At 40.0% G+C, this 121896-nt stretch overlaps 3 protein-coding genes across 15 annotated transcripts; all 3 read right to left on the minus strand.

The window, feature by feature from the left end:
• Positions 1-3517: 3517 nt before the first annotated feature.
• On the minus strand, positions 3518-17798 carry ELK4 (ETS transcription factor ELK4). 2 transcript variants are annotated; one of them, XM_081947193.1, is made up of 6 exons: positions 17552-17798; positions 15048-15241; positions 14319-14534; positions 11295-12170; positions 9034-9150; positions 3518-6477 (listed from the first exon to the last, which is right to left on the minus strand). In XM_081947193.1, the coding sequence occupies exons 3-6, from the start codon at positions 14523-14525 to the stop codon at positions 6379-6381; spliced, it is 1299 nt and encodes a 432-aa protein (XP_081803319.1). In that variant the 5' UTR covers positions 14526-14534; positions 15048-15241; positions 17552-17798; the 3' UTR covers positions 3518-6378. The 2 variants fall into 2 exon arrangements, with proteins under 2 accessions (XP_081803319.1, XP_081803320.1); XM_081947194.1 differs by lacking the exon at positions 17552-17798 and adding an exon at positions 16458-16588.
• A 6829-nt stretch (positions 17799-24627) lies between these two features.
• Positions 24628-43351, minus strand: LOC309389167 (Krueppel-like factor 15). Of its 8 annotated transcripts, none has more exons than XM_081947199.1 (6): positions 43194-43351; positions 34665-34764; positions 33745-34547; positions 33171-33220; positions 31995-32061; positions 24628-25169 (listed from the first exon to the last, which is right to left on the minus strand). In XM_081947199.1, the coding sequence occupies exons 2-6, from the start codon at positions 34671-34673 to the stop codon at positions 24989-24991; spliced, it is 1110 nt and encodes a 369-aa protein (XP_081803325.1). In that variant the 5' UTR covers positions 34674-34764; positions 43194-43351; the 3' UTR covers positions 24628-24988. The 8 variants fall into 8 exon arrangements, with proteins under 8 accessions (XP_081803325.1, XP_081803326.1, XP_081803323.1 ...); XM_081947200.1 differs by lacking the exon at positions 43194-43351 and adding an exon at positions 42414-43180; XM_081947197.1 differs by having other exon boundaries at positions 31995-32058; positions 33745-34764.
• A 9764-nt stretch (positions 43352-53115) lies between these two features.
• Positions 53116-100592, minus strand: SLC45A3 (solute carrier family 45 member 3). 5 transcript variants are annotated; one of them, XM_081947357.1, is made up of 5 exons: positions 100455-100592; positions 61814-62195; positions 60176-61000; positions 58802-59067; positions 53116-57158 (listed from the first exon to the last, which is right to left on the minus strand). In XM_081947357.1, the coding sequence occupies exons 2-5, from the start codon at positions 62004-62006 to the stop codon at positions 56730-56732; spliced, it is 1713 nt and encodes a 570-aa protein (XP_081803483.1). In that variant the 5' UTR covers positions 62007-62195; positions 100455-100592; the 3' UTR covers positions 53116-56729. The 5 variants fall into 5 exon arrangements, with proteins under 5 accessions (XP_081803483.1, XP_081803487.1, XP_081803486.1 ...); XM_081947361.1 differs by lacking the exon at positions 100455-100592 and adding an exon at positions 100283-100383; XM_081947360.1 differs by lacking the exon at positions 100455-100592 and adding an exon at positions 99946-100069.
• Positions 100593-121896: the final 21304 nt, after the last annotated feature.

Below are 121896 nucleotides of genomic sequence, written 5' to 3' on the forward strand. Positions count from 1 at the left end.
AAATATTATTCTGGGAAAGTAATCTCTGAAATAGAAAAGAACAAAAACCAAGTGCTGTACGTGTTTGTAAACTAAAATGGCAATTGCAGGAACATTAGCAAATACCAGAGCAAATCGAACAAAGTAGCTTTCATTCATCAACATAAGCCAGAGATTCCATAGTAGGTTTCATGATTACCAGTCCCTTGCAGAGAACTCCACTAATTGCAGCTGCAGTGTAGGTACCAGCCAAACAGCATTCTGGCAGAAGCATTTGTGAAGCACTTGAAGTACTTCAACAATATTTAATTGTGTCAGCTTTCATTTCTGAAAAATGTTTGTTATATCAACATATACATCAAGGCCTAGTCTAATTTCTTCCACTCCTCCACCACCCAGATTTTCCCTTGTATACTCTTACAACATGCATGAACATGTCAACTGTGAATAGAAACAATATTTTTAAAAAAACCTCTTCACAAGCACATAAGATCATTTGGTAACTACATTAAAATACAAACATTGTTACATGGATTTAGAAGAAGAGGCTTTCTCATACACGTTTTAGCAAGTATTTTGTTATTCTAATATTTCTAGTATTTAAAATCCTGTGCAGCTGAACAGAGACAAACCAAATATCAACTAAACTTAAAGCACTACCAAAGACAAAATATTGCAGCTTAAAGGATCTATTGGAAAACTTTGTTACTTCTTCCCTAATTACACAAGGCATAATAAAGACAGGTTTTATTTAAAGACAAAAAATAAAACAAGATATCAAAACAGTTTTAAAATAAAAACTTCCAGTTATTAATGCAGTGCACAAGTAATATTAAGGAAATTGCTCCATATCAGACTTTAAGATGGCTTTGAAATGGGATACAGTAAAGTTGGGACAAGAATAACTGAGTATTCAGTTATAATTGAGGGCCACAATGAAATCTATTTATTTATATTTCACGTTTCTTTCAAGAGTCCAAAGCGGCATATCTATTGGACCTTCCTCTCAATTCCACCCCTCAACCTCATATTATCTTAAAGCTGTGTTTCTGCTCTTCCTAGTACCATGTGACTGATCGTGGACTAGTAAAATCTTTGGTGAAGTCCACAGATTTTTTTTCCAATAATCTCTGCAAAACGATTCCAAATTAAGGCTCACACTGAAGAATGCACTAACTATACAACTTTGGAGGTTTATCATTACACAGAAATCTTATTTTGAGCCAATGTTTTTCAACGGTGTGAAAATAAATGATACTAAACCAATTTAGTTCTATGGCACTTCAACTAAAGAAAAGCTTACTCCTTCAATTTAAGCAGTACCAACATGGAATGGCAAACTAAATAAAATATTTCATTTGCAAATGTAAAAGCTGCTTCAAGCAAAGATACATTCATATGGTAACAACTATTTCAACCATTCAGATTATTTATATGACAGACACAGTTTTATGAGTAATGCTACCCTTTAACTCATCCTCAGAAAATTGGTTTAAGATACTTTTGGAGAAAATGATGATAGCTTCAAAATTATGTTTTAATAAATAGAGAAATATGACACAATGATCTATAGTATTAGAAACCCTGAATTTGCAACTCATTTTAAAAACTGCAGCCATAAAGTACAGTACCTTTCAATCACGTTTAATAAAACAATCTGAATACCATTACAATTGTTTAACTCTACAAAATATTGCCTTAGGTATCAATTTCTCCAAGCAATAGAATTAGCTTCATCACTCTGATTAGTAACATTTCAAAGCATTGTAAGAGTGATCCGAAAAGAAAACTCTTTTAAACAATGCTCAGCAACTACTATATCATGGCAGTAGTTCCATAGTCTGACATTATGTTAAGATTTTGTCAAGTTCAGTCAAGCCTTGATAGCATTGTGAGCTACTTTCAGAAGCTACTTTTACTCTTAGCATTAGTGCAAATCCTAATTAATGAGTCTAGAGCAGGAGCATCAATCTAATGGCCAACGGCTGGATGACGTTGAATAGGCCATCCCAGCTCTGCAAAGGGAAAAAATGTCACAATATGTCACGTGATGGCAATGTGACATGAGTTTGACATCTGTGATCTAGAGAAGTTTTCCAATCATAGTTGCCTAGGCTGCATTGAGTGAAGACAAATTGTCTTGGACTGCATATAAAATATATAATATAATTAATGTATGTAAATAACAAAGTTCCTTTATTTTTTAATATTTATAATTATCTTGTGGGTCTGCCAGGGACCACATACAGCCTACAGACTGGTCACATCTGATCTAGAGCCCTAAAACCAGCTTTATCACTTTTAACTTCTTCAAGATGGCTATGTTCTATAACATATTCATATTTATTAAAATCAATGGGACTCAAGTAAACAATACACCAGCTTGACTCACTCACTGATAATTACTGATAGTTAATGCCAGTTTTTATTTTGAAAAACTACTCTAGCCCTTAATACCTATACCTCACTTTTTTCCAGTACCATGAGTATTATCCTAATGCTTTTTTCCAAAGAAAATTTTGGAAATATCAACAAGCTTAAGGAAGTATTTGGTTACTAAATTAAAATGTCGCTGAATTACATTCACAAAACATTAGCATCACAGCAAAGGAGAATTAAAAGTTCTTTGGCATTTCCTCACATTAATATTTACTTTAGGACCTCTCACAATCTGTTTTCATACCAGTTACGAGGTGGAGAAGGGATATCTCACAAATGTAGTTTGTGAAAGATAAAATTTTCACTGCTTACATTAATACTTGAAAAGTAATATCTAATTTACTATTCCCTTTAAAAACACAGAGCTCTGACCAGTATAATCTGGACAGGCTATTGAGATCTTTTGAATGAATGATTGTTTATATGTGATTACATATAAAAATGCAATAAAAGAGTAGCAAAAATTTTATATAAGGAATTATTTAGGAGACTCAACATTTGTCCAAACGCTAACTGTTTAGGTAAAAACCTATGAATATCAATTCATGCTAACATATAAAATAATATTGTAAAGATAAATGTAGAGATCGTTGTTTTCTCTAATTATCAGATAAGAAAAATACAGCATTAAGAAAAGTCCATAAAGTACCAGATATTTCTTAATCAGTAATCATATCTAAGTAAGATATCATCTGACTAATGTGTATGTTAACATGATCTAGAAGCTGAAAACATGAAAATGTTTATTATCTAACACAATTAAAGAAATCATACATGAAAAGCAAAATAAAATCTAGATCTGGAAAATAAAATATTCTATATTATCTGGGGTGTAAAATGGAGGCTAACCCTTTACTGTCCCTCTATCTACCTGCATTTCCTCCATCCTTGTTAGCCAGAGTGGAGTTTTCACATTTACTAAATGTGCGTTTAGAACAGTGTTTCTCAAACTTGGTGACTTTAAGTCCTGTGGACTTCAACTCCCAGAATCCCCCAGCCAGCATAGCTGGCTGGGGAATTCTGGGAGTTGAAGTCCACAGGACTTAAAGTCGCCAAGTTTGAGAAACACTGGTTTAGAAAATAGCAATTAAGTATCTAGGTGAACAGTTGAAATAGAACAAAAGTTCTATACAAAATGTAAGCATATGAAATTAAAAAAAGAAAATAGCAGGTCAACCAGTCAGGAAGTAGACCAGTATAAAATATATCTCTAAATAAATCACAGAAAAGTTTGCAACTGGGAATGTGGTGGGGTTTTTTTAATACAGAGGGAAGCTTCTCTAGGTAATGCCGCTATGTAATGGCTAAAGTCTGTTATCTTCCATACCAAATATAGTAGCCACCTCCCATTCTGGCTCCCAAAGCTCATTCTTAAATAGAAAATAATTTATTGATGATGAAGCAAGAAGAGAGAAATTCAAAAATTCTCTAATCTAAATCTCCCATAAAATAAAAGGACAATTCTGTTAAGTCACTAAAAACGGAAACGCTATACCTGGATCTTAGCATAAGAAGGCCAGTGGTTAAAAGCAGAACATTTTTTTCTGATAATATTGGGACTAGCTTGTGAAACTAGGATAAACAAAGTACTTTCAGGATGATCTAAGTTTTGGTTCACTTGCAAACCTAAATACATGTATTATTACCAGTTGCTCCTTGTACCACATAGAGAAGCACAATGCTGGAAAAGGGAGACTCCCAAAGAAGGCAGAAGCCATTCAGGTAGTGTTTCTCAACCTTGGCAACTTTCAAATGTGTGGATGTCAACCCCAAAAATTTCCCAACCAACGCTGGCTGAGAAAGTCTAGGCTTTGAAGCATCCATGAAAATGGTTCAGTCCATCAGATATTATTTTTTTAACATTTAATTGGAATCTGCCAGTTCTTTCTAAGAATGCAAGTTATCTACTTTTTTGTTCATTTTTATTTATGTATGTGTATTCCACATTTTGAAGCTGAAGCTTAAATATTTTGGCCACAAAATGAGAAGCGAGAACTCATTGGAAAAGCCCTGATGTTGGGAAAGATTGAAGGCAAAGGGAGAAGGAATCAGCAGAAAATAAGATAGTTAGATAGTGCCAGCAATGCAATTAGTGTTGTTTTGGGAGGACTCCAGGAGATAGTGGAGGACAGGAGGCCTGGCTGCTGTGGTCCATGGGGTCACAAGGAATCAGACACAACTTAGCAACAACAAATCCCACCTTTATAATTTTTACGAAGAAGCAACAAAACTTGAAGTAAGTTGGCCTGAGAGAGAGACTGGCCCACTAAACCAAACTGGCTCTCTCTTGCTACCTGCCATCAATGTTTTGCATGTCTATACTGAAATAGATCAACATATACTCAATTAGGTACAAGAAGAGATAGGAGCAAATGTCTCCTACTTTAGTCTGTTATGTTACCCTGAGGCACTATTGCATACCAACCAACTTATGAGGCCTGTTCAGAATAAGTATATGAATCAAAACCCCAGGTTGATCGCCCTTTTCAAACCAAGCCCACTTTGACAAAGAAAAAAGGATTATGCTTTACTGATATCTACTTCAACTTTCTAACAAGCTATTGACGCAAGAAGATTTAAAGTGTTTTCTGAAATATAGCAGAGCCTGAATATAAATGTTATGTAGAGTGAATCTTCTTTAAATTCAACTGAGGGATAACTACTATCAGTGGTGTTAGATCTATCCATTTTACTTTCAATTTCTAGTCTCCCAAATCTAGCCTCCCACTTTAGCAAGTCATCATTATGTTACCATATGTTTGCAAAGAAGTCTCAACTACCATCATGCTGAAGTTGTTATCCAATGAATATCTTCCCACAAGATTAAGTACAGGCTAAAACCACATTTTACGTCTTTTAGATTTCAAACAGCATGTGCCACTTTGTGCTTTCCCCCTCTAGTTTCAAACATTTAATCAGAGTACTTTCTAATAATGGCACATTTCTAATTTTAAAGGCTTGAACATTCAAAACTTCAATCTACTTATATTTAAAAGAACACCTAGATATGCAGGAGGCCAAGAGAAGGTATGTCTCTTTCCCTCTTTAAGAGGGAAAAAGAACAAACAGTAATTGTTCACTCCCTAATGTCACACTTACATACAATATTAATAAGAAGCAAGACAACAATAACCCACTGCATGTCAAATAAATGCTTATTAATTCAGTGCCACCATAAATCAACTGCCAGTTTCTTTAATTAGCTCAACCTGCTAAATTGTTTATTAAACAACAAGGGATTTGCTTTTATTTTTCCTGACTTGGCTTATCAAATATTAACCCCTTTAAATATTTTGGGAAGATCAAAGCAATTCAATCCATGATCTATGCAGAACTATGCCATTCAAGGATACACAATACCGTACTATTATGTGAGGACGAACTGACAATATTTGCCAAAGAAAAAAGAGCTTTCTTATCCATAGCAAGCATTCTTAAAATTTTTACTCAACTCTACACTACTATAAGTTGCAATGCTAAAACCTTTTAAAGTCATTGGAATTCACTGTAAAAAATAAATCTTCTTATTCACTTTCCAAGTATTTCTTGGAATACCAGCTTCCATGAAATCATATTTTAACATAAAAAACAAAAAGCAAAGGAATGGAAGGATATCAGTCAAAAACCATCTGATATCAGTTGGCTGTTCTGTCCAATACCTCATTATAATACAAAAGTGTGTTCTTTGTTAAAAGAAGCCTTCTTCATTCAAAAGCAGCAGTAAGGAACAGGGGGAGATAGAAACTCTGGAGAAGAATCTCCACAATCAAGGCACTTCCTTATGAATTCTCATATGTCTTAAAGAGAATTTTGCAAAGGCATCTGAACTGGGAATAGCAAAATCCAAGTAAATTGTCTCTATGGAATTAAAATCTGTCTCTTAAAACCTGGATTGCAGCATTTTTAATAAAACCTCTTCTCTTTTTAGTCCAAGCTGTCCATTTTCAAAAAGGCCGTATGTTAAGTCTTCTGCAAATCTGGGGAGAAAGGGCCAGGAGTGAAAGGCCCCTCCATTCCTGACAGAGTAAATGGTCCATGGGTATTCAGCACTGATGGAAACTATAAAACAGAAACAGAAATTAATGTTACAGTTGTCTATAAGGTAATATCTGTATTTTCAGTTAGCTTTTCCACTGGTTTGCTTTTGTCATCAGCAAAACACCCACAGGCTTCAGTTTCTTCAACTTAAGACAAAGTAACAATTTCATATTCATACTCTCTTCAAGAGGGAAGTCTACCCAGCCATTCATTCAAATGAAATTCATCAAAATGGCTTCAAAAGACAAGCACTCACATTACCAAGTCATTTCTTCTAGCATGATACAGTAAAATCCTAAAATGCAAGGACCTTTACAGTTATTGTTTTTTGCACTTTGGTTATTTTTGCAGAAATATTGAATTCCCTTAAATCTCTCAAATCAAGCAAAAAAGGCACAACCATTTATAACTTTGCTCTTCTAATTCCACCGTTTGCCTAAAACGGTGTTTCTCAACCTCAACAATTCTAAGGCGTGTGGATGTTAACTCCCAAACCTCCAGGTAGCATCCTGTTCCAAGAGTCTGATTCTAGAATAATGATGTTACCAAATGGCTTCATAGGACTAATTACCAGGTTGGGTATGACCAAGATGCAGTACTGTGTAATTTTATTGCATAGTAAAGCAACACATAATCTTATTTATCGGCTAGAAGGTGCTTGAGCTTTACAAACTCCTCACAGGGATGATCAACCTAGAACAGCGATGGCGAACCTTTTTTGGCTCGCGTGATACAAGTGGGGGGAGCGCGGGGGGGGGGTCATGTGCGGGCGTGCCGCACCCATAATGCAACGCGCGATCCCCCAGTGCGCATGTGCGCACAACACGCACCCTCCCCCCCATTTTTACATGCTTTTTTTGCCCTCCCCAGGCTCCAGAGGCTTTATAGGAGCCTGGGGAGGGCGAAAAGAGCCTCCCCCACCCCCCCGGAGGCGCTCCGGAGGCTTCAGGGACCGTCCGGAGGCTTCCCTGATGCCTTTGGAGCGCTTAAAACCACCCTCTGAGCAAACCGGAAGTGACTTCCGGGTTGCTCGGAGGGTCGTTTTAAGCGCTCCGAAGGCGTCAGATAAGCCTCCAGATGGTCCCTGAAGCCTTCGGAACACTTAAAACGACCCTCCGAGCAACCCGGAAGTCACTATAAAGCCTCTGGAGCCTGGGGAAGGCGAAAAATAGCTTTTAAAAAGGTGAACTCAGCTGGCCAGCTCGTGCATGCACGCTGGCCAGCTGACAGGGCAGCGCCTTGCGTGCCCTGACAAATGGCTCCGCGTGCCACTTGTGGCACGCGTGCCATAGGTTCGCCATCACTGACCTAGAAGGTCATTTTACTTTTTGTTCATGCTGTCCTTGTAACTATTTCACGAACAGGAAAGTTCCTATGGCAGCCGTTTTCTTGAGTATACCTACTACATCTCTTGAGTCCCTTCCCCAAGGCAGTATGCTTATCCCTGATCAACATGGAGCCCCTGATACAGATAAGCACATTTATTTTAAATCTTAATAAGAGGAAGAAAAACACAAATAAACTCAACAATGACATCTATCTCTATTACGATAATATTTTCTACAGTAAGAGGCCAACCTTCTTATAACACTGAAAAATTAAATATAACACTGTTCCTTAAATGTGTGAAGATTTGAAAGCCCTCAATGCAGAGTCAGGGTCACCATCTACATTTGGAGGGTGAAGCTTTGGCTGAGATACTTGCTCTGCCTCTTCTTTTTTGTTCTTATAATATAACAAGCTTTGAACAATTCTGAAGAAGCTAACGGTGAACCCATAGGATTCTACAATGTAGATTAAATTAGTAGTTGAATGGGGCATCAGCTGAAAATTTTATAAGTGTTAGCAAGACTAACTTTTAAAAAACCTATTGAAAGGCAACATCTGTTTACTTTTGTTTTGCTGCCATAGACACAGTGATCAGAAGAGTAGGCTCAATTCAAGGCATTGAATTCAAGCTTTTGTTTTAACTGTAGTCTCACTTAGTCTGTAGACTAATTCCTTTACCTATCATAGAATATGGTATTATTTGGCCTTCCTCAACTTTTAATTTACACAAACATGAGTTAAACAACAAACTTGCCTGGGAATATAGGAGTTGGGAGTCCAAATTTATCTGAAGGACACCAGGTTGGGGAAGACTGAATTATTCTGTTAAACTGCTAAGCTTAGCAGCTGCAAACAGTTAGAAAATATGAGTGATTTACATGGAGCTTTGCTGCTAAATTAAGAGTGTAAAAGCTGTCAAATCTCCTGATCATCTTTAAATATAGCTGTCAACTGCAGTTCTTAATATAATAGAAGGAATGAATAAAATGTGATAAGTAATAAGATTAGTTTTAGTTAAATCAAAAGTAATTGTCCTACTCTTGCTCACTTTTTTGTCATCTTCTTAACCTTTTTTGGAGCTCAGTCACCAAAGTCCTCCCAACTTGCTCCATAAAAGCCAGATCTAACCCTTGGCTTAAATAAAGTTGCACAATCTTGTCCTAATGAAGAAAAGGGCTCACTCTTACATGACTATTTAGGAAATATCTGCCACACAGACTTTGTTTGCTGTCATGAGCTGAAACTTACCTGGAAGAGGGTATTAGCACCTTGTAATCTTGCTGGACTGAGAGGAGCAACTGGACTGAGAGTACTCCAAAAATGGATACTGGAGAGCAAGGGGCTTGGTGTCAGTAAAATGGGTGTCTGTGGGACATACAGAACAATAGCATACAATTAATCATTTGGAAGTGCTCATTAAGCTCAATATGACTAACAAGCATATAATACCACTAAGGCAAGACATCTGTTTTAAGTTCAGTAGTCTGGGATCAGACACCAATATGACAGTTAATAAAGGGTAGAAAATTAAACTGGTACTGTCTAGTCTAGGAACTAAAAATGATGGCACACCTCAGAAACAGGAAGACAATTTGATTAGCTATCTTCTTTTTCCAGATACAGCAAGGGAAGACGAACAGAGATTTTCTCCATCTCAATGTCAGATTCTAACAGATAGGATAAGATAGAGGGGAAATCCAATAGTTTTAAATTATTTTATTTGCTGTCCAGGCAACAATTAATGGCTCAAAAATAAAGGAAGTGAACTATGTAAACAATTTTTAACAAACTGCCCTGTACAGATGGTCATAAAATAGATGACCACATTATTATTATTTTTAATTTCTTATAAGACAAAGAATTCACATTATTATTATTTTTAATTTCTTATAAGACAAAGTGGTCATATTCTGATATACCATATTTATTCGAGTATAACGCACAAAATTTTCTACCAAAAAAAGAAATCAAAGTTTGGGTGCGCGTTATAAACGAGGGCTGGGGTGGGGTGGCAGTGGCGGCCGGTCCATTGAGGGCGCAGGCGAATTGTAAATTCGCACTGTGTCTTTTCCGGGCTGCAGCCGCTCACTGTATGCGAGGGCGAAGAAAAAAAACACGTCCCCTCGTCGCGTACAGTGGGCGGCCCGAACTGGGGGTGAGAATTCTTATTATCCGCTGTATGGTCGCCGCTTCATTTCCTCAAATCGCTCACACGTTACGGCATCAGCAATAAAATGGACGGCATTTATTTATTTCGGTATTGTGTTTATACCAGTTTACGTTGTCAATAAATGATTTTTATCATGGCCGCACGTGTTCAACAACGTTTTTTTGTCAGTTACAATGCTTGGTGTGAAACAAAATTTTATACCGATTTTTAATCGAAAATTAGGGGTGTGCGTTATACATGTGTGCGCGTTATACTCGAATAAATACGGTATTCACTGAATTCCACAAATCTAAAGCATTAGCTTGAGATTGTTACTCTGATTTTACTTTTGTTTTCATTTTGATCAACTGTTTTCTGGAACTTTACAGCTTGGGGTGCTGAAAACTAGGTTGATTATATTTTACAAAACTATCTAAGGTTTCCATTTTGGGATTAAATCTGAACTATTTAATCACAGTTAAATCATTCTATTGGATTGCCTATTCGCCAACACCTCTCTATTTTTCATTACATTCAACTCACTTGCTTACTCATTACGCTCTATTTTTATTTGTGAAGCAAAATTAACTATAGCTCTATAGCTGAAAGTACATCGGGGTCCCTGATTAATTTAGAATATGAAACTACCTAGAAATAGATTTTTAAACAGCTATGTTAAGTAAAAATTATTCTGTACATAATCTTGCTGTAGCCATAATAATGAAATATGGTCTTAATCGGTTGAAGAAATTTCTTCTTAAAAGAGAGAAGATAGCAACTCCAAATTAGGTAACCATGATTAAATAGTGAAAAGTTAACTTTTGTCCTTTTTTATAATCTTCCATTCAATTGTGTCCAATTTTAAGAGACTACCTGTTCATGTCCCTGAAGTTTTTTGGACAAGGATTTTCAGAAATGGTTTGCCACTGCTTCCTTCCTAGCACTGAGAGCAGGTTACTGGCCCAAGATCACTTCGTGTCCAAGGCACAACTGGAATTCCATCTCCTAGTTTCTAGTCGGATGACTTAACCACTACACCCAACTGTCTCTTTTGTCCTAATCAGAATACAAAATTTCTAGGAAGCCTTGGACTCTTAAGGAAAAGTAATATTTTAAAAAACACCCAACATTAAAAGTATTCTGCATTAACTCCTCAAGCACAAACTAAAATATACTGTATACTAAACAGATTAGGTCAATTTTCGGGTCAATGACAACCCTTAGCTAAATAGCCATCCAGCGTCTTAAATTCCTACTTTTATTCCCAAACTTAAACCAAAAACAAGAATTAGCAAGCAAATTTCTATTCTATTGCAAATTCACATACAGAATTTGGATCCCAAATAAAAAACAGGATTACCTGTGAAAAAAGTGCTGGTGTAAGAGAAGCAGTTGGTAGAGAAGGACTCAGTATTCCCAGTGGACTGGGGTCACTGCCAGTAATAACCAGAGTGGGAGTAATCTCCAGTCCTTTGGGCTTTCTAGTTCTGCTATGACGAAGATTCTTTTCAAACATGGAGGAACTCATCTCTTTACCCTCCAAGACTTGATTCTGAAAGTGCTCTAACTGCTGGCAAACTACAGACTCGGTTTCTGTATCTACAACCAGATCAGAATTAGAACTTAACGGTGGCAAAGGAGATTTGGGTGGAACCCGGAGACTAGGAGATGTGGAGGTTGCAGGAGATGTAGAATTAAAATTAGAGGTCAAAGATGCTGAACTTTCAGTAGCTGCACCTTTAGATGTTGCTAGAGATTCCAAGGCCTGGAGGCTTTCATTTGAGCCTGAAGGTACAATAGAGGCAGATGAGATAGTAGAGGTCAGTTGAGTAGCTGAGGCAAGGGGAGATACAGAAGGCCTTTTGGAGGACATGGTTACAAATTTTATGACTGAAGGTGTTGAATCCTGAGTTCTTTTTTCTGTCAGCTTCTCAGCTGAATTCTCCATCTTAAACAGTTTTGTACAAGAGGAGGAATTAAGAGAGTTCAAAGTAAATGAAGAATATAGGCCTGAGTTGATATAGTCATTGCGACTGGAGGATTTCACACTGGCCTGATGCTTTTCTTTCCCATAAGTTTCAATGTCCTTTGTAGAGTTGCTAGTATCAACAAAGCCAGCCTCTGCCTCAGCTTCACCCTCAATCTTGCCAACAATCAGCGGATCCATATTCAATATCTCTGGGTAAGATACAAACTTGTAAACAAACTTTTGACCATTAACTTTTTTGATGATGTTCTGTGAAAACATCAAAAATAAAACAGAGATTAGGCACCTCCTCTTTGAATACTTGTCCCAGACATAGTTTAGCTAGTCAAGGAGGCAATATGATTAACTAAAGATAAGAAAATTGTGGGGCCTATTTAGTCCCATTTATCTCTATGGGATAAAGGATCTCTACGTAGTTCTAGATTCAAACTTATATCTTTCTTCACTTTTGTTTTGGAAGGGATTTGGGGATACACATCCATGTACTAATCAGGACACAGACCCAACATCCATTTGTTTAGAAGCATATCGCACTGGAGAAAATAAGAATGTACTTTCCCGTTTTACTCTGAGGCCAGACACATACCAACAAAGCCATCAATAATTAAAAAATGAATTTAAAAACATAGTAGAGCTTTAAAAAAGTTTGCTCATACAAATTGAACATGGTTTCAGTCAACTGCCTATTTTATTACTTTGATTCAGAAGGCAGTGTAATAAAGTTGGACTTTGGGTCACAAACTGCACAGACCACAACCAAATCGGGTTCCGACCAAAAAAATCACAATTTTTTGACTGGTCACAAACACATTCTCAGGTGGCGACCAAACGCAGTTGCAGCTGATTTCCCCTTCCGCGCCATAGAAAGTCCTGATCTGTTGAATAAACTTGTCTGCCATTCCAAATGTTAAAGTTACCCTTTAATCTTGTTCTCACTGGTTTCTAGCTTGTTTTGTAACTTTCTCCCCAGACAGGCAGACTCGCTCCCTCTCCTACCTCCCCAGGAAGCCCACGTGACACCGCAGAATCCTCGATCGCAGCTTTTTTGTTACTGTTGTTTTGCGCGCATGGCAAGGGTTGGGAACAGAGCCAAGCAAGCTCTGCAGTTGGGAATTCCGGCAGCTTGGAAGCCAGTATCTCCCCTCCTCTCAGTCCTCCGGGAGCTGCAGAGAGTGGCAGCTCTCTGCCTCAGCAGGCCAGTGACAGAAAGGCCCTGGTGCTCGGCTTTAGAGCATGGAAGGAGGGTGTGTGTTGGGTCGCTTCTTCTCGCCGGAGCTTCCTTGCAGAGAAGAAGGCAGGAGGAGCACTGCAGTAGCCAGCCAGGCCAGTCCAAGCCCTCCTGCCCAGGGTGGGGGAGAGCCAGGCGCCTAAGACGGCCGAGATGAAGGCAGGAGGAGCTATCAGTGTTATTAAAGGATTTTACATTTTATTACTACACTGTGAATTCTATGGCATAATTAACTATGTTTGTCCTTAAAAATCTTTTTTTTTTAAATTTATATATAGTTCGTAGGGGTCTGGAACAGATTGATGGTATTTACATACAATCCAATGGGAAAATTAGATTCGGGTCACAACCAAATCAGGTTGCAACCAAGACTGTGGAACGAATTGTGGTCGTGACCCGAGGTCCCACTGTATAAGCCAATTTTTATCTCAGGCATAATACTTGTATCAATATCAATGGTGCCTTTTAACATCAAGATTAAGTATGAAAAGCTGACTGTACATAAAATTTTGATGTAGCTGAAGGGAAATGAACATCTGAAATATTTAGCAGAATGGTTTGAATTACAGCCATTTCAAAGTCTCCAGACAGTATTCAATGGCTTTCACGTTGTTCTATAGCAATGTGCTGAGTGCTACAATCCATGTATCATAAAATTACAAGCAGCATTTAATAGTCAACGTTATTCCAAATTAAATTCTAATAAGTGCATCAGCTGAAGCTTTTCAGAACATACTGAGAATTTTCCAGAAAACATTAGGGGGGGGGATCATACTGTATGCATTCACATATTCCATGGAAATTCTGCGTAAAATGTTACTTACTTTTATTTATTAATAAAATAGCATTTAACATATTTTAAAAATCTGAGGATGCAAATGAATAAATCAAAATGTCAAATAATAGAGCTCTGGGTTACACAAACCTATTTCAAAACAAGAACAAGTGATTGGGTAGAACAGTAGAGGTGATTGTTGCTAAATCAGGAAACAAGTACATTTACTCAGACAGGCAAACAACTTTTTTCTGTTTCCAGTTTAGTTCAATAAACTCTCATGGCATTCCCAACATTCCTGCTATTGAAATCAGAGAGGGAAAAACCACCAATTCTAGAGCAACTGGAATGCAATGTAAGTTAAACATTTGAGGGAAACAAAAGGCCAAGTTACCTTTACATAATAATATCTGAGTGCACGACTGAGTTTGTCATAGTTCATGCTGGGCTTGTTTTTACGGATTCCCCAAAGGCGGGCAACCTCTTCTGCTTGCAAAAGTTTGAATTCTCCATCATTAGAGGTCCAGCAAATAATGTCTTTATTCCGAGATTCCTGAAGAAGTTGCAAAAGGAACTGCCACAAGGTGATAGCACTGTCCATAGCAATGAACTGAAATTTAGAAGAGAGGAGATAAGACTGACATCAAGATCATGCACAATACTTTAGGAACAAATGCATCTCCAGTGGTGAGCAGTGAACCCAAAGTCAACTCACATTCAGAGGACCCACATTTGCTATACAATCTGGTTTCCTGCTTCTTTTCTTAAGCTTCCTTTGCTAAATCAGATCAATTGGGAGAAATCTAATTTTGAAAAGGGGGGGATAGGTTCATTTTAGATTTCTAGAAACTATGACAATGGAGGCTGAAAAATTTATTTCCCTACAATCTTACATTCAGAGTCATCTTCCTTTCAGGTAAATACCAAACATGAAATGGTTCAAATAACCTCCTCTTGGTTTTCCAAATTTATTTTTACATTATTTTTCTCCAAATTTCTACACCTGAATAATACAGGGAGGATCCCGGTGATATTCAACAGTGGAATAGGAAGAGTCTTTTATAGAGGGAAATATTGACATTATGGCCTTGTTTTTCCTTTCTTTTGAACATTATAAACATACCTTCTACAAAAATCCACATGTCTAAGGAAGATCAGATCCCAGCATCCCCAGCATCCCCAGCATCCCCAGGCCAATGATAAGGATTTCCAAAAGTTGTGAACCCAAACATCTGGAAGGCAGCAGGTATAAATGGATTTTCACTTTGGTACTCAATCCTCCAGGTTACGAAAAAGTTGTGAAAGAGGAATCAAGATCTAGAGACAAGTGACAAAATTTTTGAAGGGAAAAAAATAGGAAGATGTCTTAGCCAATTACTTGCCAAATAACATAAATAATACAATTTGTTTGCAATTGTATTAAAATTTTATAGAATTTAACTGTTTAGATAATGATTCTTTTAATAGTTATGTTATTTAGATAGTAATGTTTTTACAAGTACCAAGAGAAATATTACATTACTAATTCTAGATATTACAAAGCGGCCCATTAAGAAAACATACTGGAACAGTACCTGCATAATGCTTAAGTAGGGTTCAACATTTTCATTTAAAGTACCCACTGGAGAAACTATTTCCTTCCTTGAGATACAATTTATCATTTTGACTGTTTTTAACACTGTAAATTTTTCAAGTAAAGGAACTCAAAATACTTTCCAAGACGATTTGTGAAATTTGATGCCCACAGGCTGCCCAGTTAAGAAAACAGGCTGAAATAGAGGCCATAGGAAAACAGAAAAGGCCTCTTTCTTTCAAAGTATTTTTCCTTAAGCAGACTTAGTGTGATCAGAGAAAAAAAATCCAAATCCAACTGCAGAATGCTTGATGTATATTTCTGCATATTTTAGTATATTTTCCCTTACAATTCAAATTCAAACTTACAATTTAAAAGTCAAGCATTCCAGAAATCACTACCTGAGATGCACACATAAGAATTGTTTGTACCCCTTGAAGGATCTTTTGCTATTGCTTCTGGAAGGTTAAATAACAGGGAAGCCACTTTCCTTTTTTAAAATTGCTTTGTTCATTTAGCCTTGCAACTGAAGAACAAACTTCAAAGACCTCTATGTACTGCAAAAGTTTTTTTAAAAAGTTCTTCCCTACACAAGCAAATAATCAAGCTGCAAAGCTAGATCTTGGCAAGCATATACTTTCATTTCCATGTTCTTTTTAATATTTTTAAATCTATAAGTCTGCAAAAAAATGTAATGTTTTGTGACAGTAGTCACATCAATGGTGACTTAAGTAGAAAAAGTAATAACCTGAAAGACCAGAGAAAGCAAATAGCACTTAGGTTCTTAGCTAGCTTCCACCAAGTTGGTGTTTTCTGTATATATTGTAGGTTTCCCAGGAAGAATGGGAATAGCTTGTCATTTTATTCTCACAATAAACTCTATGAGGTAGCCTGAGTTCAGAAAATTGTCACAAAATCACTCTGGTCAGTTTATGGTGCAATGATAAAACTCCAATGTACCAGTTGCAGTGAATAGATGAATTATGTGGGAAATGGGATGAGCACCATCACAATATGTCTTCTGACCCCCATTTCTTCTCAGTGCAGTAAAGAAAGTGCAAGCATACTGCCATTGAGGGATGCTAATTGAGAAAAAGAAGAAGCAGGTTTTTTTTTCCTTTTCTTTACATAGCATGTGATCACCTTATATTATACTTTTTAGCTACTAAGCTAAAAGCATCCGGGCAGCCCCACATGATTTCTTGCCTTATGAAATATGCAACCAGTGCAAAATGCAATTGCCCATGCCCATAAAGCTTGCAGAAATTTCAAAGACAGCTTGTTTAACATGCATGGTCATCATCGGGTACTTGACATAAAGGCAATAACTAGAAGTGTATGAAGAAGAGCACCCTGGATTCCAGAAGAGCCATGACAACAGAATATGAAGACTTGAAGTTAGGAAGATCTCAGCAAGTTTCAGAAGCCACATCTGAGGCTCTCAAAGCAGAAAAAGAAGGGAGAGTTAAAGCTTATAGACCGAGATTGAGCGGTAGGGACATGTCGAAATATCAGTGGAGCTAATATAAACCTCTACCGTAGATACAGATTTGATTTGTTTGGCTCAGGGAGAAATTTCCAAATCCTTAGCCGCGCGACCATGTTTGCATATCGTGGCACATTTATTGGCACATTTATTGGCCGTTGTTCACATATCGTGGCAAAGCAGAATTAATGAAACATACGGGACAACTGTTGCATGGGAATACTTCTCGGAAAACAATTAATAAACCAGCTAACTATAATAAACAACAGAGAGAGAAACCCGAGCTTCTGCCGAGGCGGAGCTGAGCACGTCAAAACTTCGCCTGAGTCGGAATCTGGAAGCCTGGGGGATGTGGGGAAGCGAGAGAACGAGGAGCGTCATATGCGCTTAATGCGCGCTTTGTTCGGGGAAGGGACTCTCTGGGCATACGCAGAGTGTCTTTCCGCTAGTGCCACCGTTCAAGAAACGCGCGGGACATTGGCGGCCAGATCGCCCAACACCGCCGTGCGGGATTCAGCAGCATCGGGGAAGGAGAGAGAAAAAGGTCCCAAGCCGACCCTGGACTCACCCAGGCGGACAGCCCCCTCCCGCGCCAAGCCTTTCCTGTGCAATGGCAGGTGCTGAGCTGCTCCCTGCCGAATGCCCGCCTTTCATGACCAGCGGCCTCCGCGGAGACTCGAAATCTGGCTGCTCATCTCTCTGTGGGCAAAACCGAAACAAGAAGAAGCCGAGTGCCAAGACCAGGCTGGCCGACCAGGCATTTACTCCGGAACACATAGATTTTCCCAACCCAATTACGGCCACCGTACCCCGCATTTCCGCCGCTCCCCTGTGGAAAGGAAGGTAAAAGCCCAATCACGATACCCTGAGTGATTTATTGGGCCAATGAGAAGTTTCTTCCCACCTCCTTTCCGCAAGGCTTTCTGGTCATTGCAGTATTTTGTAAGTGGGAGTTTTGCTTTTATCAGACAGTCAGAAAAACAGCAGAGCTAGAAAGTGATGCAAGTTATGAGGGTTAGAGCTACAGTATTTGCTTAATGGCAATTCAAAACAAATCATTCTTTAGAGAGCACTCATTTCGTTTTGCCGCATGCCTTGAGGCCTGGTTTCCTTATTTTTAACAACGTTAATGTTTTTTTTTAATCTTTATTAACATTATTACTTCCAACCCTGAACATGAAAAAAACAGTGGGGGTGGGAGGCTACTATCAGAGGCTTCTGGTTTGAAATTCAGAGATCTCCCCCGCCCTGCATCTTGCATTTCATATAGTGCAGACATAAAAGAACCGAGAAGCTAGAACATTTCATGGTTCACAGACCTTGAAAGTAGCTTATCCAGCCAACTGAGATAAGGTATAAGTTCCAAGGGAGGCTTCTCCTTAGATAAATATTCTCAGAAAACTTAGAAGGAAGGAAGCTTCTCATAAAAATGATGTGAGGACAGAAATGGGTGCCTGGGTAAGGGGTGGTATTCTATAAGAGGGGCTGATTGGAATGTATATAACCTATGCTAGATGGAGGGGGTATTTCTTGTTGTCATTGCTCATAGATAAAGAATAAACAACTTAATTTCATAATGTTTTTATCATTACAGATCAGAATGAAGTTGTAATAAATAAAATATTCCAACAAACATAATAAGAATACAGATTTTTTTTAAAGGCAGAACAGCCTAGACCACACATTTTCCAGCCAGTCAAATCAACAAATTATCTCAAACATGGAGACCGTGTTTAGACACCTGTTCTGGGGAAACAATATATTCAGGCCACCCACTTTCTAATGGGGCAAATGAAGCAAATTCACTTGTCACATGTGATTGTGGAAGGACTCTTGGTGCAATAAGAGCAACATAGGAACTATTGTTTAGTCCTGCATTATTGGCAAGCTTTGTTGTTTTAGTTGGGTAGAATAGAATATTTTATTTGCCAAGTATGACTAGACACACAAGGAATTTGTCTCTGGGGCAAAAGCTCTCAGTACACATGGAAAGCAACAGAGTAATAATAATCATAATAATGATACAAAAAAGAAGGGGATGTAAAGAAGGTGGGAGGGACAATAACACTACAACATACAACAAGGATAAATATATTTAAGCATAAGACAGTACTGTGAGAATTAGGGGTTCAGCAGAGTGATGGCACAAGGGAAGAAACTGTCCCTGTGTAAAGTTGTTTTGGCATACAATGCCCTATAGAAGTGATGAAGAACCTTTTCAGTACCGAGTGCCCAAACTGGAACACATGCACCAGAGCCCCAGAAACTTGAAGATCAGCTGGCCAGTGCACATGTGCGTGCTGGCCACCTGGTCTTAACTTGACGGCTACCTAGTCTTCTGGTTTCCAGCACGCACATGCGCCCTGGTCAGCTGGTCTTCGCATGCACCAGAGCTCCGGAAACCAGAATACCACCTGGTCAGTGCACATGCATGCACTGGCCACCTGGTCTTCAGGTTCCAGGCGTGCACATGTGCCAGCCAGCTGGTATTTGCACGTGCTAGAGTGCTGGAAACCAGGGCTTCCAGGGCTCCGGCATGTGTGAGGTTCGGCTGGCCTATGTGCATGCGCGTGCCGGAAACCAGAAGAGCAGTTGATGACGGTGCGCATGCCTACAGAGAGGGCTCTGCATGCCACCTCTTGCACTCGTGCCATAGGTTTGCTATCACGGCCCTATAGCAGCAAGGGGAGGAGTTGAAACAGTTTTTGTTCAGGATGTAAAGGGTCTATATTTTCTCAGCCCTCCTGGCCTGCATAATATACAGGTCTTCTATGGGACGCAGGCTGGTTGCCATTGTGTTTTATTTTGTTTTTTGTTTGCAGTCCTAACTATCTCTTGGAGTCTGTATCTGTCCTGTTGGTTTCTGTACCAAATTATATATTATATATAAATACAGATTACAGACTCAATAATTCCTCTGTGGAACTGTATCAAGAACTCTTGGGGCAGGCTGAACTTCCTTAGTTGATGCAGGAAGACCATTCTTTGTTGTGCCGTTTTAATGATGGTTCTAATGTTCGGTGTCCATTTCAAATCCTGGGAGATTATAGGACCCAAAACCTTTAAGATTTCTACTGCTGATACTGTTCTGTCAAATATAGTAAGAGGTAGTAGAGTAGAAAATCTCTTCCTAAAATCCACTCTCATCTCTACATTTTTAAGCATGGTCAGCTCGAGATTGTTCCGGCTGCCCCACGGGACTAGTTGTTCAACCTCCTGTCTATATGCAGAGTCTTCACTCTCACAAATGAGACCAATGGGACTTCTATCATCTGCAAACTTCAGTATTTTAACAGAGAGATCCCTAGATATGCAGTATTTTGTATACTGTAGGGAGAAAAGAGCAACGGAGAGAGAACACAGCCCTGAAGGGTGCCTGTGCCAGGCCAGGTACTTGATGTGATTTTCCCTAGGGTCACCTGATGCTGCTTATCTATCAAAAAGTTAATAATCCACCTACAAGTATGGAGAGGCACAGCTAGATGAATCAGTGAGCGAAGAATTTCTGGAATTATAATATTCAATGCGAGCTGAAGTCTACAAAAAGGACCCATGCATTGGTCCCTGTTGCAAGATGTAGTGCAGTGCCATATTGACAGGATTATCTGATGATCTATTTGCTCAGTAGGCAAACTGCAATCTTGTCTTCTTTCCTGTAAGCCTCCTCTTTGGCATGATGTAGTTACTTAAGTTTTAATGTAACACTAATTATTTATATATTCAGTTATAGAAGTTTCAGAAAGGCTCCGAAGTTTCAGAAAGATTTAGTATTATGTTCATACAGCATGTCTAATTTAATTACCAATTTCATCTGTTTTGGGGGGTTTGTAGAAAACTATAAGCTAACAATTATGGTCTGAATTTTTTCTGAGCTATAAAATACTCAAGTGGGGTTATGCTAACCAAGCATAGCATGCTGGTATATCTTTGCCTGGCCTAAGTTATGATGACACAGCTAAAAGGTCATTTGTTTTAATATTCTTCAGGGACTGGCTCAATGTTTATGCAACCAACACAAGATTCGTGTTTTTGAACTATTTTTTATTCCTTATTTTATATATTTTTAGTAACTGTTTACAAGTATTACTTGTAAAAAATAAAAAGATTTACAATTTTGCCAAGTTCAGTCAAGAACATGCAGCAATAAATATCATAAAACCATAAGTGAGCATGATTTGGAAATTGTGATTGTGTTTAAATCATTGATATATATCCATCATAGATTGTAATCTTATATTTTCACTTCTTATTGTACAATTTACTTCTTCAAACAACCATTGCATGAGCTGCAGTTATTTGTTATAACATTTGCATCCTAGTCTTCTCTCAAGGAATTCCCAACAGGATAAAAAAAATATTGATTTGCCAAAAAAAAAAACCTTTTCACATGAGTCCTGTGAGAAAAAATGTACTGAGTGATTCAAGAGCATGGTCATTAAATGATGTTTATAGCAAAGTGGTTTTCCAAACTATCTCCACATTCACTAATCAACCATGCCTATTCTGCCAAAACCCACACAATAATTTATACATCTGATTCCCAGTAAAACAGCAGTCCACAATCTTTGTGGTTGGGCAGCCCGGCAGGGGGCTGGGGGTAGAGGGAAAGGGGAACTGGGTGGCACGAGAAGCGGGATGGATGGTGCATGCACATGCGTACCCACACAGTCCTTGCACAAGTGGTGGGCTGGCATGCATGCATGCAGCTTGGCTACACTCAAGTGCCCGTCGGCTTGCTGCTTGCACAAGTTGAGCAGGCCAGCCAGCCAATCGCATGTCCCAATTCCAAATAGGCCACGGCCCGGTAGTGGGTCACAGCCCAGGGGCTGGGGATCCTTGCACTAAAGGGTTTGAATCCTATCGAATAAGAATCTGGCTATATACATCTGATGATTCCTAATAAGGATGAAACTACAATAGTCTGTTGCCTCCTGGTAAGTAGTGTAACTGAAACCACCCCCTACTATATATATATTATGTAAAAATAATTGTAATAAAATGAGGGAAGGGTGAAAATCATGTAAAACATTCTCTCTCATACTGCCTCAAAGCTCAAAGGGAAACAGACTGTACGTACCATTCTGTTCCACTCTAGATATTCTGTCTGACAACAGCAGTGGGAACTGAAAAGCTCCTAAAAGTAATGCACTATATTTATTCATCTAAAATGCAATGATCAATGAATCTTAGAGAGGATTTGAAGCAACATCTGATATGTACATCCAATGGTTCCCAATAAAGATCATGCACCATCTCCCACTGCCTCCTGGTTGTCAACCTAACTCTTTATAACAAAGATAAAATAAATTGGCAGCCCTATTGTGCAAGAAAAAAAAATCCCCTATAAAACATATAACCAGAGATTACACAAATCTACCACAACTGTAGAATACATATGAGTTTATATTAGGGCTTGCTTTTTCAAAAACAGCATTTTTAAAGAATGGTAGAAATTATGGGGGGAAATTAAGTTCTCTGAGTCCAAATAACTCCCAAAGGGAAAAGAATTCCGTAATTCCTGTGTGTTTATATGTTGGATAAATGGTGTTACATGTGTAGGAATATGCATATGCTATATAATGGTGGTATTAATTCAAATCTCATAGAATCAGAGTGTTGAAAGAGGCTATTGGGTCAACATCCTGCTCAGGATAGGAATCGAAATTATCCCTAGAAGACAGCTCTTCAGCTTTCTCCTGAACATCTCCTACAATGGAAATCCTACTATTTCTTTGGACAATTAGTTCCACTATTGAATGCTCTGTTAATTTTATTCTGTTATTTGAAGCTCAATATCTACAACCTATTATAATATATTTCAGCTTTATTTTTCTTTTAGGGAACATGGTTGCTACATCAACAGATCCTTGGAAATCAATTTGCCAATTATTTCTCCTATTCATGAAATAATGAAAAAGAGATTATTTGGGTTGTCAGAAGACATTTTCCATTCAGAAGTAAGGAAGTAAGAAGTAAGGCACAACTTAGGAAGAACTTTGATTCAAGTTTTATCTCTTATGATATATGCAAAAATATTTTTATGATTACTGCCTTGTCATTCTCTTCTACTCTTATTTCTATGTTCGGATTTTAAAATTGTACCATGGTTGTTTTAAATGGTATTATTTAATCTATTGATGCTGCTGAGAGCATTTAAATTGCAACAGCATAGAAATATGCTTAATAAATAAACATATTTACATAGTTGGGCAAATGAATTCTGGATTTCTGTATCTGCAAATACAACTTGCTTTGAGGATTTTTCAGTACAATTTGTTGTGCCATAGTAGGGCATATTGGAGGTGCTTTTAAAATATTTTTGTTATTTATGCCAACAGAATGTTGTTCAGTGGGAAGAGAAAATCGCTGTAGCACACCTTTATACATTATTCAGAGTCCTAGTTGAAGACTGTGAGTGGTCAAAGAGAGAATAATAAACTTGGCACAGTACAGATCTCTTGTGGAAAACACTGGACCAAAGAAAGGAGACAGTGGCAGTATAAATAATTTGGGCTGGCATACGCTAAAAAATGAAAATCATGCCTATAGGGAAAGGAGGCTAAAACATCTAAGGCAAGCCATAACGTATCTCAGAATCCGTTTTCCAAGTAAGCATGGTTGAGTGCAGGCTGCTACTCTTACACAGGATATACTGATGCTCTCTTCTGGTAGGCATTGCTGCATTTTGGAACAGGCTGGAGATGCATAAGAAGCTTGCTTGCTTGCTTACTTGCTTGTGGATGCGTGTCGCCTTGTTAAGTACAGTGTTTCCTGTGCTCACATGCAACTGACCTAAATTTTACACCAGCAGTTCACTTAAACTACATCTAAATACTTAAGTAAAGTAGCCATATTAAAGATGAAAATTCCCTCAGAAAGAAAGAATGGGCTGCATTCTTGACAGTTCATGTAGGTTTTTTTGAAAATAACATAGACGTAGCATATTATTGCCTAATGCTATTCTTTCAGATTATTTTTAACCTCATAGTCTACCCAAAGCCTTGGAGTGTCCTGGTAATGTCCATCCACATATCAACCAGATCTGACATGCTCAGGTTGTCTGAGATCAGACAAAGTTAATTAGGCATTGCTATTGCTGTATGGAGATAATAAATCCAATGCAAGGATTTTGTGTACAGTAGTGTATAGCAGATATCATAATATATTGATTAGTGTTTTATCAATTGTAATGTATTAGGCTCTTTATTGTTTTAATTAAAATGGACAAGACTCATTCTGGCTTGCCTTATTAGAAAGAAAGAAGGCACTCTCTAATAATGCAGCACTTTGACGAATAGCAAGAAGTGTACAAATTCACCTTGTGTCCCATTCTGAGGCATTGGCAATCTGCACTTCATTGAATATGCATTTTAAATCTGGCTCTTAAGAGAGAATATAATCATTCACACTAATCTAAAATAAATTTCCCAAAAGAAAAGAAAAAGAAAGAAAAAGAAAGCAATGAAACTCACTTAAATAGCAAAATATAAAAGAGGAATTTGGAATTCATGGAGTAATTTGTTTGTTGGATTTATTATAGTTTATGTTCACTTGCCTGCATTTCAAACCGAAATAATTTTCTCTCACTCTTTTGGTTTTAGAATAAGTGCTAGGCTGCTCAAATAAGGGTAGGCTGAGAGATGATGAAAAAGATAACTTACATTTGAATACAGTCCCTTATGTGCAGCTCAATACCAGTAGAAGAATAATATTCACAGTACAGTATTTACAACATTTAGAATGAAACAGAATCTCATGCTGTTTTTCTCCACATCCTGAATGGTCACATTTTCCTCTCAGATAAATATGTACAATTATTAACCTGTGTCAAAGATCTTAATTTGGAGGCAAACCATAATTGTAAGGCACATTGAAACAGAGGTTGTTTTCTCCTTAAACAAGTCATTTTCTAATTACTTATCTCCGAAAAAAAAATCATATTTTCTGTTCAGCTGTCCTTTGAGTTGATGGGAAATCTTCTCTTGGCAAGGAAACAGGGAGTTAGTTAACTATTACGAAAACAACTTGCTGACTGACTTCCTGAACTGAATGACCCTTTGTGGATCTTCATATGTTTAGATAAGTGGTCACTGCGGGCAAATTTCTTCTCGCATATTTGACACTGGTAAGGCTTGAGTCCAGAATGGGAGCGCTTGTGGCGAGAGAGCTCATCTGAACGGGAAAACCTGCCAGACAGAAGAGGAAATATTTGTTTATTGCACATGTGTTAAAACAAAAGAGATTGTTGCTTTTCCCCACTGTGCCATCAACACCAAACGACAGAATGCAGGAAAGTTTTCTGAGATATAGAAAAGAAAATCAAATGGATGTCATCTTTATTTGAATCTCAAGAAACCAGTATTTTTCCACGTATGAAGTTTCCCTCATAAACCAAATGTTGGCTCATATAAATTCACACATATACATTAGGTATGTAGCATGCTATTGTAAATGACTCAAGGAGAGAAGACACGACACCTCTCCAGTTCACAACAATAAAGGCTTATGTTATTTTATTTTTGTGTACCTCAGGTCTTCTCTTTTGCTCTTATACTTTCTCTGGTTTTCATATGCACTTTATTTTCATATGCAGGTTTACACACCCAATCTTCCTACGAAGTCTTGCAACACAAACCTTAATAAAGCCATTGTGCTTTTGTGCAATACCATTTCTCTATTTAGAATGTGACAAGAGATACAGAAGGAAACATCGCTGGTCCATTGTTTCGTAACAATTCAGAAACAGGCTAGACATGATCTCAAACTGGGCTCAGAACACAAACTGCTCCCTAGCAGATTTATTTCCCTTTTAATTGGAAAGGAATCTTTGTTCAAATGTAAAAATATAAGGCAAGTATTGGGTAACATGCACCCATCAACCTAATTTCAAAACTCTCTCCAAGCAATCTGTTCAGTTCTCTGATTTGAGCAATCTGTCTCTCTTCTTGGTTGCCTGGATGACAAATAATTTTTTAGGGTGGTGGTGAGGGAAAGAGACTGTCTCAAAAGAGACAGGAGAGAAAGAGGGAGGGAGGGAAAGAGGGAGAGAGCAAAAGTAAACTTTCCAAAGGGGTGAGAGGCAATCCTGCTGCCATGGCTTCTGGCTATTGCCTACCACTGACTTAGCTCTATCCATGACTCACACAGAATCTTCACCAAATGACCTTTCCAGTAATGTGGCTCTTGACACATTCAAGATACCCAATTCTAATGGAATAATGTTAACTTATTTTATCCATTCACTCAGGAACTGGTGGAAACCAATTCCAGGCTATGAGCAATAGCTCTTTACTAAAGGCACATTCATAAGGCTACACATGTACTTATGTTCAAGGCCCATCACCTTCATCAAAATGACACCACTTCTGAGCCATTATCTGACCTCTAACGATGTCAACTCCAAAGTTGATAAAGTTGATAAAATAATGGAAATTAATAAATTTAAATAAATTAAGAGCAGGCATGCACATGGACATCATAATAAGTCTTTATTTGACTGAATATGTAAAAAGAGAGCCTTGATTAGCTACAGTCCTCCAATATTTATGTATGTGTTGAAGTGTGCCAAGTTATTTGCTTTAGTTTTATTCATTCATTTTATTACTAACTCCTTTGCATAACTATGGTCTTCCCAAGGCAGTTTACAATAAGAAAAGTTACAGTTGGTAACGTCATAGATTATCACTACAAACTAGTATCAATCATTAAATTAAAAAAAATTGAAGAAGAATGAAATATACAGTAGTTCAAGGGTTAACCATACATATAAGTAAAACTGTTGAAAATATTATCTGATAGCCCTCGTTAAAAAGAGAAAAAGAAAGTTCTTTCTACACTTCAGTACTGCATATTACAAAAGACCAAAGATCTGCTGGATAAACATCATTTCTTTAAAATAGCTTTATAGTACTCATCATTTTCCTGACCTGATTCACATATTGTGTTACCATGTTAGGCAACACCTCCCAATTGTGGTTTATTAAACGAACTATGATTTAGTTGAACAAACTACAAGTCTATTTATTTATTTATTTATTTTATTTTATTTATTGAATTTATAGACCGCCCCCTCTCCCCGAAGGGACTCGGGGCGGTGTACAGACAGAGCTAAAAAACCATATACACAATAAAAAATATATTAGATACCCCTTAAAAACGAATTAAATATAGAGTCTGCACAATAATAATAAAAATTAAAAACAGCTTAAAAGTCTACCCCTAAAAATTTAAAATACCGGTCAGGAGGATTGGAGATTAAAACTACGATTGGGCCAGGCCAGCTAATTGGAACAGGTGGGTCTTGAGTTTCTTACGGAAGGAGCGGAGATCGGTGGTAGTTCTAATGTCGGGGGGAGGTCATTCCAGAGGGTCGGGCCCATCACAGAGAAGGCCCTACTCCTGGGCGCCACCCGCTGGCATTGCTTAGTGGACGGCACCCGGAGGAGTCCCTCTCTGTGAGAGCGAATTGGTCGCAGGGATGTGTGGGGTAGGATGCGATCCCGCAGATAGCTAGGTCCTGTGCCATGGAGCGCTTTAAAGGTGATAGTCAACACCTTGAAACGCACCCGAAAAGCCACAGGTAGCCAGTGCAGCTCGCGCAGGAGAGGTGTTATATGGGAGTACCTGGTACTACCCAGGATTGCCCGCGCGGCCGCATTCTGGACCAGCTGCAGCCTTCGGGTGCATCTCAAGGGGAACCCCATGTAGAGAGCATTGCAATAGTCCAGGCGGGACGTCACAAGCGCGTGAGTGACTGTGTGAAGGGTGTCCCGGTCCAATAGGGGACGCAATTGGCGCACCAGGCGAACCTGGTGGAACGCCCCCCTTGCCACGGCTGTCACATGGTCATCCATCGACAGCCAGGCATCCAGGAGGACGCCCAAATTGCGCGCCCGTTCCACAGGGGCCAGTTGTTCGCCCCCAATGGCCAGTGATGGAACCCACTGGTTGAACCGGGGCGCCGGTAACCAAAGCCACTCCGTCTTGGAGGGGTTGAGTTTGAGTCTGTTGCTTCCCATCCAGACCCGTACAGCCTCCAGGCACCGGGACATCACTTCAACGACATCGTTGGGGTGGTTCGGGGGTGGAGATGTACAGCTGAGTATCATCAGCGTACAGAAGATACTCAACCCCAAAACCACGAATGATCTCACCCAGCGGCTTCATATACGTGTTGAACAGTAGAGGCGAGAGGACCGACCCCTGCGGCACCCCACAGGTGAGTGGCCTCAGGGTCGACCTCTGCTCCCCTGCCAGCACGCATTGCGTCCGGCCGGAGAGGTAGGAGGATAACCACCGCAGAACGGTGCCCCTCACCCCCAGCCCCTCCAGACGACGCAATAGGATACCATGGTCGATGGTATCGAAAGCAGCTGAGAGATCTAATAGGACCAGGATGGAGGAGCAACCCCCATCCCTGGCCCTCCAGAGATCATCCACCAACGCGACCAAGGCAGTCTCCGTGCTGTGACCGGGCCGGAAACCGGACTGGCGCGGGTCTAGATAGTCAATTTCCTCCAAGTGGCGTGGGAACTGTTGCGCCACCACACTCTCTACAACCTTTGCCAAGAAGCAGGACGATAGTTGGTTAACATAGCTGGATCCAGGGAAGGCTTCTTGAGTAGGGGCCTCACCACCGCCTCTTTCAAGGCGGCCGGCAAGGACCCCTCACTCAAAGAAGCGTTGACTAACTCCTGGAGCCAGCCTCGTGTAACCTCCCAGGATGCCAGTACGAGCCAGGAGGGACACGGGTCCAGTAAACATGTAGTGGCTCGCAGTCGCCCACGCAACCTGTCCATATCCTCGGCAGCAACAGGGTCAAACTCCTCCCAGAATGGTCCCTCAAGATTCGCCTCCGACGTCCCCCCTGGACTACTGGAGGGGACCCACTCGCTACGGATTTGAGCAATTTTGTCCTGCAGATATTCCCCAAATTCCTCTGCTCTACCCTGCAGGGGGGCTTCCCGCGGCCTCTGCGAGAGGAGGGAGCGGGTCACCCGAAACAGGGCGGCAGGGCGGTTCTCTGCGGACGCAATAAGAGCGGCACAATATTGACGCTTGGCCACTCTTAATGCCACAAGGTAGGTCCGTAAATAGGCTCTTACCTGTGTTCGGTCAAATTCGGAGCGTGAAGATCTCCATCTGCTCTCTAGGCGTCTCCTGTGGCGCTTCATCACCCTTAGCTCCTCGGTAAACCAAGGGGCCAGGGTGACTCGCTGCCGCAGGAGAGGCCGCAAAGGCGCAACCCGGTCCAAGGCCCCGGTAGCCGCATTGTTCTATGCGACTACCAGGTCCTCCATCCGAAAGCGGGTCAGGGCTACAGGAAGTGGCCCAAGCTCCGTCTGGAACCTATCAGGTTCCATCAGTCGCCTGGGGCAGAACCATCTAGGACCTTCTGGTTCCGCCTCCCCGCGATGGGGGGTAGCGCCTGGGGAGTCGAGCCGGAGAAGTGAGTGATCTGACCATGACAGGGGTGTAATAACTAAATCCCCTATTCCCAGATCACTCTTCCACTGGCCAGAGACAAAAATAAGGTCCAGCGTGTTTGCTCCCTCGTGTGTGGGGCCCTGAACTATTTGGGTCAGGTCCATGGCTGTCATGGAAGCCATGAACTCCCGAGCCGCCTCGGATGACTCGCCTATCGACGGCAGGTTGAAATCCCCCATAACCAATAGCTTGGGGGTCTCAACCGCCATCTCTGCAATCATCTCGAGGAGCTCTGGCAGGGCCGCTGATGCATAGTGAGGAGCCAAGTATACAATCAGCAAGCCCAACTGTCTCCCTGGGCCCCACTTCACGCCAAGAGACTCACACCCAGATATCTGTGGCACAGTGAACTCTCTCGGCTCCAGACCCTCCCGTATAATCACCGCTACCCCACCACCCCTACCCAGGGCCCGCGGCTGATGGAATGCCCGCAGCTGATGGAAAGTCAAGCTATAGGATGTGTTTAATGCTGCATCAAGCCATTGGATTAGAATCAATCTAAGATCAATTCTTTTTATCCTTCTTCAATAATAAGCATTTTAAAACAGAACCAGGATAGCTAAAAAACAAACTTCTGAATACAATTATTAGATAACTAATAACTGGGTAGCTTGTTCTTTTCAAGCTCTATCAAAGACTCAACTCTGCCACTGTATAGAGCCAGCTGGATAAAAAACCAAGAAATTCACTGTGGTATAATAGATTTTGCCACCTCCTAATTTATTTGTTTAAGTGACTCTTATTGGAGGAAACACAAGAGCAGCTCTGGATCAAAGATAAATCTAAAATCCAAATGTTCCACAGTAACCAATCTGGGCTTCCTAGCAAGCCAGAAATAAAGGAGGATGGTGACACCATATTCTGTCTTATATCCATTGATAGATGATAATAGTATTTATTTTTTGCCTAAATGGATCAAGCTTTGATTCACCTAATCCAGAATCAACCAGAAGGGAACTAAAATCTCTAGAGTACCCACTTCCATGAAGCAGCATAGTTTCAAACTAAGGGAGTGCATTCCTGGTAACTAAAACATGATAGAAACATTTAACAAGGCTTACATAAGATAATGTAGAATCTGAAATATGTTCCAGTCATAATTCCTCCCACTTGCATTTTCATTTAAAAGCAACTCATTGTCAACACATCAGAGGAGTCAGCAAAGATCCATTTCTTAAAATATTTACCAGAGTTCTAGAGGGGAAAAATAACTACATTATTGCAATAAAATGGGAATGGATCCAAAGTTATGTAGCTGAAAGAGTGGAAGCAAACAGATCAGCCAAAGAACCTTTCAGCATGATTCTTGATAGCTTTGTTGTGGCATGTACTTAAAACTTGCAGTTCTATAGACATTATGGATTGGGGTACATTTCCTATTGAAGAAGCCCTCATTTTCCAAGTTTGTCCCCAAAATAAGAATTGATAGACTAATCTTCAGGTGGATCAGTTGTGGATATCTCATACCCAAAATAATTCACAAGTTTCCCTAAAGATTGCTGCTCATAAGACATTAATTTCTTTCACCATATTTGAGGGACAGAATTTGTTTCTTTAGTCAATAGTAATTTCACCATTTGGGATGCCAGAAGTTTAGCCAGAAAATAATTTTTAAAATTCCTACCCTCTTAATAGCTTTACAAATGAATTAGCTAGTTCTGAATGGACAATCTGCTCCATGAAAGAATTTAAGTTCTTAATGTATAGAGTGGAACAGGTGCAGTCCAGTTCTCTAGATTTCTAGGCAATAGCATGTGAATCACAGACAGCTATACCAGTATAAAAGGATTCACCATACACATCTCCACAAATGAATTACATGTTCTTTCATATTGTTTCCCTTATTCCGAATTGTAAAAATCTGGATGACCTCTGGATGGTAGTTCAAAGATTCAGAAATCAAATTCTTTGTTCTCCTTCTGAGGTTATCTGGCATCTTTAAGCCCTAATATGATAACCCTGTTCTTATCACAGAACTGTCACTGGGACAAACAACACAGCTCTGCCAATTACTGCAAAGCTCCCTGTAAAAACAATTACACATCTGTTAACAGCAGCCTTTCTCCACATTTGGAAAGTCTCCACTGATGCAATGACAGACAACTGAAAGTTTAAAACTGTACAAACTCTAATTGCTTGAAGAAGAGATATATGCACATAAATGTAATTTTCCAAAACTTTGCAATTTTACTGCCATGAAATATAGCTAGAACTGAAAAGACCAGCATAACTGCATAAATAAAATGACAGTCTGACCCATGAGTGGATAATTCTTTATCAGAAGAAAATATGTAGAGTGCAAAACTTTCAAGAGTTCCAGAACTCTTTGTCCAGCAAGTATACAAGAAGCAGATGAGGGGTGGGGAGAGGAGGGATGAATAAGGTTAACATAAAGATGAGGTCATGAAGTCCAACGACCTGCAGACTAAGTAGGATTCTGGAGAAAAGGGAAATACTACAGGGAACTAATTCATGCTGCCTTTGAAAATGTACATTAAACACAACCCAAGAGATGGGAGGCTAACCTTAAGGTTTTCCAAAACTGTAGAACACCAAGCAAAAATTCAGCAGCTGAAGCTTTTCTCAGTCCTGCTAAGAAGGAAAGAAGTTATTTTACACCAGGCTAAATTACTGTAAGCTGCCAGGCAGCTGTAAAACGAATCAAAACCTTGTGAGTAGGGAACAGAAAAAGACAGAGAAACTATTGTATGTGAATCAGCCTCTCACCAAGAATGGACATAAGAAATGCCATGCCTTTTTAACCTTCCAGTTCAACATTCTGTTGCTAAAAGATTGCACATGGGAAGCCTAACAGCAAATTATACTGTTCATGTTTGTCAGCAAATGTTTGCAGATTGCTTTAACCGTGGACTGGCAGCCTTTGATAGTTTTACCTTCTCAGAATTTGTTTAATTCCTTTTTTTTTTCAAAAAAATTTATTGGTTTTTATACATATATGGGAAAAGGTAAGGGGATACAAAAAAAAATTGGCAGCTCCCACACTAGTGATAGAAACCCATTCAAAACTCACAATTTTTATAATCTTAAAAACAAAAGATAAAAGATAAGCAGAAAACAAGGTCTTATTCTATATTGTCAACCATGTGTTCATTCATTTTCCTTTGTCACTTTCTAGAGTATCACCAATTGCTATTATTTCAAATACTTTTATTTTTGTGATCTGAGCCTTTTCGATATTGCTCCTTCCTCCCTGTCCCCAGAGGAAGCCTCAGCCCCCCCCCCTCCTTCTTATCTTGCACCTTAGTGTCTCTTCCATTACCTTCGCTATGTTTGTCCTCTAGGAGGGGAAAATTCTTTTTAATGAAGGCTTCCGCCTCCTGCACTGTATTAATTCTTCTCCTGTTTCCCTCCCAAAAGATCAACATTCCTTCTGGCAATAACCATCTAAACCAAATTCCTTTATTGTATAGTTTCTTTGATAAGGAGGAATACTTCCTCCTTTTCTCTCTTATCTTTTTTGGAATCTGCTTAAGGATGGTGATTTCTTCATCATTATATTTCAACGGTCTCTCCTTTTGGGTCCCAAGCACCTCATCCCTTGTGGTCCTCCTGAGAAATTTAACATATACCTCCCTTGGAACATTATGACTTCTAGAATATGCTGAATTTATCCTATAGACTAGGTCATATCCCACCACAGCTGTTTTTATCTCTCTTAATATAATCTGTTAAGATTGTACTCATGATATCCTTAAGGTCTTCATTTTCTGTCTCTGGTAGGTTCTGGAATCTAAGAAAAAAGGACATTCTTTCAAATTCTATTTTTGCATCTTGTCCAACTCTGTATTAAATATACAATACCATAGCTGCACACTATTGTTTATTTAAAAATTGCTTCATATAATTGTATAATAAGAAGATGAAGAATAATTCTCCAAGTATTAGCAAATGCTTACAAAGTTGTTTCTGTCAACTGTGTTGAGAACATGTGTACATTTTTCAGATCAGGTTAATACCTTTCAAATTATTTTTCAAGCAAAGTATGATCTGTATTTGGACTACAATCCTAAAGAGTTTTATAAGCCTCACTGAACCTATTTGGAATGTCTTTTGTGAAAATATATGTGGAATTACAGTGTAGGTTCAGAGAAATAGTAATAGAAATGACAGAATTCTAAGACCATTACACCTATTTGAAATGTTTCATTGAACAGTAAACTATGCTAAAAACAGTAAGCCTATAGTTATAAAAGCAGTGAAAGATGTAGCTGGAGAACTTAGTTAAGAAAGCGGTTTTCACTGTCACCCACTTACCTCCAACCACAGTCAGGCCATGTACAAGTATACGGCTTTTCTCCAGTATGACGTCGGAAGTGTGCCTTAAGATGGGAACTCTTAGTGTACATCTTGGTGCAGCCAGGATGTGTACACTTGTGGACTCGAATAACTGAAGGGGAAACTTTGGGGACTTTGGTCTCCATACTCTTTGTACTTCCAATAACTTCTGGCCTCAATGTAACAGGCAATGGAGCTATTCGTACATACTTCTGATCTGTGCCTTTCACAGGACCTGGAGTGACCTGGGGATAAACAGTCAAGTTTTGGCCCTGCATTCTGATGATCAAGTGGGCCACCGGGATACCACTCACAGAATTCTGGATGGATGAGCTATCATCTGCTTGGCCAGGCTGGATCTGAAGGAGAACAGGGATTGTCCCCACGGTTCCATGCATACTTATATCTCCAGATGCTACTCCAGCCTGAATAGAACTAGAAACACCTTCATCTAGATCAGTCCCATTAGCAGACTCTTCCCCTGCACTGCTTAAGTTGTTTTCAGATTTTAATTCAAGTTGTCCCCCTGGCTGGCTGTCATTCAGTTCATCCTTGACAAGTTCTTTCTTCTCATTGAGGAACTCCTCAATCTCTTCCAATGTAGGGATGAAATCTCTAGAGATATCTGAACAAAAATCTGGCAGTTTGAGGTAAGCCTCATAGATGGTATTCTGTGGTTTCTCCACTTCCTTCTTTACCATTGACAACGAGACACCCATCTCTGATGTAGAAACTGTGTTTGAGGTAGCAGCTGAGACAGATACTTGTTCATTGCTGCAGTCCTGCAGTAAATTTAATGGTGGCATGTCAGGCTGGAAAACATCTAATATGATATCTTGCTGATCAAAAGCTGGAGCAAGCAATGGACCAGAAACAGATAGCAGTTTGCTATGACTTACTGAGACCATGGGTTGATCTATTCCCTCATAAAAAGATGAACTGCACAGTGTGTATTCAAATCAGATGGAAATGAAGGCCTTGGGAAATCTATAGATCCACCTGCAAGAAAATAACCACAAACTTGTCTAAAGGTATCCACATCTAGCTGAAACAAAATCAAGATATAGAAGATTTTTGGAAATTAATTTTATAGGAACTCCCATTCCAATTCAAAAAAAATATCCCTGAAACATACTACACCAGTATCCAAATATCCAATGACTTTCTAGTTAGCAACAAACGCCTACTATCTAATATTGTTATGTTAATAAAGCCATTGATCTGACATAAAATCTATCCTTATCTTTTTAATTATTTGGTCAGTGATACATTTTCATTTTCTTTTGGCTCTGAATTTTATTGCATTCTTCTTAGTATTATTCCTGTTATGTATAAAGAAAAGGCAGGATAAAAATGTAATCACTCAACATATCTTATCCTTTTGATTTTCAGTTACAGTGTGCAATTATAGGGTTTAAATTTTGATATGTTATTGCATTATGATATATATGTACAAAATCAATTTTAAAATAAAAATATATTTCTGTAAAAAAAGATAAAAGGAAAGCCCAGACTCTTATTATACTATAGTCATATACAACACTCCACAATATATTATGCTCTGTATCAAAATATTCAGTGAAAGAACTCAATGGGACAAATAAGCATTGCAGTACAAATAAAATCTGCGTCACCGTATATCTGTCAGGTTACACCTGCAGACGCAGCTATCCCTATGCTAGAATGGGACAAATTATTTTTAACCAGAAATTAATCTTGTAGACATGCCTATGTTCTCTGTTCAGTAAAACAGAAAATGGCTCAGAGCAAGAATAACACTTTTTCTCGCACACGCATCAAGTAAAAACCCGTTTCTGCAGATTACATGGCACAACAAATCTAAATTGGTATTTTATCAGTTTTGCAACCTGATGAGAAATGAGAACCTTGTTTCAACCAGGTTTGGTGGTGGTGAGGTAGTAAAAAGGTTTCCCTCTCCAGTTGTATCCGACTCTAGGGTTGGACTCATCTGTGTTTCTTGGACAAGGAAGCCAGTATTCTCTGAAGACAATTTTCATGGTCATGTAGTCAGCTGTATGCCAAAGGAGCATGGAATGCTATTACCTTCTCATAAAAGTGGTACCTATTAATCTGCTTGCATTTGCATGCTTTTGAACTGCAAGGTGGGCAGAAACTGGGGTAAGGGTGTTGGTACTTACCTGATACGCCTCTTCTCATAGTGGGGGAGGAGTATCCAGGATGGATTGACCTTGTCCTCTCTTGATTGGACTGAGGCAGATAAGCTCTTTTAGCCATGCCTTGGTCACCAGGCTCCACCCATACTTGGAGTTAGGCTTGGGGGGGGGGGTGGATCCACAGTCTGCCTCTTTAGCCCCCTTGGTGGAGATATGCTTCCTTTTTGGCCTTTGCCTTGCCTCCCCCACCCTTGGCTGATGCCTCCGAGATGGTTTCTAACTTTTTAAGGGCTCCTCAGTGCCTCCGGTGATTGCTGGCTGCAGGGCTGAGTGCTTGGCTCCTGCCAGCCTCCTATGAGCTGCTGGGGGCTGCCATCTTGGACCACGTGGTTTCAAAATGGCTCCCGGCTCCAAATTCAAACAGCTCCTCTTTGCTGGAGCACATGGAAGCGGCTTGTGCCTTTGCAGGCTGCCGCACGGTTTCCGCTGCCGCTGGGGGCTCTCTCTCACCTCCCCCTGCCTCCCGCAGCTCTTTCTGAGCCTCTCCAGCTCTCACCATGTTCTCTGGCGATCGCTGCCAGTGCAGGCGCTCCGGGCCTTTTTAAAATGCCACGGTTCGTCGCTCAACCTGAGGGGAGCGTTGGAGCGCTCCGGCACCCTTAGAGCCTCCTTGGGGGTTGCCCCTTGCTGTAGAGGCCTCTGTGGAGCTCGCTCTATGACCTGGGCTGCGCACCACCTTAGTGGTTGCTGTGCGGGCTTTCTACCCTCGCTGGGGATTTCCTCAGCCTCTTGTGATTGATCAGGCAGCATGGAGGCAATTTCAATTGCTTTTGCAGCAATTTAAAATTTTTCCTTTAAGTTTCTTCAGGATCTCAGGATGAACACAGCCATCCATTGATGGATTGAGTCGATAATGGGGTGGAGTCTGGTGACCAAGGCGTGGCTAAAAGAGCTTATCTGACTCAGTCCAATCAAGAGAGGACAAGGTCAACCCATCCTGGATACTCCTCCCCCACTATGAGAAGAGGCGTATCAGGTAAGTACCAACACCCTTACCCCAGTTTCTGCCCACCTTGCAGTTCAAAAGCATGCAAATGCAAGCAGATTAATAGGTACCACTTTTATGAGAAGGTAATAGCATTCCATGCTCCTTTGGCATACAGCTGGCTACATGACCATGAAAATTGTCTTGTATTTTCATGCTTTTGAACTGCAAGGTGGGCAGAAACTGGGGTAAGAACGGAAGCCCATCCTTTATGCAGCACTTGAGTCTCGAACCTGGGCTGTCAACCTTCCAGCAGAGAAGCTCAGCATCTAAGCACTAAGCCATCACAGGGATGTGGTTAAAACCCAGAAACACATCAGAAATGTCAGCTCACGGATTTATCCATGTTTGATTTTCATTTCATTGCATACATGTATGTTCCTTTTGTGAAGATACAATTTTGTAAAACACATAAGTTTTATCAATCCATTCAAAACCTTTTCAATCCACTTTTTCCTTATATTTTATACAAAAGTAGCCATAACTGGATTTTTTTTAAAAGCAAACATGAATTCAAATTTGTGTAAAAAGATTTGGATGACCCCCCACCCCCCCAAAAAACCCACCCCAAGAATGTTTGCTCCTGTCCCACTCCTTAACAGTTCATTAAATGCTACAATTCAGAACTATCTGGATGTGTTCTGAGGGCTTAACCGACAGAGCACTTTTCCTTTAATGGCACTCAATCATGACTTATCTTTGTGTGCACCTTCCTGCAAGAAAACCTAATTACAGGTACATTCCTGAATAAACATACCCATTTTTGAGAGCACAACATTCAAAGGATTTCACTTCCAGCCCAAGGCAACGTTCAGGTCAAAGACCTGGCATTACTCAATGCATTTTGTAACACACCACTCATAACAGTTGGAATGTTTTTTGATCCCACACCCACTGCAAGTGCCTGCAATGTAAATCCAGAAATTGCAAGGAATTAGGTCACCCTGCCTTATCATTCTCCTCTGGAACATTTGGTTACAATCAAAATGGATGTTTCTTAACCAGATTTGGTTAAGAAATATCCCAGTAAAAGCAAATACAACTATTTCTCTTCTGTTGCCGATAATCAATATGGCCATGGATTCACCGTCACAGGAAATGAAGCTTGGCAAGCAGTCTTTACCTTTAAAGAACACTTTGTGACTTTAGCTTTGGTTTACTGAAAACAGTCATTGTATTGGCTTAGTCACAACGGTAAGCCAGCCTGGGTTACACAATATATTATGCCAAAAACCAAATATACGTATGATGTCTTAAGATTAATATGTGTATGATGTGTTAAGGTTAATGAAAGGGACAATTAGAATTTACATTCAAAGAGAATATACTCTACATGCTTGGAATTTTTAAAATCTAAACTATTCAAATTAACAATCTCAGTATGTAGCAAAGGTATTTCTTTACATTTCTTCCATTTTATTATGGCCAGGGCTTTGAACACTGGGACAGGTTTGTAGTGACCGTAGTAGCTACAGGTAGTAGCGAGATGACTTCAATCCAATCATTCTGACTCAGCCCAACCTTCCTCACAGGGTTGTTGTACTGGGAAAAAATGATATAAAGTAGTGCTACGTTTGGTACTTTGCACTCTAAACTAAAGGCAGGATATTAGACTAACAAATAAGCCAATACTTGAAAAGGTCTCATTTTGTGGGTTACAACAGAAATTAAACATGGTCCAGAACTCAAAATCAGATGGCCACATTTCATCAGATTTTTTCCCATTTTGTTTTTGGTTAATAGTGTTTATTTTCATTGCTAGAAAGTGACTTCTTAAAGCAGAGGGCAAATCTTAAAGTTGCCAAGGTTGAAGATTGCTGTCTTAAAGATTCAGCACTGTTTCACATCTTCAAAGAATAGCAGCTTCAGCAGGTGTTGAAAACACTGTGGCTGTTGTTAGAACTAAATCTGACATTATTTTTAGAAGGCATGAAAGGCATGTATGTCTATGTGTGTGTTGTCAGGAACCACTTAAAAATCTCATTTGCAATTTAAAGCCAAAGAACTGTGTGGTGGGGAGGGGTTTCTTTCCTTCACACTTGATGGCATATTTATATCTGAAAAATAAAGCAAACAGGGGACAACTTGACTTGTTGTCTGAACAGAGGCATTCAACAACTGCAAAAGAGGCTCTGTCAATAACAACGGTGATTTCATCTTCAGTGTAAACAATGAGTCAAGTGAGAACTGGCTCTAACTGGATGCAGATAAAGACTGGATTTTCATATTGCACTGCTATGGTTTGTTTAACTAAAGTTTATTGACTAAATCAAAATATTATGAAGAAAGAGGGAGGGAGGGAGGGAGGGAGGGTTTATCCTATGGATAAAACAAAATGACTGAGTTAACATGTTATGTTGTTTAAATGTCTTCAAATTCCATCCTGTTCTATGTTGGAAGATTATTACCTATTTAAAATATGTTATTAATAGATTTAAAATCAAGATGAGTGGAAAGACTCAATTTTCATGCTTCCTATCTTCACAAAGAAAAACCAGAAAGTCCAGTTGCCTCTTGAAAAAGCACCTTTGGGACCGTAATTCAGCTGTAATTGATCCTATTCGCTCACTCTTGAAGGAGTCTGTTCCACATCAATTACTACGAAAACAGTTTCAGTAATAAAATGCCAGATTAGGCAAATGGACTATCACTTATGTGATGCATCTTCTACCCTTCAAGGCAATAGAAGAAAATATGCTTTTAAGCACCTTTGAACTGAATTGCCTCTTGATTTATATATAGACTTTAAGTATTAGGTCAGAAAGCTGGTTCACATGTGTATCAGCATCAAATGATGATTGAATAAGATAAATCACTATTAAAATCAAACAGCAGGTATTGATACTACGAGCAATTTATTATTTCATATGGGAAATATCTAAAGTGACACCATCAATTTACATATGTAGCTACAATACAAGGATTAAAGAAAAATTAAGCGAAAAATTTACACATGTGGAAAGATTTCAGTGACCAAGTTCATATAAAAGTATTCTCATTTTTTTGCACTTAAATTTTGACCTATTTTAAAGAGGAAAGACATCTTACCTACTGCACCAAGGAACTGTAAATATAAAAAACATGGAAATTGAGATGTTTCATAGACTAATTAAAGGTTTGTAAAACTTTAGCTGAAAATCTGGCACAAGAACAATTGCTCTATCTTGGCTACTGTGTTAATTTTGTTGAAAACCAGTTTTGCCAGTAGCAAATAGACCCTGTTGAACTAAAAAATTAAATACCTGAATTCTACTATTTACCGTACATAGATTGTAATATCATATACAAACAGTAGCTGAGCCATCCAATTTCAATTAATAACATTAATAATGGACACACTAACCAATGGAAATTTTGTAGCATTGAATTCAAGAGGGGAAAGAAAATATTTTTAAAGCAATCAAGACAAATAAGAGACTGAAAGAATGAAACAGCTGCATAACTAGCGGTGTGTTGTTAAAGAAAATGAAGGTGCCAAGTAAAATGGGTTGAAGTGAGAAGAGTGAATCTGGAGAGAGTTAAGAGCTGCCAGAAGAGGTCAATCTCTTCATGAAGATACAGATTGTCTAGGCTCAGACCTGATGCCCTGTAACTCACAAGAACAAATTGCAGCTACCCTGCACCCGTTTCTCTTTTCTTCCTAGAGAGAAATGTTGATGGGAGGGAGAAAGCAACTGGGACATGTGGTCACACAGAACAGGAAAGAAAGAGGACTGAGCAAAAAAAAAGACTGAAAAATGAGTTGCAGAATATTTGAAGAGAGAAGTGGGACTACAAGTACGGCAGTCCTTGACTAACCACCACACTTGAGCCCAACATTTCTGTTACTAAGACAGATTGTTGTTCAGTGAGTTTTGCACTATTTTATGACCTTTCTTGCCATAGTTGTTAAGTAAATTGCTGCAGTTAAAACTAGAAATACAGTTGCTAAGTGAATCTGGCTTTTCCGTTGACTTTGCTTGCAAAAGGGGAAAATGTGACCCTGGGACAAATATGAACCACTTGCCAAGCACCTGAATTTTGAATATGTGACCCTGGGGATGTTGTAATGGTTATAAGTGTGAAAAATAGTCATGTTATTTTTTTTTCAGTGCAGTTGTAACTTAGTAACAGTCATTAAACGAATGGTTGTAAGTCGAGGACTACCTGTATGTAGATTTAGACGAATTCAGATTCAATTAATCTCAGGGATCGATCAGAAAGAAGAGAACATTGTTGGAGATACAGTACATAAATTAAGAGGCAAAAACATTATGTGAAAAGATTTAATGAAGCGGGTCCAACTAGGTTTGATTTCATCTTGACAAATTAAGATGATCAGGCCTCCTTGGATGGAAAACCTTCTCAAAATCCTAAAGTTGTACCTAGTTGGTAGTTGTATGTTATAAGGAATTGGAAAAAAGCATCTCTGAGGAAAACATCTTCAATCTACTTTTGCATTGTTGCAAGTTACAGGGTCCTGTCACTGGAACCTTTTATTTTATTATTATTTCTTATTTATGTTTATTTGTTTGTTTGTTTGTTTGTTTAGTTAGTTTGTTTGTCAAACATGTACCAGATAACAAGCATAAGTAGAAACATTGACATGAACACAGGAAATGGATATGAATAAATGGGGACAGTAGGACACCCCCTTACAGACCTCTTAGGAATGGGGTGAGGTCAAAGTAGACAGTCTAAGGTTAAAGTTATGGGGAACCTAGCTTGATGTGGAAGAGACTACTTGAAGAGTGAGCCAGTAGTTGCAGTCTGAGTTGCAGTCCCAAAGGTGCTTTTTCAAGAGTCAACAGGACTTTCTGGTTTTTCTTTGAAGACCTTTCGCTTCTCATCCAAGAAGCTCCTTCAGCTCTGAAGTTACAGTGTTGGTGCATTAATTTTTAAATGGGTGGGGAGCTGTCAAAAGGATAATATTTGAGGATCACTCCTAGCCAGATCAAGATTGGTGCTTTCTGCTACAAAAGGAGCTGACACAGCCAGTGACGAAACGGGGGGTGGGGGATTTACAAGAGGGGAGACTATTTAAAGGGGGAGAGCAAACAAGCGAAAGGGCACCGCGCTGGAGAGTTGTAAAGAAGATGTGGGTGAACTTTTTGAGAAAGAGGGCATTTCCCGAGCAGCCATTACGGGCGCGGCCAAAACTGGAAGGGGGTTATAAGCCACTTCCAGCTGTCAAGACCTTGAGAAGCTGCCCAGGAAAGGAATCCCGAGCCTCGCGCAACCCGCACGCTCCTTGCTTGTCCGGAACCGGGCGCGGAGCGGCTCAGATGGAAAGGAACGAGGCGTCCGCCGGAGGAGGAGACAGGACAAAGCTCGCCCGGTCCGGCACGCGATCCTCGGCTCGCCTCTCGGGTTCCACTCGCTACACACACACACACACACACACACACAGCGTCGCTTCTCTCGCGCGCTGGAGCCGAAGGAGCAAGGAGCCCCGCCCTGCAAGGCGAAGCCACGGGGCAGGTTCTTACCCATCAATCAACAGAGCTCCGCGTTTCCGATAGGCCGGGGCCAGATCGACTTCCCCGACGGCCAGCCGGCTCGGGTTACTCGCGTTCACAGAGGGCGCGTTGCTGCTTCACGCGCCTTGCCAAAAAAAAAAAAAAAAAAACCCTCCACTCTGGAAGTTTAGCCTGCTTAGCCGGATTCCTGAAGCTCCATTACGTTTGTCAGCGGGATAGGAATCGGCCGCGTTTCTGAATTAACGCTTTAAGTCAGACGGTCAAATCGGGGATGTGGGGGAAAACCTATCCGTCCATTGGCGGCAAGAAGCCCCAGATTTTTCCACTAGAAGCGGTCGGGAACCTTGCACGCCATTGGCAGTAAACAACCCACATGATTTATTTCTCATGCAGTTCCCAATATAACGAGGGGCGCGTGCGTGTGTGTGTAAATAAACACAGCAGATCGGGCAGCTCCGCTTTTCAGGAGCTTTTGCTTCCCCAGCAAGCCCCCCAAAAATATCGGCTCTTGCTGGTCGAATCCGTCTCCAACCCAGCTAGCTCGGGGCAGAGAAACAGCAAAACGCTTTTCTTGGAAAAGGTTAGCTCACGCGCGGCTTGTTAGTGCATTCCTCGCGCGCCAATTCCCCAATTCACTAACTGCTCAAGTGGCCCTTTTACAGCAATAACGCGCTGCAACCTTCTCGGTGGAAAACGCCGTCGGAACCCGCGGCCCCGTCCCCCTTCGCTTCTCTCTCGTGGCCAGCTCGCGCGCCTCCTCGCCAGCAGCCCCGCTGGTTTAACCCTTACCCTGGCCGACCGCTACGACGCTCTGGTTTTTCCCCTCTCCTCCTCCTGGCGCTCTCGCTCTCTGCTCACATGATCCGAAGGTAGGTGTCCTCCGAAACCGGGGGACCGCCCCTTCGAGAGGCTTGGTTCCATTCCGGTCTCCTCATTGGACGGCTCGTCTCGGGGGCTCGCCTGGCCCAGCTAGCCGCGGAGCCACGTGCCGGTTGGCTGGGCGAGAACCCGGCAGGAGCAGCCAGACCATCGCCGGGAACTTCACCGCAGGCGCAAAATAGGTTTTGGTGTTTACATTTTTCATTCTGCTCTCGCCGCTGGCTTAGGCGGCCAGGGCAGAAGTCCCGGCTTTTCAGTTTTATACGCCTTGAAACGAATAGGATTAAAAGGCATAGGCTTCATTAGGAAGTGTGGGAAGTTACTACGTGAGATTCTCCTATCTGTTGATTTGCACAGGTCAATATGGGGGTAGTCCTCGACTTACGACCATAATTGAGCCCAAGGTTTCTGCTGCTAAGGGGAAAATGTGCTAAGTGAGTTTTGCCCCATTTTACAATCTTTCTTGACAGCTTTGTTAAGTGAATCACTGCAGTTATTAAATTAGTATAATGATTGACTTTCCTACTGGTTTTGCTTGCCCGAAGGTTGCGAAAGGGGATCACATGATCCCGGGACGCTGCAACAGTCATAATGTTTGAACCAGTTGTCAAACATCTTAGTATAAATCACATGATCGTGAAGGTGCTGCAATGGTTGCGTGAAAAATGATCATAAGTCACTTTTTTCAGTGACTAGAACAGCATTCACTACACCTCCATGAGCTGCATTGGTTGCTATTTTTATTCAGGGTTCAATTCAAGGGCTGGTTTCAACCTTTAAAGCTGGGTTTTTTGGGGGACCAAATGAGATTAGCTCCATTCTTCCTTATGTTTTGGAAATTCTTCAAGACCTTGCTTTGTCATCAGGCGACCAGTGAGATCTTCAATTGACTTCATTGCTGGTTAAATCAATAGTACTGATAGAAGAGAATATTTGTATCTCAGGATTGAACTGTGGAGTCCTTGGCACTCTGGTTGTTTGGTTGTTTACTGATGTGTCATTTCCAAACTAGGTAATATCATCAGTGCTAGTAGAGAGTGGGGATTTACTGTAATTTTATATAGTGGCTTGTTCGGTCAGTGTTGGTGGAAGAGGTCTTGGTGGTTCCTTGATTGGGCTGTTGTTAACTGTTAGCTTCTTTGTCAGATTAGGGTTTTGTTTGCTTCTTGTTTGTTGGTCTAGTGTTAATCTTGGTGTTAATCTTTGCTCATCTGGTTGTTGATTGCTGGTGAGGAGATGTTTGGGCATTTCGTTTCCTTTTTGACTTGTTGATTATCTCATTTGAATGGTATGTAGATGTTGTTTATCTCTGCATGCCTGTTGATTGCCAATTTTTTTGAGTGTCAGGCTTCCAGGAATTATCTAGTGTTTTTGGACTTGGCTTGGTCTAGGATACCCACAGTTAATTAATTTCACAATATATGGACAGACCTAATCATAGTTTCAGCTGGTTACAGAGAAGCCAAGATTGTCTCTACAAAGAGACAAAATATGCGTATGTCTATGGAGATTCTCAGTCATCCAGGTCAGTGTTTCTCAAACTTGGCGACTTTAAGTCCTGTGGACTTCAACTCCCAGAATCCACAGGACTTAAAGTCGCCAAGTTTGAGAAACACTGATCCAGGTCATATTGTCCCAAAGTTGCATTTTCAAGAGGCAATTGCACTCTCTGGTTTTTCTTTGAAGACATTTCGCTTCTCTCCAAGAAGTTTATTCAGCTCTGACTAGATGGTGGGGAAGAAGCTTCTTCAGTCAGAGATTGCACTGCCATTTGTCAGAAATGGTGTAGGGTCTCCTGCTTGAGGGGTTGGACTGGATGACCTATAACAGTGATGGCGAATCTATGGCACGCGTGCCACAGGTGGCACACGGAGCCATTTGTCAGGGCACGCATGCGAGTTCACCCTTTTTTAAAGCCATTTTTCGCCCTCCCCAGGCTCCAGAGGCTTTATAGGAGCCTGGGGAGGGTGAAAAGAGCCTCCCCCGCCCCCCCCCCCGGAGGCCATCCGGAGGCTTCATGAGCTTCCCTGACGCTTTTGGAGCACTCAAAACGACCCTCCGAGCAAACCGGAAGTCACTTCCCGGAAGTCCGGTTTGCTCGAAGGGTCGTTTTGAGTGCTCTGAAGGCTTCAGGGACCGTCCAGAGGCTTCCCTGACGCCTCCGGAAGGCGTCCGGGGGGGCGGGGGAGGCTGTTTTCGCCCTCCCCAAGCTCCTATAAAGCCCCTGGAGCCTGGGGAGGGCGAAAAAAGCATGTAAAAATGGGGGGTCGCGCCTGTAGTGCGTGCATGCGCACTGGGGGGTTGTGCATTGCATTATGGGTGCGGCAAGCCTGCACACAACCCCCCTGCTCTCCCCCCACTTATGGCACGCGAGCCAAAAAAGGTTCGCCATCGCTGACCTATAAGGTCCCTTCCAACTCTGTTAACCTGTTATCTGAGAAGCGAAATGTCTTCAAAGAAAAAAAAAAAGTCCAGTTTCCTCTTGAAAAAGCATCTTTGGGACAAGATATGTGCATGTTTATATGTATGGTATAGAACTCAATTTGCATTTATTTTAAGGGAAAGCAGGGATTACAGTACCTAGTCATTTTATACTGTCGTCATAAGGACTGTTGAGAAAATGAGTACATAATGTTCTGAACACTCGAAAGAGATGGAAATTCTAATAACTTCTTGGCATTCGAAGTTTTGTTTGTGGCTGGCATCTACTCTGTTCTATACTAATCACAAGAGGATCTGATTCTTTTATTATTTCAACACTGTCTCTTTCTTAAAGCATGATTAGCCCTTTCTTCCCAGAGGCTTCAGAGGCTTGCATTAACTTGTAACCAGTTTAATTGATCTAGTAGAATGGTAGTAAGAAGGTACCACCCTTAATTACCAAATGCAGATTGCCAACACTCTTGATCTTTAATGTATTCAGGAATCAGAACCAATTCCTGCTACATTTAAAATGCATGTTTTAGCAGGCAGTGCACATAGAACATTGTTTGAATAGCACCTGTAATTTTTTATAGTGAAATTTGCACACCATTTCAAGTAGTTGCTCTGATGATGTTAGTTTAATAGTAATGATAACATCTGCTCTAAGAATAATGAATAATAATATAATGGGACTTCTGTTCTAAAATTAGCACACAACAAACTATACATAATATACTGCACTGCAAATGGGTAAGAATAAGTTAGCCTATTCATGTTTTAGCCTCTTATCTTTTTTGGGCCTGTATTAGCAATAGCAATAGCGTTGAGACTTATATACTGCTCCATAGTGCTTTTATAGCCCTCTCTGAATGTATATAGTCAGCCTATTGCCCCGCCCCCAACAATCTGGGTTCTCTTTTTACCAATCTCAGAAGGATGGAAGGCTGAGCCAACCATCAGGATCAAACTCCAGGCTGTGGGCAGAGTTAGCATGGAATACTGAATTCTAACCACTGCGCCATCAGGACTCTTTGAATCATGTGTTGAGCACTCCAATTTGCCTGGGATATCGCCAGTGTCCTTTCAGCAGTCTTCGTGAATAGGCAATGGCATTTTCAGTATTGGGACTCTCAAACTGATTATCCTGAGGCACCCGCAGTAACAATGCCTCAACAAGGGCAGCTCTGTTTCATAGCTGCTATGGCAGACACAGTTACCTTGGCTTGTATTTGGCCCAACTAAACTAAATCTGCACTATTTTGAACTTTGTTTTCTCAGTTGGACAGGTCTCTAGTGATCTGCAGGTAGGGATCTCTACTCATTAGTCATGGCTGGATCACTGCCTGTGGATGTTTAATCTGTCAGCATCGTTCTCCTTTTAAAAGGATTGCTTGATTAGATTATTACTTTGTAAGTAATTTAAGGTGGTGAACATGCATAAGTCTTTCCTCCTCCTTCTACTTTCCCCACTTCAACCTTGTGAAGTGGTTTGGACTGAGAGTGGCTGCCCAAAATCATCCAACCAACTTTTAGGCCTAAAATGGGATTGAAGGTCATGGCCTCCCAATTTCTAACCTGATGCCTTCTCCGCTACACCGTACTGAATGGCCTATTGAAACTAGAGATGGATTAAGAGATTTTCTGGATGATATCAGTTGTGTTTATGTTATTTATACTCTGTATGTCTATGAGTATAGATATATCTCCCCAAACTTGTGAATAAAAACAGGAATGGGCAACCTCGGAACCCCATTTAAGAAAAGCCTCGAAGTTTTTTCTGACCATGATTCCTGAAAACTGATAGCATTGTTGTGTGTAGGAATGTTGAAAAACTTTAGTACAGAGCTTATTTATTGCTCTTGTTAGTATTTATAAGGAAACTAGCAATTTATGAGGTCTATGCCATGGCACAATTCGTGATTTGAAGAGCATAAGGTTCTACCTGCCAGAAGCTGCGTCATTTCTTGGGATTGTGCAGTTGCCGTCCATGGTGGCAATCTGATCTTTCGTTTGATGCATTCGTTTAAGAAACTGTAAACAGGTATAACACACTCTGAAGCATTTTTCCTAAGTGTCTAAAATGCTGCAGAAATCTTAGGTGTTCTTGAAAGAATACATGGTTGGCTATTTGTCCAATGAACTCATTTTTATTTCTCCATATATACTTACCATCCGGGGAAAATCAAATTGTAATTCCCAGTAGCTTCCAGATCAAATTTCAGGGTTGATCTTTGACCCTGTTTATTCTTGCTGGCGCTTTGTTTCCTGGTACAAAAGGGATAACTGGTTATTTCAGCTAATTCTTGTTAATCAAAAGGCAGTTTTAAAAATGTCAAAGATCATTTACTTGCACTATTTTACCTAATAGTGCAGGGGCCTCTGTACCACAGCTTTTGCATCCTCAACTGTTTGATTATGTTTTTTATCTCACTTCAAAGGGTATTTACACTAGTGAAATGTAATACCTTACCCTCAAAGATATTGGAGGGAAGGGTCAGCTACATTCTTTATTCACTGTGGTCTCATCTATGCTTGGATGAAGCAATCAAGAAAGCTTCAGTCATCTTACATGCTTAGCACTCTGAATTAATATCTCCCAGGTTGACCTAAAATAGTAGGAATACACTTCTATTAACATATCAGATTATGGAAATTTCTATAAAAGCTGCCAAATTCTGCTCAAATAGAATATGCTGTGAAGGTTCCTGGTTTGAAATACTCCTAGGCTCAAATGATCTGATTATATATTGGGCCTAAAGGAATACTTTGGTAATGTTTGCCATCATTTCCATTTTCTAATGTGTTGACTTTTTACTTTATCTTTTATATTTGTGTTCTTTTAGTCTTGGACAATAAATTCAATTCCTTAAAGTATTTCAATTCCGTATATTCATTACTTCTTTCTCCAGAAAGGCTCTCAATCAACATTTTCAGTTCATTAACTTATTATATTAGGTTTTTCAATATATTTCATTTTTAGGACAATTCACTATATGTATGTATGTACATACATACACACATACATACATACATACATACATACATACATACATACATACATACAGTGAATTGTCCTAAATGCGAGTTCCAGGTGTAGTTATAAAAGAAATAGACATTGGGATCTCTGGAACATACATACATACATACATATTAATATCTAGCTATTAATGAGTTAGGCTGGCTATACTGGAATGAATTCTAAAGGAGTGTTTTTATTCTTTTACATATTCTTCCTATTTTATTCAGCTTAGTAGTTTTAGGTCATTGATTATATTTTTTTCTTTGTTGCATTTAATCTTTGATGCCTTTAATTGAATTATACTGCCTTTACTCTGCTTTGGAGATTTGATTTCTTTGAATTTGAAAGCTATTATTTGTAAGCAATTAATACCTCTTAGAATCAAATAACCAATATGTAAATCTTTCAAATGCTAGCATAATTACCCAGAATTGCCAGAATATGGTGCCAAATCAATTAGCCTGGAAACAGATATGTCCAAAAGACTAATCCAGGCTAGGAATCACTTTCAGAAGGAATAGATGTAGCATTAGCAATCCAAATGAACTGTATATAAAACAATAATTGTACACTAATGTAAACTACAGCATTTGCCTAGAATATCACAGCACCATCTGCTGGAGATCCTGCACAAAATATGGTGTATCCATACCTAAATAAGGTAAGGAAAGCAAACCGAGCACAGCTAAATATTTTTTTCCAATCCCCTGACTATATTGGGGATATTTGTACTTTGGTTTGTGTAGCTAAGTAAGTATCATCTGTGAGCATGAGGCATCCATGTTGTGTGTGTGTGAATATTCTCTGCTTTTGGGTCATGTGATAAGAAGTGGGGAGTGCTCAGAATTGGAACAGCTGCCAGCAATTCGAGCTCCTGGCCAATTGCTTCTTCCCACAAATCTTTCTCTGTAGCACCTGGGCTGATTCAGCCCATTTGCAAACATCTTTGCCAGCTTCTCCCCCATACCAAATACAATCCTCTTGCGTTGAAGAGCTATTTTGCTGACAGACAGTCCTGAGTGCCTTTACATCCCAAAATTCTGCTGAATGGGGGGGAAATAAAAATCAAGGCTGTTCTATGAACAACTATTAGTTCTGCAATCATTTTAGGGGTGTGGGGATAGAAAACAAAGCTGTTACTTTCTCCCTAGCAGCCACTGTACTAATTCAGAAAAGAATTGCATGACAAACCAAGAAACGGAACTGGCAGAGTTATTTTACAGTTTAAAATAAATTAATGTAAAGTTGCCAAATTTTTCTAGGAGGGTTGTTTTTTCCTTTTTTTAGTCCTTTAATTATTCCCACTGTGCACATCCAGACATGATCCTTCAAATTATCGTTTATTCCTGACTTCCCTCAATTATGATTCACAATTTGTCAAAACCACAGCATTTCATACCTCAAGCGATTCTTCGTAGAACAATTTCTCTTTATTCACTGCCAATTTCTTGAGTGCCTCTGCCTAATGTTTTGTAAGAATAGTTTATTAGCCTTCCAGAACCACCGTGGACTCCTATGTAAATTGATTATGGCACACTGCATAAATTATGCCACACTGCTAGCGTATATACCGTAATGGCAGCTATAATCTGAATACTTCAGCATTCAGTAACTTATTCACTATACACTAGCTGGGTTAATATCATGGATATGCATGAAATTGAAACGTTCAGGTTTTGTTCAGAATTTAAACCACTGCATTCTGGGTATGGTTCTCCAAATAGTTTGGCAGCCGAGAAGTTTGGAAATTCCCAGAATTTTCAGCCTTTGGATATATTGGCTTCAAATGTTAGTGGTCAAAGTCCCAGTACAATGTTTCTTTAGAGCTGTAAATTGAAAAAGACTGGTCTAAGTCACAACCACCCACACTGTTTCTTTCAATAGACATAATAAAATTAATCTATATATATATATAAATGGCTGTCTGTATGTTCCACCATAAAACTCTGGAACGCCTCGAGCAATTTCAACCACTTGGTACACAGATTACTTACTCCCTGGAAACAAATACCGTGGGGGTAAGACACTCCTAAAACTCTTCGGGGTATGTGTTCTGTGCCTTAAAATGGTAAAATGGCTTCTACTGTACAGTGCAGTGGAGTTGCCATGGTAACTGCTTCACAGTAGTCCACAAAAGGGCTCCCTTTGGTAAGAGGGAAAATCCAACTTTAGAAATTACGTTTGGTTCGGACATTTTCTCCCTATAAATAAATACCCAGGCAACATTGGATTATCAACTAGTAGAACATAAAGCAGGGATGACTGTCTCAAATAAGTTTGGATTAATCTAAAAATTTTGATATTTGTGTGATGCAAGCAAATGGTGATACCTTCTAACTTCTCCTTGTTTCCTGTGCTCATTCCAAATATTTTTGTCTATTTAATGGCTGCAAAACTATTAATGATCAAAAGGTACATAGCTTTAAATAGTAATGATGAAAGTAAATAACTGCAACAAATTTATAACCGAAATCTGCCAATAGGTTTACTGTACACACTGTTCTGCAAAAGGAATTGAAAAATCTGCTGAGAATTTCCTATGCTGAGGTGTCCCATGATACAGTTGTGGTGCTCATTACGGTGTAATATATAGAACTAAAGATTATCCATGGCAAGTCTAAAAAGGGGTGACTGGATGAAAACCAGACACATTTTCAATACAATTCTATAATCAATCAACACCAAATGGGATTTGATATGAAGCACAAATATATTTGCTTCATATACCAAGTGTAAAATTTAAATAATAAAAATAGTATTTTGTGAACTTAATACTGTAGTGGCTCCAAACAATTAACTTGCATTTTGTTTAAATGTATTATTAAATGTAACCCCACCATACGTTACTGTAATATGGAAAATTCCATGTCTTGAAAAAGGAGCTTGTCAGAGTAGTGATTTAAGAGCTAACCAGCTACTACCACCAATGATGCACTGATATAATGATGGGAATGAGTCAGCAAGGTTTTTGGCTGTTATCCCTTTAAGAGGCTCTGTTAGGGCGTTTCTCTAGCCGTGTGTTCTTCGATGCTGTAATTGTTTACTGATTGTTTAACTTCTGCTTATAGTATATATGTACAGTATTGTATAGTATGTATTCTTTTGTAGATAAAACCACTATTTTTTACAAACCTCTGTTTGCTGTTATTACTCTTGGGTTGTCTCACGTAGTAGTATTCAAACTTCGTGACCAGCTTACTTTACCATTTCATGTTATTCATTCTCCCAATTCAACATAGAAAAAAGTAAATAACTTGATATTTGGTTCTAAATCCAAAGTTCTTATTGTTTTAAATTAAGGCCATTTAAACATTTCCATTCCTTAATAGACTTTAATATCTCCTGCTCAAACTGTACAAAATATTTATTTCCATAAATAAATAAACATACAAATTCCGTACAGGTTTTTTTAATGTGGGGAAGACATAGCACAGGGTATTATTTAATCACTGGCCAAAACAGAAAATTCAGAAAATTCCCTTTAAATAAAGCTGTGTGGGAAAGATAAAGATGAATACTACTAACAAAGGAGGAATAATTAACACCCAAAGCTGATGTGCTGCCAAAATGACAATTCATATGTGAAGATGCAATCATGCAAACATTATGGATACATACAATGACACAAATGCGTAATTTGCAGGTTTTGTGTGATTCCATCATCATGCCTATGTTGTTATTTATCCATCTTGCCACCCCCACAGTCACCGCCTTAATAAGAATTTCAACACAACCAAAGAAAGTTTGTGAATGATATTCATTAGGGACCAAACAATAATAGGCACATAACAATAAAGGAAGTGTGTGAATCCGTTACCCAGTGGATTCTTTGTTAGCACATCTTGAGTATAAAAAGAATGTTTCTAACAATCATACTGATTTATTAACCTTCCACATATTAGCAAGACCAATCTTATCAGATTTATATTTCATAATTCCAACTGAACAGCATTGTGCCACATAATGCAATGGAACAAATTTAATCATAAAAAAGCCAAGATGGTCACAATTTGTTACAAATCCCACAAGTGTTTATCCAGCCCACTCCACTACTTCATATCCCTGGATAATTTGTTCAAAATGCAAAAGCAAAAAAAGGGTTTATGCTGAAGTCTAAACTATAATGTGGTTACTCAGATTTTGTTTTGGTATGTTTTATTAACTTAGTAATGGAAATTGTTAACTCAGAGTTTATGGCTATTGTTTCTATGAACACAGCTACTTTTGCCTTATCCAATAAATTATGGTCAAACCACCAATGACTAAATGGAATTAATGATCCTAATTTATATTTTTAGGGATTGGTATAAAAGATGAATTGGGTGGTTTGTCAAGCTTTTTGTGTAGGCATCTCTGCCAATACCTTTGTGTAGGCATCTCTGCCAATACCTTTTCAGCCACTCAGCTACTTCATATGTTAATTTACCTCAAGATAGACCCCTCTAATTCTGTTGTACTTCTATTATCCCTCCCTCCCTCCCGATCTTGACATATCAAGCGAAGGCAAGCATGTGAATTTAGCCTGAAAAGACTGTGAAGAGTGTATAGCAGAGACAAAAACTCAATTGATATACCACTTTCAGAGATCCATATTAAAAAAAGACACCGTCATACCCGATAACAGCATGATTGACTCTAAAACTGATTAAACATATTTTGTACAGGAAACTGATTACCACTGCAGCATCTACTGAGTACCATGATATATTTTGAAGCACAAGTTTTGCTGATAAAAGACAGATGATCTTTTGCTATATAGTTTGGGGAAGAAGAAGAAATAAACCATTGGTGAATGGCCAAATTTCTGGCTTTCTAGATCTAGGTCCTAGGAACAACTAATGCCCCTCACATTTGGCACAGAGGATCTAGGATGACAGTGAGGGCTCTCATACCATACTGTAAAGAATGGTACAACTGATTTGAAGGCGACTACAATTCTCTGGAATTATTTTCCTTGGAAAAAACAGAACCTGAGCTATTTCCACATAAGTCTTCTTTTTTTTTCTCCTGAATTCAGATGATTTGTCAAATACATTGTTTTTCTAAAGTGACTCTCTCTTTGTTTTTTATTCCAGATCTGATTTGCATAAATAAAATGAAATTGTAGTTATCAAATGACCCTGAACAGTGAACAAGCAAAATGCTACTTACAGTCTTTTAACTAAATTTTTTCAGACCTATCAAAATTATTGCTTTCTCTAAATGGAAATGTATTACTCTCTTTTATAGCTTCTCTCAATTAATCCAGTAGCTCTCTTAGGCTACGAAGAATTAAAGAACCCCATGCAAGGAAACTAATAAACCAAGGTCATTCCTACCAAGAAAGGAATGTGGGCACCTGGGTGACTTTACAAGGAGGAAAAAGTTTCAGTGAAAATGGGTATAATCTTTAATACCAATCACTAGATTCACTGCTCTTGGGGTGGGGGGTCTATTTGAGTCTACTCAGAGCCGGGATACTGGCACTTTCTATCTATGAATGAGTTTTTCATTATTATTTAGACAAGATAGGATGAAATTGCTTAGAATTTCTGCCATTGCAAATCATTTGAAAAATGTCAGGTTAAAAAAGACTGAAGTATCTTCTTTAGAAGGCTGTAGTTTGCATGTTCTTGCTGGAAAATAATCCCATTTGTTTCATGGAATCATAAAATGTGTCTGAAGCACACATCTATTTGCTAATCTGTGAGTAAACATTATGGAAGGACCATTGTATAATATATGAATGTTTATTGTTTGATCACACAGGTGGCACTGATGACTGATCCAATATGTGCCAGCATTTAAAGCATGAAACCATGTTAGGATCTAATATTAAATGTGTTTTTTCAACAGCCCTGTACTTGTGACATCAGAAGAAAACACGTTAGGACTGTAGCTCCCATCACATGTAATCTTGCTGGATGGCAATGACTACTTATAATCCAACACATGTGAAGAACATCAGACTGGGGAAAGCCAAAGGAATCGCAATGTATTCAATTTTGTTTTTTGCTTTTTATGCTTCAATTTACATCTTCCCCTATTCCAGTTCTGACATTTTGCCCTTATTTTTGTTTTAAAACTTTACTCTTTCCACTCAGAAGATTAAATTACATGAGTCTGTAGCAGGAGACTTTGTGGATAAATGTCAACTTTTACAGGATTTAACAGACTGGTGTCTTTAAGCTAAGAATTTGGACTAGTTAAAATTGCCTAAGGCATTTAACAATAGTATGATTCATCCATATGAACAAAAATGTTTTTTCTACAGGGGTCTTCGGCTCAAATTCATCCAGCAGTTCCTTAATGGGTTTTGGTGGCATGCTAGAGTCTGGTTAACATTGTGATAATTTGTAAGACTGCAGCACACTAAAGCTAACCCATCGGCATAGGCTTAAAGGACCACATGATTGTCTCCACAATTATCTCATAGTTCAAAATGCAAAATGGGTCAAATTAGAAATGATCAACTGAAGTTTATATCAAATAGATACAAAATAAACACCCACCTTACACTCTCTCAAGCCCAAAAGATCATCTCATCATAGTGGTTATCTACATTCCAAGAAAAGACCATCAATGGAAGTTTCTCTTGAAATACAAATTGCAGCTTTAGTGAGGCTTTTTTTTTTTTTTTTTTGGAGAATATAGAAGACACTCCTCTTTCCCCTCCCAGATTCTAGAATCCTAAGGCTTCCAGTAATCCCTATTTACTTAATAACTATTGTCAGATCTAATCTACCCATTGTTCTAATTTATCAATACAGTCTTTTCAATGTTAATTGAAACCCATAGAAAGAGGATCCTACCTTGGAGAAAGAGAGTTGATCTTGACCTTATGGACATATTGTTCTATACATCCTGAACTCTTGTACTCGATATGTGTTTGTCCTGGCCAGGAAAAGCTGTCCTGCCTGCTGCTGACTGAATCAATGCCAGCTAAATGGCTTATTAAAAACAGTTGGGGTGGGGTGTGTAAGTTTGTGTATGTGCGCTTTAAAAAGGGCAGTACTTTTCTAGCCCGAGAAATGCCTAGGCTCTATATGGGTGGCAGAAAGAATGGATTACACAGTGGAAAACTCAGTTTGGTGCCTGCCTTGTGGTACGTAGGAACATAGTTCCTTTTCTATGCAGTCCTTCCCCAGAAATTTAGATGACCACACATCTCCTTAGCCGAAATAGCAGCCTACACCCAAATGTTTTTACTCTAAGCCTTCTTTTTAGGATCGCACACAGTAGAAGGCACTGTAGTTTGTCTGGGCCAGCAGTCACTTAAAGGCAATTCCCCAGAGACACATGTTCTTCAGTCTCTGTTTATGCAAGTTTTTCTATTTATATTAACTGCAAGCTCTGTTTTGGGCAGATGTGGGGGAAAGGGTCAGCTGACAACTAAGGTTTCATTTCCTTCATGCAGTGGTAGAGTTGCTGTCAGTGTAACCACAGCATCTTCTCTTAAACAAGCTCCCTTCTATGTAGCTCTGCTCAGATTATTTATACCACCTAGACTTTGACCTGCAACATATCCAGAAAAATGAAGGGAGTGTATTATTCTGACATATTTTGAAAAACATTAACATACCATATCACATTCTTCCATATGATTTCTGGCTCATGGCAAGTTGTGAGGACTTGTATCTCAGTACAAAAGCTGACCAACAACATTTCAATACAGAAACTAACTAAGAAGCGGAGGTTCATTGCATTTTTTAACTATCTTTGGTCCCTTCTGCACTATGTCATCTTCCACCTGCACAACTAAAGGAAGTGATCATAGTAGCACCCCTGTTCGAATGGCTCTTGTGAGCCTGAACCAAAGGATTGGGCACAGATTTTTACTGAAGGCATTGGGTAAAAAGAGACAGCCCAATACCACACTTTTTGTTAAGACACCCTGAGATCAACCAAGTTATTTTCCTTCAGTCAAATATTTTGTACATCTCATTGAACAGAGAAGGAGAAAGAGGCTATATCTGCACTCCTGACTCTTCTCTGCCTTTAATTTTCCCTCTACTTTTCTCCTTCTACACTGAATACTTAGCCATATCACTTTTGTCAAAAATAACTTTGGTTGCAAAGTAAATGGCTACCAACCCAAAGCCAGTAGCAGATGCCATATAAGTGGTGACCGACTGTGTGAACTGAACCAGTGAACCCATAAGAAGGGACGGGATAACCTGGGAAAGAAGAAACGCACTGTCCAAGATGGCCAAATCTGAACAGATGCCTCGGCTCGCCGCTGCAGTATCTGAATCTCCCACCATCATCATGAGCGAAACTTCACATGGTGAGCTGACACAGAGAGAAGAACCAGCAACTGGGGGAGAATACAGGGCACCATTGTGTCCATTCTGGTAGGTCAGCTTCTGCGTAGAAAGGTGGTTTTTGAGGAACCCCAGTTTCTTTTCTGATTGAGCTGCATTCTCTTTACTTTTATACTTAGGCAAATATATCTGAAAGTACAAGAAAATAAAAGATAATAAGATGTCGGAACACAATTCAGCAAAGACATAGAAACCACAGAATACAATATGAAATATATGATTAGATGGAGCAGGGAAAAGTGAGGATGAAAGCTTTTAAATAGAGATCAACAGAAGAAACAAAAGATAGCTGTTTTCTAGAAATTAAAAATGTTGTTCAAGCTATTTCCCATGAATTGAGGATTCATTTTTTAAAAAGAGCTCAAAACAGCTTGGTATTATTTACTCTTTAGTTACCATTTAAGTTTATTTACCATTTAAGTTTATATAATGTCAACTTGGTCAAAGAGTTTTATCCAAAACAGAACAGTCATTCCAGAAAGATAATAGTCCTAAGAGGACAGTACGGTTCAAGGGCATGCATGAAATGCAACCGACTTACACGGCTTGCGCACTGGAAGCTTCAGACAGAGTTAGTCTTGCTGGCTCTCACAACATGGAATGGCAGCTGTTATGAAGAAATCACTTCAGAAGAAAGAAGCAAAAAGATAGAGGGAGCAGACATAAAGGTCTGACAAAAGGCAAAGAAAAAAAGAGGCGGCATAGGTAGAACTGTATCATCCTACAAAGGTCTACAAAGAAGATACAGCAGTTACTCGGTAGTCGTGCAATTAGATAATGGGAACAGCTGCTTTGGACATATCATGATTGGGATACAAAACTGGCAAAGTAGCATAGGGACAGTTTTAACAAGAGAAGTTATGTTTTTGTTTAATGGTTTGATCAGGGCAGCTATACTGTCAGTTCTCTGAATAAGGATCAACTGAACATGCCTCTTTGTTACCCCCATGTTATTGCTTTAAAAAACCACTTGTGAATCTCTAGGCCATACAAACCCTGGTCAAAGAAATCCAGGAATCTACCCAATACATAAATGCAATGGCTAGCATGAAGTTATTATCCTGCATGACTATTGCCAAGGCTAGTGGTTGTGAAGCTATTACGACTTGGGAGTTTGCACCAGGTGTTCCAGACTTCTTGATTATGGTACTGGCAATTACATATCCAAAAAAAGCCATTACTGGAATTACAAAACCTCTAGAAAAATCCAGGAATTTGTACTACTAGAATTTCTGAGGGTAATTTTCTCTTATATTAGTTGAAATCATCCACTCTTTCCTAGTTGTTTTGCTCTGCAATGTAGGTTTTAAGATTCATGGCTAGGTTACTAAGTCTACAAAAATCTATTGCTTATTAAAATGTCTATAAATAGGGAAAACAGGAGATCAAGTCAAGATACTACAGTATTTTATATAGTCAATAGCTTGATATGACAAAGGGCAAGAATCAATAAAGCAGCAAGCAAGTGACGCACTGTTGACTGAATTTTTAGTACACTAAGCAAGTTTAGTCTTTGGCTACCTTCAGCTGGATGGCTGGGAATATTAGCAATCAAATTATTATGCAACCATTCTGCCTTTTCCTTAACAGGAAGATGATATATGAATTCATCAGAAAAATTACGTAAGAACCTTCTCTGGAACCATTCTTATGTTCTAGTTTCTGCTTTCATACAAGATAGCTATGGGAAAAAGTGTACATGTTCTAAACTTCATATTAAAATTATATCCATTTGTTCCATGCTATGAGTCATTTCAGGATGTTTCTCCTACCTGTTTTTCATGATGATAAAGTGATGCAAGTGTGTATGGAATGATCTGAAGCACTGAGAAAGGGAAGCCAGTCAAGGCAGCAGAAACAGTGACAATGACAACACTTTGAGAGAAGCACATGATGAAGGCTGTCAATGGAAATAAAGCCACACTGGCTAAGTAGACCATTCTTGTCCCAAAGTGTTTCACCATCCGATCCATGATTGTTGAGAAGAAAATGGAGATGATACATTGGAGAAAGAGGCCTAGGCTACCCATCCGAATTCCTGAGAAGAAAGATATATATCGTGAAATAAAGAAGATGGACAGGTTAGCTAGAAAAATTTAGAAAGCCAATTATTGCTAGTCATCAGGACAACAATGATCTACCTGTTTATGAAATTTAAAAATAAATAAGAGGAAAGTATTAAATGTGTTAATATTTAATGTCAGAAGTCAAATCTGTCGTCAGGTGTCAGGAACAGAGTAACACAACTCTCAAATATAGCTCAGCCTTAAACATTTTCAGAACTTTGCCCAGCTGTTAATTTGAGGAGTTAACTATGACCAAGATGTTGATTTGTACCTGCAAATGACAAATATTGTTCACATTTCATTTATATTGAAAATGATGTTTAAATCAGTGCCACATTTCAGTTCCTTGTGAACTTTCCTTCATGCATCTCTAAAAGATAAATTATACATGGGTCACAGATCCAAGATGAGGCAATTACGGAACAGCATTGTGTCACTTCATTAATAAATGTTAAATATTAGTTAAACTGAAACTGGGTCACTCAGACCTTGGAACAATATGCTATATTAGAACAAAAGGCAAGCCAGAGATCAAATGGCTTTAAGAGGGGACGTTCAAAAACTACCTGAGTAGTTTTTCATATTAAGAAAGAGATGAGAGAACAGGTCAAATCCATATTTTATCCTTTTGCAACAAGAGGGGGATCTGCACATTTGGTTTAGTGCAGGACAAATACCGTATATAAAATAATACTTTACAAATTTAATTAACAAAAAGTAGTTTGCTCACAGGCCATCAAACATTAATCAATGAATCAGAAAAATCAGATATTAACTACTTTACCAACGAGGGGATTTTTTTCCATAAAAGAATCAAGTATACAGTAGGTTAATGTTATGTGCATGAATAGTAACAGTAATGAGTTTCTTGCTACTTCCCCTCGAAGAAGTCCAAGTTCAAGGAGAAGGAAAAATATATTGCAAATGGCAAAGGCAGGTTTATATAAATCTGGCTAATTGCATCAATTATCAAACATTTTTTAATAAAAATGGATTTTCTAATTGCATAATTTTAAAAACTTTTCAGTTCTGTAATCTGCTCTATAGGCAGAAGCAAAAGGACTATTGCACACTTCATACCTTCATCATAATTTCTCCTGGCCTGTGTCCCAGGTTCAGCCCTGGGAATGCCTTGGTATAATCCTTCCCCAACAAAGTCTGTGTAGAACAACATGAATGTCATGAGGGCCATCCAGCTGCAGAATTCCGCCACAAAAAGCTTTTGGATTACTTTGGGAATACGACAGCACACGCCATACAGGCGTGGGGCCAAAGCACAAAGATTCCTAAAGGCCTGAACCAGATGCCTGGTCCTTAAAAAGTTCTTTGGAAGCCAGAAGGAACAGCAGGCAAATGATGGGAACTTGGAAGAAGACTTTCCTGTAGGGCCTGAGCTGAGCTCTACTTGAGCTGATACCTCCTCCATCACAAAGACAGTTGCTAAGACACAGCCGAGGAAGATGATGGTGAGGAGGCTGAAGAGGCATTCCTCTTGACCCCCTAAATAAGGAGCAAGGAAGCTACTGTCCCAGTCAATAGCTGGGAGCAAGTATCCAACACAGCCTCCCAGGCTAACCATGAAAGAGTAAACAGAGAAGGCCTGTCGGCAGCTGTCAGGCTCTTGGAACAGGTCAGACAGCAGAGCTTCCAAGGGGGTGAAGCAGACCTGGCCGCAGAAGTCAAGAAGGCCAACCCCCAGGATAAGGAAAGCCAACTCCAGTGCACGGGCATCCAAGGCAACAAGTCTGGCCAGATGGTGAGCATGTGGAATGATGAGAAGGCTCAGGAAAACACCTAGGCATAGGATCCAGATGAAAGGCCTTCGACGACCATAGCTACTATGCCAATGGTCACTGGCAGAGCCAAGCAGTGGTACAAAAACTAGACCCAGAACTGGTCCAATTCCTGGAAAATAAGAAGGAGGATAAATGATTATATGGGGGGTTTATATAGGGAAGTAGTTGGAAACAAATGCTCACAAAACAAAAATTACATCAGATAACTTACCTCTAGATCTCCAAAACCTAAGAGGAAAACCAGACTTTCTAAGGGGAAATAAACAACTGCTAGGGGGTCTTTGAGCATCCCCTCACTCATTTTCCAAAATGTGTACATGTATGCGTGCCCATGTGACTTCAACAGATTACGACAAGGGTAAACAAGTTAGCAACAGCAGTCACATTGAAAGGTAAGGAAAGCCAGGTTACAAAAGTAGGAGAGTTATCCTGTGTGATAGGGAGAATAAGTTTGAAACATTTTAAAATGCAGAGCTTTCCATCCCTTAGACCTTTTTTTTAAAAAAAATAAAAGGTTTGATTTGCAGCCAAATCCAGTAAGAAACTATGCTGCCAATATTTGGTAATGCAAACATAAAGATAATGCAGGGACAGATATAGTTTGCTGACTTTAGGTTGCCCGTACCTGGATTAGATTACACTAATATCATATTGTTTAATATCAAATAGCAATTATGTTATATTTTCTAATTATAACATAATCCATAATATGCCACTTCACTTTAAATGCGCCTGCACATTAAATGTACCTGCACGACGCTATTATTGCAGCCTGAATTTTGTTCAGTTGGCAGCCTGCAGCCCTAAGGCCTTGACTGATGGTCAGATAAACATGCACACTGACATGCCCACACACTGAACTCAAAGTCTATCAAATCTAGCATGGACAGTCTCCAAGCAAAGAAGCAAGGAAGCCACCTACCCAGAACCATTGTCATGAACTTCTCTTCCACTCCTACTTCCAACAAGAGGGGTGGCACATACGTGACACCTGCAGCAAGACAGACCTCCAAGCCAAAAGTCAAGGAGTTGATCAGCAAAAGCTGGACTCTGCGATTCTGGAACACCATGCTGAGCCAGGCCCTCTGAGCCAGGCCACCCATGCACCTCATCATCCCAGAGTTGCCTCAGCCCACAGCATGCTCCTTAGGGGGATTGAGTCCTGAGTTTTCTTTTGTAGCTGAATGTCAAAAGATCGGTAGCCATGTTATAGCCAGCAGTGAAGATATGTTTGTTGTCCACTTGGGTCCAAGCTGAGGATGGCAAGATGAGTAGCCTTAACTGCTTATCATGCTTCACTTTCCCTATGAGAATGGTGAAAATTAAAAATAATACATATCAGCATCGAATTTCCTTAAGTTGAGGCCATTTCTAATACTGTAGCAATGTAACCCACATAGCAGTTCCCCTACCACCCAACACCCTGAAAATGAATCATTCCCCCCCGTTTTTCAGGGAACACACAGGACAGTTATTCCTTAAACACCAACCCTCCCCACGATGTAACTTAAAGCAGCAGCTTTATCATTCATAACTGAATAACAATCGTATTGTGTCTAGATTAGGACTGAAGAAATAAAGGTTCCATAATTCCACACTGCCCTTGCGTCTGTTTTTTCTCTGCCCACAATTGCCCAAAATACCACACTACCACCCACCACTTGGCAACAGGAAATATAAACTCAATTTATGAAACGGGTGACAGTCACAGTCCCTCAATCCAACTTTCCCCTCAGGATTGTTGTTTTTTGGGGAAAATAAGTGGCATTATGTACGCCACCTTGAGTTCCTGTACAACAGGTAGGACAGAAATCTAATTAATAAAAGGTGTAGTAAAAACATTCATATAAATGTTACACATCCCACAATTTGCAATCGGGAAATGTAATCCATGATCACCAAATGATTTCTCAACCCTGGATTTTTAAATGCTGCCTTTTGTTCTTGTTGAGCTATGCAAATAAAGCAGTTTAAACTAGCTCAATTCCATGATTTCTCCCAACAGGTTTCAGAGTTGTACTTTGGGAGGATGTTAAGAATTGTGATTCAAACCAACACTTAAGTTCTGACAACTTCATAGAACTAAAATAGAACCCTTAATTTGCAGTAATTATGCTTAGAAGTCCTTTCTTAATTTGTCTATTTATCTATTATAAACTCAGGTAGTCCTCGACTTACAACAGTTTGTTTAATTACCATTTGAAGTTACAACGGCACTGAAAAAAGCTTACGACCATTTTTCACACTTATGATCATTGCAGCATCCCCATGGTCACATGATTTACACTTGGATGCTTGACAAGTGGTTCATGTTTATGACGGTTGCAGAGTCCCAGGTTCATGTGATCCCTTTGTGCGACCTTCTGACAAACAGAGTCAATGTGGAAGCCAGTTACCAACTGCAGTGATTCACTTAACAAACATGGCAAAAGAATCCATAAAATGGGGCAAAACTCACTTAACAAATTTCTCACTTAGCAACGTAAATTTTGGATTCAATTGTGGTCGTAAATTGAAGACTACCTATATATACTCCAACAGCTGCAAATTTAATATAGTACATCAAAGCAGTATATCAGTAGATGAGCAGGAAACAAAATGACAAAGAGGATTCAATAGAAATAAGTACTGAAATAAAATTCTCTCAGTGAAGGAGAGATCTGAACCAGTTGTAAGTAATCAGGGTTAGATTAGGGTAGTATTTGGGTTGTGAAGATAGCCGCAACCAAGCCCCCCAAAATAGATGAAACATGACTGTCAATATCCTAATGCATTTAGACAATTGATGGTATGGTTATAAATGCCTACTTAAGTGAAACTCATTGTCACAATTAAAAAAGAATAATGTAGAACCCTGCCAGAAAGGCCAATCACAATGACTCCAATGAAGAAATGTTATAGCAGTGATGGCGAACCTATGGCACGCGTGTCACAGGTGGCACATGGAGCCATTTGTCAGGGCACGCGAGGCGCTGCCCTGTCAGCTGGCCAGCACGCAAGCGCGCACTGGTCAGCTGAGTTCACCCTTTTTTAAAGCCATTTTTCGCCCTCACCAGGCTCCAGAGGCTTTATAGGAGCCTGGGGAGAGTGAAATGAGCCTCCCCCCCCCCCGAAGGCCCTCCGGAGCGCAAAAAACCAGCCCTATAGGCAAACCAGAAGTTCATTTTGACTGCCCCGGAGGCTTCAGGGAAGCCTCTTGAAGATCCCTGAAGCCTTCGGAGCGCTTAAAACGACCCTCCCAGCAAACCGGAAGTGACTTCCGGTTTGCTCGGAGGGTCATTTCGGGGAAGCCTCTTGAAGGTCCCTGAAGCCTTTGGAGCGCTTAAAACGATCCTCTGAGCAAACCAGAAGACACTTCCGGTTTGCTCGGAGGGTCGTTTTAAGCACTCCAAAGGCTTCAGTGAAGCTTCTTGGCGGTCCCTGAAGCCTTTGGAGCGCTTAAAACGACCCTCCGAGCAAACCGGAAGTACTTCCGGTTTGCTCGGAGGGTCGTTTTGAGCAGTCCGAAGGCTTCAGGGAAGCCTCCTGAAGGTCCCTGAAGCCTCCGGAGGGCTTCCGGGGGGTGGGAGAGGCTGTTTTTGCCCTCCCCATGCTCCTATAAAGCCTCTGGAGCCTGGGGAGGGCGAAAAAAGCATGCAGGGGGGTCGCGCCTGTAGTGCACGCATGCGCACTGGGGGGGTCACGCATTGCATTATGGGTGCAGCACACCCGCACGCAACCCCCCTGCGCTCCCCACACGTATGGCACGCGGGCCAAAAAAGGTTCGCCATCGCTGTGTTATAGTATTTAGCTCTTTGGGTTTGGAATAAAGAAGGTGGAAGAGATAATAAAGAGTATAAAATGTACAATGTATAAAGAAAGTGGATCTTCTGATCATGGAGAAACCCAGGATAATTAAGTCAAACAGGAGGTTCAAGGCAGATGGGAAAGAAGGGGAAAAGCTTTGCACAATGAACCTACATAACTTGTAACAATAGGAGATAACCAACAGGATAAATGGTTTAAGAGGGAACATGAATTCTTGGAGGAAACGTCTAGCATAGGCTTTTGGGCATAATGATTACATAGTTAGTTTACTTTACTGATTAGCCCTTGGGCCATGTTAAAGTACATAATGATTAAATACCACGTCCAAACTGAAAATATTTTCAATATTTTCACTAGTAACTGCATATCCCACTCAGGGCTTCTCAGAAGCTTCTAACTAGCTATTCTAGTAAGTAAATGTTTTGGAGAGAAACAACCTGACATAGTTGTTTTTATAATATAACTGTTTAAATGATCATTTACATTTGCTAAATAAAAAATCTGGGCTAGAAAACTGAGGGGAAAATACAGATTAAGAAGAATTAAAGATATTAACAAATACACTGTATGAAGGAGGAAATCATTTTGTACTAATGTTATTCAGAAAAGGAGGAATAAATTCTAAGTAGCTATAGTGTAAAGATATGTGGGAATTACCTTAGGTGTCAGCCTGTTTCACTATTTGCTTTCGGCTGCCATTGAAACGGGGAGGGGGGGCTGGTATTTGGGAGGGGAAGTTTAAGTACAGGAGAGATTGTAAAGTTTAAGTACAGGAGAGATTGTAAAGAGGGAGTTTTGGTCTCACCGTCTACTGCGCATGCTGGAGATTAGTGCTTGGTGTCGGTCAAGGCCAACCATCCTGCATACCAACCTGATGATGCTCCTTGAAGATTCCCTTTGGGGAGAGGGGGCGGTATAAAAATCGAAATAAAAGGTAAAGGTAAAGATGGAACTCACATAACACCTAAGGGATTTGCAGATTGGACACTGGGATGAGGGTTACCAGGAAGAGGGGGCTTGGTCACATATTGATATATATGATTTCGCGCGCTTTTGCCTCAGATCTCGCTTTGCTTAGCTGCTATCTTTTCATAACCAGTAAAAGTACTCTAAATTCTGCAAAATGGAGTTAAATGGTTGCTGAGGGAGGCCGGCTTGACAGAAGAAAAGCCCTATCTGACATCAGATAAGAGGCAGCTAGGTTGGAAGCAGGAATGGGGGCATGGAAAATGCCTCAGAAAGGAATCTCCCTAATTTCTTGGATTGCAAAAGTGAGCCAGGAAAGACCCATGCAGACTTGCAAGTTTCTGTTAATGTAACCTTACAATAAAGATTGAGTGAGTTTTCCTGGATATGCCTCTTGTTTGCGCTGGTCCACAAAGCTGACATATTGTTAAGAATGATTAAGCTCATGCCCAAATTACTATGTTGATTGCTTATTTGCCCTTCAATATCTCCATTATCAGATTTTTCCCCCTCAGATAATGTATTAGCAAAGGAAAGAAGGTATATAAATCATTGAAAAATTTATTTCTTTAAGTTGGAATGACAAGCAATATTCCTTTGGTAAACCATAAGTTAACAACTCAACAAAACAGACCAGTAGATGGCTCTATTGCCTCCAAGAGCTCTATTGCATTACTTTTATCACAGCACTGAAAATATATTCTACCAATGTTTCCTTAACAAGATGAATATGCAATTTTTTTTCACTTTGTGCAAACTGTGGGATAATCATCTTTAATAAGAAGGCTAGGGAGTTTTCCATGATAAACAAATTCAATCCTTTATTATAATATCAAATCTAGTTTGTTATTACACAATTTCAAAAGTCCTGTATCTATCAGTTTTGCAACTGAAATCTAAAAATAATTGTTATTAATATTTGGATCTCTTTTGTTTTAGCTGATTAGGTCTAACAGTTATTTGCTCATTCTGGTATAAATTTAAAGTCAGAAACCATTCCAAGAACTCTAGATGTACTTACTAAGCATGTTTTAAACATGCTAACTTAAAATAGATGCAAAGTTGAGGTCTTTTTCTGTACAACGAATTTCCCCTTTTCTCTTGTAGAACATATTTTTTGCTGAGATCAACCCAATAATCAAACAAGACATCATGCAGAACTTCCTATTTTAAACAATCCTAAAATTTACAGTACAGTAAAGTCACAGTACATTTTTCCAGGTAATATTATTTTAAAAGAGGCAGGACTAAATTATTAAAGTTGTTTTTAAAAATCAGGATTTTGAAACAATGAATAGGACACATTCCTGGAAAACATACTTGCAGTTTTCAAATTTTAAAATGTTCACACACGTACACACTGCCTTATCTATAAATGTAAGGAGTTTCCCCTATCATTGCATGCTTTCTACCAGTAACTTTAACACCCTTATATAAATTTTGCTTACTTGGAAGTTATTTTAGAGCTGCCATTGTTAACAAATTATTTTCTTCAACTATCAAGAAAATTATTTATATTTAAGTAATTCACACAAATTCCGTACTCCTATAATATCTGAGATCCAAATAAATGCAAAAGCTAATTCAGGGAAGGCCATTTATCTTTCATTTAACTGCCTGAAATTTATGTAATTAAAAAGAAAGCTTGATCAATCTTTCCCCCAAAAGCAATTATGGTGTTTAAGGAGGAGCTACTCTGCTCAAAAGTTGAGAAATTCATGGGGCCATCATCTTCATTTTTGACGTAATCCATATGGTTATTTACATGCCTGACGTCCTTTCCACTCTCAAACAATTCAACCCTTGGTTTTAACAAGTCTGTGTATTGCATTGCTTCAGCAGAAACAGGCCATAAGAGATACAAAGAGAAGGGTGTGCAAACTATGTACTATATAATACCGCCAAACAAAATTAGCATGTGCCAGTTTGAGGATAGCGACCACAGAAAATGCCCTTTATTTCTTCATATTACACAGATCCCACTAATTAGTCTTGTATCAACAAGAATGGAAAAATGTTCATACTGCTGTCTTCCAAGAGGAAAGGGGAAATGGAAAAGATAAAATGTGAGCAGATATTGAAGAAACATCTCCAGATGAACAAGTTTTCCCTAGCTTTAAATATAGGCTTCCTAGATTAATAAAACAATAATTTTGAGTTGTTGAAAGAAACATATTTGGCAAGTTAGGAAACAGCTAGGTTGGGAAAATTAAAGTCAACTACATCCTAGTTTTTTTCATGTTTAGATTTCTGAACGACACACATTCTTCTGTTTCCAAACTGATAAATAGAAAACATGTATATCAGTATACCCTAAATAATTGATTAGAACTTTGCTTGGATGCTCACAGAACAAAGCATGATATAAACAATTACAATAGGTTTTTAATTCCAGGAGAATCATATAGGACTGATGAAAGTATCAATTGTTATGAAGATTATGTACAATGTAAGAAGTTTGTGTGTCATGCTTCTAGATGTTTGTTTTTTCATTACTTTTAATCTACTATCTTAATAACAGTATTTAACGCTCTGGTCTGAACTTTGGTTACATTCATCCATATGGAAGAGTGAATTGGAAACATATTTACTGTACACATTAATGTTTGTGTTTATAATACCTGTAAAATTGCTATTCAACTGCTAGAAGAATTATTATTTAGCCACTAGGCTAATGAAAAACTAATAGACCATTTAAAAACCGGTTAGAGTAAAACCTTCCTTGGGATATAAACCTGCCCTAAAGCCATAAAACTCAAATAAGTGCTCTTGACGCATTTGTAAATAATAATGAAAGCCATTTATTTAGACACAGTGTTGTACCACAGGGCTCTACCGTAGCATCAGTTAGCAGAATTAGACACCACAATGCTAAAAAATCTTCTGTACTCTGTGGGGCAAAATTAGATTAACTTCTTGGTCCTTAGAAATGGCAATATTAGAATGTTTACAAATATAATGCATATATTAGCTTTCATGCTAGACATTAAGCAAATCAAAATCTCGGATTATTCTTCTTTCCCTTCTGCTCAAACCTAAATTCATGCCCTGTATTAGTACATTTCAGAAGCAAGGAGCTGTTCAGCAAAACCTAAAGCAATTCCCAGCTAGTCTCTTCCCTTTTCTTCTCTTCTGTGGTAGTTGATGAAAGATGTTATTTCCAGTAAGTTTCTATAATTGCAGCTTTCATTCAGTAATCTAGAAGGGTGAGAGACAAAACAGAACTATTCTGGGAAGCAAAGAGGAGAAAACAGTGTACATTTAAACTGTCCTTCACCAGCCATCCAAAACATCTGCAGAGTCTCCACTTTTTTCAAATGCTAAGATTTGAACTCACCTGGTTATTTGCTAAAACTGGAAGCCAACAGGCCAAGAAGTTCAAGTATACTGGTTTCAAATCCCTTCCCTCTGAAAGACAAAGCTTTTTCAGCAGAGTAAGCTTGAACCGGCATTGGGAGTGCACCAGAGAGAGGTGGGGCCAAGATCCACCCCTCTGCTGTCATAGCCTATTGGTTTGGGAGCCCTCCCTGCTGCTTTTTACCTTTCCCTTTTTCCCTCTCCCCTCCCAAGTATTTGGACTGCAAAACTATTGTATATTTTACAGTGAGTTAAGAGTTCCAGTTACAATGCACAACCTGCTCTTTTGTCTGGGGGAAAGAGGAAAAAAAGAACACAAAGCAGCAAATACGCAATCCTTTTTTGAAAACCCCCAAAGAACTCAGGTTCTCAATTTCTAGGATGACATGTTGCATTGTTATCAATAGGATGACTGTTACATTCCCATTTCTGCCTTTTGCAGAAAGTAGCACTTCTGGTCTAAGACATCATGTTGGTAATGGAAATCCTTAAAAAGTACAAAAGCAGAAGGGAGGGGGGAGAGAGAGAAGAGATGGTTGGGAACAGCTGGGAACCCTGCCCTGAAACCATTCTCAAAAGTGATTATGCAGCTGAATAGTGTTGCCTCCACAACAGGAGAGTCTGTACTTTACTGGGCCTCTTGGAAGGGATGCAGTAGCGTCCACAGAAAGTTGGCATGAAATAAAAGCTATTGTTGGAAGTGAATTCTATTTTCTTTGCAAGTTGCTCTTCAGAACTATGTCACTCACAATGCTCACCAACTTGAAGTTGCACATTCCCTATGACAAGTAGAAAGCTGTCAACTTGTATTTCCTCCCATTTCCCATTTATTAGGCAATCCAGTTGCTACATTTGACTTGTGATCTGAATCCATTAAGACAACAGTAGAAATGAAGAATCATCGAAGGAGAAATTCAGGTTATATAGGGCAAAAACAACTAGTTGTCCTGGGTGCATCTCCTGTTATTGCAGCTTCAATCAATCTGGGCATTAGAGAGAAATAATAAAGGGAGCAACAAATGCCTTTCACAAAATAGTGGCAAAAGTTAGGAAAACACCAAATGCCATTCTTGATCTAATAAATGAATTGTGTGATAATGTAGCCTTCACATTTTTATCATTTGTGATGTAGTAATACAAAGGTAATCAGCAAATATGGGACATAGCTTGCTTTTTTTATAAGGATCCTCTAGTATACTAGCAGTTTAAAAGGCAAAACTTCTTTGCAGTATAGTTTGTATTTCTAATTAAAATTTGAAAGCTGCATGAAAGTTTTTCTTTCATAATCAGCATACTAACCAAACTTAAAAAGCCACAGCCTACAACTTGAAGGTAAATATGCATAGGGTTGGGAACATGCCGATCCCAATCAATAGGGCACTGCACTAAGTATTGTGCTCTTCAATGGATTCACACGTAAGCACACATAAACAAACACTCAAACGCCCAAACTTCAAAATTTATTCCTGAATCACCGAATGTCATTTTGTATTTAGCACCATAAATAGATAATATAGATAGAGCATTTGTTCTATTCAGATGTATGGAGGGTACATTGTTTATGTCTCAGTCATCTGGAGGAAATGTGGATCAAGTGGAAAGAAGAGGGGGAAGTTATCACTCATAATTCAAAGCTTACACTTTTGCAGGTGCCTGTTTGGCTACTAATAACAGTCTCAGCAGAGAGCAGGCAGGCATTATAAACCACTAATCTCCCCCACAACACACTTGCCAAGAGACTAGATCTGCCAGGTATATACATCCAAATTAGATGCTACAGTGGAAGTGTCCAGGACAGATAACTGCAGTTGTAGCCCACCATAGGCTGAAAATAAAACTGTGGTCATGATGAGAGTCTAACAGAACTGCTTTGTTTATTATATCTTGACATTCCAGATGCCAGTATCCATATCTTACTAAAATTAAAATAATTTGGCTATTTCAGCTATGAAGAGTATTTTTAGGTCTATTTTTATTTTATTCAAAAGAAGTTAAAATACAAAACTCCAAAATATTTTTTTAAGAAACAAAGAAAAATCCCACAAACCAAGCAAAGGGCTAACCCAGGGGTGTCCAAACTTGGCAACTTTAAGACTTGTGGACTTCAACTCCCAGTATTCCCCAGCCAGCTGAAGTCCACAAGTCTTAAAGTTGCCAAGTTTGGACACCCCTGGGCTAACCTAACACATATATACATACTATCCCCTCCCCCAGCTAAATACTGATTAATATATTACAACAATATTAGTTTCCCCCCTGCAAAACAGCCCCCAAATTTCAAACTGCTACCTGTAATTCTATTTGCAAGTTATTCATCTGTCATCTATATATTACATGAATTACAAAATAGATAACAGGAAGTACAATGGTAATAAAAAAGACAAGATTAACGTTTCAAAATCCTGTGTCAACAAGCTATTATAATCAACACCCTAGAAAATTTACCAAGGCTTCTTATCTATCCCAAATCATTCTAAGAGTTAGCACTGATTTGTCCTTGAACAAATATCCACGTCTGTTTCTTAATACCATCTCTTATCAATTGTTGTCTAGTTAAATATACTAAACCTAATTTCCAAAGTAGATCTATCTTCCCAAAAATGTCCAGAGGAAATTGTTTGCCAGGTATGTGTGATAAATTCATTCCCCAATCTCCTACTATCCTCTTAAGGAAACCAATTTATCACTTACCCACACAGTCAGTTTTCTGCTGCTATAAAAGAATGCAGGCTTGAACTTCAAGGAGGCATATGCAGTTGACTCACTTAGTTCTAAGTCTGTAAAGTGTGTCTTTCTTTCCAGCAAATCTGCTACTTTCAGATCACATACCTTTTGTGAATCTGATTTATCTACAGCTGTATCTGAATATTTTTTGGTGCCGTTACCATTTCACCAAACTTTTTAAAAAAGCTTTCAACTAGGGACTCTAGGTTACCAAATGGTCTTTTTAGGTTGCCAGCTACATTTCCTTGTCTGTAATCTGATACATTGTTGTTTTGTAACCTAACAATGGTAGATAAGAGAATTTTTCAAAGACACGAAACAAGATGTAATATCCCTCAGAAAACAGAGAAGCAGCGAAGATATTTTGATCCAAAATTAAAAGATTAAAAAAATAAGCTCCAAATTTTTGCAAATTAATAAAATGCAAAATCCTTGTAGTGAATGTTCAACAAAAATGTAAATCAAGTAAAAGTACTTTCACTATCCAGAAATACGCCATTATTTCCTTACAGAAAAATGAAAGTTATTCCAAACAAGAAAACAGATCAATGGAGAGAGAGGAAAAAGTCAGATGGAGTCCAGCAGACGATTATAATAAAACAGTATTCAACCAGCTGGTCAACTTTTAAAGATAAGAAGCAAAGAAAAATAGAAGCTTTAAAAAATGAAGTTGAAACCCAGGCATTCTTAAGAAAATGAACCGCAGAGAAGCAAAATGGATGACTTTCTGACTGCTCCCACAGGCAACTGTAATCTTCAAGATTCCTCTTCAAGGTGGGGAGAAGATCCATGGACAACAAAAGCTAACTTGGGGCATTTCTACATTCTTCCATTCAAATTTAGGAAGCAGCACTGCCAAAGAATCAGCTTTGGCAGCAAAATCAGCAGATTCTCAGGAGGAGGAAGAAAAGTTCCTACTGTTCAGCAGCCATCTTGGAAGAGAATGACCATTGGCTTACCTGAAGGGTCCTTTTCTGTACACCGCGGGAGAGTCCAAGCAATGGGTTAATTCAGTCTGCTTGCCCTTAGGACTGAGGAACTATTTTTCCTTTAGCCACACCCCCTCCTGGTGTGATCAATCCCCAGAATTCTTAGAAGGAGTCAGTTCGTGCGGACGGAGCGAAGCGTCCAAGATGATGTACTGTTGACACGAAGAACCCGAATCCCGGCCTCGATAGCCAGGGTGGGTTGGACTCTCCCGCGGTGTACAGAAAAGGACCCTTCAGGTAAGCCAATGGTCATTTTCCTGTACACCGCTTGGAGAGTCCAAGCAATGGGACATACCCAAGTTATTGTCCATCTGGGCGGGCAGAAGAAGGCTCCCGGGATTCGGTCTCAGATACAACCACCTGGAGCACACGCCTGCCGAAGGACGCCTCAGCCGAGGCGAAAATGTCCAATTTATAGTGTCGCACAAAAGGTGAAGGAGAGGACCACGTAGCGGCCCTGCAGATGTCCAGGATTGAGGCCTGGGTGGCCCAGGCCACCGAGGTAGCAGCACTTTGTGTGGAGTGTGCGGTGATGCCACGCGGAACGGCTTTGGATTGGCATTCATAGGCTGACGCAATGCAGGCACGAAGCCACCTGCCAATCATGGAGGAAGAGACCTTCTTCCCTAGGGAACCAGGCTGGAAGGAGAGGAAGAGAGCCTCTGACTTCCTGAATTCCGCAGTGCGGGCGATGTAAACCTTCAGGGCCCTCCTGACATCAAGATTATGCCAGGAACGCTCTCTGGGATGCGACGGATGAGGACAAAAGTTTGGTAACACAATGTCTTGCGCCCTATGAAACCATGAGTTCACTTTGGGAGTAAAGGTCGGGTCCAGCCTCAATATGACCCTGTCAGGGTGGATGACGCACAGGTCCTGGCGAACCGACAGAGCTGCCAGCTCCGAAATCCGGCGAGCGGACGTGATGGCAATCAAGAAGGCCGTCTTCAGCGTCAGGAATCGAAGAGAAGTAGTGCGTAGAGGTTCGAATGGAGGGCCAGAGATGGCCCGTAGGACCACAGACAGCTGCCAAGTGGGGTAGCGATGAACGGTGGGAGGGCGAAGGTTAGAGGCGCCTTTGAGGAAGAGGCGCACCTTCGGAATTTTGCTGAGAGGCAAAAGGGGGTCGCCCGACCAGACGGTGGACAAGGCCGCCACTTGGTGTCGAAGGGTGTTCGGGGCCAGGCCCTTGTTGAGCCCCGCTTGAAGAAAATCAAGGACTCTGGAAACAGGCGCGGTCGTCGGCTCGATGAGCAGCTCCTCACACCATTTTGCGAAGGCGGCCCAAGACGCGTCATAAATCCTGGTGGTTGAAGGACGTCTAGCCGCCTGAATGGTGCTCACTACCTCCTCTGACAGGCCTTCACCTTTCAGTTGGTCCCCCTCAAGTGCCAGACGGCCAACTGGAGCCACTGGGGCTCTGGATGAACCACGGCCCCCTGGCTGAGGGAGATCTGGTCCGGAGGGATGCGCCACGGAGGAGACACCGACAGGTGGACAAGGTCGGCGAACCACGACCTGCGGGGCCAGTGTGGGGCCACGAGGAGAACTTCTGCCCCCTCTGCGATGACTTTGGAGATGAATTGAGGAAGGAGAGGCAGGGGAGGGAAGGCATACAGTAGCTCGCGGGGCCACCTGCAACGCAGTGCATCTGTCCCCTCCGCCCCCGGGGTGAAGAACCGGGAGTAGAAGCGGTTGAGCTGCTTGTTGTCCCTGGACGCGAACAGGTCTACGGTCGGAGTTCCGAATCTGTTGGACAGCTGGTGGAACAGGCGAGGGTCCAGTTTCCACTCCGCAGGATCTATGGTTGTCCTGCTCAACCAGTCCGCCTGTGTGTTGTCCACTCCGGAGATGTGGTCGGAGCGGAGAGATTCCAGATGTCGCTCCGCCCAGCGGCCCAGGGACTCCGCCTCTCTCATCAGTGCTCTGGATCTGGTGCCACCCTGGCAGTTGATGTGGGCCTTGGTGGCCACATTGTCCGTCATCAGAAGCACATGTTGACGATGGATGGACCGGCTGAAATGGTGCAGGGCCAGGCGGGCAGCTCTCAGTTCCAGTAGGTTGATGCTGTAACTGGTTTCCACTTGGGACCACTTGCCCTGGACAACCAGGGAACCCATGTGGGCTCCCCAGCCGGAGAGGCTGGTGTCTGTGGTGATGATTAACCTCTCGGGTTCCTTGAATAGGTGGCCCTTGAGGACGGCCAGAGACACCCACCAGCGGAGAGACCTCTTCACCTCCGGCGGGACGCGAATCGGCCTGGGAGAGTTGCTCCTGGATGCCCTCTGGTGCAGCAGCAGCAGCCACTGAAGCGCCCTGGAATGCAGGCGGGCCCACGGCACGATGGAGATGCAGATCATTTTTCCCAGCAGCTGCGACAGAAGGACCACTGGAGCCTGCCTCAAGCTCATCACCTTGTGGGTCATGGACCTTAGACCGTCCAACCTGTCTTGGGAGAGGAAAACCCTGCACAAGCTGGTATCTATCACCGCCCCCAGGTGTACAAGTCTGGTTGTTGGAGTGAGATGGCTCTTCTCTATGTTTAGAGAGAAGCCGTGATTTCTGAGGGATCTCATGGTGGTTTGGAGATCCCGCAAGGCCTGCTGCCTGGACGACGACTGGATAAGGATGTCGTCCAGGTAGCACTGGAGCCTTATGGGCCTGCGTCTTAGCTGGGCCGCCACTACCGCCAGAACTTTGGTAAACGTCCGAGGAGCAGACGAGAGGCCGAATGGGAGAGCTTTGTACTGGAAGTGGCGGCCGGCATAATAGAAGCGCAGGAACTTCCTGTGCTGGGGACGGATGGGAATGTGGAGGTATGCCTCTTTGAGATCTATAGATGTAAGGAGATCTCCCTGTCGAATCCCCGCAAGAATGGTCTGCAGGGACTGCATCTTGAACCTCCGGTAGGCGATGTGCCTGTTGAGGTTTTTGAGGTCCAAGATGGCTCTCCACCCCCCCGAGTTCTTTGGTACCAGGAAGAGGATGGAGTAAAACCCCCTCCCCTCTTCGCCCTGGGGAACGGGTTCCACGGCCCTGATGTCCAGGAGATGCCTGACTTCCTGGTCCATGCGCTCCCTCTTTTGAGGGCAGGATGGGACAGGGCACCGGATGAAGGTCCGGGGAGGGAGGGACAGGAACTCCAGGGAGAGGCCTTCCCTGACTATCTGCAGAACCCAAGCGTCCTCGGTTGTCTGGGCCCAATGGGAGGCAAACAGCTGGAGCCGACCCCCGATGGGCGCCGAGCCCGGGCAGTCACTTTGACTTACGGAACGGCCTGTTGGAGGCCCCACCGCGGTTATACTTGTGGAAGCCGAACTGCTGCCTGCCTCTGTCCCAAAAGGGCGCCCTGTCCTGGGACCTGTCGCCCTGCTGACCGAAGGACCTATTGGAGGGAGAGAAGGAAGAGGCAGAGGTGGAAGGCTCGAAGGCACGAAAGGACTGCCTCCTGGAATAGGGAGCGGTCTTACGTTCCTGCTTCTTGTTTAGAGAAGGGAGGATCTTCCTCTTGTCCTTGGACTCAATGAGGAGAGGATCCAGGGACTCGCCAAATAATTTGGACCCCTTAAAGGGGGCGGAAGCCAGTTTCCATTTGTTTTTCTGGTCCGCTTGCCAATGGCGGCGAGAAGTAATATTAGAGCCGAGTGCCCTGGAGGCGAATTTAGTGGCGTTAAGGGAAGCGTCAGCGGTGTATTGGGAGACCGCGATTATCTTAGACACGTCCTGGTGGAGGTGGACGTCTCCCGCCGGGAGCTTGGTCAGAAGCTCGCGCAGCCAGATAACTGAAGCCCTATTAAAAAAGGAGGTGGATGAAGAGGCCCTGGTGGCCCAGGCAGCCGCCAGATGGGTCTTGTGGCACGCCTTTTCCGCCTTCTTGTCCTCCGCCTTAAGGCCTTCCAGGAGGTCAGCCGGTAGGGAGGAATTAGAGGTGAGTGCAGCGATGGGCAGGTCGACAGTGGGAAGGGCCAGAAGGTCTTCCAGCACTGGCTCCATAGTATAAAGCTTCCTATCTACCCCGCTAGGAGATGACTGCGTGGCTGGTTGAGCCCACTGGTGCTGGATGAGGTCAAAAAACAGCCCCGGGACCGGCACCAACTCCTGTTGTGGAGCTGGAACATCGAACATGACCGCATTGGGATTAGCCGGAGTGGCATCCGCCGCCGGCGCGGCCGGTTTGGGCTTGATCCCCACCCTGGTGGCAGCCTTAACCTTGTGGAGGACAGATTTAAAAAGGCTGGGCTTGAACAGACCCGCAAAGGCGGGTGCTTCGGGAGGAAGGTCCTCGTCGTCCGAAAGACCTAGCACCTCTGGGTCCGGGTCCTCTATGGCAGAGACCTCGCTGACCACCGAGGATTCCAGGGAAGGATGGCGGGCACGCTTGCTAGGAGGGGGAGCTGCCTGATCGGATTTGGGACCCTTAGGGGCCACTGCAGTGGGATTCTTAAACTTCATGGCTTCCGTGATGCCCTTAGCAATGGCACGGGCCATCAGTTCCTGCATGCGGGGAGATAACTCTTCTGAGTCAGAGTCAGGATCTAGGCCCTCCTCCAGGGGGGTGTGAACCTCACCCGGCATGTCATCTATGCTAGCATCTCCAGGGGGAGAGGCCTGCTCGCAGGCCCACGAGGGGACCGGGGAAGCCGGCTCCGCAAATGACCTGTTTGGGGACAGGTCCTGGGACTCCACCTCCTCGGCAAGGACCATTTGGAGATCATCCCGGGGGAGGGATTCCGGAATGGGACTGCTCCCTGCCTGCCTGGCGTCTGGCCTTCTCAAATTGCTTGTCAAGGGCCCGCTGGCGCCTTTCAGCATCCTTGGCCTCCGCCACAGAAGGGGTTCTGGAACGCTGTTTCCCAGAACTACCCCCACCACTCTTGCCCGCACCCCCACTCCCCGATGAGGAGGAACCCTTGCTAGGGGCCTGAGAGAGGCTTGGCCTAGTATCTTGGGAATCGGGGGGACTGGGCAGGTCCATAGTCAATGACCACACAAGATGGAGCAAGGCTATGACAAGGCAGAAGTTAGAGAGAGAGACTGGTTGCTGCAGGGGGAACAAAAACAAAAAGGATTTGTCAAAATTGTTCTATGCACAGTAATTGAGTCAATACGTATGAAATCATCCCATGCTTAATACCAGTCAGAGGCCCAGGGGTAGGATTGGGCCTGCACCGAGGCGCAAGGCTCCGCAGGAGAAGCAGGGAGGAGAGTGACTAGAAAAAAGGCTTTGGCCTGCGCTTACTTAGGCCTCCTCCCTGAGCCGGTATAATGACCGTTGGTATGGCCCAGGAACCAGCACCGCTCGCAAAAATAGGTAAAAAGTCGAAGGTGGCGACCCCAGTCTGAGAAAACCTTGCCAGGCCCTGCCACCTCCAGCGGTCTCCTGATAACGAGGCTGATGCAAAATGGCGGCCATGGCTGGGCGCGCTTTTTTTCGCGCCTAAAATGGCCGCCGCAACAGCGTGGGGCTAAGGGAGAGCGAGGAGCGAACGCGCCTTGAATGGTGACGATCGCTCACTCCTCCCTGCGGCAGAGGTCCTCTAGCAGGCCGGGGAACGAAAAAACTACGTCTAAAATAACAAACGAGGGGCCTGGGAACGTAGGAACCTCGCCGCTGCAGCCGCGCCGTTTTAAACGACAAGCGGCAGGCCTCCGAAGCCGTCCCATAGAGATCGGCTGAGGGGCACCCCCCACCACTTTCCAGCTTACCTCCTGGCCTTCAAAACGAAGATTCTGCTGGAGAGAATTGCAGCAATGAGGAGAAAAACGTCTCACAATGTTGGGGAAATGTTAGGAAAGAGGAAGAAAATGCAAATAGAGAGTCCAAGCCAAAAAAGGATTAATTCAGCTCAGAGCTCTAGCTAATTACGTCCAAACGGGCTGACTGAGGAAGAATTCTGGGGATTGATCACACCAGGAGGGGGTGTGGCTAAAGGAAAAATAGTTCCTCAGTCCTAAGGGCAAGCAGACTGAATTAACCCATTGCTTGGACTCTCCAAGCGGTGTACAGGAAAAGTAATGAGCAGTATTAGAAACACTAAAACTTGAACATTATGCACAGTATATGGCTGTATAAAGTGTCTGAAAGTCAGCAAAAAAAGATATAGTCCTATATATTAAGGAGCATTATCTGCTTATTACACTGCAATAATAAGCAGACCAATGATACAAGACCGCTTCGAACTTCCATGCATTCTATGTACTTCACACACATGTGCCCTTATATAATGTAGCATTAGACCAAGTATAGGCAGAACTTCATCTCATATCTGTATTTGGTCTAAACATTTGGGAAAGCAAGGTGGTAACATTTTCCTCCCTCTTGGCCAGACCACACTGCTTATGAAGTCGTCACCAATTCTTTTTCAATTATTCAAAGCATTTAAGGAACTCACACATCACGAATGTGCGTGTACACTTGTGCCTACATATATGGAGAGGAGAACAGTGTCAGTTCTTATCTACCTACCCAAATTACATGCATTCACTTGACTGGCCTATAACCTCTTCAAATCCAAACTTGCACAGTCGCTTTGTGTGTGTAATGTCCTACCACATGTTTAGGTTTTATTATTACTATTTAAGCTGCATATTCTGGTTTTTCACACAATTGGATTCAACTAGATAAGGGAATGTGTAATAGAGGCAACCACAGATTCAACAAATAGATGCAATAGATGCATATGCGCATAAGGACAGTGTGGTTTAATGTATATACAAATCTTCTGGGCACAGATTTTATCACTATCTTGCCCACAGCTTTTAACACAGTATATATTAACTAAACAAATGCTAATGCTATCAATGCTAGCTTCAATACTCCAGTTCTCTGATAGGTCAAGTGTTAATGGATATATTTTGTGAATGAATCACTTTTATCATTGTTCCGATTTTTCATCTAAAAGAAACTAAGATTTCCATTCAAAATACTAGATGTTATCTTTCTAATGCTAATACATGCCCTCCCCTCAACCTACGGATTATGAGTCTCCTGCAAATCTGCTTTTGCACCTTAAGATTCACATTTCAGCAAAAAAATTAAGCATCTGGCTACTCTGAATGAAATGCAATCAATAGAGTCTAAACTGATCTGGCACAGGATCAATTCAGGCTTTGCTTTATTCTTCCCCTGGGAGTCAGTCTGAAAAAAAAAATTAAACACATTATAAGCCCTACCTGATGAACAGAGAACAACATTTGTCCAAGAAACCAAGAAACAAAACTCCTTTACCTGAAAACCAGGTAAGCAGGCCAGGCCTCAGCATGATTTAAAGGGGAAAAAGTCAGACAAAGGGAAGACAAATTTAAAGCACAACTTAGAAGGATGGCAACTGTTACAACATATATTTAACATTCCTGCAGCTTCTCCCCAAATATTTTCCAAGGGACATAAAACCTTGAGAACTGTATCAATGTGTAACAGCAACTCAACAAATCACACCAATCTGATTTTTTTAAAAAATGTATAAACATGTTTTTAAAAATTATGTATGAATGACTGCTGGGCAAAAATAAAATCAATAAAAATTAGAAAATCTTCTGGAAGAAATTATTCAGCACCAATGTATAATATTAATAAATTATACTACCTGTAGTATTCAACAACACATTATTATCTTTCATCACACAGTCAGTCAGATGTTCAGACTTTTAGCCACCTACTAGCTGATAACCCGGCATTGCCCAGGTATTTATTTATCCTAATCCATACATTTGTTCTCAAAAATAATCCCGGACCAAACATAATTTCTAATGTTGGATTTTCCCCCTTACTAGAGGGAGCCCCTTTGTGGAGCACTGTGAAGCCGTTACCAATGGCAACTCCACTGCACAGTAGAAGCCATTTTACAGCAGTATGATAGAAGCCATTTTAAGGCACGACAGGCTGTATCTTAAGGAGGGGTATTAGGGGTTTCTTACATTCACAGTATTTGTTTCCAGAGAGTAAGTCATCTATGTACCAAGTTTACTTGAAATTGCTTGAGACATTCCAGAGTTATTCTGGGACATACACATACACTCAGCTAATATATATATTGGCTTGGGTTTCAATTTATTTTACTATCTGTTCGCTTGTGAGCATGCGTGTGCAAGCCAGCGGAGCCTCCTGCCACCTCCACTACTGGTTCACCCAATCTGGGCAAAACCGGCAGAAACTCATCTCTGAATTGAGTCCTTCCAAAGGACCTGGGGTATTCTTATATTTTATCCTGCCCAGATGAAGTAAAATATAATGGCAAACATTCCTAATCCTCTTGTCTCCTCTTTTTGCCACAGCAATTGTGTGGGGTCAGTTGAGCTGAGAGAGAAGGCTTTCAGGCTTAAGAAAATTCACAGTAATGAGAAAGAGCATGCTTAATTATACAGTATTGCTTTTCCATGTTTAAAACATTTAAAATCACTTTTAGAAGCAATACTGTAGGGCAGTGGTTCCCAAACTTTTTCAGTCCACTGCCCCCTTGGTGCTACAAACTGATCCTCAGTGCCCCCCACCCAGTGGTGGAATTCAAATTTTTTACGACCAGTTCTGTGGGCGTGGCTTGGTGGGCGTGGCTGGGGGAGTCATGTGACTGGGCGGTTTGCACGACGGAAGGAAGATAGTAAAAGTAAAATTCAAAACTGTAACAATTAATTGCACATTTATTCAAAATCCAATTTAAAAACCTTTGTAGTTAATGTTAATTCAACAAAATTGTTGAACATGATCCAGTGATACCAGGTTTTCAAAGTCTGATAGTCATTTATCAAGAACCTTAGTAACTAGTAACATAGTAAACTTAGTAAAATTTAGTAACTACTTCACTGTTCAGTAAATTCTTAATGTGATGGATGGGCTTGTTTGTTGTTCTTTGTTTGTTTGTTTGTTTGCATTTATATGCCGCCCTTCTCCAAAAGTACTCAGGGCGACGTACAACATTAAAAAACATACATCCCAAAAGTTAAAAAATAAATAAATCCATATCCAAATGAAGGCCATATTGATGAAGTGATACCAGTTTCCCAATGTCTGGTTTTAAGTCACTTAGCAGGAGTCTTAAATCACCACGTTCAGTAATCTGGAGTCCATTTCTTTGCTTGGAGAGAAGTTGGATGACCACACTGAAGCCACGTTCCACCAAATATGATGTTGGAAATGCAACAAGGAGCTTTTTAAATAATGCCCATAGTGCAGGATAGCGATCAGAAATTTCTTTCTGTAACCAAAACTCTTGGTACGATTTCTTGAACTTTGGCTTCAGCTCAATGTCACCAACATTTGCTTGAATTATTTGATGAGATTATTGCATGGTACCTAGGGATTCCCAATATGGAAAGTGAGAATGGGAACATTTTAACAGATCTATATGTTCTTGGGTTATAATTTTCACTAAAGAACCATGGGGATGGAAAGGGAAATATAGACAATGGAGTCCAATCCCCTTCCTCAATAGTTTGGAAGCAAAGAATAACTCTAGCAAAATGTAGCCTTTTATCTCTTTGGGGAATCATTTTCTTTTTTTAAATTATTATTATGATGATGATTTTTTTTATTTTTCCCAATACAACTCGTGCAAAGGGTCATCCACAACTACATTACATTTTCCACACTCATATTTGTGATTCCTTATAACTTCTTTAAGCTAAACATTTTTAGTACAAATCAATGCATTGACATACATATATCACTAATGCAGTTTCCTATCTCCTCCATTGACATAATTAACACCTTATGTATTGAATACAAGTATATCAAATATAGGTTAAACATGAATTGAAAAACATCTAATTCAAATCTATAAACTGTGAATTTATTATATAATCACAGGGACTTATGCCTAAGTCCTCTACCCACACACATTATAAGACAGATAAAACAATCTTAGCTGGCTGTTGTAAAGATTATTCTGCTAATTCAACAAGAAATGCTGCTGCATGAATCCTTAATACAGAACACAGCTAAAAGTGATTTTAGCAATTTTCTTCCCAAGTTAATTCAAAATGTATATCCAAATGTTCCTCTATTTTTTCCCCAAGCACTAGGGAGGATTATATTCAAAACCAGACACCTTTGCTGTGTGTGTGTTTGCTTCTGGTCTCCAGAAAGAATTTCACCTGTTTTTCAAATTTTGGTCCCATTCACATCTCCCTTAGGATTCAGCAGCTTTGCAAGGATCCCTGGCTTGCTTATTGTGCAGGGCTGAATGGCCGCCTGCAAGCATGGGCGTGGGGGTGGGGACAGCAGTGGGAGCTTACCTCCTAGGCGCTGGCCACACCATGCAAACTACCGCCTGTCATCCTGGGGAGAGGAGGTCTGGCCGCCAGCAAAGGGCTTCTGCCGAGGCGCCCCATGCAGGAAAAATAGCAAGCGAGCGAAGGAGGATCAGGCAGGGCACCGAGGCCCCTTCACCCTCCTTCGCTCCACTTTGTCTTGATGAGGTCACTGCAGCTGCCGGGCGTGGATGGACGGAGATAGCCAGAGTGGCCCGGGCGAGTTAGCGGGCTGCGATGGAGAATCAGGCAGATCGCTCGCTTGCTCGCCCGCCCGCCCAGGCTGCCCTGCCGCTCTGGCTACCTCCGTCCATCCATGCCTGGCAGCTGCGGTGACCTCATCAAGACAAAGTGGGAGCGAAGGGAGACAAAGGGGCCTCCCTTTGATTACTCACTCCCCCCACCCATCTGCACTATGCTAGCCCTGCCCACCGCTCACTGATTGTCTGGCTCACCAATCACCTTGCCCGCCTCTAAGAGCCCTATCTATAGAAAGCCAAGCAGAAAAAAAGGTAGATAGGGTTTAGATAGGGCTCTTAGAGACGGGCAGGGCAATTGGTGAGCCAGCCAATCAGTGAGCGGTGGGCAGGGCTAGCATAGTGCGGACGGGCGGGGAGAAGCGAGCGATCGAGCTTCCAGATGGGCGGGGGTGAGTGAGCGAACTGGTTCTAAATGGCTTGCTAGATGGGGCCACCTCCAGCACTCTGCCGCCCCCCTTGCCTCTTAGCGCCCCCCTTGCCTCTTAGTGCCCCCCTAAGCCATCCCACCGCCCCCCAGAGGGTGGTACCACCCACTTTGGGAATCACTGCTGTAGGGCAAAGTGGTAAAATTTATTATCCTCCCTCTAGATGCAAATATAAAGTTTTTAAGTTACCAGACTAGCAACTTCATCCACACAAGAGATGTACGAGGTGAATGGTCATGCCCAAGGTTCTCAGAAACACAAAGTTGTTTTAGAAGACACTAGAAATGGGTACCCACAAACAAGATGGAATTCATATCTTAGTCACTGGGAGCTGACTCTTTGGGGGTCATTTGAAAAATTGAATGCACAGATTGTATTGAAGTAGAGTATGCTTCACAGTACAATTATTGTATAACCAAAGTCTCCTGAAAAGAAAATTTGATTGCTTTAATGAAGCTTAGACTCAGTTAGGGAAATTGTTAGATACTCCACCCTCTAGTTGTTGCAAGGACAATAGTAGTTTCCAGTCAGGTCCTCTCTTTTCAGGCGGGAACAGAGAGAGATCTGACTGGCTGAAGCTCTGGCCAGCTCCCCTTTAAAAAGGGAGCTGCCAGACCTCTCACTCAGTGGATGCCTGTACTTGACCAAATAAAGAGCTGTTGTTATCTTAGCCTTTTGTGCCTTTCATTACCCAATCTAACATAAATGTTGAAATATAACTTAGAATAGGAAAGAGGAACATTTCTCACCTCACTTTCAGACCTCACATAAGATATCATTATGTCTAGTCTCGTTGTCTACCTTAAGGAATACGCAGACAATTTACAATTAGATCTCATGGCCTGGCCTAGAAAGTAAATACTTAGCAGAGGGGAACTGGGAGTTGCTTATTAATAATTTCAAAATGTATTTTTAAAAAGTTAACCTATTGTATGCATTTATCCTCCGAGAAAAAGACTCAGAGACCTTGGCCTTCGAAGATGAAAAAAAGAAAAACTGGGAAGCTTCCCTCCAAACTGAATGAAAGGGGAACAGAACAGTTATAAAGTTCCTCTCTGATCTGGAAAATTCCCTTGCCCTTCTCTGACCCACCCCCCTCTCTCAGTTCTTAAATAGAGTTTGTGCTCAGAGTAAAAAAGATAGAAGCACAGTTGTAATTTATTTAATTTCAGCTCCTTGAATTTGTTCCCGGTTTGGTAAACTGAGGCCTCTGTTATCTTACTGGCTCTTCATCAGAGCAAAGCTAATAATATGTTGCAAAAACCCTTTTTATCCAAGCAATGCACAAATATGAAGGAAGTTCTCTGTTTCTTTAAGATTCATGAACTGGCGTTCAATTGCTGATTTCAGTTCATTGAAATTTTAAATAAGGCTACAATCACACACTCATTTACTAGAATGTTCTACTGAATAAAAGTGGTTACTTCTCAGTAAGTGTTCAGAGGATTGTACGTCTATTGTTTCTGTCAGTCATTGTTAAACAAAACATTCCAGCTGTTTTGTCCCTACAACAAAAAAAGTAATAAATTTCTAACCATACAATTGTGCTTCAGTTTTGTTTCCCAACAACCTACATTAACCAGGAAAAAAATGAGTTGGAGAATACCAGTACAATTATTTGGAATGGAAATTATTTATTTCAAAACAAGACCTTTAAATAAAATTAGGGGTAGGTTGGATAAAAAGTGATTATATATATATATAATAATCGTATAATATAATCGTATATATATATAAACGATCCTTTATTTAAATCAGATTTTTTTAATTTAAATTGGATTTTTTTATTTTTATCAAATTTATTTTAATAAAATGCTTTTGGAGTAAAAATCTATCTAAAGATAGTTTTCTATTTAAGATACAGTCCTAATTTAGTTTATTCAGCATGAAATGGAGCCTAGTTATGTAGCATGAGGCTGTACATTATGCAATATTGGGACTGTCGATGAGTGGGTCAAGAGGAGGAGCTGCTGCAGGTCAGAGATGATAGTTGCTCTTTAAAAATTATGACTTAAATCAAGTTGATTTAAATCAAGCCTTTTTATTAGTGATTTACTAGTGATTTAATTCATGATTTAAATTGAGTTGATTTAAATCAAATCCACCCTGATTAGAGGAGAAGGAAAAACCAAATATTCTCTCATCTGTTTGAACACTTAGCAAGGGGGAGTAGAGAAGTGCATCCTTATATCAACAGAACTGCCAGATCTGGGCTTCAAATTCTGGGCACCCATTAGGTGGCAGCAAATGGACAAAGAACTCTCTTTGTTGTCAACTAGTGGCCATTAATTTTTCCAGTCCAACTTTGGCAGCCCTACTAACATCAATCTAAGGCCTACATATATGTTGTACTACAATTTGCATACTTTCCAACCAGATACTGGATCATGCCTCCTTTAATCCCCCTACTAGACCAACCAATGACTAGATAAAAATTATGAGAATTGCAGTTCAACAGAAGCCTGCTAGGTAACTTTGATGTAGTTACTCTCGGCCCTAGGAAGAAGCCAGTGACAAACTACTGTTCTTCCAAAAATGCTGTCAAGAAGGCTGCATGGAGTTCTCCACGCAGCCAGCAGCCAGAAGTCGAGATTGACTTGGAGACAAACACTTCCCCACAAGAAAGTTCAATACTGCTTTTTGGAAAGCTATTTTACCACCCTAAGGCTTTCATTTACGTTTTATTTAGGTTTTTCATCTACTACTTCTTTCTGTGCACCATCAATGACAGCTGTTGCAATTTAACAGCAGAATCAATTTGCCTAGCATAAAAAGGAGTGTGAATAAGAAAAGGAGAGGCAGATGTTTCAGAATGGCTTGCACATTAGGCCACCATGTCTACAAATCCATTTCACATCTGTTCTAGCTACACTACAAAGCAGAACCATGTCAGAACATCCATGGACTGCATGTGTATGACACTGAAATAAAGATTTCAGATATCATTCAGTAATCATTCCAAACTCGTACCCTCCTGATATGTTGGACTAAAGTTACCAGAAATCTCAACCAGCATGTTGAAGGCTGGGGGACACCAAGTTGGTGATTGCTATATGACTGCAAAATTCACCAGATGACAATGAGCAAGTCTTCATCTCAAGCTTTACCAGAGGGGATACAAGACATCTTCACATAAGCAGCTAAACTTTTAAGTAATTTCTGTGCAGTTGTTGAATTGCAAGAATGAATTGGTCTCACACTACCTTCTGTTCTGTTTCCCAGCTTCCAAGCAAAGCAACACAGTAAGTCCCTAAGTTATGAATGAGATCTGTTTCTAGATGTTCTTTGAATTGAATGTGTAGGTAAATCAGAAGTTATTTAGTGTTAGTCAAATGCTTGTCTTAATATATAGTACAGGTAGTCCTCAACTTACCACTGGTTGTTGAATGAGTTTGAAATTACGATGGCCTCAGAAAGGGTGCTTCACAGCATGTAAAGCACTTCCAGCCATTGTAGAGCATCATGCTTTCCCACAGTCACGGGATGGTGACTGGGTGCTTGGCAAACTGTTCTGGCGGCTTCTCCAGAAAGTCAATGGGGAAGTGGGCAGAGAAAGTTGCAAGCTGCTGCCGGCTGCCAAGAAAACTCCCTGTCATCATTGGGGACTAGCTGAAAGAGCTGCACACTGAGGCAATCTCAGTTCCATGTGGAACTGAGATTTCTCCCATCCCAGAGATGAGATTTCCACTACCACCACCCCGACAAAACATTTTCCTTTCTCTCTGTCTACTGGGGGGCAAATCCTTCTAAAAAGTCAAGAGTTAACTCTATTCCTGCAGTCCAACAGATCCCCCTTCCCTTGCCATGTTTTTATTTGATTCAATTTATCAGTCGCGCCCTCTCCGCGAAGGGACTCGGGGCGACATACAATCAAATATAAAGGTATGTGGCATGGAGGAGGTAAATACATCAACAATTAACAATACAAAAAGTAAAAGCCACAAAGTTAAAATAAATAACAATAAAATTAATACAATTAAAACAATTAAAATATCCAAAAGATTTAAATATACAGTTTAAAATTTGCCAGGGAGGTTAGAAGTTCTGATTAAGCCAGGCCGGCTAGTTGGAACAGGTGGGTCTTGAGTTTTGTGCGGAAGGAGCGGAGATCCGTCGTTATCCTGATATCTGGGGGGAGGTCATTCCAGAGGGCTGGGCCCATCACAGAGAAGGCCCTACTCCTGGGCGTCGCCCGCTGGCACTGCCTAGTGGACGGCACCCGGAGGAGTCCCTCTCTGTGAGAGCGGATTGGTCGCAGGGATGTATGGGGCAGGATATGTATAGTTCTTGCACTTAGTCCTACAAATCCATGTTCCACGGTCAATATATACAACATAGCAGCGCCAGCTGAAACGTCTACTGTAAGTGAAGACTCTACAGCGTTAGTAGTTTATGGCTTGGAAGATCTTAATTCAAGTCATTAATCAGACATATTAAATCCGGACTGTCAATATCCTCACTGAGGAAGCGAAAGCTGCCTTTTAGAAATAAAGATGGGACCTCCCTCAGCTGTTTGTTTTCAAATGGGACGGGATTAAGGATTGCCCCTCTGCCAGTCAGCCTCCTCCTCTGATTTAATACAGAAGAATAAAAATGGAAATCAAACCAAGTGAGAAAAACCTAAAGCCACCCCAAAGGTCCCCCCTCCCTTTAACCTCTTGGCCATGGTAGTAGGCAAGGATTAAACCCTGATCACATGACCCAGCCAATTGCATTTGTATGTCGGAATGTAAAACCCACCCTGCTGAGCAGCCTTTTCTCTGCCTGAGGCAGGGAAAGCGGGGTGGGGGTGGGGGCTTCTCCTGAATGTCTCACCCAACAGACACACAAAGGGGATTAGCCAAGAGCCTCTCAGCCCTGTAGAGTAATCCATCAAATTATCCCCTTGTTGGTGTTGCCGTCCTCTTGGGGAGGGAGCAAGACTCTAAAGGCTTTTGAAGACGATGAAATTACCCTTGAGCTTGAAACAGTCCCTCGTCCTCGTCGTCCACCCCCCAGCTACTTCTAGCCGAGCCCTACAATGGGAGAGTTGTAAACAGAAGACAACAATTTGGAAGGGAAAAGAGAGGGAACTCTACGCGGAAATATAAGAGAGGCAGCCAGTGTTAAAAAGGGCAGTGGCCTCTCCCATGTGTCAAAACCCAACAGGTGGCCTATCCAGCTCTCCGGTAACAGAAACAACAGCAGTCAGGAAAAGTATCCAACAATGCACGCCAAGCTCCTCCCAGCCCACCCCCTTCTCCATTTAGGGAAGGAGTCCTCATTTCTAAGCGTTTAAGTTTGGCATAGTGTAGCAGTGCCCCAGGCATTTCCCTTTCTTCCAAGCCATTTGGGGGCTTTGGGTTTTTAGCGCTGCTTTTCCTTCTTAATACAATGGAAGAGATCCAGATTTCAGCTAGGCTTCTCCTTGTGCTTTGCTGCCTGCATTCTTGAAGAATTTGAAATGAGCAGTGGGCCTGGTCCAGAAATGCCATTTCTGAAGATTCTGTTTCACAAGTACCTCATTCAAACAGGGCCCAGAAGGTTAGTAGAGGGTAAATGGCATAAAGAAAATGAGCTTTGATTTTTATTAAATAATTATAAAATATATTTGTAACTTCTACGTGGCATTAATATTCCCATTCTAAAAATAAGGATCAAGAGTGCAAAACTGGTGTAAGGCCATGCATGGTTTGTTCCCTGGCTTTGGCTGGTTGTTTCCTCAGCAGAGGCCTTCATCCTTATTCATTATCCACTGTCAAATAATCACTTTCAGGTCAAGATATTTTGAACTCACTTTAAAATCTGGATGCAGTTTCAAGTTTAAAGCACTTAACTTTGTTTTACGATGCTCTTCCAATAAGCATCAAGGAAATGCTCATATCCTTTCATCCAACTTTCTGGCAAAGGAAAAAGGCAGTTACACATCATATCCGAAGTCCCAAACACGATCTGCACCACACTGGGATGAAATTGCAAAGAGTTTAAGTTTTTCTGCAATTTTTATCCAGAAGTGGGCCCCTTTTCATGCATCTCTAACTTCAAGCTCCAATAGAGTATAACTTGTATGTGCATCTGAAAACTTCTATTCCTCACAGCTATCCTATGAAGTAGAATATAATATTTCAAGACATTTAGTCAGAGCCGCATGATCAATTCACACAAGGTGCTACTTCCCGTTTCTGTAACTATAGGCAAAAGATTGTTTTCCTTTCTTTGCTATCCATCTTATCCCCACCTCCATTTCATAAGATACCACTCTTTTGAAATGGCTGATTTCTTTTGAGACAATGGCAATACAGAAGTGTAGGAGTAGTGCAGAGGTGGTATTCATTTATTTCCCTACCCGTTTGCAAATATGAGCATCACAAAGCGCATGTGCCCATCCATGCATACACTCGGCCTTCCGCACATGCGCTTTGGCTTGAAAACGTGCCTAAATAGGACAACATAGAGCTGGGGAGGAGGGGGGGGAGGCCCACCCACAATTTCCACTACCGGTTCTGGTGAACCGGTCCAAACCAGCTGAATACCACCTCTGGTAACACAGCACTGTGTTAACCAGAGTTAACAACTACCGGTATCAATCTTTTGACCTAATTATTACCTATGTGTAAACATACCTTATTACCTCTTGGCATTACAATTATTTTCGCTGTCTCACAAGGAGTTTATTGCTAGAATAAATCATGCCCTATTTCCTATTTCTGAATAGCTGTTAAGGGTAATAATGATCTCTTCTCAATAACCTCAAACTGATTTCATATGACAGAAACTGCAATTCATGCATCTATCTACAAGGGAAATAGCTCTATAGGACATTGATATCTATATTTATATCTTATAGCTCTATAGGACCTATCCTTTACCATTCTGCAAGAAACGCAGATTTCTTTTTCAAAATATATCCAAATTATATTGCTTTTAGCACTTATTTTTAATATTATATCTCTTACACACTCTGGCACTTTTTGTCTCTTGAATCCAGCATACTGAAGAGACACACACACATACACACACACACACACACTTCACAGCTTAGTCCTGAACAGAAACAAATACTTTGCCAGTTTAACATCACTCCATGACATCAAGAATCCCAAAAATGCAAAGGTCAGACTGAAAACAGCAGCAGCTAACTTTGCTCCTGCTTTTTGTGACAGTTCCTGGTCATGCTGTCAAAGACAATTATTTACATTTTCCATTTTGCCTTTTTTTCTTCCAGCCGGCATGATATAAGGACTTTTGGGGCAGATGTAGAGGGAGAACTACCAGCTGATACAGGACACATTGCAGACTGAATCCTGAGGTCTCCAATTGGAAGGGAAGCTAATGAACCTAAAGAAGGATCCTATGAAACCTTTAAATGTAAATTGCACTAACATACCATAAAACAAAATGGTGAATTTAAAACAAATCACACTTACACATAGAATCCAACACATTATATTGGATTCAGATCCAAGATAATAAGCTAAAATCAAACAAAGCACCTTATCAACTCGTAAAATGTGTGAAACCCAAATAATTTTTTTCAGGCAAAAATACCAGTATAAGCAATCCACTGGCTAATCCAGTATAAAAAAAACTAGTTAAATTTTTTTGAATGGGAAGCCAATTTGTTGCCAATAGAGAGGCCTTATTTGGTATAGAACCGTACTGTAATGATAGGAGAAAACCACATTACTCCAAGTCTCAGCCACAAGAAGCTTTGAAGAAATTATAATAGCAAATTCTTAAGCTTTATTACATTTTATCTGACTAGAATTGAAAAGCATGACCTTGTGCTCTTCTGTGAAGGTTAGGTTTTGAGTTCCTGACATACTAATGACCCCTTTTGTAATCACATGGTAAGTAACGCGTTTTTGCAGTGTTGTGGCCTGTCATTCCGGCTATTTATAATCATGCCAGCTATGTAATGTCATCATTGTGATTTTTGACCACTGTAAAGAAGGAACCTGCTAATAATCTCCAAAGCAGAGGGGCATGGCGTGGAAACCAAGAACCCTTATAAAAGAAAAAAGACAAGTACAGAATATGGACAAATTTCAGTTACACCATACTTTTTTAAAAAAGTAAGTGGATGCACTGGGAAGAGGCAATTCTTGTGTAATTCTTTCAATCGGGTTGAAAATGCCAGATTTTGAAAGAGTTACCCCACTTTTCTCTCATGAGTGACCTGTCATTTTCCCACATAAGTCCCATTCTTAGTGATTTCTGCAAATCACATCAGCCCAATTATCTCTTTAAGAAGAAAGGCATTTCCCTAGCTTATCAACATTTCTTTTGAGAGCATGACATTAAGCTGTTGGCAACTATAACTATTACACCATCAATTTCTAAAGTAGGACTGTAGAAACCTATGGCTCTCATGCTATTGCTTAACCATAGTCCCAACTAATTTCATTAGGGGAAGTGGGAATTATGGTTGAAATACAAGTTCCTCAGTGGCGTCCTAAAATGATTGAGACCACTCTTAGGAAACTGCTACTGCTTCTATTTCAGTTTTCCCAAAGACTCACCATTTACTAAGACTAGTTAAGATAGGTCTTTCTTTCATCATATTCTGCAGTATATCACATGGCCAGGATTTATGACAAATCACTTGATTGTTCAGATTTTAATAATTCTTTTCAAATAAAGCACCAGCTAAGTCTCTTGTACAACTGGGATAATTACTTGAATGCTTTCCACATAATCAGATCCTGTTATCCTGTTAGTTTCTCAACAGGAAAAGAAGGAAAGTGGTTTTTGGCAATAGAAGATTGGTTAAGTTTGCACTCTGAGTCAAATTTGGCTGCTGCAAATTTTAAGACTTAGTACACACAGCATGGTTGAGAAGAACAAGGCTAACTATAAACTTGAACTCTCACTTACTGGCGCTCTATACAGACGGGGTGGGGAAATCTTCCTGGCAGTTTCTGAAAATTACAGGCATATTCTTTTCCCGTTAGTCCTTGACGTTTCATTTCTTCAGAAATCTCAATTTTCCAGATCAAAGATCATGGAGAATATACATGGAAAACTTCCTCCCTCTCACCTTTCTGGTGCCTTCAAATTATGCTTTCTATAAATAATACTCTTTGATTTCCGAAAAGTAGTTACTGTGCATTGTAGATAGTGAATATACAACAAAAGAATCAAGTCAATACCCAAGAACAAGTATATATATATATATATAGAAGGATAGACTAAGAACAGTCGTAACTGCTGTGAAAGCCTGAGTTTGTTTTCCTGGGACCATTCATATTTTCATATTGCCCACAAGTAAAAATGGGGATACCCATAAAAACATAGAATTTGAACAGATCGAAAAAATATCTAGGAAGAAAGCAATGGCAAACCATTTCCGTACAAGAAAACTATAAAAGTGCACTCAGGTAGTCACCAAGAATTTCAGGTAATAAGTAATGCTAGGATTCTCTTTCTCCTATCCCAAATTCAGTCCAAGATGCAGTTACATAAAATGGAAATAATAAGCAAAAATGATCTTATATTTATCACCTGGGAAATGCAGTATCCAGGGGTGGCTTGCATCAGTCTCAGTGTACCTCTCACAAAGCTTTGTGTAAGTTACTGTGAACTTTGGAGCTAATATATACAGGAAGGTGTGTTTAATCACCCTGCTCATTGGCAGGTCCAATATGCAAAGGTGATGAAATTCATAACTCTGTCCAATGGAACTAAGCCACTTCTTTTCCTATTGATCCATCTGACTGCAGTAAAGGAGTGGCACGATACTAAGACTCTCCCTTCCTCCACCCACTCATCCACCCTACATTTATCTGGGACAAGCTGCCATTTGGCTACTCCACTCTTCCCAAAATAATCTACAGCAGTGAACATTACACCTGGATATTTTGCAACTTAGCATTTATGAAGGAGTGATAGTTTATTTGCTTATCTTCCTCCTTTTGGAATCCCTATCTTTTCTTCTTCCATTAATCGCTTAGATTTTTTGTTTATTATACTTCTTTTTCAGAAATTTGGCAAGGAAGGCACAAGTAAAGATAAACAAACACCTCTACCAAAGAAAACATGCCTTTCAACTTTTTTCTCTCGTTTGATGAAATAGTAATTACAGTCAGCAAAACAGAGTTAACCGGAGCTAACCAAAAATGAATATGAGTATTATAATGCCACCTATGGATTTGATTCCGTTTGAGAAATATAACTGAAGAATAAGATTCAGAAAACTCTATGGACAATATCACAAAAAAAAAAAAGTTTAGTAAAGCCAGCTTGCAAACTAAGCCCTATTCAACATTTGTATCTGAAGATAATTCATGATTAGTTCCCATTTTGCAAAATGCAACAAAATAGTATAGAATAGATGATAGATTAGATAGATGACAGACAGACAGAGCAAGCTGCTTTGGATTGAAACAAAGCCTGTCCCCTTGAGTGACAAATCTGTCAATAGATGACAATAAGGAATAGTTTTCAAACACAAGAAATAAAGGGATTATTCTCAGAAATCAAAAAGAAATGAAAAAAGCTGCATTGCTTGGTGTTTTTTTTCCTGAGACAGCCAAGTCCACATGCTGTTGTGTTTAACTTTCCTTGCCTTTCCTGTAATACATTAGGCTTCACTTAAGTAGCTTTCAAAACGTGAAGCTGGGTTTTCATTTGTCTGCACTTATACCTGTCTGCAGTCTCTTGCACATGAACATGGACTTTAACCACAGAGATTAGAAATTGTTTTTCTGAAAACCCAGTTTACAACAATACGAGTGTTAGGTAACTTTAGGTTCAGGATGGCAACTATCCTCTTAAGAAAAAAGCTGCATTGCTTGTTTTTTCCCCCTGCTTAACTGAACATAAGGTAAACCTGACCCACAGTCTCTGGGGGTCCTATTTCTCATATACAGAAATGCCTGGTTGAAAAGGACCCTGAAACTCTCTTGGCAAATAGCAATACAGAATAACAATCCCTGTATGGCAGTATTTAGGACAGAAATCAGAATTGGCTGCCATTAAGAAGAGATTGAAGTTGCAATTCGGAATACTACACTACTGTATTTGGGAAGTGAATTTTGGTGCTTGCCAAACCTCGGAAAGGCTGAGCAGCAAAGAATTGAGGCCTTTGCACTATGGTGCTGGAGAAGACTCCTGCAAGTCCCTTGGACTGCAAGGTGATCAAATGGGATGAGATGATCAAATGGGATGAGATGATCAACACTGACTGCTCTTTAAAAGGCCAGATCCTGAAGATGAAATGCAAATACTTTGGCCACCTAATGAGAAGGAAGGACTCACTGGAGAAGAGCCTAATGCTGGGAAAGATTGAGGGCAAAAGAAGAAGGGGACAACAGAGGTGGCTGGATGGAGTCCCTGAAGCAGTAGGCGTGAGCTTAAATGGACTCCAGAGCATGGTAGAAAACAGGAAGGCCTGGAGAAATGTTGTCCCTGCGGTCGCGAAGGGTCGGACATGACTTTGCAACTAACAACAACAACAACAACAACAAAGCTCAGTAGCTAGAATAATTGACCAGCAAAGCAAAATTGTTAGCCAAACAAATCAGCTGCAAATATAAAAACTGGAAGGAATATTTATAGCACTTAGAACATGTTCTATGGTATATGAAGTCCTTGACTTAACAACAGTTTATTTAGTGACTATTTGAAGTTACAACAGCACTGAAAAAGTAACTTATGACCATTTTTCACACTTAGGACCATTGCAGCATCCCCATGGTCAGATGATAAAAATTCAGATGCTTGGCAACTGATTTGCATTTATGATGATTGCAGTGTCCATTTGATTACCTTTTACAGCCTTCTGACAAGCAAAGTCAATGGGGAAGCCAGGTTCACTTAACAATCCGAGTTACTAACTTAACAGCTGCAGTAATTCATTTCACAACAGTGGCAAGAAAAGTCATAAAATAAGGCAAAATTCAGTTAAAAGTCAGTCTTGCTTAGCAACAAAAAATTTGGGCTCAGTTGTAAGCCCAAAAGTTCTGTACTACCTACATAAGAATACCTATATTACTTTTTAAAGGCACTGCAAAGGTGGAATTAGGAGGCAATAATTTGATGATCAGTGACTATTTTTCAGTTTACCAAATACAAAGACATGAAGATAATTTTCAAGGTGAGATAAACGATATTCTAGCCATGACAGTTCCTACTGATCTAAAACCAGTTTTGCATTTAAATGTCAATGTTTTACTTTAAATTTCCATTTTTGAGATAGTACACTAAGACTAGATGAATTCTATGGAAAGAAAGCTGGGTTTGCTATACCACTGTCTAGACTGATAAACCACTATCTTACTAGCAAATACAGGAACTAAACACTTTAGAAACAGTTCAGGCCAGTCTTTCCCAACCCTGTGCCCCCTTCACGTGCAATTGTGCAAAGAATGGGAAGACTGTAAACATTGTAATTCTCTGCCACAATAACTGGTGCAGCCTTGGAATTATGTGAGTTGTGGTTCCACGTATCTGTAGTCAGCAAAGTTAGGAGGGAAACAGCCCCTAGAATAGAAAACATCAGTGAATCATGCCTCAAAAGAAAATAGAATCTGCCAGTGTATAGCATAATAGTGTTGTATGTGAAAAAACTACGTTCAAAGTATTTAGTGATGTTTTGTGAATGCAGTCAATTATTATGCTTATTTAATATACAGTCTGCCTTCCAGGACTACTTTATCCACTTATGCCTGATTGAATAAAGATCATTTGCATACCCATTGGTCTCAAAAAATAAATCACAAAACAGATGCTACTATTTTGATCCTTCTACTTATATAATATGCAAGAGTGTAACACAAAATCACCTACCACACACGTCCCTACGACCAATCCACTCTCACAGGGAGGGACTCCTCCTGGTGCTGTCCACCAGGCAATGCCAGCGGGCGACACCTAGGAGTAGGTCCTTCTCTATGATGGGCCCAACCCTCTGGAATGACCTCCCCCCCCGACATCAGAACCACCACTGACCTCCGTTCCTTCCGTCAAAAACTAAAGACTCACCTGTTTCAATTAGCTGGCCTGGCACACTCTTAGTCTTACCTCCCGGGGATATATTTTAATTGGGTTTGGGTATTTTAATTGGGATGTTTTAGGGCTTTTATACTATATTTATTTCTTTGTACAGTCTCACCTCCTCCACTCAAATGCTCAAGTATTTAATTGTTTATATATTATTTATATTGTTATTTATGTATTTTATCTGTGTTTCATTGACTGTACACCGCCCCGAGTCCCTTTTTGGGAGAGGGGGCGGTTTATAAATCCAAATAAATAAATAAATAAATAAATAAAAATCATTTCAGAATTGTTAGAAGATATGTCATACAAATCTGTTATACCACTTTAGACTTTGATCTAAGAAAAAGGATTAAAGTGCTTGTCATAAAATTGGTCACTATGAAACAAAACAAAGACTTAGAGCAGAGTAAGATAAGCCACATAGACTAGGAATTCTGTATATGACAGGGGGAATGGCCCAAATCAACTAGAACAGCTATAGCTAAGATTCATATAAGCTACCTTCTGATTTAGGAGAAACCCATCTTTGAATATACCCAATGTATTCATGTGGTTCAATGTTGCCTGTTTTCATCAATTTTTGAATAGAATAATTTTGAAATATATCTAAAATTAATAGAGAATGAGGATTTATAAAAGGTGTGTGCAACTTTTTGGCTTGCCTGGGCTGCACTGAGTGAAGAGGAATGTCTTGGGCTACGTATAAAATAAATAATATAGTTAATGCCTATAAATAACAAACTTCCTTTATTTTCTTATACTTTATTACCATCTTGTGGGGATGCATTGTGTAGTCTGTATGTTTGTATGTACATACAAAAGTGAATGTGCCACTTGTGTTTAGACATACACACATTTATGCATACTAAAATAATGTCATGTCAGATCTAAAATTGCATACTGGCAAGGAAGAACTAACTCATTCCCTCTTTTAGTAGCCATTTCTTCTCTATAGTGCCAATAGTACAGTACTGATGGGCCATTATAGGCTGTTAAGAGAAATGTTATCTCCATATAGCAAAAAACATAGCAGCCATGATAAACTTTATCCTCCAAAATAATTTTGTGATTCTTAGAAATCCTCCTGAGGAAGAAGTTCATGAAGAACCACAAAGAATGTTATGGGTAAGCCTAAATCACTCTATCAGCTCACTAGCTCTGAGCTGAACCTCTGAAAGTAGCTAAACCTACTCATCACTCAAATATTTGCGATTTCCATTATTGCTGCCGCAAATTATGGGTATATGCTTGTTTTAGCAGGTGCCCAATACTTCAGATAATCCCAAGTAAAACACTAGGGTTGTATCCCAATCCGTCACAAAGGCTTAGTACTACTTAAAATCCATTATTAGGTTTCCCCAAAGCTAAGATTTTTTTTAAAAAAAACTAGGCAATAGCTTTTATTGGATTAACTTCTGCTGATATAGGAGTGTGCAAACTTGATTTTCATAGACCTGTTTCTCAAGCAAAGCTAACAAAGTAATACAAACACTAGTCTGTTTTTGGGTACTACAAGTCAATCTATTTTTTTTAAAGACTCACATAGATTATTACTGATTTACAGTCAACTTATGGCCTGTATCAGAAAATTGCTTTCCCTTTAGATCAGGAGTTTAGTTAATTATTAGAAAAACATCCTTTCTTAACCACAGGACATACAGACCAATCTACCTCTTACACATTAGTTGTGGCATGGGCATTATGAAATCATTGCTGCAGTTTTGTTTTCTATTTAAGAGACCAAACCCTATGAGTCTATCAGAGTTAATCAAGGACACCAGTTTACAGGCCCAGCTGGGAAGCTTCTGCTGGATTCTTTGGTTGGGCAGGTTCCATGGAAAACTCAATTCTGAGGAAGGGGAAGGAGTCTTTCCTTGTCCAACCTACATTCCTCCCATACATCTCACAATCAATTCTTCACATAATTCTGAATTCTGAAGCAGGAAAAGCGTTACATGAAAAAGATCTTACTTCAATTATATATGTTCTGGGGCACAGCTAGAGTTCAGTTCTTAAGTGAAGAACCAATCATGTAATGATTTTTATTACTATTACTATTGTCAAAGAGCACTTATCACCATTATCAACAACATCAGACTTAATGCTTCAAACAGTATGAGGTATCTGGGTTAGCTGCCATTTTATTTTTCATAATGCGGTAGTCCTTGTGAATAAGTTGTCCTGGGTCACAATAACTAAATGTAACATTTAGTTATTTATGGATGCATAACAGATGTTAGATGCCTTGAAAATAACTAACATGTAAGTGCGGTATTAGAACAAAATTATAAACAAAGCTTTTATCCCCTACTTTAACTTTTAACAACCCATCTCCCTAAACTTTAAATGCCAATTACTAAAAAGCCCTGGTCAGATTTCATCAGCTTATTATATCAACCTAGAATCAGCTCCCAGAATTTCTTGACAACATGGTCATGTAGTGTCCACATTTCTGGATGGCAAGAGCATTTTCTTCATCCAAAGTCACAAGGCTATAATGAGCAACCCAGTTGTCACAATTGAAAACGCCTTTGCCTTGAAGTTAGGCGTTTGCTTTATTCCATAGCATCAATCAATACAGATTTTCTGAGGAAACCTTGGCGTTACCAGCTGAATGTTTTAGATAATTTAACGCCACCCCATTTGGAGCTTTAAAACGGAAGCCCTGGAAAGTAGACCTGCCCCAGACAAATTTTTAAAACAAAATTTCTGCATTTCTGGAAGTGGATTTTCAGCTTCCAGAAATATTAACACCACAAAATACAGTAGGAAGAAAGCCAAGAATCTGACATTTCTCCCTTTGGCTGATGAAAGAGGCTTAAAACATGTTTTGTACTTTATAAGATAGAGCAGCAACTGGGCTATGTCAAATTTGAATCTGTGCTCTATGGATTTCCAACAATTAACAAGCTTTAGAAAGCTCAGACTATAAAGCCAGTAGGAGAGAGCAGGAGTTCAGGAAAGAATAATTAAAGGAAAAGAGGAAGGAAGAAGTTCAAGGATGAAGCTAACCCGATAATCATTTTTCCCAGGGCTTGGAGGAATTCCTTCGTCATCTAATAGACCACCGCTCATTAACTAGCAACAGTAACCCAGGGGCCAGACATTCATTTCTCCGCAACATTACTCCCAACGCCACGTATCCAATGAACAGCAGCTCTGAAACCCAACTGCTCCGGGTTGAAAGTAACCACGGGCACCGAAATAGCAAAACGTGGAATCCCCGAGCAGATCGAGCATCAAAGATTTCCGCAGTGAACCCAACCAAAATAAACCCCGCGATTAATATATGACTCATACCTCTTGCAACCCCACCCCTTTCCGGAGACGAAAGCCTAAAATTTTCCAAAAAGAGCCGAGATTACGATGATCAAGCAAAATAACTTTCTTGGCGGGGCGCTGGTGGCATCTCAAACGCTGCCAACAACGTCCTACTTTAAAATACTGAGCCGGCTCGTCCCCCACCCAACCACCCACGCTCCTCCGCAGCAGTAGCCGCCGCAGGAAGAGGAGAAGGGGGACGCGGGACGCCGGCCTCTCCAGATCCCCCACGGGGAGTCTTAGAGGACCTTGCCCGAACTGAGAAGAGGCGCCGGCCTCTCAGGGAACGGCGCCGGGGCTTCTTTCAACGACTCACTTTCCCAGGCGTCCACCGATTGCAAAGCTGGACAGAGCCGAAGAGAGGCTCTTTCCAGTAAGGGAAAGCGGCTCCGGCTCTTCCTTCGGGGTTTTAAAGAGCAAGGGAAAACATGTGAAATGACTTCATAGGAGGCGGCTCGGAAACACTAACGCACGTGTTGCTGAAGTACCTGAAAAAGAGACGCAGCAGCTCGTACGCCTTCTTCTCAAAGATAAGCCGCATCTCCACTTCTAAGCCCCGAGTGGTGAATTACGTGCGGGCTCAATCGCAAACCGGCTCGCGTTCTACCGCCTTTTAAATTGCTAGCGCTCAAGGCGCATGCGCCTTGTTGCCTTGGGAGTGACGTTGACTTTCCCAAATCTGGGGCCGAGGGAGCGCTCCTTGTCTGGAGACCGGGCAAAGTTACTTTCTCGTCTCTTCCCGCGGGCTGGAGTTCAAGGCTGCGACCTGCCTAAACTCCGGCTTTCGAGAATTACCTGATTACCCTTTTTATTCCAGTGTTGCAAAAAGCACTACCCCCCCCGCCCCCTCCAAAAGTATGTAACTCTCTAAAATTATGACCAAAGTGTTATTGGCTCCCTCAGACATTTGAGGTGAACGAATAAAAAAAACACAGAGAAATATACATGCTTAAAAAACGCAAATACAAAAAGTAAATGTTAATTTATTATTCCGTCTGTAAGTATACTCTGCCTTTCTTGTTTTATAAACTTTTGAGGCTGCTTAAAAATAAGCATAAAATATAATATAAAAACAATATAGTTAGGATCAAATCAGTATCATTAAAATAATTTAACAATGGGCTACTACAAAACTTGGAAGTCAAACAGAATCCTCTTTTTTGTGCCGAATTACCAAACCTGGGTGGCTGAAGCATCTTCCAAATTTTTAAATTTAAAATATTTAATTTTATATGCTGCTAGGATTTCTAACACTACCAATTTTAGGCACTTGGACTTTAATTGCCATGCTGTAAAATTGCATTAGGAGTGGGGGAAGAAGACAAATATTTTTATTTGGCAACCCAGACATGGTTTAACATAAACCATCTTTCAGAACAGTTCAAATTTGTTGATTGTTGATTGTTGAATTTGTTGATTTCAGTCCTGTAGTTCAGACAGAGCTCCAAACATAGGATACGGAACAATGATTCATTCTTTTTTTAATTTCCCCAGATTCAGCTCAGGTTATATATTCCCATATCTACAAGTTCGTGATTTGTTCATTTCTTTGACAACGTCATTGGGCAGGCTTATTTTTGCTAAGGTGATGCCAAGAAGCTTTTTTGTTTGTTTCCAAAGGATAAAGATTTGGTGAAGGTAACATGGGTAACATTTGAAACTCTTGGACTTTGCTTAAGAACCTGCAAAGGTGTTTGGGTGGTATGCATGTGTGTATACACACATGCATGAGAGAAGGGTGATTAATGAGTGTTCCTGAGTGATTAATGATTAATGAGTGTTCCTGAGAATGTTCCCATTTTTCACCCTCCAGTCATTTTTCCAGCATCATGCAGTCTCATGGGGTTCCAGCATTCCCATGACATCTCAAACAAGTCATCCTCCTTTCAGTCTTACTCTGATCAGCCAAAGAGGCTGCACAAGGATGGATCGATATGGGACAATAAAATCAACAGAAGCACCCAGGACTCCTTTGCAGCAATAAAGTAAGTCAATTTAAAATATTGCAAAAGTAGTAAAAAAGCACCTTCAGAAAGAAGAACAGGAGCCTCTTTTGTCCAGAAGAAAACTTTCAGGAAATTACTAAATATTACCTGTAACCAATCCTACTTTGAAGTTATTATATAAAAACTGATCTGATTAGCTGCCTCCTGCTTTTAAACTGTAGAAGACTCTGTTTAGTTGGGGTTTCTATGCCTGACAAAGTTTTAGTGAGTCAGGCAATCATGAGACCTCACAGATCCAAGTCTGTCTTCCAAGTGCCAATTACAGTGATAAATGAGCAGCTTGTTTCAGCTGTATTTAGACTAGCATTGAAGTCCATTTCACTCTGTAGTCCATTTAGATCTTCAGGCAGCATGAGTTTGTGTTAGTCCTTTATCCAGACGTGAATGCAGGCATTACCCAAACATCTGTGTGACCAACTAGATATTTGTACAAAGTCACAAATAGAGGCACAGATGTGGGGATGGAAACATCTGTTCTCCAATTAGATAGGCATTTGTTGATATGCAATTCATTAATAATCCAATTTATACTAGTTTATGACAATGCCAAGACACTTTAGTGATGCACATAAAAATTTTTGAATGTGAAATATTATGTACTGTTTATTTTTTATTTAATATCCCTTTTCACTTTTATCCACTTTTCATTTCTTTTGGTATAGTTGTACAAGTCCTGCCCTTTTTGGAGCACCAGACACTTGTTCCATCCAAACTGTTTGCAGATTGGAATCCTTACACATGAAACAAAGTATATGGAACAAGTAGGGACAAGTCCATTGGCATGGCTTTTGAGACCACTGACTGATGCAAAATGCTAATCTTACTCCTGAAAAAACTCCCTACGTATCTAATTCATTGTGCAAGTGAAAAAAGCTACAAGACCAGGGGTGGCGAACAAGTTCGACAAAAAGAGCCAAAATTTTAAACTGTGAGAGTCAGAGAGCCACACCACGCAGTGACCTGCCAAAACAGACCCGGAAGCAATGTTCTCTCTAATTTTTTTTCGATGTGAGCAGAAAAGTATAGTGTTTGAACGGCACATTTTCATGCCTGAGCACCTGAATTTTTTTCACAGATGTCACCTAAGACAACAACGAAATCAGTATTATTTGAAAGTCAAAGTTATGTTTCTTCAAGGTACCCGCTTAATTCAAAGTGTTATATAATATCAGTATCACTTAACAACGCTCCTGCTTAGCAACCAAAATGTTGGCTCAGAAACTCTGGCATTTGAAGCACGCAACTCTTAAAGCTGTCAAGTTACAAGACCCTTGCACCCCTAACCCTTTAGGGAAAAAAACCCCCAGGGGTCTTCAAACCTGACAGCTTTAACACTTGTGGACTTCAACTCCCAGAATTCCTCCTCCAGTCATGTTGCAGCGACGTCATCTGCGTGGATCTGCTCCATCTTTGCTTTCTTCATTGTGGGCAGGGCTTCTGCTGAAGATGCCGACGAGTACGAGTTGCCACCAGAATAACTGCTGCTACCTCCTCCTCCTCCTCCTCCAACAGAATCACCAGATTTGCTCCTGAGCTCAGCGCTGGGTTACCTCTGCCCCCTCCCCCTCCTCCGTGCTTTTGACGAGCCATGAGGCTTTTTTTCCCCTGCTCCCCCCCCACCTTCCTACTGGCTCCTCAAAAGCACGGCGGAGGAGGAGGAGGGGGCAGGGGTAACCCAGCACTGACTGAGCTCAGCTGCTCCGAGCGGAGGGGAGGTGCCACTGCCACGCGCGGAGATGCCGGCTGGAGCTTTGGCGGCTTCATCTCAGCCGCAGCGCCGGGCGGCAAATCCGGCAGTGCTGCCTGTTAGAGGAGGATGAGGAGGAGGTGGCAGCAGTTCTTCCGGTGGCGGTGGGGGCTTTGGGGCTTCACAACTAGCCTCAGTCGCCCCGTGCTCCTCAAAGCAAGTCTGGGGAAGTCCTTTGCAGGCGGCCCGTTCTAGCTGCCTGCAAAGGACCTCCCCAGCTTCCGAAAGGGAGCGCGCGATCCGAGCCACAGTATACTAAATAATGACAAGAGGCAAAGAGCCTCATTTATTTTGGCCGGGAGCCGCATGCGGCTCGGGAGCCGCGTGTTCGCCACCCCTGTACAAGACCATGTGGACACATATCTAGCCAGGACATATCTTTTACTGAAGGAAACATTTGGCTAAATGTTAATGTTAACTGGTTTTATTGTGTTTTTGAATTCCTGACCAAATGTATGTCTTTCTGCCAAAATTACTAACGTGAGGTTGATCTTCAGAAGTATAATGTAGAGAACAGCCTAATAGAAATCAGCATGTGTGTAATGATTTAAAAACTAAAGGGCTATTGTTAATTAGCTATTGCTTTTAAATGATTGCCACATCAGGAAGAATAAAAAATTACAAAGAGAGTCCATGACTCCTTCTAACCAGTCCAAGCAATGAATGCTGACAGGAATAGAGCCAAAGCAATGCCAAACAAGAGCAGATATCAACGTGCTTGAAAACCTGAGGTTTGCAGAAGTACCAAATAACCCTAATGCAAATGAATAAGTCCATGAAGTAAAACATATCATCCTCCCTGCACACGCAGCCTGAGTATAAATTATGTAATGCTGTGCTGGAAAAGAAAATAGCTGTCAAGGTGAAGTTAGCAGGAATGTTTTAACTTAGAGGTTGCCATAGTTGGCTTTCTAAGTATTAAGAAACATAACTCTTAAAAGGTGAGATGATACTGAAACATGTTTCAAGTCTTATGTACAATGAGTAATAACATCACAGTGAAGATACCTGTTCTGTACTGTTGTAGAATTTCAGCAGATGTTTTAGCCACCTCTTATCAGTCATAGGTCAATTGACTATTATTTATGTACATCTGTTTTTGACATCTTTCTTCACATATACCCTGAATTACGACCACAGGTTTCCAAGTTCAATCAGCAGAAACTGTTTGATTGGGATAATACATTAGGAATCCCAATCTGGAGTACTATATTTCTGGTTTCTGTTTACCTTAACAACATATATGGGGAAAAAGAACTATTTATTCTTATTCCTGCATATAAAGAAATTGTGAAGAACGCTTGTCAAAAATGATATGGTTGGGATTAAGGAAGAGGAAGGGCAACTGCCACTTCAGCTGCATCTGCCTGATTAGATTCTTTTACAGATTTTCCTGCTATGATCTAAAACTGAACTGAGATTGAGATCACTGCCATCAGGATATGACACCATCTGCAAGAATGTGATAAAGACTGATAATGTCTCAGTCACTGAATAATCTAGCTTTGAGAGTATTCTGCAACTTTAACTTTAACTTTAACTTTTATTTAATTTCTAGACCGCACCCTCTCCCAGAAGGGACTCGGGGCGGTGTACAGTCATATTAAAAGCAATAAACATACATAATATAAATATAAAATAAATATAGGTGTGGCTGGAGGAGGTAACATATAATTTGCTGTACAATAATAGTTAAAGTTAGATTTAAAATATAAAAATTTAAAAATGCATTAAAAAATACATTAAAAAACTACCCCTAAAAACTATCCCGGGATAAAATACTTGCCAGGAGGTATAAATGGGACTATAAGTGGGCCAGGCCGGCTAATTGGAACAGGTGGGTCTTAAGTTTCTGTCGGAAGGAGCGGAGGTCGGTAGTAGTTCTGATATCGGGGGGGAGGTCATTGCAGAGGTCATCTCTGGGCCCATCACAGAGAAGGCTCTACTCCTGGGCGTCGCCCATTGACATTGCTTGGTGGACGGCACCCGGAGGAGTCCCTCCCTGTGAGAGCGAATTGGTCGCAGGGATGTATGTGGTAGGATACAAGAGGAACATCCATCAAAAGTTCAAGAGCTGGTGCAGTTGAGCTGCCCTTCAGAATATTCTCCAAGCAGTTTTCTTTCTCCAAGCAAAGTTGTCCAACCTACATGCTAAGCTATCCTTCCAACTCTTGGCTGAACACACCGACTGAAGTGTCTGAAGTTTAAGTCCAACAGATCAGGAGAAAATCAGGTTAAGGACAATTGTCCTCCTTGCTATGATGTCACAGAAGCTTAACATTGAAAGAGCACAGCTAGATCGTCAGGTCTATGCTCTTGCTCATTGCAAGAATGGAAATTAATATATTCAAGACAGAGAGCTGTCTGGCCTTCATTTGAAGATTTCCAATGAAGGGAGAGCATATCATCTCTTTGTCGCATGATTTATCTCAACAACCATGCTGCTTTGTTTGGAAGTTTTTTCTAACGTTCAATCAGAATCTTCTATTCTTTTATTCAGAGGTCTTCAAACTTGGCAACTTTAAGACTTGTCTTAAAAGTCTTAAAGTTGCCAAGTTTGGGGACCCTTGCTTTAATTAAACTGATTGATTTATGTCCTATACTCTGCAAAGATTGAGAACAGGTGCTGACCACTTTTGTATGACATCCTTTCTGGTACTTGAAGATTACTGTCATATTCTCCTCTTATTATTATAATCCCAGCTCCTTCAAATCTTACCAGTTTCTAGTTTCTTAATAATTCACCAGTCAGAATGTATGATTGTTTGACTGAATCATTCTTCAACTCTGGTGATACAATATTCTGAATGTGGCATGGCCAGCAGATAGCAAAAGGTATTATCTGTCTCAAAGCTTGGAAATATCTTCCTTTTCATATCTTCCTTTTTCATATTCAGTCTGTAATCAACAATTCTTTTAATATACATTATTATCAAGCCAGGCAGCCCCCAACAAATAACGGCTGATTTAATATCTGTTTTCTAAGAGAAGAACCTTGAAGTTGTCCCTGTTAAATTTCATTCTCTTATTATCTACCTATTTCTTCCACCCTTTGAAGATAACATTGAATTTGTTTTGGTTATTCACTATCCCACTCATATTTGTGCTATCTCCACATAGAATAGGCATTTATTCTACCTCTTCATTGAAATCATTATGAAAAACATTGAAAAGCATACATCAGAACCTAGTACCAAAAACAGTAATTGCAAAGCAGATTATTATTGCTTTATTTATGCAACAAATCAGCTGATTTATCTCTACTAGTGTATCATGAATCCCAGCCAACTATACATATGTCTTTCATATATAAAGGTAATATGTATACAGTTACAATACCGTGAAACCAGAATCAAATCATATTAATATTGGATTGCATAAGCATTAATGCTTTTTTAAAAAACTGCCAAAAATGGTACTGAAACCCAAACAGACTATAGCAATCTTCTCAAACATTCAGGTTACTTCTACAGGATGATTCTTGAATGCTGATAAGATACTGCTCTTCCACAAATCAGGAATTTGCGAAATTACTGCATCCAGAATGTATTTAATAAAGTATTAAATAGAGCCAGTCTGTGCAGTGGTTAAGGCACCAGGCTAGAAACTGGAGACAGTGAGCTCTAGTCCCACCTCACAAAGGTAGCTGAATCTCCTTGGACCAGTTACTCCCTCTCAGCCCTAGGAAGGAAGCAATGCTGCCAGCTAACACTGGCTAGAAGGTACACACACAAAAATTAAAAAGTACTATATTTTCCTCATAATTCCAGCCATGCACTATTCTACCAGCAATATTTTAATATATACTTTTCTGAACTGAGTCTCATTCAGAAATTTTATCAATCAGTTTTATTTTATCTGCAGTTTTAGCCATTTCTAGACCAGAATTCTCTCTTTAGTGATTTCCTATTGATAATGCCAACTATGCCATTATTTATTTAATATATTGCTTCAACATTGATAATAAAAAGCACAACAGTCTTAATTCCCCAACACAACATGAAAAAGAGAACAAGTTTCATTTTCATGTCAGAAAACATGATAAAAAGATAAATTCTGATTCTTTGCAAAATGACAATTAGGGACAATTCAGGTTCAGAGTTAATAAGATGATCAAAATTATTTAGGGGATGTTCAATGACTGCATTTCTACTTCAAGCATTTGCAGAAAGACTCAGTTCAAATCTAAAGCACTGTGGTGGGTGAAAGAGATTTACTTTATTCTCTACACTACTTTTTAAAATTATACTCCATCCCACTGCCAGTGGTTGCTGCTATGGAAATCATTATATAGTAGCTATCTAAACAAATAGCAATAGGGTAGTGACAAGAGGAAGAATGATTTCATTGCAAATAGGAGGGAGAAAAGTACAGTAACTATAACCCTGATCATGTTCTTAAAAAAGAAAGACACCGAACTCTCAACATTTTATCTCTTCATGTTTTCAAAATTATGTCATCATAAGAGTTCATCTTTAACCTCAATATTATTGATTCCCTTGTGTTTTAAATTTAAAATAAACCATTTTTAATATGATTAAAAGGCATAAGAACCATATTTAGATAGCTGGATTTTCATCCAAGGTATTTTTACAATTCCTGCTATGGGGAAAAAAGGGTTAATTAAACCAGGAAATACTTTAGAAAAGCAAATATACACTGCTCATTACCTCCTGAGAGGATGTTCTAGGCAGGGCTGCTACCGGTGACTATTTAGATGAGGAGCTGAGCTGGTTCAGAAGAATTTCTTCCTTCTCCTGTCAGGAACAGCTATCCTAGATCTTCCATTTGCTGATGTCTCTATTGGGAGACTTTGTGTAAGAGACAAAACATCGCATATAACTGGAGACTCAGCCTGAATCTACAGTTAGTTTCCAGTATCTATTGTGAAGCATATTTATTACAGGTGTTGAGAACTGCTCTTTACTATGATTTCCTTAAACAGCCACATAATTTTATAAGCTATTTTTAACACACACACACACACACACATGATACAGACAGCAGGGGTCTTGACACAGTCAGAGTAAGCATCTGAACTTAAGACTTCTGCTCTTATCTGCTCTTGTTCTCTAAACAGGAAATGTAGATACAGTGCAAGAATTTCTCTCTATTACAGAATAATTTGAGCCAAGTGTTCCCAATTGGTTTTTTCCATCTTGTCTATTATAGTAGTATATACCAGCTCAGTAACATGGCTGGGTCCTTGTTTTACAGTAGCATTGAATACCTGAGGTCATTGCTACCTAAGTATCTGTTTAGAAATCTATTTTTAGTAGTTCTTTTTAAAAAGTTATAACCAAAAAGAGATCTTCTTATTAAACTCCCAAGCATCCAAAAGAGACAGTTATTTTCAGGTACTAAATCCAAAAGCTTACTCAGAAATCCCATTGATTTAAGTGGAGCCTACGTCTGAGCAAGTTGGCCTGATTACAAACATGATAAAATCTGAGAGAGCATTGTTGAAATGTGTACAGTCATTTTTACAGGTGACAAAATGGAGCAGAGAAATGCGCATACACACATATATTCCTGGCAAAGGAGAGAATAATCACGGGTGGGGAAGGGAATAAATGATTCCCTTCTTACAGGAAGTTTTTGACTGCCACAACATAAAGCGTTTCAAAGCTGTTTTACAGTATAATACAGAAAAAGTAAAGAATAATGCAACATTTATGTAGTTTAAAAACAGCCTCTGCTTCAGGAAATGAAAGATGTTTCTTGGAATGGATTCAACAAACTGAACAGGAGTTTCATCTTGCTGGTAAGCAATGGATACAGATAATGCCCCTTTCTGCCACACTTGTTCCAGAAATCAATTAAAATTATTTTTGAAGGAAGAATCAGGATTCATTTTCTTTCAAATAATCTCTTTGAAATGTAAAATTTCAGAGGGGGAAGACTGGCTTTACTTTTCAGAAAAAATGAAATATGTACTAGCACCTCAACTGTTCAGTCTTGAACCTTCAAGTCCTATAGATGCTGTGAATAGTTTACCTTTCTTTCTCATTTATTTGCATTATCAAAATAGGATCTTCTTTGTCTGGTCATAGAGAGCTTGAATAACTTTGTATTAAAAAAAGAAAATATAATCCTTTAAACCTTTTTGACCCCAAGATTTAAATTGGTTGTCCAGCAGTGCTTGAACAATGTGGACTTCAATACACTAACCAACCACTTCTCCTTTCATCTCAGACTGCTACAGCCATTAGCATAGGACATAGTGTGATTTGAGCTGTTTCAGTTCAAAGGCATGTCTTAACATTTTAAACATTAATTATTATTAAACAAGCATCATTATTTTTGGCCATCTTACAGCTTCAGACTAATTTGTACTGCAAGGCTGATGTTTTTTGATACAGCAAAATGTTTGAGTCCATTCAAAGTATGGTAGAGCTATTTATATGGCTACATATTGTGGCTTAATCAAACTATAGCTAAACAAAGCATTCTTTAAAACAAGGCAATCTTTTGATGAGTGAAGACTGCCTATTTCGATGTGCCCAGAGCCTTAAACTGAAGAAATCACATTAAACACAACTGATTTAAAAATAGATTTCAGTTTGTTCGGCGTTATATATGCAATTTATTTCTTTCTAGCCAATGACTAAACAGTCTGTTATTCTAAACTGTTGTGTATTTTCAGGTTCAAGGGATGGGACCATAACAAGCAAATAACTTGATAATTGAGAATCGTTTTTACTGTAACTTCTCCATTCATACTGGGGCATTTCCTGGGATAGTAAAAATCATTTCTCAGTCTGCATTCACTGGTTCTTCAAACCTAGAATGGCCCTTTGCCAGCAGAACTGTGGAGACTCCAGGGAAATGCAAATGTTGGCACTTTCTGTCAAGTTAAAAGCTAGAGCTGGGTTTTCCCTGGGAGGTAAATTAAGTGCTACTGGACCATGGCCAGGCTGAAAAATGTCTGACAGGGATGGTTGAGAAGAATGCAACAGGTTCTATTATTTCTTTTTTGTGGGTATTAAGCAAATTATAATGTTGTATTGCATGGTTTCTATATTTGTCTCTCTTCATTACCACCCTGGCCTTATCTTCAACAGAAAATATTCTTCCTTGGGTCAGATGATGATAAGCTCAGGAAAGTTGACATTGTGGACAAATTGCTTTTAAAGTGAGAAACTTTTCATCTCTCATCTTGAATACAGGTATAAAAGATTCACAAAAAATCTACTGCTTCCAAGATTTTGCCTTTTGATTTGTTACTTGCTGTTGAGGAATCTGCTTCCAGTAAGTTTTTACTTTTCTGTTTTAAATTGAATAAACAATATCTGGCAGGTTTTGGCTAATATAACTCTTTTAAGAATTAAGATTACTATTTATTGTTCCAATTATATAATGTGAAATGTATGGACTTAAATTACCCAAGATTTTTGTTCTCCAGGTCTATATTTGTGAAAAAAAGACAAAAACCTAAGTGAGATTGGAAATTCTTTACAGGAATGTTGAACAAACAGATTTTTGTTAATGGGATTCAAATTCAATTTGGCCTCACCTAAAAAGAGGTCGGCAGTTTGGCGGTTCAAATCCCTAGCACCGTGTAACGGAACGAGCTCCCGTTACTTGTCCCAGATTCTGCCAACCTAGCAGTTTGAAATGCAAGTAGAAAAATAGGAACCCCCTTTGGTGGGAAGATAACAGCGTTCTGTGCACCTTTGGGGTTTAGTCATGCGGGCCACATGACCATGGAGATGTCTTCAGACAGCGCTGGCTCTTCGGCTTTGAAACAGAGATGAGTACTGCCCCCTAGAGTTGGGAATGACTAGCACATATGTGTGAGGGGAATCTTTACCTTTTTAAAGAGAGAGGGCTCAGATTTCACGTCCTTTATTTCTAATACCAGAGGTGTTTTTATTTTCTTTGTAGTCCATCCTTTAAGGAATCTCCTCAATTGCTTGAGTGCATCATCTTATGCTAAATTGACACAAGGCCTCAGAATTTATTCAAAATCATATAGAATCTTAGCATTTGTCATCTGCCAGAGGAGTCATTTTCTTGGTTGCAGTAGAAGTGATTAAGGAAAAAATTCTGCTATCATCACTGGTTTTTAAAGGATGATAAATTTGTATAACAGTTTGATCCTGAACAATGGAAATCCAGATGGGACTCCATTAAAAAAAAAAACAGTAATTATGATAGCAATTTTAAAAGAATGGTTTAACAAAATCTTTAAAATGGAGGACTATTTTCTTTAGGTGCGCAAAACCACAGAACAGAATAAAGTAAAACAGAAAAGAGCCAAGCTCATAGGATTGGCTGTTATCTCTTATTCTAAGAAAGTTGTTATACAGTCATCCTTATGAATTAGTCATTTATATTGAAAGGGAAGAGTCATTAATCAGAGACCTTTTACATATAAAATATATAAGCACTATAGTAAACAGAAATACAATACACTTTTAAGGGAATCAGAGTTCTCTAAGATAAGTTAGTAATTCTGTTTGCCGTATGCTATGGGAGAACAATCCATAAAATAATATAATGGTTTATTATGGGTTGTGATAACCAAACTCCATATTTAATGGGTTGTTCATCCAGTGCTATTGAGGAAAATGCAATAATGTACGTATCTTAACAACAAGAACTGAATTTTCTTAAATAAATTTCTTACTCATCAAGATTAGTGGGACATTTTAAAAAAAGTTTAAAAGTTTACTCTGTCCAATTGTGACTGACTCAAGGGAAAAATGCTTATCTCCAGTTCTCAGTCAAGAGAGCCTGCGTTGAGGAACGTTTCTGTCATCATGCAACCAAATGAAAATATGGAATGGAGTAACCTTACTGACAAAGCAGTACCTATTTATCTACTTACATTTGCATGCTTTTGAACTGCTACGTTGGCAAGTAACAAGGGTTCATCCCATTGCGCAATGCTCGGATCTTAAACTTGGGCTGTTGCAACTGACAAGCTCAGCATCTTAACCAATGAATACCGATTTGTGAACTACAACATGTAATCAAGCCCTAAGTGGCTCCTTCTAGTCATGAATGTTTGGGGAGTGGGGGAACCAAAAAGTCAAGATGGCAGCCACAAGCCAGATCAAAATGGTGGGGCTGGTTGCACCCATCATTTGGACTTTTTTGTCCTCTCCTGAGGCTATCCTAGGCTCTAGCGTTAAATTTAGTACTAAAATGTCTATAACCTTTGTTTTATCACATGCTTATTGTCTGCACTTGATGTATCATGTTCCTCATATTGTTGGGAGAGGTGGGATGTGATCTCTGAATCTGTTCATACCAGGGGCATGGGAAATCACTAGAACTTTATACTTAATAAAATCCTCCTCTAAATTCACAGGGATCTTTTACACAATCATTTAATCAAAGACAAAGATTGCTAAGTAAAGTTGTTTAAAGGGAATTTTTCTTATTATGAAGTTTGGTCGAGAAACACTTACCTCAATAAGGAATAACTCTAGTCTATTGGTCCTATGCCTCTCTCTGTGGGGTCCCAAAAGATCAATTGCAGGCCTAGCTTTTTCAGGACAAACTTATTTTTGTTCCTGAATGTGTAGCAACTCACACACCAAAGAGCAGAATATTATTGCACAACGCTATAAAAATACATGAGATTTATTATCTAACCAAATAAACCTGCTCCTCTGGCTAGCATTTTTATTGATTGTGGAAAGATGTCTAGCATTTTTGCAAAGACTTTTGAAGAATGAAAGACCACTTGGAAGATTTACTTTTGCCTTGTGGGAGAGCAAACCTTTTGCATTTTGTCCTTTTGTGGGCTGAATTCTTAACCTCTAGGATTTTGTTTTCAACAAAGCATCACATGCTATGACCCATGTACAAACCCATCTGTCACAGTTGACAGTATTTCAATGCGAGAATCAAGCTAACATCTACTTGCAAAAATAACAATATTCAAAGAACATCTGCTCTTTGCTACATATTGACATATCATAGCATCAGTATTTTGAGAAGTTTATTATCTGCATGAGCTTTGCAACATGTTGCATCAAAGGTCATACACAGATATTTTAATAAACAACATACTGAGAGGTCTAAGAACAACTAATATCAGATCATCCAGAGATGTGCAGCCAACTAGGTTCTTTCCAAAGAGAAACTAAATAAAACATTGGTTGTAGTGTGGGAAAACATAGAAGAATTATCCATGAAGCTGATATGATTTGGATCTCTGTAAACAAAATGATTACAGAGCAAATATCTCATTAGAAGTACTCAGCAAATAAATTCTAAGTGATTTCCATGTTTTTTTTAAGTGGTCCTATACAAAGTTAGACTATGTTTTTGCCAACATAAAGGCACTTAATCTTGTGGTTAGACCTAGTATGACCTCTGGATTTGGATTATGATTTTAATTATCTTTAAGAAGCATCTTAACCATAATTTCAAATGGTTTGGAAACCATTGTCACGGATTTAGTCACCTAAATTATCACCCAGTATGACATCAAATTCAAACATAAGCATTAGTCTGTGGTTAATTTCTGCCTCTGAGTTGATTAGAGCAACTGTGAAAATAAGCTATTGTAACTGCTGTGTCTGCTTATCCCCAACGATCTGGCTTGTTTTACTTCAAAATATGTTTTCTAAGCTTCAGGAAAGTGTTGGCTGGCCAGCGCAAAAAGGTGACTGGAATAACAACCAAACAGATGGTTAACCAGCAATTCACAACTGGCCACAGTTTGCCATTTTGTCTGATCCCAAAGCAGTGTGTAAATTGTTTACTCATTGTTAGCACCAGAATTGCTTTCCTTTGTTGCATAATCTCACTTATTGAATTTCTCAAGCAATTATAAGTTGCTTTTTTTAAAAATAGTTGTGAATTTAGCAAGTATAATGAAGTCACTATTAGAGCAAATCTGGCAAACAACTTTAGTGTTGAAAATATCTTAGTGATATAGAATAACATGAGGAACGGAAAAAGACATATAATAGTTTTAGTCAAATCAACATTGCATTGTTAAAAACATATTATATATTACTGTATGTACAGTGAGATCACTATCATTAATTACCATTTAATTGGTTTTAAATACTGTAAAAATGTCATACCTTAAATGAGAAAACCATAATTTTTAAAATAGTTGCATAGTTTAATTACAATAATTTTATTGGAAAGGATACAGCCACCTCTCCCACCCACCCAAAAAAAAACCAGCCCATTGAAGTTTAATATTTTTTTTAAAAAAAGCATATTTGGCTTGAAAACACTATCATGCTTTGCTGGAAGAAATGTTTAAATCTGTAGAATTCAAGTCAATTTGTCAGACTGAGTTGAAAGTATATTATGTATATATTGATTCATAATAGCAATGGCACTTAAACTTATATACCACTCTCTAGTGCTTTACAACACTCTTTAAGCTGTTTACATTGTCAGTATATTGCCTCCAACAATCTGGGCCCTCATTTTACCGACCTTAGAAGGATGGAAGGCTGAGTCAATCTTGAACCGGTCAGGATTGAACTCCTGGCTTTGGGCAAAGTTAGCAGACAATACTGAATTCTAACCACTGCGCTGCTACGACTCTGGGATAATCTCAACGTATGTACAAGAATGCTTTTGTTCATGTTCCTAAATACTGCCTCTTCTGTGCAATCAGAATTAAAGATGTAGGATTTGAGGAGAAATAAAATATGTTTGTTCATTATTGTTTTTCTAACAGTGTGAACAATCACCATTGAAAAGTCAAGCACTATCGAAGACCACTTTGAATCCTTTTAGGGACCTCACATGAAGCATTCTAAAATGAGGATTACAACACCAGTCCTAATCAGCCTCAAAGACAGGAAATAAAAGATATCTGAATTCCCATACCATCTGCACATTCCTACCCACAGTTCATAAGCAATGCTCCTGCTTTGTTTCCGTCTTCCTGCCTATCCTCTGCCATAGAAAAGACACTCAAAACATTAGACCATGGAAATGCAGTCATGAATTTGCTACTAAACCTTAAGACAACTTTTTCTCCTGCTAACACAAAGCTCTTATGTCTCCTTGGGCTGGCATGGGAAAACAGTTCTACAACCATGGCAAATTTCTCCCCTTGTACCATCCCTTGGGTGGAAAAGGATTATAATGAAGAAAATCTAAATAAAACATATTGAATTTGCTATTGGGGAGTAATTTAAAACACACTGTGCTGGACAAATGTCCTTTTTTTTAATACAGAGCTCCTTTCTTCATTTGAAGAGATGTCTAGTCAAAGTCTGACTTGAAAGTTAGGACTTCTAGGAAAGAAGAGAGGAAATTATTTATCAATAGTCAATACTCAGAGAGCAGCTGAAGAGGCAGATACTTGACTGGTCATAGTTTTGCCAGGTAAATTTAGATGAACTATATTTCTATTTAAATAATTGGAATTATTGGCTAATATGAACCAGTATCTATCCACCCACAGATACACATTCTAAACAAAACTATCTCATTTTAAAGAAATTAATTTCTTCTTTACCCATGTTTCCCTGAAAATAAGACAGGGTCTTATTTTCTTTTGACCCCCCTCGAAATAAGCACTTGGCCTTATCAGGGAGGTCTCATTATTTTTGAGGTGCAGGAGGCAGCGAGTGTGATCACCTCATGGTTTCTGCTGTGTTGCAATATTTTGGGGGAGGGTTTATTTTTGTGGGAAGTCTTATTTTAGTCCATGCTCTCAAAAGCCCAAAATTGGGCTTATTATCCGGGGAGGTCTTATTTTCATTAGGGTACTAATGATACATTATTGATCACAGGCTATACTGATGACTGCATTTAAGGCAAAGATCCTTTATGCATCTTTTCATCTCTTTGTATCTCCTATAGGCATGCGACAGAATCACTTTCATTGCTTCTTGAAGAACTCTTTTAGTTTTATATTTTAGTGACTTAATAAAATAAAAAGTTGGACTTGGAAGAAAATGTGCAGCTTTCCATGTATACTTTAGGGGAAAACAGACTACAGGCAGTCCTCAATTTATATCCATTCTTTTATTGACTGTTCGAAATTACAATGGCACTGGGGAAAAAAAGACTTTACAACTAGTCTTCACACAATTGTTACAGCATCTCATGGTCACAGGATCAAAATTTGAGTGTTTGGCAACCGGCAAGTATTTACAATGTTTGCCATACCCCAGGATCATTTGTGACCTTCCTAGCCGCCTTCTGACAAGCAAAGTCAGTGGAGGAAGCTGGATTCACTTAATGACCATGTGATTCATTTAACAACTGCAGTGACTTAACAATAGGGGCAAAAAATGAACCCTCAACTTACAACAATAATTATTGGCTGATGGCTATCACAACACTCATTTTCTTCCTTTATCATGCTTAGAGGCATTAGAATGACATTTTAAACTATTTACCCACAAATAGCCACACTTCCCCCAAATCTCACCATCCCAATGTGTGAGTAACACCTTCCAGAATTACCAGCCAACATTTGTCATTTTCATTTATTTCTTTCCCTTCTCATTTGATGTTGCATGCTGCCCAGAGTCCTTGGGGATTGGGGTGAGTTATAAATAATGAAAAATAATTGAACAATATTTTTATTTATTTTCAATGCAAAATCCACATCGCCACCAGATTAGAGCGAAGAGATGGAGAATACTTTAAACTCTTTTCTGCCAACCAATTAACCACCCATATTTTTGCAGCTGAAATCTGGTAGCCCCAGTAACGCAGTAATAGCTACAGGGTCCTACTCATTTCCCACCCCAAGAAGAACATTTCAGCTGTTCTCATTGCACAGTTGCAATGTTAGCATCAAGGCCGTCCTCAGCCAAATAAGCAGGTGGGTCTCTAAGCCCAGCAGGGCTGGCTTTTTACATGTTTAAAAAAGGGACATGGTATAGGGTTCCAGTTAAGAAGACACCCTGCTATTAAGAATGACCTGATGTGACCTTAAATGAGCCTTAAATGATCTAACAGCATGTTTGCTTAGCCCAGCAACGAACAGCTGGCATCTATCACAGCCTAAAGAACAAGGTTGGAAACACACACAGTTTCTCTGCTTTAAAAGATTTACAATTCCAGGCCTATTTACTTGCTTCCTATGCATTCTCTGGGAGTCTCCAAAGCAAGGTCAAGGTGGCCTGGGTCTGCCTTGCACTGGCCTGGGCATTGAGCCAATCCCACATGCAGGGACAAGCCTCCTCCCTCCCCCTTCTCATATAGCAGCTGCACACAGCAGGAGGCAAAACAGGAGTCTCCACCAAGAAAACATATATTAGAGCCGTTGGTTTACTTTGTACCAGGCATTTTATTTGGCCTCTTTTGCAACAGATAGCTAAAAAAAGAGACTGAATGCAAGAGAAAAAGCAATAGTCACCCTGAATAATAGCAAACCTCCAGCAAATCAGTCAGCCGTTGCAGCCCTCCGAAGTAGCTTGTTTCAAACCCTGTCCTGAGGAAGCTCCAGTGGCTCACCTGAACAGAACCAGAAAAGCTGCTGAGACTTTGCTTTTCACCCTGGTTCTTCTTGTATGGAGAAAATGCAAGAGGGGAGGTTGCTTTTTGAAGGAAGGTGGTGGAACAAAGAGGGATTTTTCAATCGAGGCATCTCACTTTTAAACTGCATTCATCCATGTTTATTGCCGTAGCCTTTCAGATTTGTTAGTTTGTATCACTTAACTTTAGGTCCAAAAGACTTTCATTGGTGTGGTTGTAGCTGTAATTAAGATGATAAAAGGGAACAGCAGTATTTTCTTTTACATGGATAGGTGGAACTTGGTTGCAGCAATGCCTGCACTTTCCTTAATAAAACAGAGGGGGGGAAATGTGCAGCAGCTATGCATAGTTTAAACCTTGGATTTGTTAAATAGGCTAATCTTGCATATGGCTGATGGTGATGGTTATCCAGTCCCTCAATCCGGGCCAATGACAGTAGGGAAAGTAGATGACCATACCAGGGAGCGAGAATAGCTCTTGCTGGGCTTGAAAATCAGAATAGTGCTTTGAAGGGAAGTGCTTTCTATTGCTTACCATTAATCAGCAAATTCTTTGTAAGTGTAGCAGAAAAGGAAGAAACTAGTCAACAGTGACAGAATTATGATACCTTTTATTCTCATATTAGATGATGTCAATCATAATATCATTGTGATTGACATTATTGTCACTTTGCCTCAGGGGTCTGAAGATGGTGTAATCATTCAAAGCACTCCTTGTTCCAAGTTTTCCTCAAACACCCTCTGAAGGAGGTTGGACAAGAGAGAACAACTGCCTCAGTCATAAATGAGGCCACCTTGTCAACTGCCTAATGTCTTCTCCTACAGTCTGCTTCCAAATGTCATAAAGTAAGAAATGAAGTCTGGATGCGCATGAATAAAGTACAGGGATGCACTATAACAGCGAGCATATTAAATCTCGCTATCAATTCTTCTCCTTGGTGGCCAGTCTTCTTCAGGAATCTCTAGGAAGGTTGCAAAATGTTTATCAATAACTGTAGCTGCTAGAAACCATCTGGTTATGTAATGGAATGTCTGGATGACCTTGGGAAATGAGAGAAAGAAATGCTGCCTAGGAAACAATCAGACAAGAAAGGCTGAAGCCCCCAAACTTAAAGGCCTGCAGTAATGGATCAAGCAATTAAAAGTGGTGGTGGGACGTTTGTAAATTCTGAGGTAAGGAACAATGGCCCTTTTATGATTTGTGGGTGGCTGGCTGAGGAATTCTGGGACTTGAAGTCTACAAGTCATAAAAGGGCCATCGTTCCCCACCTCTGGTATATTCAGACTTGTAAGATTCTGTTAATATAGCCTCAAAATAAAGTAGAATTAGTTTCTCAAATGGTGTTTCCTGTCTGGTTTACTATGTAAGGCTGACATCAATCTTGCAAGTCTGAAAGAGCAAACTTCCCTTTAAAAAAATCTTTATATTCTTCTCACCTATACTCTTCTATTCCTTCTATATAGCAAAGGGTGAGCATAATTATAATTATTTGAATTTATTAGCTGCCATATTATTTTCTTTACTGAGGTATGATGGAAAAAGTATGATTGAAGCTTACATTTTTGGAAGCATAAATACAAGAGACAATGCATTTTTTAGCATATATAAGCATTTAATTAGATTGGAATTCAAGGACTCACATGCAAAATTAAAATCTAAATTTGTAAAATAAACACTTTTTAGTTTAGGACTATGCAAGGAGCCCCATAAATAATGGTTGATATGAATGACCACATATGTCATGTTTCCAAATGACCTATACATTAAAGGTCCTATAATCAAATTATTTATTCATGACCTGTACAAGTAAAACATACCCAGGATCATATACTATTTAGCTGGCTATTGTTTACATGTTTGCATAATTCAAAACAAGAAGCACCATGAGAATCCGCAAAGGAGAATATATCTGTACTACAAATCTAGAACTTAAAAATGAAAACTGCAATGGGATATAACACAAAGTGATCGACTTTTTTGCTTCTAATTCTGCCCTTCCTATTTTATTAACCTGAATTTATTCTACAAATTCTGGATAAAAGTATAAAGTTTGCTTCAGGTAAATATTATGACTCTGTTTACTTGATTCAGTGCAAACATTTCATAGTATGTTTACCCATAAACCTTTGACCACATAAGTAGGAAATGATTGCAGAAAAATAGGCAGCACATGATTATTATCAACAGTTGTTTGGAGCCAATTTTTTAAATCTTTGATGGACAGAATAGATTTGTATGCAAAATTTCTAAAATTACAGTGAAAGCTGCAATACGCAGATAAAGAAGTCATATAAAAAAGTGGTATACATGCAATGCCTTTTGTTACATCAATTTGTAAGATCTTAAATATGTAAACTATCAAGTTCTCAATAACTTTTTATGTTATACAACAGTAAACAAACTATCATCCCAAGTTATTTAGGTTAGGAATAAAGATTTGTGCTGCGGTGGAAGAAGAAAATGAGTGGATTTGCACACTTGGGAGTCTGCAAATTGTGACAGTCCTGACAGAATAAAGGACTCATCTGCTGGCTTGATTAGTGAAATGGGTTTGACTTCATAGAACTTTCCCACAGGGCACTTACTGTACACAAGGTCCTTGTAGGTGGAACACTGAATCCTCTAAGAAAATTTTGGACAACAGTACTTTTAACTAAATGAACTGGGGATATAATGGCAAGAGCTATAATTTAAGCACTTTAAAAAGTAAGTGATTTATTACTTTAGAGAATACCCTGAGCTCAGGTTCATAAAGCACATGTTTTGTTTGGAGAAAGTCCTGGATTTTATGCCTTTAATCTCTAGTTTTAAAAGTTTTAAAAGTGTCTGTTGCAATTTATATGGTTTTTGAACAAATAAAATACAAAAACCACACAAAACGGTTTCTTCTATATTGTAGTATCTCTTGTCCCATCTTTTACGTTTATGATTTTTTAAATATATTTCTTCATTACTTACATATACACTACCTGATGTAGTAATTAAATGGTGTGCAACAAGTTGGGTTCTAGCCTTTCATTAGGCACAAAAGCTGGGAGACTTAGGGGCCAATCGCTCCCTCTTAGGCTTTGCAACATGGTTGATAAACAAACTCTCCTTATATAATGCATTGGTAGCTTCATTGAAAGAACTAGACAATAGCAAGTGAGGGGCAAAAAACCAAACTCTGATACCATGGAGAAATGCTAAGGAAAAGTAACAACTTTCTAATGACAAGTCTTCTCATATTTCCATACAAATTACACCCACAATGAGAAGGAAGGAAAAACAAACGATTCTTTACCTGGTTGAATATTTCATTCGCCCCCCCAAATTCTTATTTGAAATTATGCAAATGTCCTAATTAAGGCAACTGCTGTTTTCATATCAATTGCCTACAAGAAACATAGGGATAGGAATGCATTATTATTCCCTTCATCTCTAAAGACTGTTACGTGTTGCATGGCATCTACCTTTGATATGAAAAATATTAGGATTTTTTTAAATCAATAAAGAACCTCAGAATGAATACTTCATACATTTGCCTGAAACCTGACTGCTTTGGGCTCTTGTGTCAAGCTCCACTAGGCAGACCAGACTAGGAAAGCTAAAACTATTTTTTGAGATTGGCTATAATAGAATATTGCAATTATGCTGTATCTTCCTGTCATGTCCCCACTGGAGCCTGAATCTGTGGATGACAAGGAGCTGGAGGAGACCAAGGGAGTGGCTTTGTTGGCATGTGGGGAGGAGGCAGGTCAAGGGCCC

Source organism: Natrix helvetica (assembly GCF_964273705.1).
Source record: "Natrix helvetica genome assembly, chromosome: 3".
In the NCBI taxonomy this organism is placed as follows: domain Eukaryota; kingdom Metazoa; phylum Chordata; class Lepidosauria; order Squamata; family Natricidae; genus Natrix; species Natrix helvetica.

Coding starts and splice junctions, on each gene's coding strand:
- SLC45A3 (XM_081947357.1), bottom strand. CDS start 62,006: ATGATGAGGTGCATGGGTGGCCTGGCTCAGAGGGCCTGGCTCAGCATG. Junction 61,001..61,813: donor GTTCATGACAATGGTTCTGG/GTAGGTGGCTTC, acceptor CTTATTTTCCAG/GAATTGGACCAGTTCTGGGT. Junction 57,159..58,801: donor TTTATCATCATGAAAAACAG/GTAGGAGAAACA, acceptor TTGTACTTTCAG/ATATATTTGCCTAAGTATAA.
- LOC309389167 (XM_081947195.1), bottom strand. CDS start 34,673: ATGGTCTCAGTAAGTCATAGCAAACTGCTATCTGTTTCTGGTCCATTG. Junction 33,221..33,744: donor TGGCCTGACTGTGGTTGGAG/GTAAGTGGGTGA, acceptor CTTTTTTCTTAG/ATTCCAGAACCTACCAGAGA. Junction 25,170..31,994: donor CAGTTTTGGAAAACCTTAAG/GTTAGCCTCCCA, acceptor TCTGTCTGGCAG/GTTTTCCCGTTCAGATGAGC.
- ELK4 (XM_081947193.1), bottom strand. CDS start 14,525: ATGGACAGTGCTATCACCTTGTGGCAGTTCCTTTTGCAACTTCTTCAG. Junction 12,171..14,318: donor TCAGATATTATTATGTAAAG/GTAACTTGGCCT, acceptor ATGTTTTCACAG/AACATCATCAAAAAAGTTAA. Junction 9,151..11,294: donor CACCAGCACTTTTTTCACAG/GTAATCCTGTTT, acceptor TATGTCCCACAG/ACACCCATTTTACTGACACC.